Below are 137946 nucleotides of genomic sequence, written 5' to 3'. Positions count from 1 at the left end.
CCCTCTCTCTCTCTCTCTCTCTCTCTCTCTCTCTTTCCTACCTCCCCCTCTCTCTCTCTCTCTACCTTCTTGTTCTCTTCAATGTGTCTGGAGTCTTTTCCTGTTCCCATTCACTTAACCAAACTATTTATCTCTGTCCTACATCTCCTCACGTTTTTTTGTTTCTTTTGGTTTTATATTTCTTCCATTTTCAGCTTGGAAACTTCCTGATTGCTGGCAACACCACAAAACCAAGTTGTCCCCCAGAATCAGAAGCTCAAGCTCTCTTTATTTTGGAGATGCAAAGCAATACTGTGAGCGGAACTACCAGTGTAAAATGAGAACTTCATCACCAACACAACACTTAGTACTGATCTAATTTAATGAAACACACTACTTCATTAAATAGTTGAAGCTGTTTTGAGCGTCACACAAATCAAAGAATATGACAATGAGAGACTAGGATGTCGTCAGGAATTGGCTACTTTTGTTACTTTTTATCTATTCCACAGTAAAGTGTATAATGGATTAATGTAGATCATTGGGTTGTCGTCACGCTGCAAGCTTTAATTGATATGCAATATAGAAAATGGACTTCCCATTTCTTTATGAGTTATTCATTGATAAAGTCACAAACAGCTCTTAAATCTGAAAATTCAACCCAGCATTCACATCTTGTAACCTTGGTCATTGTTTTTTATTTCTATATCTGCAAGCCAAGCTTTTTCTTTGTTAAAAAAAAAGTATTAGTATATGATTAATTAAGTTTATAAGATGTTTGCTGGACTATATGGCTGCCACCACTGACCCTTTGGGCAATTGACCACTTACAAATATTTGAAGAACGAAATTCATATTAGTTTATTTGCAGGGGGTCATATTGACCATGGCTATATAAACATAATTTAAGGGTCATTTGTTTGAAATCCCCTCCATTTTCTTAAAAGTTTATGATATTTAGTTCTTTTATAGTCCTTCATGTGGCTAGTGTAATGGTTATGATCACAAAATGACCTCCCTTATTTCCCAATTAGGTCCAAGAGTTTGTTTACTTTTAATTTTACACCACCAATTTCAATCCTGAGAATTGAGACGAAACATCTAAAAACAGATTCGCAGAACCAGATTATTGTGATAAAGGAGAAATTGTGGACAATACAAAATAAGATTGTCAGGCTTTCAATTTTTTACTGGTAATTGTGCCCCCTCCCCCCCCCCCCCCTTTTCCCACTCCAGGCTGACACAAACAAAAACTCCCAGGCTTGTTCTCCTTCTCCCTCCCTGGTTGAAAGGGTGTGATCTACAAAATTAGAAAATATCAAATTAAACTAATACCTACATTTCATCATACAATTATCATTTCATTGAACGTTCCCTGGTCCAATGAAAGCCCTCGACACCGACTTGTTGCCACATCAAAGCCAATAGTTTCAAATATTCAGACTAAACTGGTAAAGTTTAGGAAGCTAATATTCATGTCCAATCGGAATAAACTTCCTCCCTGGTTCCTTGAGCACAACCTCCTCCTTGCATTTAAAGAGAAGGTTGAGTTCTGGGAAGAGGTGAAGAATAATTTGTGAGCGTTATCATTTTATTATGCAAGTGTGGAAGAACATCAGATAAGACATGTTCCCTGAAAAGCATGGCTCTTCAAATGCCTTCATATTCTCAATATGTCATGTAACATCGTAAAACTCCAGGGTAGGATTTTTACGTCACGTGTTTTGTAGTCCCATATACATCTTTCTGTGTACAGTGTTTGTAACTTTACCAAGACTTGGCCAAATTTCTTATCATTTTGATGATTCCAGAACCTTGCAATACACATAAATTCTTATATGCTAGATGATCAACCTTTTCTGGTCGATTCCACACCGTTTCTTTCACAATGCAATCGCATGACCAGAACTCAACTTCTTCTTTAACAAATAACGATGGACAGCATCAGTCCATTTATCCCCCATCATTACACATCAGTTATTTCCTCATGCCAAGATTGTTGACATTTTTCACACTGCTACCGGACAAGGGCGAAGCTGTTTACAACTTCCATCACCTAAATTCCTGTCATAAATGAAATATGCTCTGTCCCTAATCCTAACAATCAAGGCGTTTTGGATGGTGCATGATGGTGTGAAAGAAGAAGTGCGGTACATTATGTAAAAAGGGATATATATATTTTTGTTTAATATTTGAATTGAATGTTAGTGTTAATTGTAATACATACTATTTATCTCTGTCCTACATCTCCTCACATTTTTTTTTTTTTTTTTGGGGGGGGGGGGGGGCTTCTCTTTCTTGAAATGCAAGTAGAGAAGTATTTAAGATGTTTCTCATACAGCCTTTTCACACACAGCTAAAATTCTATAAACATGATTAGTTTAAAGGGCTTTAAACTAATCACCTGTACATACGACATCATTCACACACAGAAATTTCGGTGCGATCGTTAATCGTTTCGTGATTAACTACTGCTCGTAAAATGCGCAGTAGTGCCATTGCGCATTGAAGGTCATGTCATATCAATCAAAGCGCACGCTCCATCCAGTTTAAACACGTCTGAAACACGTTTAAACACGAATAACCGTTCACACACAAAATGTCAAGCTCTCTAGATACGAACTTCGTATCTGCAGCCTGCTTTTAGGGGCGTATGAATCGCGACTTCGTATCTATCCCAACATCGTATAAACGATGTTCACACATGTTTAAAACATGTTAGGAACATTTAAATCATTAAATGAGAAATGAAATGTAGGTTGGGAATCATAGATCCATACTTGAAAACAGCAAGAGGGGGTATCATCACATTATCTCATAAATTGCAAGACTAAACTTTTGCAACATGTATGATCATTCATGTAAAGAACCACAACAACAAATAAAGAGAGAAAAAAAATACTTTTTTTTGAAGGAAATGTTCTAGACATTGACATCCTGTCACGAAAATATTTTTATATGACTTCATTCCACCTGGGTAATGTTTGCCCATTATCCAAGATTATACATGGCCTAGTCTTCAATGCCTTGGCTAGCCGACAACATTTTCTCAATAAACTTCAAAAAGTGTTTTTGAGAAAAGGCGACTGAAATATTTGTAATGATAGATGATAACTGATTTTTGTTAAAGAGTTTATCATATGGCTCTTAATTATCCAGTATCTAGCACATATTGTATAGTGCAATTCAAATACTAACTATACCACAATTCCTTGATGATGAATATTCTGTGGACTCTTAATCATGTTAATGTTTTTTGGAATGGTGGCAGCAGTGCCATTATAAATATACCTATAGTCAAATATGCAAGCTCTGTCAAATAATATAAACACAATAAAACCCAGATCAAATATCATGGAAGCATTCAATTATAAAGTTAACAAGTAGACTAGTAGTAGACTTTACTGGAATGGGTAATCTGCCACAATGTGCCTTTGGATTTAGTTTACATGGTGGCTTAATGGTTTCAACACAACTGAAGTCGGATCAAATTTAAAGGAGTAGTAGTATATTATGAATAAAATGAAATCACAATCCCTTGACAACTAGCAGAGTAGCAGTAGACCTTACTGGAATAGGTTAATCTGCCACAATGTGCCTTTAGATTTATTGTACATGGTGGCAGTAGTAGGATACAAGAGATCTTCCAAGAGGCTATCTGATGTCAACAGAACTAAAGTCAGATACAATTTAGAGAAGTAGTATCCTATGAATACAATAAAAAGATGATCCCTTGATACAGGCCAGGAGAGTAGCGGTAGACTTTACCGAAATAGGTAATCTGCCAGCCACAATGTGCCTTTGGATTTATTTTAGCTTTTTTATTTTAGCGGTGGGATAGAAACGATATAAAAAGAGTTTTAACGATGTCAACAAAACTGAAGTCAGATAAAATTTAAGAGATAAGAAGTACCCTATGAATACAATACAATCACAATCCTTTGGTAACCAGCAGTTTTAAAAGAGGCTTAATGATGAAGTAGACACTATCAAAATTAGATATAACATACAGAAGCATTAAATTACCAATGAATGTTCATGTATCAATATAATCAAAGGGTCAATTGGCTGTTTCAGGCGGCCACTCAACTCTTTATTTATCCTTCTGAGAAGTGACTGCAATGCTAGATGTACAATTAAAGTTTGAGTGAAAACAGACCATTATTAATGAAAAGACGGGAAAAACTTGTCTGATCGATTCCTTCATTCTCCCAATTACAATTTAATTACATTTAAGGTGAATGTTAATCGTCACAAAGCAATGAATTAGCTCGATATACCATTCCAGACATTAAAGTGTTGACAGATTTTTAAAAGCCTGTCTTATCTTATTTTCATGAAAAAACGGTTAGGAAAATTCAAAATTGGTTGGGAGAATTTAGCTTTTAGAGGGTGTCGTACAGTGACGCCTTCAAATAAAACCATAAATATCTTTGTGGTTTGAGAATGTTTTCAGAAGTTTGCAGTAGAAGGAATATATTAAGTAACGTTTCATACAAAAATTAAGCATTTTTTTCAACAACCTTCAACAATGTTACCGAGTTATTACTTCACCCTGAATGACCGAGAAAAGACGGCAGGTTTGATCAATGGGTAATACGGCAGATAAACATGGAGGGGAAAGGGTTTGATGGATGTAACATTTCTGACATCGTTCAGTGAAAGCTGTTGGAAAACCGCTGTCATTATGTTATTATGTTCACTCAATGAAAACCTCAGATATACACTGTCGAGGTGGAGCTTGCGGTTCGGCAGAACGGGCGATCATAGCACCCATTTTTAACAAGGGGTAAAGTTAATCCCTAAAGTGGGAAGTGCTTTATTGGGGTCGTGAAAACACACCTGTATTGTTGTAATGAATTAAACACTAACGTTAAACCACTACCAGAAGGTATAGTAAAGCTACTAATGAAAGACGCCGGTGTTTATGGGCGGCCTTTTGTTTTGTGTCAAGAACGGGTTTACTACAGCTTGTCATGAATTTGCAAACGGAAGGGTACCTACCTGCCTTCCGACCCGAAACCAGAAAGAACATGCGACGAAATCACAGGTACGCGTCATTGGATAAGCCGGTGACTTGAGAAACCACGCCCACCCCAAATCTTTCCGCCAGTCACCGGCGCGAACACGCAAGCCGCACACGCGACCTCTTTCACGAAGCCCCGCCCACTAAATCCAAAACATCACCGCTCGAGCAAATACACGAAATACGCAGCAACTGCTGTGCGCTTGATCAATCGACCTCACTCTGCAGTGATGCACGGGCAGGGAAAGCTTTGGGATTCACTGCTGCAAAAAAAAATATATTGACTGAATTCTAAGCGACATCGAACGGATTTAAATGCCAATTAATTCACGATTTTCGTTACGAATAATGGATTTTTACGCTACTGGAATTACAGCCATGGCTAGCAGAATGTCTCACTTTGCATTTATTTTGATGGTTATCTCAGGACATGTTCTTGGATTTTTAGACAGTCGACAAATGGGCAATGGACTTAATCGACGTGATCGAGGTGAGGCTTCTTTTTTTTTAATTCTTTTATTACTACGAAAATAATTCTTTCTTTTTAAATTTCTGTCAGGAATAATAGATCTTTGAGTAAACTTAACATCATTCATTATTACGTTTTCCAAGTTTCAAAATGTAAATACAATTCCTGGATATTTGTTATCAATCATAGTACCACCTGTCCTTTCCCCCTCCCGATACTTACGCTATTGCCTCCTCCAAAAGGCCTACAAGAGGCGTCAATTAATTATGAAAACTTTATCATGTATTTGTACCATATTTGCATCCTTATTTTGATTCCCATTTGCCGCCAAAATGATTTTCGTTTTAGTTTCATCAATGATGGAACATGTCTCGTCTTTATGCTTGAGCTTGAAGCTTTATATTAACTTGTTTTATGTTGGCATCCCTTCGGTATATTCTTTAGTTGGAGGGGATTCACTTGTAAGACACTCTGAGCATGCATCGCGTTGGGGTATGGAGGGACACATGTCGTCTAATAGAATTGCGAAAAAGGGGGAAATGGGAAAGCAAGGAAAGGGAGAGGGGAAGGCAAGATGAAGAAAGATATGTATACGATCCCCTCCTAAAAAAACACCCCCCCCCCTCTCATACATACACACACTCGCTGAATTACTTTGTAATTCAGCATTTTATCCAACTAATAACACCAATACCTCTCCACTATGATATAAATGCCCCTTTTCACCCATGCTTTGAACCCATGCTACGGCATTGGCTTCTATCCCGGGGTGTGTGGGTAGCTAGGAGGGTGTGTGTGTCTGTGGGAATTGAGGTACGTTCTTTTCAAATATTTGCTTTTAAAATGGACCATAGTCGATCCCTTTCAAAGTTTCCTGTTATTTTAGGATAATGGGCCAGGCACAAGACATGGATTGTGAGATGACACAGAAAATATTCTCAGGGGTATGCAATTTTAACTGCTGAGCAATTATTTGCATCGTGTATTGTGTAAAGAAATATTTTCCAAGATAATGTTTGTCTAAAGTGTACACTAGTCGTGAGATAATTGCAAATGTCCCTTTTTTTTACTGTCGCTAAAAGTTCAATATTCTTTTCTCCACTACGTAACAAATAATACTATAAATAAGAGAATAAATGAATCCAAGATGAAAAGGAAAAAAATGAATTAGAAGCAAAATTGCAAAACGTTTAACATGTGAAGAAGAAACGTGCCATTTTCGATGTTTAGATGTTCTGCCGCATTCCTTCCTCTCCATCTATGTATAAACTCCCTTCCTCTCACTTTTTGTTCGAATCCTCTTTGAAATTCGCGTAATTCTCAAAGACCAGTAAAATGCAGCTACCTCACTTTAGTGTACCTCACTTGGAATTCTCTTGTTCGTTGCGACAATAATTTTCGAATAGTCACAAAGTCTATCTCGCAATTATTTACGTAACTTTTATGTCTACTCTACGAACCATTTCAATTCCACAAAACCCATAAACCTATATAAAACCGGCTTTTACGGAAACGATGCGAAGCGACTCTAATTTCAGCTCAAGTGAAGAACCTCCGATTCCTGTAGGCCAACTTGATTTTGATCTCGTCGTTGGGTCATAAAAGGGGTATAAAGATGCCGTGATTTACAATGCATTCGCCAACATGTCTCGTCGATGGAACGTCGATGTTCGGGATCACATCAGATCAAAGTGTTACCTGTAGAAAACTATTTATCACGAGTACGTTCACAGGGAACCTCCGGCTATCTATTGTTTCCGATGTATTGATTAATCATGTTAGCATTTTTTGTGGGTCGTGACTCATAGTTGGTCTGTCGTGTTCAACAGAGATGATTTCGCGTCTCTTAACTTGATGAAGGCGTAAATGCAAAGGCAGTATACGAGAGAAGTAACTTACACTGTGGTCCAAAAATCGATTTTTACTTACATCGCGACATTACGGTCGGAGTTTCTGAGCAAAAATTCCGTAAATGTTAATCAACTTCCATGCATGAGAGCGATTTTAGTAAAATTGCCGTTATTTTTAAAACCCTTGTATACGTTCTTCATTTTCTCCTTCCATTCTACTCCTTTTTTACGACAGTCATGCTCTTTTATTTTTGTTTAGTGACGATTCAATTGTTATTTATTTTTATTTTTCTCCGTCTATATAAGGGCTTTTAGTTTTACACGAATGCAACGTGAAATTTCGCAGTCCACACTGTTCCACGTTGTCAGGCATCTCTCTGCGACAAGAAACAAAAAGTGGTCAAATCATTCCCCAAAATGAGTGAGATACATGTACATTATAGATCAACTGTCTGTTAAACGGCCATTCTTGTAAGGGACCTCTTCTCTCAACATATGTCTTATGGTCCATCTCCACTGAATGATATTTCTTGTCCGACCAAGGAGATACTATGCGAGGTCCGACCGAGGACATACATGTTTACCAGTCTCAGGGAGTTTGCTTTGTACTTACTGCCATTAAAGCACTCGTTTAAAAAAGGGTAATTGTCGTGGAATCATTCGAGGATTATAGGGTATTATCACATGTTTTTATTGCCATCGGGAAGGTCTCTATCTTGAAAGTACCATGGGAGGAACATGTAAAATCCGTATCTATACATTATTCGAACTGTCACTTAGGAAGAAAACTAATTTAAATACTTTATAAGTCAACATACCTTAATAAAAATTATCGCATTAGCATTATCTGTTGGAATTATTTATCTTATAGGGTATCAAATCATTAGGCGGAAGTTGTGGATTGTTGCTTCTGTATGGAAAGAATAATTTGACTTTCATTTGGCGGGGTAACAATGTTTTTAAGACTTCGCATCAAATTGCCTCAATAATTTGCTGAGTTCGATAACCTACCCGTCTCCTATAAATGCGCCACGAAGTTAATATCGAGATTCATTTTTTTTTTAGGGTGCAAAAATTGGCTGATGTCGTCTGATCATAGACACCTTTATTACATAATATACGAACATACAATTAAAAAGAATGATAACTGCCTTGGGGGAAATAGTTGCAACGGAACATTTCATTCACCATATTTAATAGGAATTAAACAAAAATTACCTTATTTTGTAGAAAATTCTAGATTTTTCGATTGTTGCATCGAGACCCACCGAGACTGGTGCAATAGGAGAACCAAAGAAAACGAATAAAAATAGATTATTCTCCCTTCAAAGTTCAGTGATAGCTCTGGTCACCGCTATATTGAAAAATACACCAAAATAGCCACGCGGAAATCTCACTTTTATCAAGGCAGAGCCGAATATTATCCATACCTTACATTTGTGCCCTTATTAATCTGACCTAATCGCGAAAGGTAGAACGATTGTAATCTTCCAATTTTATCGTATTTAGTGATGTGAAGTAGGGCGGAAATAATCAATGAATGGTTGGGATAATGTATTATTCAGGAGCTACGAATCGGTTATGCTGTGCACATTCTAATCAGGATTATATTGCGGTTCAGCCTCATCGATTACAAATTATTCTTATAATTGCGGTGTGAAGAAACGTCAGTTCCAGTCCATCCCTGATCACGACACTCCCAAATGATGTGACAAGGGCCATTGTGACGTATATTATTGAGTATAATCAGATACATCTTTCTTTGTCATGTTACTTTGTGGGTAGCTTCAAAAAGGGTGGTCGGTTTTTTATATCTTTACTTACCAAAGAGATGTCTGGGATGCATCCTAACCAATTACTCAAATAACTGTTTAAAACAGACACTAATTGCGTCTCAGACATCCGTACCGGCAATGTCATTACTACCCAAACACGAACACATTTGGTCCACGCGTCAATACGAAGTAGCTGTCGTTTTATGCAAAAGTCTATTCGTATAAGCCAGGGAGGTGGGAGGGAAGGATAAGCTAATGCCTATTAGATCTAAATACCTAGGAAAACGAGAACTTGTACGGAGTTTTTCGGCATGTTGCCTGAAGGAAAACACGGGAGACATGGAAAAGTGGAATTATCGGATTTTCAATTCTAAAATGTTAATTTGATTTTTCTGGGGTACGCAGTTACTTAGCAACATAATATTTGCGAAGTCTAGACACGCAGCCACGCCCTCTTCTCGCATCAGTAAACGAGTGATATTTTAATCCATATTTACCGAGATTTACTGAGATTTGCCGATCGCGACGTGGTCGTTTCCTTAACTTGTGTATAGAAAAAAAATGAGAGAAGTCGTATCAAGCGTCTTAAAAGCGAAAACCAAAATACAAAACAATTCAATAATACAAGAAAATAAAAATTTCAAAAAACACACAAATGTTATAAAAAGACCTGGTAGCTAAATAAAGAAAACATCTTGTGCAACCCTGGTGAAACTTAATTAGACATTCATCGACACAGTTAATTTCCGATATCTCCTCATTCAGTTCGCCGTCAAATTGACGGGGTAGACATCTCTACTTTTAAAAGCCCCCTTTTCCATGTACAGTCTCTGGTGACGGGACCAACAAAAGGGCGCTTCGTTCCAAATTGACCAATTTGTGATTCTATTGTCAATGGACAATCGTCAATTGTCGATCAAATAATAGAGAGATCTTATTTTCCTGCGGCTATATTCCCACGATCAAAAGACAGGGAGCGGATCGACCAAAACATGCCGTTCAAAACATCCTGTATTTGTGTTCAAAGACTGCCCCATAGGACTGCTTTATTACATTTCAAACTTCTTCCTGAGTATATGCCTCAAAAGATATCCCACCAACTAAAAGCATGGTTGATCCTTCTTTTGACGTTTGATGCGAGGTGTTGGTGAACTTGGTGACGTTACAAAATGGAGAGAAAATTACTATCGCAAAATAACCGGAGATAATAAAACTGATCGAATAGGGCAATGCTTCATTAACTACGTTTCGTCATTGTGAAGAAGCCTGGAAATTGCCTCCATACGAAATGATGCCAATTTGTAGTAATGAAGTATTAAAAGGGGGAGTGTAACATCAAATCGGCATTCTTTACCGTGTATTAAAACCCCAAAGTGTGCCAACTAATGTCTCTCAGATTCCGCCTAACGTAAGTAAACCTCTTTGTGTGCTTCCAATAAAGGATACCTGAAATGGCAAATGCATTGCAAATTGATTACATAATGATATCACAGGTTTATGGTGCTATGGAAGAAATTAACTGGCGTTGAACTATAATCCAGGCTGTAAAAAAAGCTCGTTTGTATACGTTGTAGTCTATGGCTATACGCTTCTTGAAGGCCTTCTTCTTTCGTTTCAAACTCAACCCCAGCACGCCTAAATAACAAACAACAAAATCTCTTCCTTATATCTTCATCTCAATAGGTGGCAGGTTTAGATTTCCTCTGCAAATTTTCAAAAGGCGGAGAATTTTATAGAAAATCTTTTTCGGAGGTAGATTAAACTGTTTTCATTAATCCGGCATTGGGGAAGCGACCGACAAATGAACAGTGGGTCGTCATCATTATGGAGCTTAGGGATTCATCTCTTTTGAATGAAATGGAACAAAAAAGGACTTTGAAGGCGCCGAAAAGCTGTTGTTTTGTATCGTGCCTATTCGGGTTCGAACGTTTGCGATTTTAAGCTCATTCTCTCCAGGCGATTTGAGGGCAGTCTAGTTTAACGCTGAAGCCATATAAATTCCTATTTTGTCTCGTATCGGACTAGACCCTCCACATCCAGAATAACCCTACTTCCATAAAAATGTACTAACTACATAAACATTATATAATTCTTGTCCTATGACGAAACATTCGTGATAAGTTTAGAGATACCAAGTAGAAAAACAGAAAGTAACAAATACAGATAGACTTTGATAACTTTCCACCAAGTACCAAGACGAAACGCACTCAGAATCAAAGAAATAAACATAGGGAAAAATGGTATTTTATTAGCCACGGTTAGCTGATAAAGATACACGCAACTTGGACTAAATCTTTCCAATATGTTTTAGGCAGTTTTACGTCTAAAGACATACGGATAATTAAACCACTGCACTGTACAAACAAATTTTAATCCAGGTCTTATCGTTCATGAACTGTTTCTAAACGGGTGAGTGGGGTTAGGCCTTCATTTTTCTTCCCCCACCCCTCTCTCTCTCTCTCTCTTGGCATTTTAGGGCATTTTATTTTTGTTGAAATCTGAAACCATTGACATTCGACGATTCTGCATGCAATGTGATAATTCTATTTCCATTTTAAGCGAGCAATAATACAGAATTGAAATGGTTCAACTGAAATCGAGAAAGATGTACAGGGTTTGGTTAACATAGTTAATGTTATCTGATATGCTTTGCACTTTTTCTGTGGTTTGTGAATCTAATCGTTTTATGTTAAACTAAGATTGATTTTTGTTTTAGATATCCTCAGGCCCGACAATTTAAACGTTTAATCGTTACTTACTTCGTCAAGGTAGATCCTCATGAAGATTCTGTTCGCATTGGCTGGAAATGCCAGTTTACTAAAGGTTTCCTTTTATTGAAAGCGGCGTGATCAAGGTGCAAACAGGGGCACTCCCCCGGCAAAAACCCAATCTGACATACCTTATGTACATAAAAGATATAACAAAATAAAAATAAAATGCGCCCTTACTCGTGCCACGATCACTCCCGGGCAGTAATTTTAGACCCACCAAAAGAGCAACTGAAAAATATAACATTTTTTTTCTCCCAACGCCGGCCCAAAAATCCTGGATGCTCATCGATTTATTAGGCCTGAAAATGGTAATTCTCCGAAATGTAGTCTTCTCTAACGGAGAGGAATCTTTATATAATTATTTTCGACACTGTCGCAAAAAGTCTGTAGCCTGTAACTAATTCTTTTCAAGACAAAAAGTATCGTCACACCGGGCCATAAATCCGACATTTCGCATACCACAATATGTAGTGCGTAACTGATTCCGTTTCAAGACAAAAAAAAAAAGTAACGCAATTTTGGGTTTAAATCGTTTATTTCGCATCATTGATCTTTTATTAGGAATTCAACGTATTCTATAAATTATCCGACCGTCTCCATTAATTCCTGAGTGTTTCTTGAAATAATAGGATTTTAGAATGATGCTATTGCAAAGATCCGATAAAAAGCCATTTAATGGCTTCAATCACCGTGTTTTAAAGAAAAAGAAATCGTTGAGCGATGCAAATTCTTAGTTTGAGGCGGTGACAGATCGATGTCTCCAGACATTTCTTTTGTAAACACCGTGACGGATTAAGCAATCTTAAACCTGCTAAATCTGTTAAGAACATAAGGATAAAGCGCCGCCCCCATCGCACCCCACCCTCCCCCACCAGTGCAGGAAAATCAATAACACGTTAGTTCTATTTAAATCTAATGATCCCCTATTATTTTTTCAACAGATAGCCATAATCAGTCCAGGCTCAGATTATCTTTAAAGTACAGTCCTTTAAAAGGTTGGAACCTCAGATTTTCCAACTTGCCCTCTTGAAAATCGCCACTACTTTGCTTTCCATTTTCTCTTCACATAGTATAGGGGATCCGTGTAAACGCTCCAATCTAAGGTAATCATCATCACAGTGATGAACTGAAGAAGAGGCGATTAACAATGAAATGACAGAATAGTTGAAAATGTTTCCAAATATCAAGTCTCATTATTCATATAGCTGGAGCTCACAATAATGGTCACATCCAGCATTATCATGATTACAAGACTGATGAATCTACAGCACTTAAAAAGACTGTCATTCACCCGATATTCTATATAAACGTTGCTTCAGTTCATTTAGTATACTTTTGCAATTATCTAATGTCCTTTTATTGGATATTTTTGACCAATTTTTGATGCTCTTTAATCTTTAACATAGGTGTATTTATAACCGTAAGTACATGAACGATTATATAACGCCATTCATGACAGGTGACTATTATACCCGCCTTTTTTTATAACTTAACGGTTGTATTCATGAGAATGTTTAACATCCCAAATTCACAATGTTGCAAACTTGCAATGTCATATTGAAATATATCTTGATCAATGAGATCCTGTATTTGAAAACCCTCCTCAATATGCAGCTACGGTCGAACTGAAATTGAACTGCAGTCTATCCTGTATGACTGTATCTGAACTCTCCACCTTCCTGGCACAAAACTTGAAACATCCTCATGAGAGCAGAGTGAATAGGTCGGAACTAAAATAGTCGGCGATTGTGGAATTGACCCTTGATGTAAACTCGCGATACTCTCTCCCTCATGGAGAAAAAGGAGTCACTGATCTTGTCACTTGAATAGATGAGAGAAAGATGGTCTCAAGTCCATCACATCAGCTTCCGAGTTGTTAAGAAATAAAAAATGATTTTGGGCAAGTTTCAGAGACAGAATATTTTCATCTTCAACCAGATCGCAAAGACTATCCGAAAACCAACCGATTTTTCTTTTTAGAAACATTAATCTGAACATGATTTCTATGGGCAGTACAGTATGGTATTGAAATTGCCCTCAATTCATTTCTTGAAAGTCTGTGCAATCGTGTTTTTCGTTTGAAGAAAAAAGGGAAAGAACGATATACACGTATCTTCACACTACCAATGATTCCGTGAAGATGGAAACATTCTTCTTCCTTTTACAAGTTATCTAACAAACATTACGTTTTTGTTTCGATTGATTTAGGCCCTTCTTCCACTCAGGTATATCGACTTGATTCCAACCACTTCCATTCCACAATAAAAGTCCCGGCACTCGGGTTGTTAACTCCCGATGTTTGTAATCTTCCCTCACTCAGAGATTCACTTGAAGACGAAACGAAACGACCCTTTCAATCGACCCCCTTAAAACTATCGATCCACCAGGGTGATCAAAAATACGAACTGAGTTCGAGTCACGCGATTGCATTGTGAACAAAACTGTCTCGGAGTTTTTGGGAAAAGGTTGTATATTGTAGCACATAATAATTGATGTACATATTATACTGAAATGTTTTAGGATCGTCAAAACGACAAGAAAGTGACATGCAGTGTATTACTAAACCATGTGGCAAAGAACGTTTAGTTAACACAGTTGTACTGCTTTCAGTCATATTTCGGAATGCAAGATACAAACAATTCAATAATGCAATGATTTTTTCTTCTTCCAAAACACAAAAATCTCACGAGAAGACCTGATAGCTGAATAAAGAGAACATCTCGTGCAACCCTGGTGTCATTTAAATTGGATATTCATTCGAAGATGAGGGAAATTAAAGAGCCAACACTTCCAAGGAACTTATATTTCTATGATGATATTCCACACCAATTTACATAAAAAGTATGAACAATGCTTACATTATACTTTTTGTTCATCTTTCACATAACTCCATCTTCTCTTTAACCATGTGTCAATATTACTGAACTGTTGCCGTCGGTCTCTTCTATCGCTCATCCAATACTCATTCCTCTCTTGAGCGATGGAGTAGAGTCGTGTGAAATTACACAGTTAATTAAACACTTGTTCGCTTTTTGAATAACTGCTTGACTTATACAGATTGGTATAATCAATATATGTCGAAGAAATCATTAAGGAATGCATAAATTACTGTCAAACTATATCGAAAAAAGCAAGACCTATCTTCAATGATCTCCTTAATTCTACTGTAATAAACACGCGCATTCACACACACCCACCCCCACACATACACACACACACCCTACTAAGTTTTGCATTTCAGTATAGATAAAGTTACCTATTCCTTTTTTTCTTTCTTACAAATATTTTCAAAACTTCTTTTCATGCCGACGCTGACAGCAGTATATCATCCTCTTCGTGTCTCTGCGCATATAAACAGGATTAAGTCGGATACGGATATCATAACAAACATATAATTATGCTGGTGGGACTAATAATATGAAGTGTTTTATCAATATGAGGATTATTTGTGAAACGTATCGAAGACGATGTCAGATAAATATTGATCATATTTTCGATGACAAATGATTGCTGTCGAGTATGCCGATGTCTTTGTCATTTTCGCCGATAATTAGTTTACTTTTCGGACGCTGGATTTCACGGGTGAATTCAAATCCTGTTGTTATGAAACCTGTCAGTCAGGATTACTCGTATTTTCACAAGTTCTTATTGATACTCGCATTTCATTTTTTTTTTAAATAACTTTTACAACTTTATATCACGATCGCCCTGAAAAACTTCGCCTTTTCGCCTTTCAAGAGGAAATCTTTTAAGTTAGAGGAGGAAAAAATTGTTTTTCAAGATGAAGGGTGATGCACTTGACACGTTTATTAAAATGAACATACACATATATTTTACCTGCACTTTTTCCTCCCTTAGATTTCTCTCTTTACTGGTATCTATAATTATCAACGGGCGAAAATTCCTAGCATAAAAGTACCCGTTATTTTGAATTATTAGTAGATTTTTCCAAGATATTTCAACCCTATTATATTTTTGGGATTTATATCTTAATTACCTTGCTACAAATTCCCACACATAATATTCAAACCAATTTGACAGAGAACCAAGGCTGTCAGAGTGTGATACAATGACTGCTTTATAAATATTTCACATTAAAGCAAATTAACATGATATTCCAAAAATATCTCAAGATTTGTGACTGATAGACATGTATTGTAACTCTTCTATTGGTTGGTATGTTGATGAGTCAGAATATAAACTTGCACCTGTATCATGTCAAAATGAAGAGGAAAATTGGCTGATGCACGTTACTACAAACAGGCACCAAATCAATGTGCCAGCATGCAGACAAAATACATATCAGGTTCCACAATAGGCAAGTAATGTCTACTAAAAAAATGACACCATGACTTTTGTAATAAAACAAAAATTAGTCGAATGTATTGATGTTGAAGCTATTAAACATTTTCTTCTTCCTCTTTAACACACAATTCATTGTCTGGTAAACTCCAAGGAACTTGTAGGCAGTAGCATTAAAGAGGAGGGTGAGTTTTAGTAAAGGTTAAAAATAATTTGTGAGCTTTTCAATTCTTCATAAATCAGTTTGATAGAAAGTCATAATAGAAATCTCCCTGACACGGAAGCTCTTAAATTGCCCTCTTATTTAAAATATGTCAATGAATAGCTGAGGTGTTTGGACCAAATAGTCTTGAGACACATTTGTGTAGTCCCATATACCCATTTCTGTGTGCAAAGCATGCAATTTTCATAAAGACTGGATTTCTTATATTTGATAGTTCTGAAATATTACAGTATACATAGATTCTACATGTAAGTACTGGAAAAGCAATCTTTCCTGATTGCTTCGAGACAGTTTCTGTTACAATCTTATTGCATGACCAGAATTCAACTTATCTTAAATGGGCATACTACTTGGTTATAGTGTACTGTTAGAAGTGATGCTGATAAGGCCATTAATGACATGTCACCTCATTGTAGAATGTTAATGAAAGCACTTGACCTACTTCCAAATTTTTATTTTCAATTACTGTCATCTGCTATTATATGAAATACATTGAAAACATTCATTGTAAACTACGCCATTCATTCTGTTGTTTGTGTTTTTTATACTTAAATGTATCAGCTTAGTTCCAGCAAATGATTTTCACATGACATATTATGAATAACCTCACTGAGCTGTATTTCACAATCACCCATTGAGGCTTGTACTAATTTCTCATAGAATCTAACTTATATTATACAGGAAAAAAGGAGAATAACATGGAAACAATCTCAAATTTTGTTTTGCTCCTACACTGTTCTCAAGTTTTAGGGACAGTAACATGTCAAAATAATGTTATGGTTTTAATCACCAAAATCGAGGGCTGAAGTCTACCGGCATCACACAAACCATAGTACATAACCACAGGGGTACAAACTCCCAATATCTGATCAAATACTGTACACCGAAGCAATTCGTATACAAAAACCTACATCAAACAAAAATTTCACAAGAAATTGCAAGAAATTGTTATTTTACTGCCAGCAATCACAACCGTTTTCTTCCCCGACACAAAGGGAGAGGTGAGCCATGAAATGTGTTTCTTCACGCACGGAAGGTCATGGGTATGGTAGTATCAAGAAGTTGTCATTTGCAATATCATAATTACAGAGTGCTTTTGATATCATTTAATATTTCCGATTTGAAGGCACCGCTTCCCCTGGGGCAAGTGCAAAAAGGCAAAAAAGATTTGTGTGTTTTTTTTTTGTCATGAAGTTTGCACGTTTATACTTCAAAATGTTTGCAAAGTGAACAAATTTTCAAAAGCAGATGGAAGGGTGTTGTTTAGAAACCTAAAAAAATAAAAATCGAGCTCAGTATGAAATGTAATTCTGAACATGAGGAAAAACATGTGACATTTATTTTGTAATTCTTGTTCCAGAAGACCAAAGTAGTAAAATAAGTTATAAATTCCATGCACCACAAACAAACTTTACCTGTTACACCTTACTGAAGTTAATCTGAAAATATCCAGACACACACAAAATGTATGGTAATGTTTCAGTTTTTAGCATCTAGAAACAAAAATTCTAAATGGGCAGTTAGAAGAACATAATCACTCTTACTTGCACAACTGCTTCTTTGATGCAAAGGTCTATATCATGTACATTTCAAATGGAGTATTCATGTCTCTGAAATATCATTCATATCTTTGTTACGAATGCTTCATATTGTTTATCTTAAAACAACTTTAGTTTAACATGTTTAGGAAATGTATATGTATTTCACTATACTATTCTGCTTGAAGGGGTCCATTCAATACTTGCAATCTTTTGCTACAAAATATCCCCCTAAATAGCGAATTACAAAACTTCTCTCAAATACATATCATACATATTTGCTGTCTGAAAAAGACCAAACAAGGAATTTTAGCAAATAATATCCAGTAACTTGCTGACAAGGTAAAATCTCCATGACATGTCTTCATGGATGCCACAAACCACTTAATGCATACTCGTCCCTAATTGGCCCCCTGTAACCCCATGAAACTTCCTTCCACCAATGGCGCTGGGGTCGCCATGGAGACCCCACCTACCGGTGAGAAAGTTGTAATTCTCTCGGCTGGAAGTTTCCCAAAGATCACAGGGTTTATTAGGAGGAAAAAAAATTGGAAGCATTTACTACCACGATCTAGATTAAGAAGAAGAAAAAAAAGGAAAACCAGATATTTGAGCCAAGTTGAACTTTACAGGACACTCAGATTCCATTCATGAATGTATTTAGAATGTTTAGCAACATGATCACATACTTCTAGTATGCATCCCCTCCAGCACTTGGCAGTGTGTCAAAAGCTACATCACATAACTGACAGTACTCTGTGTGACTGGCAGACACACATTTTAGTCCTTTTTTTCTATAAAAAGCTCCAGCTTTGATTGCTAAAGTAATAACTAGTATATCACTTTGAACATGATTTCCTTCCTCAGATATGTTATGTAGATGAAGAAAAAGAAATGAGGAACAAGGTTTTCTTGAAAAAAATATATGTCTTGTTGCTGTCCACAGGTCCATTTACACCCTTCTGCCAGGTACACTGCAAAAGAGTATACTAATTTCAAATACAAATTCTATTCCCTGGAATAATTCATAAAGATTTTTGGATTCAATATTGATCACTCATTAGTAAAATATAGACTACTGTACATGCATAACAACAATAAGTAGCAAAATAATAAGAATCAGGGTATTAAGAGGAATCTATTTAGAGGCCTTGAAATCATGGTAGCCTTTCATGACTCGTAGTAGGTCCATGCTTTGACTGCATCTCTTTCACTAAAAAGGGTAGTAACAACTGAACAATATAGAGCATAACTGATATACAAACATAGAATATATTTAAAAATGTAAACATGTTTCCAGCACCAGGTCAGGGGCACAATTAAGAGAGTACCAACATGTCTTGGGTACACAAAGGGGAGATAGACCAGAAATTGATGGAGAATAATGTAAACACATAGCATATTTCATTACAATTGTGGTTTCTTTCACTGGAAACACGTCCCCATCGCAAACCCATTTCAACCAAGGACGATATGCACTTGGTACTCTCAGAGCATTCAAGTTAGTTGAATACTGTTAACAGGAGGCTACCTCAACAGACTTCAGCTCACATTTCACTTTGTAAGTAATTGGGTTAAAATGTATCACTGTCTCCCTTGAACTGATTGTGGTTTCTGCAACTAATCCACGCTGAATTACACAACAAAAAATTGATTAGCAGAGGATTTGTAGTTATGCTGGAGTATTAGATGGGAAGGGTTCAAAACAAAAGAAAATTTTGAGATTATTTCAAACAAGTTTTTGTATTCTTTAGTCTGTAAAAAAAATATATTAAAAATGGTCTGCAGGTATAGACGAAGAATCAAAAGACTTGATGGATGCAGCAACAATGAAAAGTAAAAACAAGCTTGATGGACCGTTGGAAAAGAATAAGTCTTGATACTACAGACGTCGCTGCTTGGTTGCTCAATGGTGAAGAAGACAATTGGGCCCTAAAACCAGTCAGGATTGTGTGGTGGAACTTGGTAATCCATCAAAAGAAAGGGGACAAAAGTGCTTTTTAAGGGGACTTAATGGCCCATAATATCGGCTAAGTCAGGAGTATCAAGCAGTTTAATTCAGATAGACTTGTTATAAAAGGCCATGTGATTGACAGGTCGGGACAATGAAAGCCTAATGATATGGAAGTCCGAGTAAGACGCCCCCTGAATTTTTTTTTCTTTTCTTTTTTTTGGAGGGGGGGGGTGCAATAGTCTTTTCAGCATAGTACCATTCCAATAAAAAAAAAATTCTATGCTGGGCCAAGTGTTAAAAAAATAAACTGATTAGATCACAACTACGTAGCTCAACATCTGCTTGATATTATAACTTGTGATATTAAAATTGTGATATTAAAAATGGGAAATGTGTATCTTTGCAAACGATAGGGCTTGAAACACTTTTGATCTACTTCATTAGACAGGGCCAAGAAATCTTTGAAAACCACTGACTCTGAAGTCATTCCAAGATAGCATAATGAACGTTTAGGATATGATTTGCAATGATTCAATATAGTATTTTACATTGTTGAGTATACAACAAGAATAAAATATTTATATTACTTTATTAATAGGGATGATGATTGTACAATTGGCATAATGCTCTTCTTTCTGTGCACTGTCTAAACTAACTTTTAGTTGACAGACAATTTAACAAACCCACCAAAAACATCTGGGGCCCGTTTCACAAAGCCTTTTTTCAATGGTAAATGACAAAAATCAGTGACAAATCAGAGACAAATCTGCTGATTAACCAATCAGAAGCAAGGATTTCAGTAGCTTAACACGAAAACTGTCATTCGTCACTGATGACAAGTTTTGTGAAACGCCCCCCTGGTTTAATCAATTAAGGGTGGTAAAAATCAGTCACCAGTCACCAGAAATGACAGAAATTAAAACATTCGGTTCCAAATTGTTGAGGAAATTATTTGTTGCCTAGACAGCTGTTGGAGTTGGAGCTCATATGAATATTTTTGAGATAGAAACTAGTCAAGTTTACTTGGTCATCGTACCTTTGGATAATGAGCGCTGCTTTAGAGTGTCAATTGTATCTTGGTAGTTTGTCTAATCTTGAGCAAAGTCCAGTGTTCTTACTCGCTCAATATCACTGAGGTCGCTTGGAATGAGAATTGTACAAACCCTGAAAAAAAAACATAAAATTAATAATATTTTTTTAGTTTGTTGAGAGAAATTAACAAACAAATTTCGGAAAGACGGGTAATAAGGACAGGAACGAAGGAATTTATGCATGGCTACTTTGAATATTGATTCCAATAATTGAAATGATCTGACAGTTATTTCAATACAATTTTAGATGGTATTAAGCAAAAGGGATGTCAAAAACTTATAAAATTATTCATAATGACATTTCTACCCAGAACTACTCATGGGTAAAGTTGCATTTACAAGCCAAATATTTTCATTCCCAGAAATTAGAGTACGGAACCTGAAAAATCGGTAGTGTATTCAATCAGTTGATGAATCATGCTGGGGAAAAAAGTAATATAAATGTCTGTATTATCTACATAAGCTCCTTTCTTTGATAAATTCCTGTCATGACATAACAGGACTATCAAATCCCACCGGGTTAAAATCCCTCCTATCCGATTTATTACAACAATCGCATTCAAAATAGAAATGAAAATCTGTGGGATATTCCTATAAGACATCCTTCGCTCAGACCATGAGCAGTGGAGATAAAGGAACATAATCTCCTACCTAATTCTAATAATCTCCCATAATCTCCTGTAAAAAAAAACTTGTACAAATTTCTATTTACTCGAGACAGATTATGAGATATATGGTATTTACTGTAAACGGATTGACCAAAGATAGAGTTGCGGGAGTCTTTAATGTTGATGGAAGCTGAATAAATGTGTAATCTTTCTTATCACGTCAATGGCACATACCTCCCATGAATCCTATTAACTAACCGATTTATCACTACTATATATCCACTTACAGGTGAGGCCCAATGAACTTTTTATTTACTCGATAATCAGATACTTACAACTCTAAGACTCTAAGCTGTTGTAATATTGGGTTCTTGCATAGCGCTCCTATCTGTCAGACTCGACACTAATTCTGGCGCTCCCGGTTATCAACCTGGGTTAGCATGGCTGCGATTACGGCGCTCTAGCATTTCAAGGAATTAATTCCTGCCAGGTACCCATTTACATCACCTGGGTGGAGAGTGGCAAATGTAGATCAATGTCATGCCAGAGGACATTAGTGACGGGCGGGACTCAAACCGTGGACCTTGTGATCCACAGTCCGGTGACGTATCCACTCGACCACAACACCTCTACTTAATTATTTTCTTCCTGAGTTTTTCTATCTTTGATTCAAGTTTTAAAATATTTGCGTATATCATAATGGTCATTCAGGTTGTATTTTTGCCATGAGATCTAATAAAAGTCTGTTACTTCTCTACAAAATAAAATGGGGAACTTCTATACCAAATCATGTACGATTCCTATCCATGCTATAACAGAAGCAAGGTGTAGATGTTCTAGCTAGAATACTACATTTTTACAAGTTTCAAACTGCTTGTCCTATATCATGTAAATGTGTCAATTTAAGAAAGTGTGTTTGATGTACCCCGATTATATGTGTTGTACAAACACTTCACTTACCGGTATGTGGACATGAACTCTGGATTCCCTATAAGAACAAGTTATCGTTTATTGTAAACTAGATAATAATCCATTAAACTACTTTTTTTTCCTGTGGTTATGCAGAGGATGTCCTACTTTTAATTCCTAGTTCCTAGAGTTGCCTGTAAATTTCTGACAAAGAACCTCTACATCTTAGCTTTTCTACAACCAGAAAACCTTGTAAGACTTGGTCCTTGGAAAGTAAGAACCTTAATCTTATGGACAAATTTGATTTTCCAAAATTGCACTCATAGAAACTCTGCAAGTTAAGTACACAAAAGTCTGCTTGTTCTGCTTTGTGAGCAACCAAGTCAGGTGCTAATAATGTTAACGTTGAACTTGAAAAAAGGTCTGGCACAAAGCCACTGCTGGAAACTTAACCTTGTCAAGACTCTTAGCCATTATTGCTCAAACAAGTTGCTAGGATTAGGAGTCGTATTTGAAGAGTGTCTTGTTTCACACCCACTGTATTATGTATTAGAGATGTGATCATAACACTAACCCTATATTAAATAGCTTTTTTATTCACATGGGAATACTTTACAGAGAGGATGATATTACAGGGTCAATGCAGAAGGGACTGATTGCTGGTCTTGAAAGACATCTTCTCTTTCCTCTTCTTCTCCTTTTTCTTCTCCTTTTTGTTTTCTTCTTCTTTTGCTTCTTCATTTTTTGTGTCTTCTTCTTTTCTCTTCCTCTCTCCTTCTTTTTCACCCCTCCTCCTTCCTCATCTTCTTCTTCCCTTCTTCTTTTCTCCAATTTTTCTTAATTTCTTTTTTCTCCTCCTACTTCCTCGTCATTCTTTTCTTTTCTTTTTCCCCTTCACCTCCTTCTCCTCCTCCTCCACATTTGTTTTTCTTCTTCATTGCAAAGACAATTTTTTAACATTAGCAGATTTTTCTGAAAAGTATGAAATGTTAAGAAAAATGGATAAGACATCTCTACGATTTGGACAGCTTCCTGAAGTTTAAAGTGCATTTTGGACAAGGAGGGAGCATGTTAAACAACTTTCAAACGGAGAACAAAACTCTAAGAAAGTAATTACAAGTGAACACACAATTCCATTCAGGTTCTACCTTAATAGATCACAAAGAAAATGTGCAGGGTACTCAATTATCAAATTCCAAAAGGTGTTTGGTTTGAAACCTGAAAGCCTGGCACCATTTAAAGATGTAAGCACAAACTTGTGAAAAGTTTGAAACATGGACCCTGTAAGCCAGAGTTTAAACATTGACAGAAAAGATTTCACCAATCACCAGTTTCCATCCTCTATTGAAGAGAGCTAGACCAAGAAAGCAAACAAGGCTACTAGTTTACCCTGGCTGTACCACAAAGAGGGTCATAAGTCCCTTGAGAAAGTGGTAGAACAAGGATTAACCAGTCTCATGAGGGACAAGCCTGATCAGATTGTTATAAAAACCCATTTGGAGATTTACAGGTATACAGGTAGTAGAAGGTTATACAGGTGTATTCATGAATCCCTACTAGGGTCTCTTTGAATTATCTATAATCTAGCAACAACTGTTCAATGGGCAATATTCTACAGCCAACAATTTTGTTCAACCCTTGATCAAACGCTTTACCTCATCCTATCTCTAAACCTATAACTTAACCTAAAACCGAAACTTCAACCTTAACCCTGACCCTACATCTTTGGTAAAATAAACCAGAAACAATTGTTGCACCTAATATGTATGTATGTAGGATCACCACCAAAAACAGTCTCTTGACAGTCATGTGTATGTAGTGATGACAGTTACTTCTATCAACACAAATCACACCCATAAATCAAATTGGTTTTATAAAAACCTTGGGGAGACATTTCGTTGCTGTTTTCACGAAGTGACGGTAGTGAAAACAAATTGCATTCACTTTGCGTTACGATTTTCCTCACTACGTCACTTCGTGAAAATAGGGACGATTTGTTTATTTAAGCATTTGATATTTATACTTCTATCCATATTCCAAAACAGGAAAAACACATCATTTTATTGTAACTACGGGAAAACAGGGGGAGCAAGGCCACTTTCTTCTTTCAATACCAGTCATGATTCATGAATTCACACAAAGATAATTAATGGAGTTCCCATTTGCATTAGTAGTAATCTCATTAGGAACTAATTGCATTTCACCCGGGGGGGGGGGGGATGAGTTTTACAGTGAGGAGATTGCATGCAAAGGACAAGAGAGATATGGGGCAGATACAACTGAGCCTCTGGGGTAGTAGGTGTACATTTTCCAAGAGCCTTCCATAAAGCAAAATATAATGAACATGGGGAGGGCTTTATTCGATGCCCCTGAAGCAATTTAGCAACCCAAAGTGCCCCTCCTTGTTACCTTGTGTTAAGATGTGAAGTAAATAAGATTTTGAGGGAGGATGTGCACTGGAGAAAATCCCTCACCTTCCAATCATGAATTTAAGAGGATTGAACATTCAGCCATGAACTTGCGTCATTTTGATAAAGACCCAAGATCCTTCCATTCTTGTTCCACAATGATGGATAGCTGTGTGTACAAAACAAGCAATTGGCATGCACTTGAAGAAGATAATTCCATAAAGCCAGTCGATACCAGTAGACTTCGTTCCACTTCACACCAACACTTGATATTTTCAAGAAAGCAGAGCTATTAATGGTGGTTTAATATTGCAAGCAAACTAAAAAAGAATTAAAAGACAATGGCTGTAATCCAATGGTAAGCCCTCCTCTATCTTTATTACTATGAGGTTTATAATATAAGGTAGTGGTGTTTGAGGTGGTAATGATGGTGAGGGGTACATGGGAGGGGTACATGGGAGGGGTGCAGGGGTGGGGTGAGTGGGGTGAGTGGGGTTAGGGAGTGGTTTAATAGGGCAGCTGGAGTTGAGAGGTAGGCATCAAGTTGAAGAAATGAGCTCATATCAGAGAGCAATATTTCTCATGCAGTCCATGCACCAACATTTTCAAATAACTCAATTGTCATGATCTAAATTGTGTAACTCTCCACAAGGCACAGTGAAATCTTAATTTCAAGGATGATGCACGTTATTAAAATAAGCATTTTCTATGCCTCCATCCATGCATCCCTAAATCTAACAAAATCTAAGGTTTAATGTGGTGTGCTACATTCAATCCCACATACTCAAGAATAAAAATCAGTCAGAACTGGTTTTATTCACATGTGCTGCTAAGATGTGTGATAGAGTAAATTCCTTTTCGATACAATAAAATGTATAACATCTCATACTAAACCGCATTAAAAAGAGGAAAACATGGATTGAGGTTCAGGCATTAGGTCAATCCCCCTGCTGACAATTAGACTGGAAAAGCCCTGACAAGCCAGATGGCAGGAAATAGGGAAACTATTTCATTCAATATTATAACATTGCCAGGAAAAACTAACATATTTATTCAATTTATTAGTTGAACATCTATGCCAGGGCCTTACTAAGCCCACGCTGTAATCATGTGATTATCATTACTTGTTGTCGTTGTTGCTATATTCTAATTTGATATGCAAAATCAAATCCTTGCTCAAACAATATTGACAAATATTGACAAATGTTCTTTGCTTTCATAATTCCAACAAAGGGAGTCAGTACCCTTTAATAAAGTGTAATCTTTGTCCTAAAAAAAGAATTTACAATCACCAGAGGAAAGTTTAATCGCTAGGATATCAAAAGACACCTGAACCATTTCATCTAATGGTAACTTTTATCAGTTTTGGTGCAGTGAACACATATAATCAACCCTTTTACACATCTATACACAATTTCATCACAAATCTCATAAGTAAATATGGCAGGTGATTGACTTCAAGGTGCTAAAAGTCACACCAAAGTGCTAACATTTTCATACACTTGTCCTTCCTTTAAACTTTAAAGACAGAGTTAATTGATTTGCGTCATGCAATTGAACTGTAAAAGAAACTTTCTGGAGATGATTGGAAAAGGTCAATATCGGTGCATATACTGTAAGTTTTTGGAAACTTCAAATTGATAAGATATTAACCCAGGCTTAGTGAAAGTCTCATGCACTGAACACAGAAATATGTATATGGGACCACACACACACACATTTGGCATGAAAGTTTGGTCCAAACATTTAAATTAAAGGGGGTGTTAACTGATGAATACAGGGGAACGCCATCTACGTCTCCTTTTGGACAACTTCACGTAAACTAATGGACTTGATTAACGGTAGTCAGCTACATGGTCAGCATTTGCGAAACAGAGCAAAGTTCTCCTCACAGAACTAAAATTATCCCTTTACTGTTTAAATCAAAAGTAACAAGGACCATAGGGCTATACCCTGGTTGTGAAAGCCTGCACATTGGATGCACACGGGAAGCACTGTGGATGCACCAAGAATGCACTGAAGCTCACCTTGCATTCAGCAGCTTCGTTGGTGGTTTCTAAAATCCACCAAGATCTGCTATTATTAATGTGACATTAAATGTAGTGTATGAATGCAGAGTTGATTACCCTTTCTTCTTTTAGACCAATCTTGTGACTTTATTTCTTATTAAAGAGTGGTCATTGTGATGTATTAAGAGAACACATTAAGTGGTTTCTTTGAAATGTCACCCGCTTTATCATAAAATGCATCTTTTGACATTTAATGTACACCACTTGTATTTTGTATGTAACATATTCAAATCTACCACAGATCCTATGCACTAAAATCAATATATTAGTTTTCGTTTATGATTTACCATCAGGTATCAAAAACCTAAATGTGTTAAACTTATAATACTACATTTGAACAACATATTATTATCATGTGTCAAATAGCAAACTTCATTCTTGAACGCAGGAAGCTGTATCCTCTAATTGTATAAAAAGCTTTCAGCACATGACACATACAGTATGTCTGCACCCAAGAAAACAAATATCTATTTTGAATGGTATTTCAGACTTGATACCAAAGAGGTTGAAAGTCAAAGTCATGAAGTCAACGGCTCTCTTCTTCAAATGACAAAGCACAAATGGTCTCTCGAGGACCAAAAGGACGTTAGCTCTGTTACTTTCATTCAGACTTTAATGCCCTTCTGGCTCTCAACGACAAACTTCTATCATTAGGGCACTTGGAGGGTAATAAATGATACTTTCAGCTTGGAAACTTACCAGTAATAAATAAACTAAACTACCCTCTGCATCTTTGAGAGCAATCTGCCTTGAAAGGAATTCCATTTAGAAGACGAGAACGCTGATTTAATGTGGGCAATATTCCATATTGCTGCATCAATTTGGGAAAAGGTCATCACTAAATTACCTCTATGCCAGCGACTATACCTTGCAAATGAAATGGCAATTAATTTTGCTTACATCGAAGAGACAAAAAAAATACCTTGAAATAGACTTGTTCTCCAGATTCGCTTGTGCTAGATGCGGCTAGATGCTCGCAATTAGGGTTATTCTGCAATTCTAGTAATGGCTGCTAGCCCTATTTCTATGGATGTGAAGATGTAAACAAAGGCTTTAACCTAACTTTATGAAATATTGGCAATTAAGTGATCATAATTACACTATAGTTGCAAGTTTACTTTCCCCATTGCAGCTTCTCTCTCTCTCTCTCTCATCCCTTTCTTTTGTTGTCTTTATTTGACTAAGCTATCTCATCAGCATCATTTATTAAAGTCAGCATTTTCCCTCTTACAAGACCTACCTTTATCTACCTTCTCTTTAAGTTAGGTCTAAATGAGGAGAATGCTCCAGACGAGAAGAAGTTCTATAAAATTCAGTTAATTTATGTGACACTGTTACCATGTCAGTGCATATTCTTTTTAATCATCTATAGATTTATGTATAGATCAGGCAGCGTCAATTTCAAACTCTCCTCGTGCAGCATTTGCCATGTTTTTTTTCCCCCAGCATTCAAAAGGCATCTATTTTAGGATTGGATAAACAAAGTAACAGCAATGAGGTTCTCTTTAGTTACAGTACCCTCCCCCCCCCCCCCCCCCCCCAGTTGATCTGCCTCTCTGTATTGGATTACTTACTTGGCTCTCAAGTCCCCACTGGCCACTTTGCCTACTAAATTCCAATTTCTCACTTCACCGGGAAGCGGCTGTCAAACCAATGTCAAGTCACCATAAGCATTCAGTGAAGTTAAGAATAACATGAAGGCTGCCCCCGACAGTACCTTCATGGGAATAACATTGGACTACCTCGTAAGATGCAGGTGTTTACGCTGGCTGGCGTAAGGGGAGGTGTCAAATTCAACACTGGAGCAATACTTTTCCCTCTTGTGAGATAAATTACTTAATATTGAGATGTCAAAGATTGCCCCCCCCCCCCCATCCCTCAAGCGGCATTTTTCTCTTCCTCTCTCTCTCTCTTTCTCTCCCTTTCTCTCCCCATCTCTCTCTCTCTCTCTTTCTCTCTCTTTCTCTGGCTCAGTGATAAGTAATTTATGGCGTACTCAAAATTGCAATTCATACAAAAGAAGGAAAATTCAAACAGGCATAAAAAAACAAGGAGTAATTATCAGGCAAGCTCCTTGAAGAAACTCCTCTTTGCCACCAGGGCTGCGTTTCACGAAACTCTCGAAAGTACCAGTTCGCAGACATCCCATTAAAAATGTGTATTCAAGTTAACACGCATTTCAATGGGATGTCGGCGAACTTGTTCTTATTACGGTTTTGTGAAACGACACCCTGATGTATATTTTGAATAGTTTAGTCATAGGTTGTCAATGAATAATGCAAGAAGTGTCTTTTTGACATGATCTCCTTCCCTTCTCTCTCTTTAACACGCTTGAAAGAAAACAGCCTCACAGGTGCCGCGAGTGTAATCTCATTTAATTCTCATTTGACAAGCGAAGCCTTTTTTAAAGGGATATCCAAAGTGTAATAAGAAACATACCATACGTAAGGGTCAACAATTACTGTAACGTAAAGCTGAGGGTCATTTTAAAGAAATTGTAAATTAAATAGTGATTTATATCTTCTAAGTTACACATAAATGATTTAAAAAAATTTAAAGGTAATACTAGTCTATGTAATACCCTGGCCAATGGATTCAATTACAATTCTGCACTTACAGCACTCACTCTCTGCCCAATTGAGAGTATTACCATAGTATAGTTGACATTGATAGGTGCAATAATTCTACTTCCATGACAATGACATTAGCATCCTATCTGGTAATGGGTGAACACCTACACTGTTCCGTGGGTGTTGAGATGCAATGTGTATAAAATACCTTGCTTAAATATGGACATCACCGGGTGTCGATCATGCCTGGGTTCAAAACCTCCGCCCTTTGCGTCCCTGGCCGAGTTATCAAACCATTAGACTACAAAACCAATAAAGTTTTAGAACAATTTTCTTTATTTCTTTAATTGGTTCAGTGGCCTTTGTAAACCTATACGTTTCAAGTGTGTGGAAGAGTAGTGGCATTAGTGCACCTACCATTCGCATTCAGCTTGTGGTTGAATACCGTACTATTTAAATGATACCCCTTTTATTTTCTACTGTTCGAGTAACATGAACCGTATCTCGATTGCTGTTTGTGATAAATAGGTGATGACCCTTTAACATCAGATGAAGATAGCACACTGAATTACCTTGAAACCTCCCGAATGTGTAATCTTCCATTCTCGTGAACTCTTTCATCAATCTCACCTACGCAAAATGGAGGTGACTTTTGCTTTAGAAGGAAAAAAGAAGAAAAAAACACTTCTTGATTGTTCAACCAAGTTCATGAGTTGACTTTCTGACTTTTGACATTTAGGTAACCGCCCTGATTTGGAAAGGAAAACAAGCATTGCAAAGTGAGAGCAAAGTTTCTGACCATCCTTCAAAAGTGACACAACACAACTCGAGTCACAAACGCAACTCGAGTCACAAATGAATGGGACCAATTTCATGGTTCTGCTGAAAAAGGGAAACAATGTGTGGCTACTGGTATTCAAATCAATCTTTAAAAGTCATCACACTGTTTAAGTCAATGAACTTGCATGATGGGCTCTAAAATGGTGGATACAGTGAGAAAAGTCAATTAAACCCTCACTTGCCTTCAGCTTTAAGGGGAATACCATGATATCAATGACCCCCTTACACTTTGTGCTAGCCTAGGTAACCATGTTGCTTGCAAATTGTGATCAAAACTCAAAGTTCCTTTTTACACATCACATGAAAATGGACACTGCACTGAACTACCTTGAAACTTCTCAATTGTTTAGCTGTGTATTCTACTTTTCAGTGCATATTTTCATATTTTCTTTTTAACCTCCATAAAATAGAGGTGACTTTTGCTTGCAAAAAAAAAAGTAGCTAACTGTCATACTGAGTATTCAACCAATTTCATTCACACACCTAGTGTGGTGACTTTCTGACGTTTGGCATTTGAATAGTGCCCTGGTTTGGAAAGGAAAACAAGTATTGCAAAGTGAGAGAGCAAAATTAGTGCTTAGTTTTTGACCATCCTTCAAAAGTGAGACAGTGCCGCCGCTTGAGTCACACATGAGTGTGATTGATGTCATGGTACTATTGCAAAAAGGGGAAATAATCATATTGGTGGTTATTCAAATAGCAAAAGTCAAAAAGTCATCACATTGGATGTGTGAATGAACTTGATTTTCAACAGTCTCTTTCTCTTTCTCTCTCCCTCTCTTCCTCTCTCTCTTCCTCTCTTCCTCTCTTTCTCTCTTTCTCTCTTCTCTCTTTCTCTCTCACTCTGAAGCAAAAGTCACCTCTGTGGTGCAGAGGTGTGGAAGGTTAATGCACCCACCGCTCGCCTCCAGGTTAAGTTACCCCTTTCCACTTTTTTAAGAGGGAAAGTTCACCTGAAAATTCATGAGTAATATCTCTTTTTAAAAGGGGGAGGGGTGTTAACCATGAAGGGGGGAAAATCATATCAGCATAGGGAAGAGTAGTACTACTGCAGTGCAGTACTTATTTGTAATAATCAGCAAGGTTTATAAGTTTTAATATGATTTAGGATTTTAGATGTTCTGAAGCCTCCTAATGCACAATTGCTACTTCTCCTACACAACTTTTTCTGGAGAGCTGATTTCAAAAGAAATTTGTAATTTTAGTTACCTTGAAAAACAGATAAAATGAGCTGCACAGCCTTGGCACAGTTGCATCCACTCCATCCACAATCCCACAGTGAAGGCCTATACACTCACTTCTGCCAATGCAGACCACACCCTTGTAACCATAGCAACTACACATCAATGTCAAGGTCTGCACAGGGGATCATTGCCCCTCCCAAACCAGGGGTTGTCACACGCCTGTCATCGACCCCAAGATCGGGTTTGAGCCCGACTGAGCCCCGCAGCTTACCTCGGCCCTCTACCCCTTTGTACTCTAAAGCTGCCGACTTTCCCCAAAAGGAAGAAGAAAAAAAACCTACCTGGACATTCACACAAGAGAAAACTCATACAAAATTTGTTTAGCTAAAGGGATGTTCACATGGGGTGAATGTTGCATAAAAGAACGTCATTCAAAGAAACTGTGCAAGCTTTAACCATACAAATGTCAGCTTTAATACCTCATGGGAACTGCTTGTAGGTAAATACTAACAGCAGACTATTAATGTCAACATGTGCTACAGCCACCCAGTCACATCAATTTGCACTCGTTGTAAGCGCTACCCATTTATACAGTTTTTGATCCAAAAAATGTTCATACAGATGATGAACCCTGATTCTCTTTTTATCATTTTTTTAATTTGAAACCATCAATGCTCGATTCTATGTTTTGTAACATGTATACAATGTCTTGAACTATGACATTCAGACAGCTTTCGTATCTTAGATACCGGTATACGCTAAATGGTGCTAGTCTGAAAGGGGGAACTTCAGCCTACTGGATGAAAAAAAGCTGCTACAGCTGAATTATGATCTTTTGATGGTAGCTACAATCAAATTATGGCAATAAAATAAGTATTCCATTACTTTCCATCGATTTGTCCAACTCGCTGAGAAAGCTGATGCCTTTCTATCATGTGTACTCCTTCTCCAAATGATGAAACTAATATGGATGAATGGAGATATCAGTTCGGCAGGCACAGAAAATTAGAGTGCATCGGTTTACCTACTTTCTCCTGTAAATAGTTTCAATGTCAATGCGTTTAATGGTTAAAATTGCAATGTTTTCTAAATAATTCTCCCATTGGTACATAACTGCTTAGAAATCTAGTACATTGTTATAAATATGAACAAATTGGCTATTTTGATTTCTATGATTTGCTTTGTCTTTGTGTAAAACAAGAACTGACTTTTGTTATTTCATAAGATTTCTTTAATATAAAATCCACTTATGCATGAAAGCCATAATACCCCCAAATAATCTTATTTTTAAAGAAGTATAATGCAAGTGAGTTCTGTCTTTTCTTGGTTAACTGAATGGCTGTTAACTCCTTGGTTAACATTCTGTATATAATAGTTTTTTTTAATCATGTTGTTTTTTTAGCCAATAATTTTTTTAAACTGTACCTTTAAACACATCAATTTTAGTGAGAACAGTGGAAAGCACTTTGATTCTGTTCTCAAGGGCATCAATCACATTTCCAAGTACAATTTGGTCATTTGCCTCTTTTTCTGGCCAACTGCAATAGCTCCACCCTTTAAAACAGCAAGTTCATCCTAAATCATAGCCACAAATAAATTCAATTCTGCATTACCCTTGAAAGTGAGTCTGCATTCCAAATGGTCAAACCATCTGTGAACATCATGCTCCCAAAGTACAATGAACCCTGTGAGGTTGTCATGGTAATATCAGCATGTAGTCTGCCTCAGCTCAAAGAGAGTGAAAAAAGAAAAGGTAAAATTTTTGTCGGAGATTAGAGGGGAACAGCAGACACCAGTGGGAATCCCTAATCCTTTAGTGGCTGGACTGAATAGCATTAAATTGATAGTGACCTTAACGTTATTGAATCTACCTGTGTAAAATAAGATTACCTCTGTTGCAGCGTCCCTTAAAAGAGCCATGTTATCCTGATATTTTAACAAATACATCACATGTTCTGAATCTAAACCTGGCTATGCAACCACATATGTGAATTTTGTTTAGAAGTTCTGCAGCCTCTGCTGCCCCAGTATGCTTGTATCAGCATAGAAAAGAAAAGTGCACATAATTTTTTTTGTCACTTTATAATAAATTGGCCTATGGCACATCATGCACATACATATACATATATATGTATCATTTTATTCACATATGAACAATTCTTTTGATCAATTCTTAAAATTCATTGCAAATATTGTCTGTTTGGAACTTTGGATACAAAAGAGCATTTGAACTCATAATGCAAGAGTTAACGACTTTCAACATGTTCTAGAAAAAATATATAAATATTCTATCAAATCCACAAGTTCTGATTTAACGCATTGAATCTAATTTCATGCATATAGATTAGGAAACAAGAAATTTTCAACAAATCTCTTCTAAAGCCCATTCTGAAAATATAGATCCACGTGTACTGTGTAGGTCTATACCCCGCGGTTTGTTCCGTACAAGTTTAATTTCAATACTCTTTTGTGTGATTCTGAAAGGATGCACGCGATGACATTCCACTAGGCATGGAAGCAAATTCATCATTAAATATTGACAAGCGACTCTCTCTCTCATCGACAGAAGTCTTGCGAGTCATTATATTACGTCTACCACTGTTAATGTCAAGACAAATAAGCAAACACAAAAGTCAGCAGTAATACAGTGAAATTTGTCATTTTTTTATGTCTACCTCTGTGAATATAAAGACAAACAAAGGAGACACAAAAGTCAGCAGTAATACAGTAAAATGAGTCATTTTTTGACGTCTACCTCTGTGAATATAGAGACAAACAACGCAGACACAAAAGTCAGCAGTAATACAGTAAAATGAGTCATTTTTTGACGTCTACCTCTGTGAATATAGAGACAAACAACGCAGAAACCAACTTGAACAGAAATAGGTGCAGCTAGTCCTGACAATTATTTGTTCAGTCTTGGTGATAATAATCATGATAATGAAATATCCACCTCATCTATTGCAGAAAGTACCTTGTTTTGTCTATTCTCTTATTTTTCATAAAAAGTTATTTGTATTTCATCAATTGGACTTTAAAGACAGACATCAATATTTGGGGTGAGTTTACTAGAAATCAATAGATCTGTCTGCACTTCAAAAACGTGTCTAAAGCTTTAGTTACACCTGCATAAATGTAGCTGCAAGTGAACATGTCAATTCTCTCTTTCGACTCTCTCTCTCTCTCTCTCCCTCTCTCCCTCTCTCTCTCTCTCTCTCTGTATTTATCTTGATTCGTTATATATGGAAAAATTTGTCTGTTCAGCAGAGAAATGCTGATAAACTTGCCAATTTCAAAGTTCCTAAACTAAGAGTATGCGAAGAAAACCTTTATATACCCGATTGAACTGTCCTTTTACCTTCCCAAACTAAAACTTCCCCTTGATATTCCTAAACTCACACTTTCCTTTAAAATGCTGATCAATTCAAACTATTCCCTTTAAGGTTGATTTTCCACTGAACTGTCTATTAGATTGGATCAAAAGAATGGCATCTCCTTGGCAACATACCCACATCAAGTATTTACTTAAAGGTTACAGTTACCATCAACAAAATGCCACAAAAGCACATTTCAAGGGGTAAATCCTTTATTTTTCCAAATCAAAATTTAACGAAATGAAATAATTCCCTGTATTGCTTTAATATACACACAGTGACATTGATGGCAATTCATACCAAAATTAACAATTTGAATCCCTCGGTACAAGAAAAAAAATTATTTATTCCAATTTGAGATCAACAGATATTGTGGAGTGTCAAATCTGACAGACACGAAGGCTATACAAGATTCCGCTATTAATATTTTCGTTAAAGAAATGTTCTGTATCATCATGTCCAATCATTCACATTTGATGTAGTTTTGAGTTTAAAAGAATTTTTCATGTCCATGATTAAGTGCCGATATGATATATCTTTTATGATTTTTGTTTACTGAACTTCTGGTACAATGTCCGTTTATGTAGCTGTTGTATGTAGATACAGTTGTTTCTGAATAGATCATCCTAAAGAATACATCACATTTTCAAGCTTTTCTCTGTCTCTTGTGGGGGAAAAACAAGATAAAGTCCAATGTACATCATTTATAAATAAATGTCATCATGTTTGATGTTAGATTGATCACAATATATGTTTACCTCTATTTGAACACAAAGCCGAAGAATAGGAGATATTATTTGCCGAGTCTCTTTTATCCCTCGGATCAAGCTCGTCTTTTCATGTGCAGCCCAGGATGAATGTGAATGGCAAAGAACAAAATGCTAATTGGAGATTTCGGAAAGCATGAGTGCAACAGTGAACTTTGCTGACTAGTTATGCATGTAATCTCCACGCAGGATAGTATAAAGCTAGGAATTGAAATTACCGGTAACTGCACTTGTTGCGGTCTTCCTTCTTTTTGCCCCTGAATAATATTCCTGATGGTCTAAAAGGTTGCAAAGGTCATATACAAGCTGACAGTAGGAGGATAGTGGTGAGGTGCTGCTTTTTACATAACATTTAACCTTTAAAAAGCTTGTTTTAACCATAAATCTTGATGTATACAATAACATGGAAAATGGACATTTATGGATATATTTTGGTTTGGGGAGGCCTAATTTACTGCTTTTTCTGCATGTATGAGTAAAAAGGATTTAAATAGCTGCTTTTATAAATCCAGATGTTTTGAGACCTGTATAGATATAGACCACTCGAGCAAGGGTGACCAGAAATGCAGTCATTCTATACTACTGTAGGTAGGTGGCTTTCATACTGGTTTAAATAGGAAATAATTGTTAAGGGAAATGTGGTTTTTGTAGACAGCGGTTCTTTCTATGCAAGTTTGTCGCCAAAGCAGGACTTGGGGTAATTGTATGCATGATCTGCATTTCATGCTCCGCAAATGCTCCTGTTACATTCAGAATTCAAAGTCATTCAACTTGGTTTTAAGCCTTCACATCCTTGTCACAAACCCTCCTCTAGACAATGTTGACAGTGCGGGATTATGTTAGAGCTCTTTCCTCCCTAAAGTGATTTGTAATAGAGAACCACCACCTCCGTAATTCCAACCCACTTCGCCCAGTCATACAGCCATATTAGGAAAGTATTAATCATGTTCTCAACTTAAAGAGTAATTTTGCATTCATGTATTTTACATACTAAAGGGTAAGAGGATTCCACCGGGGAATCGAGTGTACCAGTATCCCCATGTGGGATCGTGACGCACAAATCATCTGTCTGGAGCCAAAAGGGCGTTAATTCCTATAATCTATCACACAGATAATACCCTTCTGGCTCTGAACATACCAAATATTCACATATTTTAAATACTTTCTCTTGGGATCATAAAAAAGCTGTTATTTTCATGATATTTTTGTGAATTGTTGTAGAGTTGCAATTTTAAAACAAGCAAAAATGAGCGTGCAATGCAGCTTTGAACATGTATTACAATTAGCTTGTGTCAATTATATTATTGTCAAAATGTCTTTGTCCTTGTAAGCCATGAAAACGTATACTTAAAATTATTGGCATATCTAGTATTCTTTTTTTGTTTACACATATCTTGTGACTTATATTGTTCATGTCATTATGATCTATGCCATTTCCAGCGTTTCTTTTGAAAAGTGGCATTCTTATTTCCAGGCAAACAAAGTAAGTAATGTCATTTTATGAGACTAATAACGACTATTCTCTCCATTAGATCTTTGTTTCCCTCTTCTTTGCCTCAGTGGCCAGCCTTAAGTCAATCAAATCTGAACTTTGTAAGAGATCTCATTTCAACCTAATCACTATTCATATCTTTTCCCTTATTTGCATATTTCCAATTATCCCGGCATAAAATAAGGATGTCAAGTAAAGGGTTGCTTTTAGAAATAATGACATTTATAATTTTCATCTCTCTCTCTAGCTCTCCCTCCTTTTCTCTTTCTTTTCTTTTTTTTCTTCCTCCTCGTCGTTCCATTTTCTTTCTTGCTTTCTTTTGAAATATCTCTCTCTCATATTATTTTCAAAGCTAAGACGCAATCTAAATGTTTCAATTTTTATGTAAATTGTTGGTTCCATATTAATTATATTCTCCTCCCTCCTCCCTTTTTCCCCCTGATTATTCCTTCTTCTACAAAAGCAAAGTTAATTATCAGGTAATGGTGGGAATTACAATTTGAATAATCCTATAAATACTAATATTCTCCCGATGCTCTTACTCTACCCGACATTGGACATGATAATTGGATCCTACATAGTATAACATCATTGCATATATGCCTTGCTAATATTTCCTTTATTGACCAGGGGGTGTTTCACAAAGATCCTAAGTCAAACTTAACTCGAAGTTGGACTTAAACATTATGGAGAGCCATTTGTAGCTTTAGAATAGAATATATTAAAAAGCAAATATTAAAGTATTTTACACTTTTCATAAATTCCACATCAAGAACATGAAATCTCCTTGATAATAGAAAATATGAATGATTTGAATCAACATTTGATGCCTTTTAAAACAACTTTTACAAGATATTTTCAAACGTGCTAACTGCTTTCTATAACTGTCCAACTTAGAGATAAGTTCAAATTAGGACCTTTGTGAAACACTCCCCTGGACACATACCTATGGTTTCGTGTATAAAGCAAACCAAGATTCAAATATAATCTCTGCAAATTTCTGCACCACATTGCAGGGTCTCTAGACCCTTATTAAAATTGAGTCGGCGATATACAGGAAATAGGAAGGGTAAACAGCTCCCCCGCTTCTCAAAACACACCATCAGGAGGTGTTCGCAGAATAATATTTTGACTATCGATGGGGACCTCAAACTTTACTCTGACTGTAGGGGGCTTGTTATTCTTGCCAGATTTTAGTCTGGAGACTCTTAAAACATACACAAGGGTAGCTTTGAGCATTGATCTTTAAGAATGTCTTCATCAGCTTGAGATTGTCAAACATCCAGCTACTTGAACTATACCGATCGCAAATTATCCAGTTAATTTGCGTCTTCACCAGCCCAAAGACTTGAACTATGCGCTAAATATCTCCAGCTCGAGTTTAAAGTTTTGAGGTCAAGTCTCGAGCTGATGAAGATGCGATTTGTAACTTCGGGATCATTTCCAAAATCAGAAATACCTGTAGCAGGCTATTTGGCAATCTCGAGCTGATGAAGACAGGCCTAGACTGTCTGCTTCCTACGGATTATCAACACGTTATCCGACTTTCTAAGAGCAATTACCATACAGATAGGATAGCGCTTCAGAGGACCCATCTTGCATTTCACGAGAAATAAACATTACCACAGGAATAATAACAGAAAGAGATATCAAGAAAATGCTTCTAAGGTGGCCAATGATGAATAATTCCATTAGATTCTTTTCTCTTCTTTGAGGTACCATTTTCCTTTCCTTTCCGGGGTGGATTGGCTTTGATAATCAAAATACATTCTAGAGTGTATATACAAGGAAGACATGGCACCCTGAGAAATACAAACATGCAGATCTAGTAACCTTTCCTCACAAAATAAAATATATTTCACCCTCTCCTGGATCTAAAGAACTCATATTGTACGTTGTAAGTTTAGACTTGGTATATAATTTTTGGACACTGTTATAATAAATACTTTTAAAAGGTTCAATAAGAGAATGCAGCAATCACTTCCGGCCAACCCCATTTTTCAGTGTTTAATTTAAGGACAATGAACCCTTTCTTGGTTCCTAGGGACAAGAATCAGAGAAAGAAAAAAAATACTTAATTTTTGGGGGCTACTTTTCAACCTTGCCTGCATGAAAATAACATTCTAACATTTGTTATGCATTGAACTCTGTGCAAATTTAAGGGGGCTCTATTCTGATTTTCAGGGGCTCTTTTGGGCATTTCGGGGGCTATTTCGCCCTGAGCCCCAGTGTATTTTTTTTCACTGACAAGAATGGGAGGAGCCAGGCAGCCCCTGAAATCCCTGGGTTTTGTTTTCCTTTTGGTTGTCAAACATGTGACAGGATTTGGGAATGAGTACAGTAAGCATCGATGCATAAAACAAGAAGCGTGTGGTTTGGGCCAAGAGTTACGGGGAGGAAGGCTTGAGCAGAAGGCCACGCGTAATCGCATTAGGATGGAAGACGGCCAAACTTACAAGTTCTATTAGTGATGGGATTGATTTATTCATGCTTGTTCTACGTAGGGTGCGTTTATCTCTTGTTCTGGATAAATTACAGCGATTTCTATAAATGAGAAGGACCCACTATTTCAAACCGAAACAGGTTTTTAGTCAAAAACAGCACAGTATAAATTAAGTAACCCAAAGCTATATATATGCTTGAAATACATTGTACAGGTAGCATACCGGTACATAAATGTCATGAAGCATAATTAGCATGTATATGTCCATAAATTCTAGCAGATAATAAGCTGTAGTCAGTGTTAAAGATCAGCTGAATGATCTAAAGAATGAAAAAATCAGAATATCTTGAACAATGTATGCATCCCCTGCTTAGAACCAGAAAGGTGTTAACTCTATGCAAAGGAAACAACAAAGACAGTGCCGTCCTTGTCCTTCTCAGCGAGCACTTTTACAACAAATAACATTTACATGGAGGATATATTAATGCATCGTATCAAACAGGAAAGAGCGCAATATGGCAGGAGGCTCACTGCTACACAACAACACTACAAATCAGCAAATTCAATCCCAATATCCAGAAATGGCCCCTGATTGGAAAAAATTGTCAGCAACATTCAATCAAGATCGGATGACACTTCCCCACTGCCTTTCATTAAACCGGAGATGCGCTCCTGTCAACATCCTCTTCCCAAATCTGATTTAATGCAAGTAATTCCATCTCGACATCGATGCACGACAAATCTGTGTCACTGACTGTCAGGCATTGTGTTTCCATCGTGTTTCCCTTTCATCTTGGCAGTTTGCTTCGCCGTACATGACATTTAGTTTTTAGTTGCCTGATTAAATATTTGTCTGAAGACGTATGTATCCCTCTATGGTTTGGCACATGAGGATGATGAAGATTATTCCTCCCCTTTCGTGCATTATTATTTTTAAGCCCAAAGAGAGAGAGAGTTGTTAAATGACCATGAATCAGTCTTGAAATGATTGAGGAAATGTATTTGAATGTAGAATATTGCTCTTTTTTTTTCTTTCTCTTTCGACTGCCACCTTTGTATTTATGATGCCCATGCAGCAAAATGCACACTGACCTATCTGATTGGTACAATTTTTTTTCAAATAAATTTTTCCCTTTGTGCTTGACTATCTTGTAATTTATTTTTTCATTAACACCCTAACTTGATAAATAAAACAGGATGTTTCATTAAAGGTATGAAAGGAGATAGAAGACATTCCTATTAAAGATCATGATCAAAAAGTTGAAAGTGGCATTCAGGAGTGACCTCCATCCCGGCTCAAAACATGATGATGATGATGATCATAATGAGAATATAATATCTTTCTTCTTTATTGAATATTCAAATAGAGAGGTTTTGTCTGCGCTGTGCACATACTTGTCTTTATGCACATTCACTGAACAAGAAGCATGATCAGTGTAGCAATGGGAATGATCCCATTTTCCAACTAGCCGACAAACTCCTCACCCGAGAACAAAAATTTGCGAAATTGTACTTTGATAGGTAGCAATTTATTTAGAAGAAAATGGGGATGGACTTGAAAGTACAAGAGAAGTGCAACATCTTGCCTATGCTGTGCAGACATTGAACCTCTTTTCTGGTTCTAAAAAACCCTGCACATTCAGACCTCAGTCATATCAGTCAGGAGTGTTGTGGTCGAGTGGTTTAAGGCGCTTAACCGGAAATGCGAAGGTCCAGGGTTCGAATCCCGACACGGCACTAATATCCTTTGGCAAGATATTAACCTGCACTTGCTACTCTCCACCCAGGTGTGAAATGGGTACCCGGTAGGATGCGACCGTCATTGTTGGTCAAACAGTTTTTGAGCGTCAAGTAATGCCTGGCTGGAATGCTCCCCAGGGAGTGGAGATTGTGCACACAGTGTGTGTGGGCAAGCACTGAATCCAATGACCGGGGTAATAATATATTTGTGAAGGGCTTAGAGACATTTGTATTAAGCACTATATAAAAGCTAAATATTATTATTATTATTATATCAATACGCTGGTTTTCATATTTTGGCAAAATGTCTCATCAACAGAGCATTCCCTTAGATGACTTGCAGTCAATATCACATCAAATTTTGACTCATTTTATTGAAAGTATTTAAACACTGATAAACATTTGAAATGAAAATATGGAAATAGCTGTTACTGTTTATGAACAAGCTTCTAGAAGAAGAGAAGAAAAAAACATCCAAGAAAATTTGCATAAAAGAAAAAAAAGAGAACTTATTATTCATCTGTATTGAGAATTAGAAATCTTCTTTTTCTCATTGAAAAAATATAACTTGAAAATCACTGATATCCTCAAAACTAGAGGATAAATCCTATAGGAAGTTCAAACTATTGTCACTAGCTATATTATCTTGTTTCCGAACACTTTTTCAACTAGTTTTTTGTTCTTGATTTACATATACAGTATTTACCTTTAAGCGAAGTAACTGTACAGGAATGCCTCGTAGGTTTCTAATCGACGTCAACACGTAAATAAGAAAATTGTTCCTTGTATTCCGTGTCCTAGAAACGTGTCTATTACTTCCAGTCTAGTGCTTCATAGATACCGTGATTTCATGACTTAATGGTTTGGAGTTAGTGGAGCACGATGAATTAAAAAGAATCAATAGAAGATGGCTATTCCAAGGGGGAATCAAAATCGATGACAACAAAATTTCTCCATTGTTGGCGCAAAATTTGATTTCGTGCAGGCGTTGGGATGAGGAAATATTGATTGAAGCTTATAGAAACAGACTTGGAAAGGATGGGGTAGAAAAATTGGCAAGGTCAATAAATTTTTCATGAAGAGTCTTATTGAACTTCATACATATATTTGTGGTTATGCTATGGGCCACAATGCCAAGTGATATAGCTTGGTCCATTCTTTGAAGGGACATGGACATCATGGGAGAGGGCACCATTTATAGTTGATGAATGAAATGCAAATTACCAATGCCGTCGATAAAGGGAAGTTAGAGGAGGAGTCCATATCATCTTTCTTTTTCCACCCTCCACCTCCCCTCTCTATACTTTTCTCCTTTTCTTCCACCATTTTATTAGGGGAGAATATGCCATACCCCTCCAGTATATCCAAAATCCAAAGCTGAGATAGATTTAGGGTGCGTTTATGCTTGATTTTGAAGGTAGATTGAGCGATCTGAAACGCTCATCATAAACGCTCATCGTAATCGCAGTTCCACGGTGTACTGTTTATGCTCACTTCTCTGGCTCGATCCTCCAGGCAAATATGGCTGGGTGGCCTTGCAGCTGGATTCGCAAACCTGCACTGCGCATGCTAGGTAGACCCACTAGAGGTCAGTGCGTTGACCCCATTTAAACGTGTTTACAAATGATTGTGCGTTTATGCTTCCCAGAATTGTTGATTTTGCAGCAACGCCGATCATAAACGCACCTTTTTGTGAGTTTTTCGGTGATTCTACAAAAATGAGAAAGGACGCAACCATGTTTTGAACAAAACGCGTAACAGATGCCTGATTCTAGCCAGAAAAAGTTGAGCATAAACATACCCCAAGTAGGAAACAAAGTTTATGAGGAGTCTGACATCGCACCCTGGTTCTCAGGTGGTGATATGGCAGTGAATTTATAGGTGATCAGTGATCACACTTTTAGAAGTCTGTAGCAGTTCCCTTCCTGTCTCTAATACCAGACATCAGGCAATCTTTCCTGTACAGTGCGTCCCAGAAAAAACGAAACCGAGAATTATCGATGTTTTGTCATAAATTAGTCACATTTATAATTGTTAAAGGTAAAGACCAGTAATGGTCATGCGATTGCATTGTGAAAGAAACGTTGTGGAATCGATCAGAAAAGGTCGATCATCTAGCATCTAGCATCTGCAAGGTTCTGGAATCATCAAAATGATAAGAAATTTGGCTCATTCTTCGTAAAGTTACAAGCACTATACACAGAAAGATGTATATGGGACTACCCTATCTCTCTCACCAGACCATGAGAGAAATAAATTTACCAAATATATGAATTAGTAGGCGGTTTCCCGGCAAATTTTTTATCATCATGTATTAGTCAAAACATATTCTTTCACATGATTGGTAATGAGAGCTTCCATTTCATTTTTTGAAATTGGGGCGTTGCCAATACTGGTCTTTACCTTTAAATGACACATATTTGGAAAGCTTAGATCCTCCTCTTTTATTTGATGCAACTCAAATGATCCAGATTTCATGCATGGGTGATTAAAATGAATTTGAAGAGAGGAAACCAAAAAGTAATTTGGCAGACGGTATCTGAATTTCAAAGAGAAAATCACATTTCTAGAAAGCTGAGTATCTGCCCTTTCATATGACACCTCGGTCAGGAAAAATAAGCTAGGAATAACAAAGTTCTGTTTGTTTAAATGAAAGAGGAGGATCTAAGCTTTCCAAATATGTGTCATTTATTGATTATAAATGTGACTAAGTTATGATAAAACATTGACAATTCTCGGTTTCATTTTTTCTGGGACGCACTGTATAGTTTACATTCTTGCAGCAAGAGGAAGGAAGTGAATCTGCCCAAGCGGAAGGAAATCATCACATTCATTTTTTTCTTTAATAACATTCAGTAGAGGAGAAAAATTCATAAATATACTTAACAATGTAAACATAGGCCTATGCATTTAGAGAGAGAGAGCAATGTAATTATGCAACATGTTAGCACCTTTTGATACTTGAATTCTACTACTGTTACTAAAGAGTTGGCATGGAATTAGTGCTGTAATACTTCTTTTAGGGTAATAGAGTGGCAGAGAGCATTAAATCATTTTAAAGAACAGAAGAAAAAAAGGAATCTTCGACTTTGTGCAATGTTTTGAATGTTAATATTCTGTTAGTCATATAACTTCCTTCAAAGATGAATCAACCATTTAAATAGCTGAATAAAGTCATAAAAATGGATTTGCAATGTCTTCATCTATAAACAGCTTTTAAGACTGACAAGTAAAAACCTTCACCTCAAGTGCATAAGTCACTGACACTGAAATAGCACTGGCAGTGAACCCAAGCCAGAGTGTCTTCCAAAAGGGAACATTTTTATCACCGAGGAATCTGTGTCCTTACAAGACAAAATGCAGGAAATTGGTGTTGGCATATCACCAAGTGCATCCAATTTGAATGTCGACAAGCCTGAGACACATCTTACAAAAACGTTTTCCTCCACGGGTGATGACAAATCGCAAATCCCTGCTTCCTAGGGCGAAAGTGATCAATGAACACCCTCATGCGAAAAAACATAAAGCACAGGATTCTACATCTTGACATTCCAACTTGTGATTCATGAATTTAAGGCCTTGAATATTTTATGATTCATTGCTATTCCTTGATATACAAAAGCAATATATACCGGATGCCTTATATCTAGCCTGCACAGTTGTTTGAACTACAATTTTCCAGTATACACAAGTGCTTTCAACAAATAAATATTTAAGCACCCGATCAATACATCAGCATGTGTCCAATGTCAAGATTCCTAAGGCAGTGCATTAAAATTTCAAAATAGCTATGAATAGATAATGTTAAGGGGAAAGGGAACGGGGGTCAACACATGTGAAACTCTACAATCACAAGGGGTATATACTCAAGTCAAGAGCAAGAGAGATAACAAAACAATAACAATAATATTCTTGATTTATTTAATGTCTAATATACAGTCAAACCTGCTTTAGTGACCATCTGTCTACAAAGACCACATTTTGTGTTTCCCTTGAAATGGTTTCTCATTGAAACATGTACGAAACGAACTTATACATAAAGACCACCTGCCTATAAAGACCACTTTTCTTACATCTCCCTCGGATGGTCTTTATAGACAGGTTACACTGTATCTACGATTGAGAGAAATGTTTGTAGCTAGCGGGAGGTCAGTTCTAATTCCTACCCCTGGATCCCCACAGCCGATGCCCCATCCTGTCTCTTGTACATAAAGACCACCTGCCTATAAAGACCACTGTTGTCTCCCTTGGGTGGTCTTTATAGACAGGTTACACTGTATCTACGATTGAGAGAAATGCTTGTTGCGGGAGGTCAGTTCAAGTTCCTACCCCTGGAACCCCACAGCCGATGTCCCATCCTGTCCTACCCTGTACATAAAGACCACCTGCCTATAAAGACCACTTTTCTTACATCTCCATTGGGTGGTCTTTATAGACAGGTTTCACTGCATCTACGATTGAGAGAAATGCTTGAAAATAGTTTCTCATTGAAACATGTACTAAAGGAACCTGTACATAAAGACCACCTGCCTATAACTGCATCTACGATTGAGAGAAATGTTTGAAGTGGGAGGTCAGTTCAAGTTCCTACCCCTGGATCCCCCACAGCCGATGCCCCATCCTGTCCTACCCTGTCCCGATACTGTCCATACCAATCACTCCTTCAAATACAACGTTTCCTCTGGCTTGATCGATAGTCAGGAAACGTGAACGGACAAACAGTGGAGGAGAGAAGAGCCTGCAGGGGCTGAGTAAAGGGTAGAAACTTAAAAGGTCATTGCCAACTGCATGGTAGATGTTATTCCTCACAAAAATTACAATATTATAAGAGTGTTTGGAGTTTGCATTCAAAGGTGATTCAACAGACTTGGCATATGGTACAAGTACTTTTTCCCTGGTACATATATGAAATTTATTATGACCGTAATAATAATAATATACCATACTATTTTGCTTTGTATTGTGCTTCATATGAAATGGTCAGGTTCAATGATATTAAGTATTTGTCTACTTTTTATATCTTTCAGGTTATGCAGCAATACAGAGCACGGGTTATATAGATGACTATATGGAAGACTACCTCGATAAGAATCACTACACCGGTGCAGCTCTGGGAGTGGCCAGGGGCAACATGTTGGTGTATTCCAAAGGCTACGGGACTAGCGTTAAAGGCACAACCATGGAGCCATCGACGTTGCTTCCGGTGTCCAGTATCTCAAAGACCATCACTGCAGTAGCCATCCTGAGGCTGGTGCAGGATGGTAAACTGAGCCTTGCAGATAGGGTCTTCGGAGGTGGAGGTCTTCTGCAGTCCTTGAAGCCATGGAAAGGAGCGTCGGATCACAGGTTGCAAAAGATCACCGTGGAGCATCTCCTGCACCACACAGCAGGATGGAGTCAGCAGAAGCCCCCTCTGTATGACCCCTTGATGAACGAGGTCTATCTGGCGAGGGGGCACAACGTCCTCAACATCAGTAAAGAGATGGATCTCATTGGAGAGCTGAAGCAGAAGGATGTTATTCAGTTCATGATGGGTCGGAAGCTGGATCATGCGCCTGGTACAACCTACGAATATTCTAACCTTGGTTACTCTATCCTGGGCCAGGTTATCGAAGAGGTCTCATGGATGAGCTATGAGGATTATGTCAGGGAATATGTCTTTGAACCTTTGGGGATGTGGCAGACAAGATTGAAACCTCCTGGAGAATCCGATCCTACAGAAAATATCTACAGTATTGCATTTCAAGACGGGGAAGTGCCTTTCATGGGATACCCAAATGCTAAAAGTCCATCAATTTCACTTATTGATTCATCCTTAGGATGGTATTCCACTGTCTATGACATCATGAGATTTGTGACAGGTTTAGCGGACGGGACGTTGCTGACCAGAGACTCGTACCAATATCTACTGACACCTCCGTCATCTCCAATGTTCGAGCACCAGGAAACATGGCCAGGTATGGGTGTGAGAGTCTCTAATACAGGAGCTTGGTGGCAGGTGGCAGATCCTCACGACAATGAAATCATCATCTTTCACCAGGCAACATCAATGGCTTTCACCAAGCCGAAAGACGCGGATGTGGACTCCATGAGCTGGGTGCTCATCATGTCCTCAAACAACAGGAAAAACCTGAGGCTGTTTGATGAAATCTTCTCTTCCATCAACTGGCCTTTCAGGAATCTGTTCTTAGAGGACTGCGGTCTATCCACTCAGGACACGGCAAATGATCCACAAGCAGTCTTGTTGCAGTCTAAAATATCAGAGCATCGGTTTCCTACATATCTCAATGCTTTATCAAGGAGCAGCTTCTATCCGACATGGATCAATACATACAACTTTAATGGTGAAACATTTATGAGTGTGGTATCCACCCATCAACCAAACAATGCTAAACCCGCAGCCGTATCGGGTCTTTTAATATCTGAATTGAAATCGAAAGCTGATGAATTTTCTTCTCAGGGATTGCAGTTGTCATTCATCAACAGTTACGGCAGTAGTGATCATCAAGGGCACATCATGCAGGCAGCCATTTTCACATCCTCAACAGAAAGGACATTACTATCAGGTTTTCATAAATCCTATGAGCATTACTTGCACAGTTTAGACAGGCACAGAGAACAGGGATACCTCCCGGTGGTGCAGAGTATTTCTTCGAGACACGGGACACCGACTGTGAGTTTTATTTTTGAGAAACGGGGGAGTGCCAACTGGAACTCATATACCAACCTCACCCTCGAACAACTAGATGGTGTGGTCAGGTCCAATGCTCTTCTCGATAGAACTTTACATTACTTAGACTCTTATAATCATCAAGGGACACTCTTCTTTTCAGCCATATTTCTGGATGAAGGACTCCACACGTGGCACTTCCAGGCCACTGTGAGCGAGTTTGAATTTCAAGATGCTGCAAAAACTTACACACGTTTAGGTTATCATTCTTCGGTAATCACAGGATATGAACATAATAATGAATTGAATTTTGCTGTACTTTGGGTAAAGAAATAATTTATTGCCATCCAGTATTCTCCTTCTTTTTCTAGGACTCTAGTTGTGAATAAAGTTATTTTGTGCTTTTGAAAATAAGTTGAAGAAGGTTTTATACTATTTCAAGGAGTACAAGTAAGAATAAAGGCAGTGGAAGCCGGAGTTGTTAAATGTGTATTGAATCTTCCTTACTAACACAATGAATGTAACAAACTGTGTTGACTGGATGTAACATACTGAACCGCCCAAAAACTTATCACGATAAAAGGGGTCCTGGTGCCCCCTCACCCCCCCCCCCCCCCCTCCTCCATATCCTCCCAGTATATGCCTCGCTGAGCCTTGACAACCTAGATGATGTTAAGTTTTAAACTTTTTTAAACCAAATCGGCCATTTTGAAAATGTAACCAAATTTATATTCAAGTGCCTACAATAAAAATTATTACATTCACCTGTCACCTACAAACATGTATCTCAATAGTCAAAATTCAAATTGCAACACTACTTACTGTAGGTAGCACAATTTGCATTCTGACTATTGCAATACAGTTCTTTGTAACAGGTGAATAAAATAATTTGTTTTGAGGAATTAAATTAAATTTGGTTACATTACGAAAATGGCCTATTTCAAACGCTGTGTTTTATTTATTTAGATTACTCAGTTTGTAAAGATCTGCCTACAACAACTCTGAATCTGATCATCTGAACATTAATGAATTATCAAATAAATGCTGCTTCTTCGACTCATGATTTTCATTCAAGAGCAGGTCGAATGAACATGAAAAAAAAAAATGTCTCTGTAAATAATCTTAAGTTATTTCACAACTGCATATTTATTTCCATTGTATTGCTTCTACTTTGCTGGGTAGCAAATCTATATACTTTGTACATATCTATAGAGTAATTTATCAGAACTGAGGAAAATGACACTGAATATTGTTGCTAACAACTGAAAAAATATTGATTACAATGGTTGTATACAAATAATCTGTGACCAAAATGAGGTCTATATGTGACTGACTTGGCTGCTTCGACAGTGACAGTGATTTGTATTTCACAATTTGAAACGGCATTTTATTTTAAGCCTTACAATGTGACCAAGTTTACAAATTGAATAAAATATAAATATGACATTTTTCCAATCATGGTTTAACTTGTTTAAATGTATATATATGAATATTCAAAGTATCAAACTTCAATAAGCAAATTAAAAAAATAACAATAAGTTTAAACAAGATAAAGAAGTTTTTAGCCAAAAGATATTGGTTATCATTATAATTTACAGAACTCAAAGGGTTAAAAAGAAATCTTTGGAGGCTTTCTGATCCAGTGAGCATTATAAGTAATTTGGGTCCTTTTTCTAAATTTTCATATGATTAAATGGGTTCATAGTTCAACTGTGCTAAATTATTGACATTGAGCTTTTATCTTTAAAAAGAGAGAGAGAGAGAGATGATTAAATGAGATACAGGTACAAGTTATTCCTACGAGTCTCACTTTATTTCTAAACCCCTCAAAAAAAATTGTAAACTCAAATTTGGTTGAGTGTACATTGTTTTTCTCTTGTTATGGCATGATTGTCACTATGTTTAGTATCATCAGAATTTAGAAAGGTGTTTATTCCTCTTTAAAAATAACAACTTTTCTGTCATGGAATGTGCATTACAACATCATAAGGGGCAAGGTCAAACGTGAAAAATTGCAAAATGCACTGCACTTGTTCGGCTGTGCATTCTTCTTCCTTAGAACAGTGTAGGGCTGCTGTGTAGTGCACCGCATTACAATACCAGTGCTTACCAGTTGCATTTTGCAACTCTTCGCTTTTGACACCACCCCTTATTCTTATGTAGTGCTCATTCCATGGCTGCAATATCATAACAAATAGGGTATCATTTGAAAGAGGAATAAACATACTTTCTAATGATACAAACGAAAGTGATAGTTATCCCGTGAGAAGAGAGATATAACAGATCAAACTTGAGTTTCCAATCTTATTTGAGGGGGGTTTATAATCAAATTGAAGTTGAACAATAGGTAGCATAAAAATGCTAGGTCTCACAATATACCACATCTAATGTGCTTGTCTAAGAGTTGCAGGTGTCACGAGTGTGGTAATATGAGTGCCAAAAAACAAAAAACTAAAGTGATTGACTTGCAAATTTGTACATGTAACTAAGGCACTTATTAACTCCATGTGAAAATTCTTCTTTTAGTTGGTTTGTCACATAGGTTTGTCATGTTAAGAAGGGCATTAATAATTCATGTTTTTTAGTAGCAACCATAATCCATACATTCAACTTTGTGAAGTACTTATAAAAATGTATGTCATTTGAAAATAAACTTTTTTCTGAAATATTGTGACTTGCATTAAAGATGTTGTCTTTTTCAAGTTTGAGCATTAATGTAAAAGATCAATATCAATAATCAATATCCCATGAGAAAAATTTAGAGAGAAGGGAAAATGGGAAATACGTAAGTATAAGGGAGAGACTGATAATCAAATAAAAAACAGTCACTGTTTCCTAGATCTATATTAGATACTCCCTTCCTCTGTCTTCTCTTTCTCCTCTCTCTCTCTCTCTCCCTCATTACCTCTTCTTCTGTAAGAGTTGGTAAATATATGTGTACCTGCCTCTCTTTCTCTCTCTCTCTTTCTTGCTCTCTCTCTATCTATCTCTCTCCTCTGCCCATTGTCTCTTTCTCTGTATGAGTTGGTACATAGTGTGTATATGTGCCTGCCTCTCATTCTTTCTCTACCCCTACCCCCCCCCCCCCCCCCTCTTCCCTCCCTCCCTCACACATTCACACACTCATATATACCTAATTGTGCCCATCTTATTGGCAAGTCTGATAATACACTGGAATGAACAAAACATGTTCACCATTAAACAAATTAGAAATCTCCAGCATATATCAATTAATCAATTTGTACTTAGTGTCTTAATGGCCATTATTTCTTAATTGTCAGCATCCTGTATGTTTGGCATCGCTTAAAATAATTTGCACATCGAAGTAAATCAATACGAAGTGTAGGATCATAGCAAACATAAAATTTGCAAATACCTACTTCATAATAAAGCTTTTCTCAGGCACATTCTTCCTGGATATAGAACACTAGGCCTGTCTTCATCAGCTTGAGATTGCCAAATAGCCTGCTATATGGCAAACTACGGTAGCCAAAGATATCTTGGATGATTATCTCGACCAAATATCCTGCTAATTGCAACTGCGGGCTGATGAAGATGCAAATTAGCTGGATAACTTGATAGTTGAAATAGCGGGTTATTTGGCAATCTCAAGCTGATGAAGATGCATATTAGCTGGATAACTCGATATTTAAAATAACGGGTTATTTGGCAATCTCGAGCTGATGAAGACAGGCCTACTGTCATCAAGTTAATTTACCTCTCATGTATTTTTCTTTGTATAATCATGATTTGCAAGAAGGGTGTAATCATACTTCCTTTTCTGTAAGGCTGTTTTTCAAATTTTCAGTAAAGAAGTTTGTCCTTTAAAAGGAAAAGACACGCTCTAAAAGAACAGAATTAGACCACAACCAAAGATTCTGAACACTATTGAGATATGAATTGTACATTTAGTGCATGAATCTGAAGTTTCCCTATTATTTCTAAATTTGAGCGTCTGAACGTTAATAGTTCAAAGATTTGTTCAATGTGCCAGTTCATCAGGAACCTACCGATAAAAAGTTTAAGTATAATGAGATGTTTCTATTGTCAAATAAAAGTACTCTACCCAAAAGAATATTTTCAGACAGTCGTGTAGTTCAATACAGCACATAACTTTCTTTGTATAATACAAACACCTGTCATAATAACAAGTTCCAACCAGGTATTTGAAGGTGCCATAAATCTACTCTTGAAAACCGATGTAAACCAAAAATGTACTAAAGGGGACATTGCAAGTACAACAATTTGATCTTTATATGATAAATCATGATTGATAAACGCATGTTATGATAAGAAAGAATGTAATGGAAAGGACTTTGAGCATGGACCTCATACAAATACCCTGTTATGACAGTGGGTATATAGCAGTATTACCCCCCCCCCCCCCCCCTTTAATTTCACTTTCAACACATCACAATCACTTACTTGTATGTATTTCTTTCCTTTTCCCTCTCTCTCTCTCTCTGTTTGTCTCTCGAACTCGTTCTCTCTCTCTCTCTCTCTAACCGTTCATGCTCTAACACACACACACACATCCCCACACCCACACACACGTTAGAGACACCAACACACAAAGATACATATATTGTTGATCTTACACTGCTCTGATACATAATTAAATCAGCAAATGAATTTTCGATACATCTACAAATCTCGCTATATTTGATCATGAAAATGATGGGATGAGGGATATAGTAGTGATGATCATACTGATGATGATGATGATGATGATGATGATGATGATGGTGGTGGTGTTGATGGTTATGTTGATGATGGTGTTGATGGTGATGTTGAAGATGATGAGGAAGGTAATGATGATGATGATGATGATAATGATGATTAAGTTTATAATAATGATGGTGATGATAATGATGATTAAGTTTATAAAAATGATGGTGATGATAATGATGATTAAGTGTATAATAATGATGGTGATGATGTTGTTGTTCTTGTTGTTGTTGGATAAGTAGTAAAGAAAGACTTGATATTCTGATATTTCCAATAAAAATGCAGGTGTTCAAACAAATCTAAAAGGAGAGAGAAGAGGAGATGATACTAAAAGGATAGGAAATGCACTGGTTGTACAATTCAATTTAGTAATTCTTCTCATCTTTTTCCTATTATCTTCTCCTCCTTTCCTACATCTGTCCATTTTCCCCTGGGGCAATCGCCATTGGACAAGAACTGACCATGAGGACATTGGGATTATATCCTGATCTCTAGGATTATCCTCAAATACGATACTGTCCTTCAAACAAATCTCCTGACTTTATTCAAAGGAAGATATGGAATCATATTAAAAATGACGAAGTCTTTGGGGGTATAGAAAAATGCTGGTCTGCCATATTTGGAGTAAGAATATACATGTATATAACTGGAAGACAGGCCTATTTTAAGTTTTGTTTTTAACCCCTTCTCTGCTGTGGGTGGCAAATCCAATCTAATTTTAGAGATGCACAATATGTTTTGTTTTGACTAAGAATGTCTAAAAAAAAATTCCCTGAAAGAGAAACTTGCATCTTCACTCTGTATTTTATGTACATGTAAATATTAGATTGTATGCAAAACCTATCCATTAACAAAGCATTACTCTTGAAAATTCATTCCAAAATGCAGCTTAATTCCCTTCATTATCTCTCATAGTTTCCTCCAGTATACTTCCACAATGCAAATTCTATGTAACTGAAAACACACCCCCACAAAAAAAAAATTGTACAAAATAAAAACTAAAAAGCCAAATAACTCCTAGCATCAAATTCACCTAGTGTTGAATTCACATCAGGGAGTAACTTTCAATAGAAGACAGGGTAATTCATAATCACGCTCTGTGCGCATGCTCGCAGTAAAGAAACACCTCAAAACAATGAAAGTTTGTTGGCGAGGTTAGAGATGAAGAAATTGTTCATCTCACTGTCAAGGTTGCTATGAATGCATGCCTTGATAAAGATAGATTTAACCTTGCACAATATGACCTTGAGACCTTCCCCTGTCACTTTGGGTGTCATCGTCATGCTGGGTTCGCACATTTCAAATAAAAGTCAAAAGTCAAAAATTTGATTCGCTAATGCCGCCATCAAATACCATTTATGAAGTATGCATGAAAATCTAGGTCATTTAATTTAAAGGGCAAGTAATTTAAAGGGCAAAATAGAAGTAGAAAAATCAGACAAACCAATCAAAAAAGTTTGAGTAAAACCGGATACCGGTAACTAATAAGAAAGGTTAGGAATTTTTAATGACATGAAAACCTTTGAAAATCTAGAGACAAATTGGCAACTCAGTCATGAGTCTGTGATGTCATTTCCTCACTATCCACTAAACAGATATTTACCCTTGCACAATATATCCTTGAGACCTTCTCCTGTCACTTTGGGTGTCATCATCATGCTGGGTTCACACATTTCAAATAAATACAAAAGTCAAAAATTTGATTCGCTAATGCCGCCATCAAATACCATTTATGAAGTATGCATGGAAATCTAGGTCATTTACTTTAAAGAGAAGGTTGAGTTCTGGAAAGAGGTGAGCAATAATTAGTGAGCGTTAACATTGTTAATATGCAAGTGAGGAAGAACATCAGATAAAAAATGTTCCCTGAAAAGCATAGCTCTTCAAATGCTTCCATATTTTAAATATGGCATGTAACAACATAAAAAAATCAGGACGGATTTTTATTCAGATTATTTTATTTGTGTAGCCCCATATACATGTTTCTGTGTACAGTGCTCGTAACTTTACCAAGACTGGGCCAAATTTCTTATCATTTTGATGATTCCAGAACCTTGCAGTACACACCAATACTTTTATGCTAGATGATCAACCTTTTCTGATCGCTTGCAATAGCATGATCAGAACTCAACTTTATCTTTAAGTATTGCGCCAAAATGGTCCAATAAGCAATACAAGTAAATGTGAATGCTTTTTATCACCACTGCTTTCTCACACAATGACACATAAAGTAATTCATAATGTATGATCAGAGGAAAGAATGATATCAACAGGACCCTTTTTTATCGGAATGCAGAGGTGGTAATGGTCTCTCCGTGAACCGGATTATGACTCCAGCAGCACAGATAATTTCTCAAGCTCTTTCTGAAGCTGGTTTTCTTTGCTAACACCTAAAAATAAAGGTTGGATCACCTTCACCAGCTTTTCGAACGTTAACGAAGTTTTTAAGAGCATTTTTTGTTGAAAAAATATATAACTGATAAATTTAAGTAGACACCATCAAACATATTAAGTTAGTCGTCATCAAACTAGCATAACTATAGAAGCAAAAAAATGAAAGTACAATGTTTCAAAATTTGATGATGATTACAATTTTATCATCACACTCTTGTCCTTAACATATTGGCAAATGTTCAGAAAGTCGTAAATATACTTTGGTATTAATCCTTCTCTCCTTTTCTATCCCATTCCACTCTCCCTTTTTTTCCACCCCTCACTCACTCTCACTCTCTCTTTCTCTCTCTCTCTCTCTCCCTCTCTTTTTCCCTCTGTGTCTCTCTCTCTCTCCCCATCTCTGTTTATCTCTCTATCTTTCTCTCTCTCTCTCTCTCTCTCTCTCACCTCTCCTCCTCTCTTTTTATTTTTCTCTATCTTTGTCCCTCCCCCTCTCCTCTCTATTCATCTCTCTCCCTCTATCTCCCTCCCCCTTTCTCTCTCTCTCTCTCTCTCTCTCTCTATCTGTAAATTTAGACTGTACATATGTACATAAACAGAGATCCGACTAATTCCCATTTAACTCATAATGCAGTGGAGAAGCATACGCTACAATAGTTCAATCATCTATAGCTGGCGCTATTCCACTTTACCACCTATTCATTATCCAATGCTAACAGATTTTGTTTAACCACTTGAAAGTAACAAAAAAATTGAAAATGCAGAGCTGTGCATAACTGCTAAACCACCTACATATAGCTGCATCAAAGCCAAAGGCGTCCATCTTAACCCTTCCCGACTCAAGATTATTTTGTACTTCAGTGAAATATAGCATTTGTAAAGCATATTATTGAAATCAAATGAATATGGAATGTGCGATTTACAAATCAAATGCTGTACACATGTCACTCTTACCTTGATTCGGACCCCTTAGAGGTAGTATTGAACTGTAGAAAATACTTGAATTAAATTATTGAGATGTTGTCCCCTCACTTAACTTTGATAATATTTGTGTCTTCTGTGACTGTGAATGCATTTTTTTACATTTTTTTTTTTTGGAAGATGTTTCTCAGCTTTGAAGTTTGAGTTTGAGTTTGAACCCCAAAATTTGCAACAAATTATTTGTATCATTTACTCTTACATAGTTAGAGACAAATAAACAAATACATAAAATGAAACAATAAGAATGACAATTATGAAATTCAACAAAAAAGCCCATAAGTTACAATTAGCAGTCGATCTGTAGAGGTCTAGCTAGATCTATGTGATTTTCCTAGATTCAAAACACGGCACAATTAGCAATAAATGGGACTGTGTACTTTCCTTTTCGGCTTATAAATTCAACATGATATTCTGAAAAGTATGTCAAGACTACAGAAAATGAATCAGTTTTTCATTCCAACGCAATCCAGACTTTCAGCACGTTACATGTAATCACTTACTTGGCAAACAGGTCGATGTGTCAGAATATAAACAAGTCACACGATCACGACAGTCTCTTTCTTTCCACACGTGAATATCCATCAAAGAACTCAAGATGGCGTTCACTACGTCGTCTGCTTGTGCGAGTGTTATGGCAAGCCTGAATGTAGACTATGGTATGCCAATGGCTATATGAGATTGAGTAAGATCAAAGAGATATATATTAGTAGTATATAGCTCTATGGATAAGATGTATGGGTAAGATACAGCGTAGATAGTATTTTTATGGATACAGGCATAATGATCCAGAAAGGAATGTATTTTTTTTTTTTTTTTTTTATGAAAAAATTGCACTCAATTGTTGGACCTATTTTAAGAAAGATTCTGTTATGTTTTGGGGTAGAGATTTGTTTGCCTCTAGATAGTGAAAATAGGAGGGGTATACATTACACTAGTACCCCCGAAAACTAATTAAGAGGAGAAAAATATATATGAAACCTCACTACACAGCGGTATCGACATTGAGGGGGGAATGTCAGCAACTGTCGATCTCATTTAAAAGAATTCTTTCCTTTTTTTCTTTCAATGAAATTATGACTATTTATATCGTCCACTCCATCAATAAGATTCAAGGACATTTCAACTTTTGCAATGGGTTAATTGGGAATGAAAGCAGACAAATGAGAGAAATTGAACGGCGAAATATGAGACTTATGAACGTTTGAAATATGAGATCACTATAGTTGGCAATTTAGTCAGTGGATTATAACGTAGTCATGAACAACTCTAAGGTGTAGTGTAAAAAATCATTAATTTCTATTTTCTCCTAAGCAGTCTCTCTTGAGACCCCGGCCCCCCCCCCCCCCCCCCCCCCCACTCAGAGGTCGGAATGACCGCATGCGTGTTGCCAAAATGTCCGGTAAAGGGGTACTTTTCGTGCGACAAAGTCCGGCCCGAGAATTGTAAAAAAAGGGGTGTATTTGACTTTTCACTCGGAGATTTCTTTAAAAATGGGGTGTTTTTCTTTTTTTCTCTCATCTCTTTGGACTCCTGAGAAATTATTCCGAATTTAGGGGGGTACATTGAGCATTTTTCCTGATTTAGGGGGGTCTCCAAGGCAGGAAAAGGCCCGCGAAAAGCCCGCGAAAAGCCCGCGAAAGGGGGGTTCGGAAATGTTGGCAGTCCTCAGATAGGGGGTGCTTTCAAAAAGAGGGTACGAGCATATGCGTACCCTAAATAACACTGAGTGGGGGGGCCGGGCTTGAGACACTTTTCCTAATACATTGTTTATAATTTAATGAAACGCCCAAACTTCCGCGCGTCTCGGTGGGGAAATGAATTCAGACAAGGATTAACAGTCGAGAACGGTACAGCAAATCGTCTTCTTTTTATAATAATTTAATGAAACGCCAAAGCTTTCGCGCTTCGCGCGGGAGGGGGGGAAATTCATTTAGACAAGGGTTAACAGTTGAGAACGGTACAATGAATCGTCTTCATTTCCTAATAATTTAAGGAAACGTCTAAGCTACCGCGCTTCGCGCGGTAGGCCTATCACCCACACCCCCTAATGAGCGCGCTTCGCGCGCTCTTTGAGTGATTCGTCTGCTCACAACCTCCCCCCTCCCTAAAATGAGATCCCAGCTCCGCGCCTGCATTAAAATATATAGCTATGATGCTGACTAAGTTGACGAAATAATTTTATGTCGTCGAGGAAAATGATCATTTGCTCATACGCAAGTACTATAGATAGTCCGTAGGAAAAACAATTAAGCCTTCGGCCCCGGGTATTTATAGGGTTAAATTTGTAAATATTGAGACATTTAATTTTGTCGGTAATTGGGGTTAGTTTTGTCGGTAATCGTTGGCCTCTATACCCCCCCCCCCCCCCAAACTGTCAGGATTTTGTCGGTAAAATTAGGCTGCCGTCGGGAAAAAAGAGAAAAGGGGGAGTGAAAAAAGAAGAGGGAAAGGGAAAGAAAAGAAAAAAGAAAATGAAAAGAAAAGAAAGAAAGGAAAAGAAAGGAAAGAAAGGAGAAAAAAAGGAAAGAAAAGAGAAGAAAGAGAGAGAGAAAAGAAAAAGAGGGAGGAGAGGAAAGAAAGGAAAAGAAAGAAAAGAAAGAAAAGGAAAAAAAGAAGAAGAAAGAGTAAAAGGGAAACAAAAGAAGCGGGGGATGAAAGAGAGGAGAGAGAGGGGAGGTAAGAGCCTGAGAGAAGAGGAGTGGGAGTAAAAGAGAGAAAGGGTTGTTGGGTGGAGTCGTCTCGTAAAGGGAGCAAAAAAGACACGGTCAAATATGTTGCTGTGTCGGGTCAGCTGTGTCGGTATTCTTGCTCGATCCTCGTGTACTAATATCAATGCAGAAGTTTGAAGTCGGAGAGATGTATATTGTCGGTCGGCCGACAATTTTTTTCCCTACGAACTGTGACTTTTTATCGGTTCCATGACACATGCTCCGCCGACGATTGCTCCGCCGACATTTACTCCGCAAAACGCGACAATTGCTCCGCGACATTTGCTCCGCGACATTTGCTCCGACGTCAAATGCTCCGCCGACAGGTGCTCCGCCGACAGTTGCTCCGCCGACAGTTGCTCCGCCGACAATTGCTCCGCCGACAGATGCTCCGCCGACAATTGCTCCTCCGACAATTGCTCCGCCGACAATTGCTCCGCCGTCAATTGCTCCGCAAAACGCGACAATTGCTCCGCCGACATTTGCTCCGCCGACATTTGCTCCGCCTGAAGCGACACTTGCTCCGCCGACATTTGCTCCGCCGACATTTGCTCCGCCGACATTTGCTCCGCCGACATTTGCTCCGCCGTCAATTGCTTCGCCGACAATTGCTCCGCCTGAAGCGACAATTGCTCCGGTGACATATGCTCCGCCGACAATTGCTCCGACGACATTTGCTCCGCCGACAATTGCTCCGCCGACAATTGCTCCATCGACAATTGCTCCGCCGACAATTGCTCCGCCTGAAGCGACAATTGCTCCGGTGACATTTGCTCCGCCGACAATTGCTCCGACGACATTTGCTCCGCATGAAGCGACACTTGCTCCGGTGACATTTGCTCCGACGACTTTTGCTCCGCCCAAAAAGTGTCCCATTAAATACAAATGCTACTAGTACTACGACAAATGCTTCGCCGACAATATTTTTTTTCACGGGTTGTTTTTGTTTCTTTCTTTTTTTCTTCATTTTTTTAATGCATTTCACGACATTATGTAAATGAAATGAAATGAATGAATGTTGATAATGTGGGAGGAAAAAGCAGTTGCCTAAAAGTCATTTCGAATATACTGAAATAACTTTCCATCTATCACTGTACGTCCCACATAATGTACACTAAACACTCATTACATGTCATGGGAAGTTTTTTTTTTTAAAGTAGAGCAGCAAGCCACATTCCCCAATACGCGCATACCTCCTAGTTAATTTCAAACAGCTCATCAATATGTAAGACCTGAAATTACCTCAATGAAAGAAGACTAATAACATGAGAGAAAAAAGAAAAGAGCAAAAAAGACAACCGTTTTTTGCTATTCCCCATAATGTTTGATTTAAAAAAATAAAAAATAAAATTATAGCTCCTTACGCAAGTTCTCCGGCGAAAGATAATTACTCCGCTCAAAATCTGTTTCATGTATTACTCATTAGCTGATCCAAAGCTCAAGGCTATCTCTCTCTCTCTCTCTCTCTCTCTTTCTCTCTCTCCCATGCTCCTCCTTTTCCTGTTTACACCGTTTTCTTGTCTTCTTTGCTCTTTTCTTTCCTCTCATGCTATTAGTCTTCTTTCATTTCCATCACTTCTTCTCTGCTCCCCCTCTCGAGTTCTATTTCTCTCGTGAAATTGAAACGTAAAGTAATACAATCATGTAGTACATTCTTGTTTAGAATAATATTTTCAATAATATCCAGTCCATTTTCTAAAGGTTTCTTTCCTTTAGTTAAGTGTATGTAGCTTTAATATATATATGTTAGTGTGCAAAACACTCTGTTTCATTCGAGTACTTTGTTTTCACTAAATAATTTAAGGGACTCACGAAGCCACCGGAAGAAGAGCAATTGGCTTATCATGAAGAACTAACATCAAACTGCAACAAAATGATTTGTATAAATGTGAATAAGCAGAAAGGCTGCCATCTCATTTTCCCGTCTTAATGGGTTCTCTTCCTTACGTATATGAGTGCCCTTATTTTCTAAACTTTTTTTTAATATTTGTGTGTTTATTAAATTTTCAATCATATAAAAATTACATATTTACAAGTCATTGGTAATAATTAGACAAACAAAAAAACCAATATGTATAAGAACAACTAACAATAATGAAAGGACAAGAAAGTTATAAAAAAAAACATTATAGTAAAAAAAAATACACTGTACACATATAAATCATAGTTTGAACTCCAGTGCATAAAAGGGAGTGAGGGGGCACAGGAATAAAAGTTAAATCAACATGAGTATCATAAGTCAAATCGCCATTTCTTAAAATGCGAAACAAGCTTGTTCCTTTTTTTCGCTGAGAAATATTCAATATCTTTTTGTTTCTTTATAAAACTCTTAAAAAGATCAACACTTGGTAAATCCCCCTTACTTATTTTCTAAACTTCCATGATGACCTATTACATTTTATAATGCTTTACCTAGTAAGATGCATTGATCGAGGTAATTTCAGGTATTACATATTGATGAGCTACTTGAAATTAACTAGGAGGTATGCGCGTATTGGGGAATGTGGCTTGCTGCTCTACTTTTTTTTAAAAACTTCCCACGACATGTAATGAGTGTTTAGTATACATTATATGGGACGTACAGTGATAGATGGAAAGTTATTTCAGTTTATTCGAAATGACTTTTAGGTAACTCCTTTTTCCTCCCACTTCATCAACATTCATTCATTTCATTTCATCTACATTATTTCAAGAAATGCATTCAGAAAATGAAGAAGAAAAAAAGAAACGAAAAAAATAGGTGTACAGAAAATATTGTCGGCGAAGCATTTGTCGTAGTACTAGTAGCATTTGTAGTTTATGGGACACTTTTTGGGCGGAGCAAATGTCGTCGGAGCAAATGTCGGCGGAGCAATTGTCGCTTCAGGCGGAGCAATTGTCGGCGGAGCAATTGTCGGCGGAGCAAATGTCGGTGGAGCAAATGTCGGCGGAGCAAATGTCGGCGGAGCAATTGTCGCTTCAGGAGGAGCAATTGTCGGCGGAGCAATTGTGGGCGAAGCAAATGTCGGCGGAGCAATTGTCGCTTCAGGCGGAGCAATTGTCGGCGGAGCAATTGTCGGCGGAGCAAATGTCGGCGGAGCAATTGTCGGCGGAGCAAATGTCGGCGGAGCAAGTGTCGCTTCAGGCGGAGCAAATGTCGGCGGAGCAAATGTCGGCGGAGCAATTGTCGCGTTTTGCGGAGCAATTGACGGCGGAGCAATTGTCGGCGGAGCAATTGTCGGCGGAGCAATTGTCGGCGGAGCATCTGTCGGCGGAGCAATTGTCGGCGGAGCAACTGTCGGCGGAGCAACTGTCGGCGGAGCAACTGTCGGCGGAGCATTTGACGTCGGAGCAAATGTCGCGGAGCAAATGTCGCGGAGCAATTGTCGCGTTTTGCGGAGTAAATGTCGGCGGAGCAATCGTCGGCGGAGCATGTGTCGGGTTACCTTTTTATCCGCTGTGACGACTTCGAGAGTGACTACACCTACAATACTTGTATTTTCTCGAAGTTTCACTTTCCTAAAATATTAGCTAAAGAAATCAGAGGTTTAAAATTTTCGGGGAAACTAAATTCAAACAAGGTTTAAGAGTCAACAACGGTATACGACAAATCGTTTTCCTTTCTCTATAAAAAAATGTGATGAAACGCCAAAGATTCCGAGCTTTGCGCGGAAGGGGAAAACGAAAACGAGTCGAGAACGGTACAACGAATCGACTTCTTTCTCTAATAATAATATTTAAGGAAACGTCAACGCTTCCGGGCTTCGCGCGAGAGGGGGTGAACTAAATTCAGACAAATAGGGCTTATTAAGAGTCGAAAACGGTACGACAAATCGTCTTCCTTTCTCTATATAGTGATGAAACACCAAGAATTCCGCGCTTCGCGCGGGAGGGGGTGAACTGAATTCAGTAGGGATTCAGAGTCGAGAACAGTACACCGAATCGTCTGCTTTTTTCTCATAATTTAATGAAACGACAAAGCTTCCGCGCTTCGCGTGGGAGGGGAGAAACTGAATTGAGATAAGGATTAAGAGTCGAGAACAGTACACCGAATCGTCTACTTTTTTCTCGTAATTAATGAAACGTCAAAGCTTCCGCGCTTCGCGCGGGAGGGGGAAAAACTGAATTCAGACTGGGATTAAGAGTCGACCACAGTTCAACGAATCGTCTACTTTCTCTAATAATTTAATGAAACGCCAGAACTTCCGCGCTTCGCGCGGTAGGGGGAGAACTGAATTCAGATAAGGATTAAGAGGATGACAAGGTAGATTAGATCAACAGAAGAAAAAAAATCTGGATCACGTCGGGGTCACCAGTTTAGGGAATTTAATCACCTAAATAAAAGAAATAGAAATAGATTTCTTTCCTACCTTGTCTCGTAGAAACACCTGTTGAGTACAGATACTTGGAACATATATTATATCACAAGTAGTAGTTCAAATATTGCACAGCACCCGTAGAAAGAATATGTAAGACCATGTACAAAGTAATGACGCTTCTTCGCGAATTAAGTAAAGAAGAAGAAACTTATAATCTCTATAAAGTAATAAGGCCTCAGAACCGAGTAGAGAAACAAGCGAAGAAATAGGACAAGAATTAAGATGAAGCTGAATTAGCTTTGCTGTTGATCGATTGACTCTCTAGAATAGGTGTGCTCTATATGAACAGCTCAGGAGAAGTGATGAAAATAGGTGTGGCAAATAAAGCAAGCAAGTGTAATGTCCCTGTACAGTATAAGCTATACCAGTACATTAGGTGGTTGCACATCCCAACCCATAGGGTATGGAATGTACTTGCCAGAGTAAGTATTTGTGGCACTCTAGTAATGCAACAGGTGTCACTAAAGAAATCAGTAACAATGGAATAAAAGGCTAGACTTCAAGCCACACAATAAAGACAAGACAATAATATTTACAAATGCAAAGTTCTCCAAAGGTCAAGTCACTACAGTAGCTCCCCTCTAGATTTGTTGTCGAATGAAAAGTAGCAACAAATCGATGAGGAAATATAGACCTACATGCATGTTGACTTGAAAATACGAAAATATGGTAATACTGTTGAAACACAGTAAGTTTATTATGCTTCACCCGACTTCGAAAAAATCCACGAACCTCACTGGCCATCTAACTTGACGACCAGACCTGGTCTTTCGAATCTCAGGAGTGTTCTGCTTCAGTGCAGGATCCAATGCTAACGGAGCAGGATCCAGTGCTAACGGAGCAGGATCCAGTGCTAACGGAGCAGGATCCAGTGCTAACGGAGCAGGATCTAGTGCTAAGTCTGCGGAGTTGGATTGCCGAGGGACTTGGATAGGTGGATCGATCTTGACCCTTCCTAGATTGAGCAGGGAGATCTTGCTCCATGAAAGCTGGTTTAAGTCTCCCAACACTGACAGTTTCACGTTTACCATTGTAATCAATAGTAAAAAACTTGTCAGAGCGTTGAAGGACTCGAAAAGGCCCCCTGTAAGGAGGTTGAAGGGGCCCCTTGACTGCATCAACCCTCAAAAAGACGTGGGATGAGGAATGCAACTCTGGGTGTACCTGTGTAGGGGTAGCTCGTTGTTTGCGAGTAGGGGTGGGATGTAATTCACGCATCAGTCTCTTCAGTCTGTGGGCGTAATAAGCTGGATCGCCAGCAGAGTCAGTCTGTGAAGGAGACACAAATTGGGCCGGTAGCATGACCGTAGTACCAAAAACGAGTTCTGCTGCGGAACATCCCAGATCAGACTTGATAGCTGTACGTATACCCAGCAATACTAAGGGAAGGACCTCAGTCCAACGGACTGTGTTATGCGCCTTGAGAGAGGCTTTGAGTTGCCTGTGAAAACGCTCAACAAGCCCATTGGCTGCTGGATGGTATGCTGTTGTGCGAATGCGTTTAGTGCCAAGAAGATTAGTGAGAGCAAGGAAGAGTGCTGACTCAAATTGTCTACCCCTGTCTGTAGTAAGAGTAGTTGGAGCACCAAACACCGCTACCCATCTGGCCACAAAAGTACGTGCTACAGTATCCGCAGTGATATCCGGGATAGGTATAGCTTCTGGCCATCTGGTGTAACGATCCACACAAGTAAGAAGGTACGTGTTACCCTCTGAAGTAGGAAGTGGGCCTACAAGATCGATGTGCACATGAGAGAAACGCGCATCAGGTGAGGTAAAAGTGCCAAGTGGAACTTTTGTGTGTTTATGCACCTTGCATCTCTGGCATTCAAGACATGTTCTGGCCCATTTCCTGATATCATGATTAATACCAGGCCAAACGAAACGTTCCGTGATGAGCTTTTGAGTGGCCCTGATCCCAGGATGGGATAGTCCGTGGAGGGCGTCAAAAATAGCTCGTCTGTGTTTGACTGGAACAAGGGGTCTAGCAACACCTGTCGAAACATCACATAGCATGGTAGTAAGAGAACCAGGAAGCGATATAGACTTGAGCTGAAGCGAGGAGTCCTGTACCTCACTATCATCCCCTTGATCTTTCGCAATGGCTGCAAAATCTATGACCGAGGATGAATCAACTCTGTCGATACACAGACGGGAGAGAGCGTCTGCTGCTGTGTTCTCCCTTCCTGCTATGTGGTGTATCTCAGATGTGTATTGGGATATGAAATCAAGCTGGCGGATTTCACGAGGTGAGTGTCGGTCAGGCTTTGAATTCAAAGCATGGGTGAGAGGTTTGTGATCCGTGTAGATGGTAAATGTGCGACCTTCAAGTAGATGTCGAAAGTGCTTTACACCGAGGTAGGCTGCTAACAGTTCCCGACCGAAAGTGCTGTACTTAGTCTCGGCAGGCTGTAGTCTCTTAGAAAAGAAAGCCAACGGTTGCCAAATACCATCTACCAGCTGTTGGATAGTTCCCCCAACTCCCACATCAGATGCATCAACCAACAGGCATAGAGGAACATCAATTCTAGGATGAACTAAAACTGCAGCGTTAGCTAACTGATCTTTAGCCTGATTGAAAGCAGAAAGTTCTTGTTCACCTAGGGTGATTGGTTGGTTCTTCTTCAATCTATTTTTCAACAAATCCGTGAGAGGCTGGAGTACTTCTGCACACCGCGGAATGAACCGTCTGTAGAAATTGATCAGCCCGAGGAACTCTCGTAGTTTGGTAAGTGATGTAGGTATCGGAAAATCACGGATGATCTTCACCTTGTCACTAAGTGGCTGTATTCCTTCCGAGTCAACTTTATGCCCTAGAAAGGACAGTAAAGGTACTCCGAACTGACACTTAGCGGGGTTGAGAATGATTCCATACTCTTGCAGGCGGTCAAAGAGTAAACGGAGATGTGTCTCGTGTTCGTCTTTGGTAGTACTAGCTACAAGAATATCGTCTAGATAAACATAGACGAAAGGAAGACCGCGAGTGACATCATCCATCAATCTTTGGAATGTCTGAGCTGCATTGCGAAGGCCAAACGGCATCCTAACAAACTCGAATAATCCAAAAGGGATGGTTATAGCTGTCTTGTGGATATCGCTAGGCTCGACTGGGATCTGATGATATGCCCTGATGAGATCAATCTTGGAAAAGATTGTCTTGCCACTAAGTGACGCAGAGAAATCTTGCAAATGAGGAATAGGGTATCTATCAGGAATAGTACGAGCATTAAGCATGCGATAATCTCCACAAGGTCGCCAGTCTCCTGGTGTCTTCTTCGGAACCATGTGCAAGGGACTTGACCAGTTGCTATCAGATTGTCTGATAATGCCGAGTTCAAGCATGTGTTCAAACTCTGCCTTGGCAATCTGCTGCCGATCTGGAGCAAGCCGACGAGGGCGAGCTGAAGCAGGTGGGCCTCGAGTTTGGATATGGTGGGTGGTTGTATGCTTGACTTCTGAGTGCTTGTACACTGGCCGGGTGATGTCAGGATACTCACGAAGAAGGGAGTGGAAACGCTCCGAAGTATCTTGCTTGACATACACCGGGCTAATGATGCCTGTGTATGTACCGACTCCCTGTACTGTAAGAGTGGTGGTGGTGTCTATCAGCCGTCGATGTTTGATGTCGACTAATAGTCCATAGTTATCAAGGAAATCGGCTCCCAAGATAGGTGTAGGTATGTCTGTGACAACAAAAATCCAACGAAAAACTCGCCGCAACCCAAGATCAAGAGTGAAAGATCTCTGGCCAAAAGTCTTAATGGGTGACTTGTTAACAGCTTGAAGTTGGATATTTGTTGCACTTACCATTGCCGATTTTCCTAACATGGAATGAGGGAAAATACTAACTTCGGCCCCAGTATCAACAAGAAAACGCGTGCCTGATTGTTTATCATGAACAAAGAAAAGGCGACTGGGTTGAATGGTGCCAAGTGAATTAGTCGCCGCTATTCCTTGGCGGGCCCGTTTCCCTGGACATATCCAGGGCGGCTTTGTCCTGCTGAGTATGAACAAGGACTTATGCACTTCTGGGCTCGTTTGCCATGCTTCCAGTGGTACCAACATTCAGCCCCAGCATGTTGTTGATGCCGACTCGGGCTACGGGAAGCTGATTGGCGAGGGCCGGAATTCTTCGGGCCTCGCTGTAGACTGCGACTTCTGCGGTTCTCCTGTATAGAACAAGTCAAGGCTTGCACCTGAGCAGCCAGTTGAGCAACCTGGGTAGAAAGTCGATGTACTTCACCAGAGTCATTGGGAGTAGCGCAAGCGTAAGTCTGCGCTGGCACTTCTTTAGGTAAGACATGAGAAATAGTAGGCGGACCAGCAACTTCAACAATTTTGTCGGCTAATGCCGCTAGCGCAACCAAGCTGACATCATCGCTTGTGGAAGCGAGAATCAACTGTACATTGGTTGGCAGGCGTTGCAAAAATAATTGCTTAAGTATACTAGTTTCCAAAGTATTAGAGCCTAATAATTGTTGCATTCTCCTAAGGAGTTGGGAGGGCGACCTATCGCCTAACTCTTCACTCGTCAGCAATTTGTTCAGACGCTTTCGCTCAGAGACAGAAGTTCGCTTAACCAGTGCTGCTTTTAGTATCTTGTACGGCTCTGTTTGGGGAGGGGCAATTAAAATATCGCGCACCTCTAGAGCTACCTCTGGTTGTAATGAGGCGACAACATAAGCAAACTTTGTAGACTCAACTGAGACACCTCTAGTTTGAAACTGAGCCTCAACCTGAGCAAACCAAATATCAGGATCATGTGCCCAAAATGGTGGAAGCTTTAAACTAACATATGAGACTTGAGGGGATGGCTCAGAAGCCTCACTAGGTAATACATTGCTATCAGTATCAGGCATGATAATGACGATGACAAGGTAGATTAGATCAACAGAAGAAAAAAAATCTGGATCACGTCGGGGTCACCAGTTTAGGGAATTTAATCACCTAAATAAAAGAAATAGAAATAGATTTCTTTCCTACCTTGTCTCGTAGAAACACCTGTTGAGTACAGATACTTGGAACATATATTATATCACAAGTAGTAGTTCAAATATTGCACAGCACCCGTAGAAAGAATATGTAAGACCATGTACAAAGTAATGACGCTTCTTCGCGAATTAAGTAAAGAAGAAGAAACTTATAATCTCTATAAAGTAATAAGGCCTCAGAACCGAGTAGAGAAACAAGCGAAGAAATAGGACAAGAATTAAGATGAAGCTGAATTAGCTTTGCTGTTGATCGATTGACTCTCTAGAATAGGTGTGCTCTATACAGCTCAGGAGAAGTGATGAAAATAGGTGTGGCAAATAAAGCAAGCAAGTGTAATGTCCCTGTACAGTATAAGCTATACCAGTACATTAGGTGGTTGCACATCCCAACCCATAGGGTATGGAATGTACTTGCCAGAGTAAGTATTTGTGGCACTCTAGTAATGCAACAGGTGTCACTAAAGAAATCAGTAACAATGGAATAAAAGGCTAGACTTCAAGCCACACAATAAAGACAAGACAATAATATTTACAAATGCAAAGTTCTCCAAAGGTCAAGTCACTACAAATTTAATGAAACGCCAAAACTTCCGCGATTCGCGCGGTAGGGGGAGAACTGAATTCAGATAAGGATTAAGAGTCGAGAACAGTACACCGAATTGTCTGCTTTTCTCATAATTTAATGAAACGTCAAAGCTTCCGCGCTGTGCGGGAGGGGGAGAAACTGAATTCAGACTAGGATTAACAGTTGAGAACGGTACAGCAAATCGTCTTCTTTTTATAGTAATTTAATGAAACGTCAAAGCTTTCGCGCTTCGCGCGGAAGGGGGGGGGTGGAACTTCATTCAGACAAGGATTAACAGTCGAGAACGGTACAATAAATCGTCTTCTTTTCCTAATAATTTAAGTAACGTTTAAGCTTCCGCGCTTATATTTAAACGTCTTTGCCTATCACCCACCCCCCCCCCCTAATGAGCGCCTTTAAGTGATTTGCTTGCTCTCTACCACCACTCCCTAAAATAAGATCCTAGCTTCGCGCCTGCATTAAAATATAGCTATGATGCTGACTAAGTTGACGAAATAATTCATATATTTATGTCGTCGAGAAAAATGACCATTTGCGCATACTCAAGTACTATAGATAGTCCATAGGAAAAATAATTTAGCCTTCGGGCCCGGGTTTACATTGTTAAATTTGTAGATATTGGACATTTAATTTTGTCGGTAATTGGTGACTAGTTTTGTCGGTAATCGTTGGCCTCTACACCCGCCCCCCCCCCTCCCCCCCCCCCCCCCCCTGCCACTGAAAAAGGTCTAGCGACGCCCCTGGACACACATATATTTGTACTCACACAATAACATTGAAATACGAATGAATACCTTAAATTTGGAGTTACCAAAAGTTAGTGTCCACATGGTTTATGCAATAGGCTACGTTATCTCATTTTATCACAACCACCCCAATGCACACCGAGCTGAAGGCATTTTTTTTTATATAGCAGATGTTTCTACATTTATTGATGAAACAAATACAAAATATTCAAATAACAATGATAATAATAATAATAATAATAATGTAACTTATACCGCGCCAAATCCACTCTGTGGAGTGCTCAAGGCGCGTGTAAACAGGAAAAACGATCAAGACTTGAAAAGGAAAGTTTTGAGATGAGTTTTGAAAGAATCAGAAGAAAAACATTTTTTGATGTCTTCAGGAAGGCCATTCCATAATTTAGGACTAGAGTATGCAAATGATCTTTCCCCCAAAGTTTTGGTAATTTTGGGGGTCACAAGAAAATTGGAAGTGGATGAGCGTAGAGGTCCTGCAGGATATAGCATGTTATACACTTACTGTTTACATAAAATGTGACAATTGAAAATAGTAAGCACCATTTATTCTTTCGTGACCTCCCTGGGTGGTGTAAGCTAGGGACAGAAAAGACGTGCTCAACTCAGAATGTTAAAGGGCAGGTACAAGCCGATTTGCTTTGTGACGTACGGGACATTCAGAGACTTAAAACAAGAAATAACAATGGATGACATTATTATGGCTTTTTTTTGGTATGAGTCTGTGGCTATTATGGGCTAGTTCATTTGTGGAAAGTTTTAGTTCTGACCAATTCATAAATTAATTTTTAATTTAATTAATGTGCTGTGTGACGTACGGGACCAGAGAATTTCTGACTTTTTCAAAAATAAGTTCATCATAAAAGTTCTCTGAATTTATTAAGTTGAATTTATTAAGTTATGAGATTTATAGTAATGATATCTTAATTCATTAAGCATTATTCAATTATTCAAGCATTAATCACAACTATTACCATATTTTTCTAACCTTTTGTTGTTATGTCATATACCAAAACATAAATGTGTGTATGTGACGTACGGGACATGTGACGTACGGGACAACTTTTCCCTATGGGAAATTGCATTGAAATGAAGAATTTTCGTCAAAATTTGTTAAATATGAACAATTTTAACTTAAATCAGTGACAATTAGAGTGTTTTAGAACCCAATTAGACCCTCTGACCATCCTCTGTGTTAATTTACTGGGTAAATCAATACAAATATTACTTTAACAAAGAAAACAAATTGAACTTCTCTTATCTGACTGTCAACTATTAGGTATTCCTTTAATTTCCCCTTAAAATGAGCATAGTTTTCTATTTCCTTTACACCATTGGGAAGGGAATTCCAATGTTTTATGGCATATAGTTTCAAATTTACATTGTATGAAAAGACAATGAGCCAACCGGCATCGTGGCAAAGCAAAAACAAAAAAGCAACCAAAAAAAGTCATTCAATACTACAGCAACCTTCGCGTTGCATTGACCACACCTGAATGCGAGTAGGGCGTGGTCGTGGGCGTGGCAGGGGTACTGACCTGTGCCTTTTAGTATTCACCGTCAATCGTCAATCGGAAGAATGGCAGGTTAAATGTCTACCCGATGTCAACAAACATTCATTCAGAGGTAGGGTCTACGAAACAGACTACGAATACCAGCAGGGCGTGGTCGTGGGCGCGGCAGGGTTACCTGTACATTTCATAGTATTTACCGTCGGGTGAATGACGAGTCAATGTCAACAAACATTCTCTTGGAGTCGGGCTAACTCGTACCAGGGGACAACTCGGCCCAGGTACAAAAACGGTCAGTTTTTGCATGTTTAGGTTTGGGGTTAGGTTTAGGGTTAGGGTTAGGGTTAGGGTTAGAGTTAGGGTTAGAGTTAGGGTTAGAGTTAGGGTAAAATGACAAAAAATGACCGTTTTTGCAGCTGGGCCGAGTTGTCCCCTGGTCCGAGTCCCCGAGTTAGCCCGGATCCGTTCAGAGGTAGGGTCTACGAAGGCAGACTACGAACAGTACTACGCTCTACGCTTATGTTATTGTAAATACAAGCTACCACGTGGCAAGAGAATGTACGTACGGGCGTGTGTATGCGGTGCGAGAGATCGAGAGTGGACTGCACGGTCTATCTGATCTGCATGCACTGCGAGCGCGCATATGAATACTGGTGGTATGGTATTCATGGTTGCATCAGATTCAAATTGTGTACGATCCCTCCAGATGCCGGTCACTTCTTACAAAATCGTGACACTTTCTCTCGTTTTCTTCATTGAATTTCCATCTCTGTTGAGGCCTGAATGAAGCTGAAGGCATTCTAGTTTATTTCTCATCATCACTGCTACATCGAGGCACTTTGATTTCCCGATTCATCTCCTGTATCGTCTTTTCCGATCAGACAGGCCAGGCACAAACGTGAACGGACTCGGGTGTTCTCTGCAGGTTTGATGAGCCTAAAGTTTGCCTTATTTCTCATCTGCAAAGCACAAAGTAGTGTGGTCCCAAAATTAGAATTGGCTATCTCACTCTCATCTTATTTGCTGTTGGCTTTGAAAAGGTGAGTTTCGAACATCAGAATTAAGCGTTTAACGATTTCTGCTATCTGTTTTCTGTCTGATATTGATATATGTCGTTGTCAATCGACTCTCGATTCGATTGGTCCAAAATCATTTAAAGAAATTAAGAATAAGATAAACAATAAGACTAGAGTCTAGACTAATAAGGTAAGGCTAATGAATCTGAATGTCGATTTGCTAATATCTTTGAATACAATACTTGAATAGTGAATAGTTTTATATTTATTATGAAGAGTATAATTTCTTATTTGGAGTGCCACTCTATTTAAATGTCAGAATGGGGACAACCATATTCTTAATAGTCTACATAGAGTCTAGATCTAGACTAGACTTGTTTTGTACTCAAAATATTCATAAATTTCTATTTCTTCTGTCTCAGTGTCTTTGTGTAGACCTACATGTATGTGTATTGGGTTTTTATAGACGTGTACGTGTATTAATCAAATATGTCTGGGGACCAACCTTTAAACGTCACCATCCGAAAGACGTGACTTAGTTTCGAACCTGCATCCTCGGCTGAATCAGTTTGTAAATTCCATTGTTAGCTGGATTACAGGCGCACACCACAACGCCCAGTCCTTAAAGTTTAAGATGGAATTAATTATACTGCCCAATGAATATGATACCTGTAGTACTGTAGGCTGATGCATTTGCTAGAAATTACATATGGCCCATGGGGTATAGACTAGTATGAGTATTTTTCATAAACAATCGAGGCAAAATGAAGGCATAGATCTAGACATCGATTGAAATTTTGTGTATGGCTCAAATTTTCCCCATCCCAGTATAGCTTGGAAAAGCTGCTTCAGGTTTATATCATCGAGAATGAGCAAAATGAAATTTCAAAATTTGAACATTTCACCATCTTTCATCTAGATCTACACTGTAAAATAAAGTTAAACAACTTTACTTATCCTTTTTCAGGTGAATTTTTTTATTAATTTAAATTTTTGGAGGATTTAATTCAAAACATCGTTATGTCAGCCTCGACTTCTTTTCCAGTCAGATCATAAAATTAGAGTCTATGCTTTCAATCTAAGTAGTGTGTGCATCTCTTAGTTATGTAACAATTATTGATGTTTAGGCTAAAGATGCATTGACTTGATGGTAGAACCACATGCACCTTCACTTGATGTGTATACCATCCCACTCACTCACTGTTTGTGTTTTTATACTGTTTTCACACTGGCAATATTTTGCTTAACCCCATACTATAGGTGGGGTTAAGGGGGGGTCTTAGCCCCACCTATAGTACGGGGTTAAGCCTATTCCACTTTCTGTTCAGACTGGTTTTTACCAAAGTGGGCTAAAGTTGGCTAACCCCACCTATAGTACGGGGTTAACTAACCCTGCAAAATAGCAGGGCTAACTCCGCAATTGTGGTGCTAAGCAAATGAATGAGAACAGAAACGAAAAATAGTCCGGTACTACGCAATGGAGCGTATCACAGCTGGCCAGATGCGAAGTATGTCCAATCATAACATTCACGATATCCGGGGTTAACTAAATGCAGTGAGAACAGCGGAATTTTCTTATTCCGGAATAGGCACTAGTACGGGACTAAAAACAGCGTGTGTGAAAAGCCAAAAAAAATAGTCCGGGGTTAAGGATAGTACGGGGCTAAGCAAAGTACGGGGTTAAGCAAAACCAGTGTGAAAAGAGTATTAGTGTGCCTACAGTGTTAGCACCTCCAAAACTAGACAGAAATAACCATACACAAATGTATGGTGGCCCTGAAGGGACATCGCGAATAGACTAAATCGTGAAAAATATGCGATAAAATTCACGATATCGTCAATTTTATCGCATATTGTTCACGAAGAAATTCACGAAATTGACGATATCGTGAACTTTATCGTGAACTTTTCACGATGAAATTGACGATATCGTGAATTTTATCGTGAAAAGTTCACGATATAAAGTTCACGATATCGTCAATTTTATCGTGTACTCTATCGTGTACTCTCCTGACGGGCGCTTCGTAAACAAAACCAGCCCCAGCTGGGGGAGACAGAGAGAAGGAAAAAAGGGAAAGGGAAAGAGAAGATAAAAGGAAAGAAAGAATAATAAGAAGAAAAGAGGGAAACGGGGGGGGGGGGGGGGGGGGGGGGGGGCGAAGGGCTCTTGCCTCCTCCTCACTCCCCCCCCCCCCCCCCCCCGCCAAAAAATAAATAAGGAGAGAGAGAAGGGAAAGGGAAAGGGAAAGAAAATATAAAAGGAAAGAAAGAAGAGGAAGAAGGAAAGAGGGAAACGGGGGAAGGGCGAAAGGCTCTTACCTCCCCCCCCCCCCCCCCCCCGCCAAAAAAATAAATAAGAGAGAGAGAGAGAGAGAGAAGGGAAAGGGAAAGAAAGAAGAGGAATAAGAGGGAAACAGGGGAAGGGCGAAGGGCTCTTGCCTCCTCCCCCCCCCCCCCGCCAAAAATAAATAAGAGAGAGAAGGGAAAGGGAAAGAAAATATAAAAGGAAAGAAAGAAGAGGAATAAGAAGGAAAGAGGGAAACGGGGGAAGGGCGAAGGGCTTTTGCCTCCTCCCTCCCCACCCCCGCCAAAAAAATAAATAAGAGATAGAGAGAGAAGGGAAAGGGAAAGGGAAAGAGAAGATAAAAGGAAAGAAAGAAGAGGAAGAAGAAGAAGAAAAGAGGGAAACGGGGGCGAAGGGCTCTTGCATCCCCCCGCCCAAAAAATAAATAAGAGAGAGAGAGAGAGAGAGAGAAGGGAAAGGGAAAGAGAATAAAAAAGGAAAGGAAGAAGAATAAGAAGAAAAGAGGGGCTCTTGCCTCCTCCCCCCCTCCCGCGCCGACAAATAAATAGGAGAGAGAGAGATAGATAGAGAGAAGGGAAAGGGAAAGGGAAAGAAAATATAAAAGGAAAGAAAGAAGAAGAAGACTCTCTCTCTCTCTGATTTATTTTTTGGCGGGGGCGGGGGGGGGGGAGGGGGGGGGCAAGAGTCCTTCGTCCTTCCCCCGTTTTCCTCTTTTCTTCTTCTTCCTCTTCTTTCTTTCCTTTTATCTTCTCTTTCCCTTTCCCTTTCCTTTCTCTCTCTCTCTCTGATTTATTTTTTGGCGGGGAGGGGGGGGGGGGGAGTGAGGAGGAGGCAAGAGCCCTTCGCCCCCCCCCCCCCCCCCCCGTTTCCCTCTTTTCTTCTTATTATTCTTTCTTTCCTTTTATCTTCTCTTTCCCTTTCCCTTTTTTCCTTCTCTCTGTCTCCCCCAGCTAGGGCTGGTTTTGTTTACGAAGCGCCCGTCAGGAGAGTACACGATAGAGTACACGATAAAATTGACGATATCGTGAACTTTACAATACCGCCCAGAAGTTATTGGGCATGCGGGATCGTGTTTCACGATAGGAGGTTAGCGTGATTGTAGACGGGTTTTATCGTGTTTTTATCGTTAGAAACATCGTGATTTGTATTCATCTCTATCATGATTTTTTTTTCCTCAACTTGATCAACTCGCTAAATCCCCGATGCATCACGATAGAACTGCGCACAGCATGCTCTATTTATACGCTTGCTGAGCCTGCGCATCCTCAAACATACCGATGCGCGCTTGCCACTGACGTCACAATCACTTGATTATTACATCACAAAAGCGTGAATGAATGCTCTTTTCATTCCATGCATAAATACACGAGACAATGTGCTACGGGGAATGTTTGGGATTGCGCATGCGGAGAGAAAAGTTATCCGATGAGAGAAGTGCAGAAACCAAGAACCAGGTGTCTAATTGGCCTTTCCCACGATACGACATCTTTTTTTTATTTGAGGGGGGAGGAATGTTTGGGATAGCTCATATCATGGCAGAGGAGATCCGAGAGTATATCAAGAGTTAGACCGAAAGCTTCAGTCTCTAATATCGACGGCTATTCCGCTTATGTTTAATCCGATAAAGACTTGTCGTTAACATTATTTGTTGTGCAGCCATCTTGATTTGAGTTAATGAATGCTCTTTTTTTTTTCCGGACGTCCGATACCTACATGTGCGTACAAGTCAGCACGGCTTGACCCGGTGATATTTTGATATTCATAAACGCGTGATCTAATTCGCCTAAATTTCGCCATTGCAATTACTTGATTAAAATTGTAAGAATTTTAAGAAATATACATACTTTCTTATGTCCGATTTATTGATCGGAAAATTAGATCTAAATAAGGAAAAACGGGAAGAAAAGAAAGGCTCACCCCCCCCCCCCCCCCCCCCCCCGTCGTGCGAGCCGTAAGGGTCACCGTCTGTGTATGAGGAATGTTGACAAATGTAAGATTTATCAAAGAGTAATGACCCATATCAGACGGTTATTTCTGTCTAATCGAGAGTATTCATCATTACATGTACATATCAGATCTAATATGTGGGTAGAATCTTAGAATTTATGGATAAATGCAGCTGTTATTTCTAGAAGAATTATGTGTATGTTGTGAGATTTTCAGGAAGGCGTGAATAATTAAGGGAAGAGGAGAGAAGAGGCGGAGGGGTACCGTTACCGTTAGCGTGACAGGGACAGAAAAGAAAGAGGGAAGGGAGTGAAGAGTGAAATATATCAGACAAAGATAATTAAGAGAGATAGAGAATTGAAAATTAACAGAATAAATAAAGGATCCGTAACTCCAAATAATAAAAAAAATATTATTATTTTATTCATTCATAATACCAATCGGTTGACCCTGTCCCTACACATTACAAATTTTGCCACAGACCGCAAACGGCATTTTCATAAACCAGTATTATCAAAAACAAAAGCAACGCGATCTCGATCAGCCAATGTACCTCGTGGTCCACAAAGTAGTTGAAATTTGATATGTAGTGCGCGCGCTCAGGGATTCCCGGAATTGGAAAACCCCTCGATCTCGATCTCCATTTTATGACATTCAGTTTGCATGCAAGCTAGATACATGTACACATACCTGGGTTGGCAAGCTCCCGTAATCAAAATTGGAGTAATACATAAGGAAATAACAAAGAAATACACGAGGATTGAGGACAAAATATAAAATGATAGAAAGAAATCTAAGAAAAACATAAAGTATTAAAACACATTAACGAAGGAATAAACCAGAAGAATGATTAATAATGATAATAATAATAATAAATAATAACGGCTTAACAAAGATCTCCATATGGTAAGAAATAAGGATAAACAACAAAAAAATGATTGATCGAATTGATAGCAAGAAAAACAAGGAATTAAACAAAGGGGGGTGATTGTGCAAGGGGGTAATTCTCCTTGAACCGTAAGGAACAAGCGAAGGGAATACATACACATATTTATATTTTGAGAAAAGGTAAAACAAAGAAATAAAAAAACAGAAAAGATGATGAGGTAAAGATTTAAAAAAATGCACGCGCTTATAGTTTTCTCTCGAAGGTTCAATCATCACTACTATGATCACGTGATCTTACGGCGCGAACATGATCTGTTTATACTAACTTCTGAGATAACCACATGCTGCCAGACACCTTGACTCCAAACCCATTGTTTAGAAACACTTGAAACACAATATGAAATGTACGCAAGCTCTCTTGTCATTTAAACATTCAATTCATTGGCGAAAAAATTAGAATTTCCGATTGATGAAGTTCTCTGCTTGTTTCGTCTGTCTATTTGATTTGATTTTTAGATTTACTCTTCTTCCTTTTCCCCTCCTTCCTTTTCTTTTCTTCTCCCCTCCATCCCCCCCCCCCCCCCCCCCCTGCGTCGCCAATGATACGAGTTTGCTTTTAAAATTATCATTTATTTTATATCCGATTGCGAAGCAGCAAACCATAAATGAATTGAATGCAACATCAGGCAAATTAATTATAAATATTATTAGCGCGAATAAACGTTAGAGGGACTAGAACAGGAGCTATTATTGTAAAAATGTCCACAAAAATAAAACACAACTTCGCGAATGATAGTGATACGGGTCTGCTTTTAAAAATAAAATCTATATCATATTCTAATGCGAAGCAGCAAACCATGAATGAATCTAAAAGGTTGAAAGGTTTGTTTTAATTCTTAATCTTAAATTGACTAACTATCTCTTAACAAATAATTGCGAATGTTAATCAAAGCCAAAGGCTGGACATACGAGAACATAATGAAATGCATCATCTTGTACTTTGAGATCACATATGGAACACAATTCTACAATTTCTAGAGGCTGACTTTAGTGACGGTCAGGTGCAGACGGCAGGGCAGCTTACTATTACCACATCGATATTTATAAAGAGATGTTCTATCACTGAAATCCAACTTTAACATATATTCTTCCAAACCGATTACCTGTTTAAAAATTCTGTATTTGAAACATGAACTTCATGACCTTCATCGTTCCAGTTTTGCAAATCAATGTCATTTAATCTACGATCCAACTTTTTTTCTTCCTTTCCAACATCCTATTTTTTAACATCGCCATCGTACAAAGTAATTATAAATGATAAAAAGAAAAAGAGGTGTGAATGACCTAGTTTTCAATCTTCGGTTAAAAATGTCATTGAATGTTATCTTTGTTATTTACGATGTGTCAGCCGAGGGGAGCCAGATCTCAACGCATGTGGCAGACATAATCCTACTGTTTATTTCTCAAAAGTAAATGTACGTAAATGTCTCCCTTAGTATGATTTCGCTAGCCTGCGCTCCCATCAAACATTTTTCTTTCTCTCTCTCTCTCTCTCTCTCTCTATTACGTGTAGTCCCCCCCCCCCCCCTCGTGAAGATACTAGTGGGATTTCCTCTCGTCTCTCTTGCTCTCCAAATACGTAGGTCCATGCTCTCACCCTCTTCTTTGTCACATTTCTCCACCCATGAACGTTTTCGTCGAGTGTCGATGAATAAGGAGTGGAAGTAGAAAGGTGTACGGAAAATAGACTAACGTATTGGTGTCTTGCCTACTTATATTTAGTCAACCCTGTTAAGTAGATGATCCATTTTATTTGTTTTTTTTTCCCATCCTGACCTCGATCATAACTCCTTTCCTTCTCGAATAATATCTTCATCTATCTCCAGCTCAACACTACCTCCCTCTCAATTATCTCTCTCTCTCTCCTACATGTTTTCCTGTTAATTCAACTCTGGTCTAATCCACACTCCGAAGACAGTTACAAGTAATTGATCCATGCCATTTTTACAGATTTTATTATTTATCAATCATCCAATGCCGTCGACTAAAAATGTTTATTTACGCGTGTTTTGGTAACCTTGGTTACTAGTCCACCTGGCAACTTTTACGCGTGACCAGTAGGCAAGAATGTCCATGATTGGACGTTTTCTTTTTTAGGGGTGGAGACCCTTCTTACGGCAGTCTTGTCAGTGATACTGATAGGGCAAATGAAAGAATCTGATCGCGTGCGTGTATTCTGAAGCGACGATCTTGGGAATATTTTTATTTCATTTGGTGGAGGTTGAATTGAATTTATTCACCACTTTCATGGTTGTGGAATGAGATACGCATATCTGGAGTAGGCGAACAGAAAATATGGCAGTGAAAATGAAAGGTATTGTGCTCACAATTATAATTTCAATGAATGCAAATCATGCAAGTTTTTGCAACTTGAATATAGTTAGATCTACTCGTTGCTTCACCGCACCAGTACCCGATGCTTATCCGCGCCCAGTGTCAGTGATTTAGCGACGGCTTTTACTAGTAGTATTTAACTGTGTGTAATGTTTACTCGTGAATACTTTCTATTGTGACGTAAACAAAGACACATACGGAACTGCGCGTACAAATCATACATATCAATCAAGACTTAGCGCGCGCGATGAGCAAGACATGCGCTTGCAGAGGACATGACTTGACTAGTTGCAAATACGCGCACCATGAAACACGATAGACTATCGGGGGATTAGGCGGGTTACACGCATCCCCCGATAGAGGAAATCATTCACTAGTGTGCAAATTATCGTGATTTTTATCGTGATTCTATCAGTATTTCATCGATATTTTATCGTGATTTTATTGTGAAATACCCATCGGGGAAAACCCGCCCCGCAAAAACATGCCCAATAACTTCTGGGCGGTATTGTATATCGTGAACTTTTCACGATAAAATTCACGATATCGTCAATTTCATCGTGAAAAGTTCACGATAAAGTTCACGATATTGTCAATTTCGTGAATTTCTTCGTGAAAAATATGCGATAAAATTGACGATATCGTGAATTTTATCGCATATTTTTCACGATTTAGTCTATTCGCGATGTCCCTTCAGGGCCACCATACAAATGATAACCCTTGCTGCTCGTAGAAGGATGGAGGAGGAGGGGGGGGGGGGGGGGAATTAACAGATTTTTGCCGGAATCAGAATTTATTTTTCTTTATACTAGAGTTAGGCCTAACAGTTTCATTTATGTAAAAATGATGATTGGAAAAAAATGGATCTAATATGTACATAGTCTATACTAAAAAAATATATCCAAAAAAAATAATTGTAAAACATAAAAATATAAAGTCTTACTTTCAGCTAATCTATCAGTTTTCTTGAAGCTTCTGTGCGCCATGAGATCAGCAATCACACACAAACTGAATTGCGTAACTAATCCGTACGATGTATCGGTTCATGTACTTTAATCTTTGTAAATGTATAGAGGAACAAAAATTGATATCAGAAACTGAAGCTTTTGGTCTAGTACTCCAATACCATAAATCTCCGTGTATAAGGCGCACCTGTGTATAAGGTGCACCCCTATTTTGGGGAAGGACCTTCATTTTACATCGAGGTGCAGTTGAAGTTGTGAACTTGTCACAATAGATAGTAACAATGTAAATTAAAAACAGGTCCAGACTCTAAGGCTTCATGATACGAAGTGTCCCACACCAGCCTCATCACATCACCTAGCAGAAGCACTGTGTTCTATGCCAAACATCAATAGTCATGCATGATATGAATAGAAAAAAAAATTGAGGAATTATTATTATAAACTACATATTGAGATCTATTAGAAAGATTACTTTCAAACCAAGATGACAGACATATTTGAGTGTTGCTGTAGTTTCCGAATGGTGAGTCAACACACTGATTACTGAGCTGGGAGACATTGCCAGGCATTTTTTCGGCGGCAAAAAAGTGCGCCTTATACACAGAGATCTACGGTACACAAAACATTTCTTTTTCCTCATGAATGAACTTTGAACTTACATACATTGTATTTTGCACATTGTAAGGAATGTACATGTAAAGTATGTTGCAGTCTATGCATGATTGGAATCGAAATGTTGAAGAATTTGATATTCGGTTCACGCTTCACAAGGAAGCTTAGAAAAATGTAGTGGCCAGATCACAAAGCTTCCGGAATGCAAACTGTATGATTGTTATTTGTTGAAAATCATAATTTTTTCCCACAGAGGTAGATTCACATTGTTACATTTAGCATATCGAGCTGGTAAATGCATATTTATCAATAAGGCTTATAATGTTCGTTAAACTTTCAGTCAGATATGTTTTTTTTAAAGGGAGGCGTTACTACTTCAGCTAGAAGGGATTAGACCACCCAGTGAGCCATCGAGGTCACTGTGACAGGTGGCTATCTCATTAACTCAGCTCTCATTTAACATAAGAAAAAGAGGATCATGGGGGACCAACAGGCACCGATTTGGGAAGTTTTCTATATAGAGGGAGCAAGTAGCTACAAGTAGGACAGTGTGCCTTTAAGGGTTTCGCTACATGTTGTACCTGAGGAGGAAATCAAATTGCTATCAGACAAAGTATATAACTTTTTAGATCAAGCTCAGTGAAAAAAGAAAGAAAATAATCAGAAACAGAAAGTGTATTAGCTTCGGTCCCTCTGGGCTCTGGACAGCTCCAGAAGAGCTTTGGTGAATACAAAAAAAGGGGAAAATACCCACCCCCCCCCCCCCCCTACAAAATAAATAATGTAAGAGCTAATTATATCATGATCTGAAACACTCATTTCCATGTATCGAATTTCACAAAGTCCTGTTTCAACGGTAGCAATGCCTAAGTGGTCACATACATGAGTGATGAAGGAGATATGACATTAAATGTAGGTCAGAAAACGATATTCTAATACTCTTTAGAGGATCACCATCATTTCAAAATGCACTAGAAACATAGTTTCCATACATCAAATTTCACAGTCCTTAAACCTTGTTTGGGGTATCCCCCCCCCCCCTCCTCCAGTAAAAAGAAATAAAAAAATCATCAACAACAAGTTAATGCCCATATTCCCTTTGATAAGCCATATACTAGGCTAGGGATTAAGTTAAAAATAGAAGAGGATCATCATTGTCTTCTCATCAAGAATCAAACCAATCATCAATTATATGTATGGAAAATTGGAAATATTGCAAGTATTTACCTCCCACCAATCCTCATAATTCCATCTCAATCATTTTCAGGTGTTCCTTTGCTATACCAGTAATCCCAATCATTCAAGAGTACTAATTCCATAACAGTGTTAATTCAGTTGCTAGTTGCTATAATAAACTGTGACAGTTAGCCCCACCCCATCCACTCATCAGTGCTTGTGAATAAAGAGGCGATAAGCTGTCAAATATGGAAGAGGCATTATACTTCTAGTAGGATTAACTTACGGTAAAGAGTATGAATTGTAGCCATAAATGTTATTGTCTTTTCATTGTAAGGGGTACATTATAACACCCCCCTCCCCCCACCAAAAAAAAAAAAATACCAGCAACAAAATCAAAGATAAGATGTTAAGGAGATGCAGGTATAGGGATTAAGTTAGAGAGCGGAAGAAGAAGATCATCATCGTCATCGATTACCCTCTCATCAACTTAAGAATCCCATCAAGACAATGGTGAGGATGAAAATATTTCCAGTTTTCATCTCTCTCAAATACCCATAATTCCATTGCAAACAACCTGTAAGGATCCTCAAAACATAATCTGATTAGTACAGAGGTATTCTCTCTTTGTATGGTGTGTGACAGGTTGTCAGCGCTAAGCGCTCTCTCTTTTAAAGCAAACATGGCGGCACCTGCATTTTCTGATGAGAAGTCAAAACATTCATATTTGGGTTTTATTTATCCAGGGTAGCTGCTACATCAGTCTTGATACTATTCTTCCTGCTGGCCCTGCAATTATAGCCCAGAAAATTGCCAGGTATCCATTTACACCTGGGTGGAGAGAGACTGGAAAATGTGGATTGATGTCTTGCAAAAGGATGTTAGTGCTGGGCTGGGATTCAAACTCCCAACCCTAGGAACAAGAGTCAAGTATATGAACCACTATACGACAACACCTCCATTTCGTTAGACCATTACTGTACAATGTACTTTGTCTAGTGAGATCCGTTGTAAACTCATAAAAAATGTTCATAAATGTCCTGGCTCCAAGTAGACATTCATAATGAAGCAATAAACCAGAGTCTAGTTTAATTTAGGCCTTTATTTCATGTTTGCTATGAAGGAGTTAACTTGTCATTTTTATAACAGGCTGAGAATTTTGTTCAGATAATGTCATCGCAGGTGTCATAAAGATATTTTTATTTTATTTGGTTAGTTATCAAATTGGTAGTCCATGTACATGTACATGTATGCAGACGTTCAATTTAACAGGTTTGAAAATCCCTATTTGATAGAGGTTATCAACTCTTTAAATCTGAGGTAAAATGTCAGAACCAACAGAAGAAGTGGGTCATTCATTTTGTAGTTCACTTTTTGGTTTATTCTTGGTTTGAACGATGAAGCAAGAACCACTTCTGTACCTTTTGTCTGAATGTGAATTATTTTCATATTTGACAATGAATCTGGGTTGCAAATTCTACCTACATTGTAAATATGATTGTTTGTTTTTTAATTCAAAATAAGTATGGTATGCTATTTCATCAGTCACAACCTTTAACATGGTTTAGAAGTCCAGTAGAAAAGGTATGTTTGAGTGGTTAGTGATTGAACATAAAGAAACAATGACCCCTCCCCCCTCGAATTTTTTAAAATTTTAATTTCGTTAAAAAAGGATGTAAAAACTGCTTTGAGAAGTTCTCCTGTACAATAAATCCAAAAAAAAGCTGCAATATTTCTCTTTGGAAGAAAGAAATTCCCTATGTGGTTTGTTATGATTCGTTTCACATGTGCATCATCTGAAAATTCAATCTGCCACACCCTTTTCATTAATCATGGCACTGTGGGTTTCTATTCACTTCGAATCTAGTATGTGCTTTGTTAGTAAATTCTGCAGGTTCTTTGTATCTTACCCTTTGCTTGGGGAATTTTTGGGTTGAAAGCGGGTTTGTGAACCTGTACAGCAGAGTGTTTATGTTATAGATGAATGAACTTGTACAATAGTCTTCTAATTTAGACTTACATGTACATGTATACACCTATACTTATCAATCCCATGCCTGGTGGTTTCATGGTCAACCGTAGTTCCTGGTAGTCTCCAGGCATATAACACTGATATTAAGTTGGGTTTTAATAAAAGCAGAAAAATGAGAGAAACGTGTCAGTGAAAGTTTCAACGAAATTCGATGAAGTAAATGAACTACTTATTAGTTATTGATTAGGGAATAGACTTGTTTCATACAGGGGTTGTATAAAAACATATCTATCTGCAATAATATGTTTAGGGTGATGCATCATTGAAAAAATTTACAAATTTAGTCCTTTTTTGTAGGGCAAATGTAAGGGCAGCTCGCAAGAAAGGTCACAGAGTTGCCAATTCATGTTTGATTGATCGTACCTTCCTAAACTTTCCTTCATAATTTTCTTACTTTTAATGGTTTTCGCTCAACTTTTCACGGACCTGTTTCTCTCATGTGTGTGATTCTATTAAAACCAACTTGATATCAGGATGGACTTCTCCTTTAAGATGGGGGCAGGGGAGGGGTGGCGGGGAGGGGGGCTGTATATGCTGTCCCCACTTGACATTTTGTAAGTGCCATGGCACTAGAGGGCTACAGGCAAAATGCCTACATGTACATGCAGGCCTTCATACGTGTAATATAACTCATCAAGTTGAGAATGTATTGCAGCTTAGAGACATCAATAACTGGTTCGATCCATACAAGTACATGCTATTTGGGTGTTGATTAATGATTATTTAAACAGTCGTAGCTTCATTTTCTGAGCTTCAATGTACTAGTATATGAAGCCCATTAGCCTAGCCATTGGTATAACAGGCATTGGTAGTCTTACATTAGGCCTGTCATCATCAGCTCGAGTTTGCTAAATAACCTGCTATTTTAGCTATCCCTATCGCAAATTAAAATTAACCTGTTAAATTGCGTCCTCATCAGCCCGCAGTTGCAATTAGCGGGATATTTGGTCGAGAAAATATCCCAAGAAATCTTGGTCTTGTTTCCAAAATATCCTGCGATTTGAGAGATAGCAAGCTAATTTGTGCCCGTCTAAGCTACAACTGTAGTTAGTGATGAGGATATCAGTCTGGTGAAGACGCAATATTGAGCTTCGGGATAATATCCCGTTACTGAAAAAAGCAGGTTATTTGGCAAGCTCGAGCTGATGAAGACAGGCCTATTGAAGCAATTTGATGTAAACAAACGGAGAGAAAATCCTGTATTATCCAGTCACTTCTTTCTGTTCATCTTTGCTGACCTCATAAAGTCAAAAACAAGGCAAGGGAGTGTGTCTGGACTGAATACCAATCGAGTTCACCGTGAGGTCAGCAAATGGGCTTTCAGCCAATCAAAACTTGTCTTGACCAAAACATTGCACACTCTACTACACTGTCTGCTTTCATAATGATGCAATGGGAAACGGACTAGTCTGAGTTTGCAGACCCAGTTAGACTGATAATATCTATGCTAAGTGAGGCTGTGCCATCTCACATGCATAAGGAGCAAAATTTGTTTATATCGAATACCGGTTTCTTAACTTTTGAAAACTCAGAGGTTACAAAACCCAAATGCAAGAAAGAATACATATGATGATAAAGTATCAAAGAAATTCACAGAAGACTTTAATTTTAAAAAGATAACATCCAAATAAGCTTTATCCATTTTGTATCACTCAATGAGAAGGGTTACCTCAAACAAGGGATGCAAAGGAAGTCAAGATTGTAATCATCATAACGAAGAGAAAATCATAAATGTTGCTTGTAATATTAAAGCACTTCCTTGTGTTTGAGCTGATATCAACACCATTGCTTTTCAACTGCCTTAAATAGTCAACGTAAATAAGTGAGCAATTGTGTCTGTGTCTGGAATGAGATGACACAATGGCTTTTGATCCACATTCATTGCTTCAGCCCAAACTTGGTACAAGAGGATTTTGACAATAATTTTTGAAAAGCCTGCTGCTCAGTCATCCTTGACAGCATAATTATGAATATGGTATGATTAGACAGGGTATAAGTTATACATTAGCATGATATATGATTCAAGGTTACATAGGTTATAACTTTATAATTATAAGTTACCAAAATTGGGTACATTTTTTAAATTTTATACTCACTGTACATGTATAGGAGAGAGATAGAGAGAGGGGAAGTTGATGCAATGGGGGGGGGGGGGGAGGAGGAGGAGGAGGGGATAGGGAGAGAGCAAGAAAGGGAGAGGAACAGAGAAAAAGAGAGTGAAAGAGTTGGAGAAAAGAGAGACAGAGAGACAGAGAGAAAGAGAGAAAGAAACAAATTCAGAGAGAAAGAAGCACATGCATGTACAATGTAGTAAGAGAGGGGCGCAAGGAGGGGAGAGAGAAAGCAGGAGATAGAGAAAGAGAGAGAGAGAGTGTGTGTGAGAGATAGAGAGAGTGATCGAGAGAAGGAGCGGAAGAAGAGAAGCACACAGTAGAACATTCATCTTCATCTGTCTGGTATGTGCTATCAGGTCATTAGGTCTCTATTACCAAGTGAATGCATGCAGACATGAACTTCTATTTAACCTCTGATGGTCTTATCTCTGTTTTTCTACTTTGTCTACATAGTGCTACAGCACAGCACATTGGGGGCTCCTTTGTCTGAAATGTTCAGAATAGAAGATACATTTGATTTTTTTTTGTGCAACTCTTCAAAAGTGTTCATGTTGATGCATGTAGGCCCGAGTTATTAGCAAACGTGGGCAAGACTTAGTATTTTTCCTCATTTTATTCTGATAGTTTTCCTAAATGACATATGTAGGGCAGTAGGGCTACAACTAGAGATTAGACTTGTGGTATTTATGCATGACGTAGCATTTTTGTTCATTTACGTGCAAACCATACATCTTTTGTTTGATTGTTTGTTGAACTCCTCAGATCTACGTTCAAATGTTGTGTCTGCTTGTATTGTCCCAGAGAAAACATACACTTGTACGTTATGGTAGGGTATGTGACTGTGACGGCAGCAGTTATAAAGAGAGAAATCATTGCATTATAGCATGTAATATCTGTTTTACTCTTTAGTTCTGGAACATTATCTCAAAGATCCATGTAGAGATCATTACAGGTATGTTGTGTGTTGGCTGAAATTATTACAGATTTTCTAACATCATCGTCATGACTTGCATTTCTGGTGGGTTTTAACTGGAAGCTTCCCTGGCTTTGCTCAACAGCAGGTTGATGTCTCTCAAAATAGAAATAAGGATATAAAAGTTGGCATTATCCCATTTCTAATTAATTATCAGTTTGCTTCGGGCATGATAAAAGATGTCATATTAGAGCAAGATCATGATCAGTTTTGGAAGTAAAATATTTTTAAAATATGTAACAACCTCTTCCACATGTTTTTTTTCTTCAACTTCACGTAGAGTGTATTTGATCTGACAGCCCAGAGCAGGGAATATCCCAGATTATCATTCAATCGACGTTCTACATCTAGTCGCCATGGAGATGAAAGAGAAGAAAGAAATGAACGGAGATGCGGAGAAAGCTGCAGACGATACCGTCAGCCATGAGAAAGTAGGACTCAAACAAGAGGTAAATGCTTCTGTAGAAGAGTTCTTTAAAAAAATCCCCTTCTTTGTATTATGTAGGCCATTTTCGTAATGTAACCATATTTGTAAAGTAAAAAAATTTAATGCATATCTTTGTGAAGTGCCTCGATACAAATTATTTCTTTCACCTGTGAAGAATATTGGGAATTATATTTTAATTGTCAAAAGGTAAATCGTACCTACATGTAGCAACAAATGCTGTATGCCATTCGCATTTTGACTACAGGTTAATGAAATAATTTGGGTGAGGCACTTCACAAAGAAGATTGCATTAAATTGTGTTACTTTACAAATATGGCCTATTTGATTCGCTTGAAGACTAGAAAAATACAGGAAATAAATGTTATCAAAATTGTCTAATTTTGTTCTTTTTAGAATGACATTAATTGATTTTGAAATAATAATTATAATGATAATCTTTATAGATTGCAAAATTTTCCATACACATTTTCAAAGGTGCTCTACAATGATGTTTGTAACAGAATTAAGATGTGAATTTTGATATTTTTTTGAAATATCAACTGACTTCTACATTGTATTTATCTGATAAATTCTATTTATATCACAGGTTGGCTTATTGAGTTGGTTAGTACTGATTATGGATTCAATAATGGATTTGTTCCCCCTTTCGTTAAGCGTTCCAAACTAAAACCCTGACTGATCGTCTACACTTCCATCACTGATATGAGCGGTTCATGAATTCTTGAAATGATTTCTTTCCATCACGACAGGTTGGCTTATTGAGCGGCGTAGCCCTGATCGTCGGTTCGATGATCGGATCTGGAATCTTTGTATCGCCGAAAGGCATCCTGAGAGAAACACAGAGCGTTGGTATGAGTATGATCATATGGCTCCTCTGTGCTATACTGGCCATGACCGGTGAGTTCCACACCTGTTTAGTAGAGTGTAAAAAGTATATCAAAATGCCAATTTTCATTCCCTTTTTTTTTAACGTTTAGGTGGTGTCAAGGACAAAGTATTTGAACCCACCCCCAAAAAAATGACCTTAAATTTCAACTATAATTGATTGTTGATCTGTGGTGTGCCTTGGCCAGTGGCTTTAGACTGGTCTTTTTGTTTACATGTATGTTGTTGTTGTTTGTTTTTTTCTTCAAAAGTTCTGCTGATTGTTGTTGGAAAGTGTGGCGACTTGATTGATCCCTAGCACTGAATCAAGGTCTTTATCTCAGTTTTTATCTATAAGACTTTCATTTAAGTTTTAAAAAAACAATGCTCAAATGTCTAGTAAACCAGGATCAAGTCTAGAGTTATAAGGTGCATGTTGTCTTCATTTTCATCAAGTGTATAAATCTCCAACGTCTTTTCTCATAATATGTACCAGCCTACCAGGTGTCCTATTGTACACTGAATAAAAATCCAAAAATCTGGTGTCAAGAACAAGAATCTGGTCATCTCTCTTGTTTTGAGCTACACATATGTTTTATTAAAGCTACCTGCATGTATATACCGTACATTGAAACCTGTTTATAAAGACCACCCAAGGGAGACAATAAAAGTGGTCTTTATAGGCAGGTGGTCTTTATGTACAGGTGCCTATAGTACATGTTTCAATGAGAAACCATTTTCAAGGGAAACAAAAAATGTGGTCTTTGTAGACAGGTGGTCACTAAAGCAGGTTTGACTGTATTTATGTTCCATTCAAATTTGTATCCCCTATGTCTGTTATCCTACCAGGCGCCCTCTCGTATGCCGAGCTAGGCACCCTCATCCACAAGTCCGGTGCCGAGCACGCCTACCTCAACGACATCTGGGGTCCCATGCCGGCGTTCATCTTCTCCTGGACGTACACCCTGGTCATCAAGCCCTCCATCATCTCCATCGTGTCCCTCATCACGGGCACGTACGTCGTCGAGTCCTGCATGTCGACCTGCGACGGCAACGAACAGGTCATGCTGATGAAGATATTTGCCGCGCTGTCAATCGGTAAGACTCGCTAATAAATCATGTCAGATATTACTATCTTTTGATGATTGTTTGTTTGTATTTTTGTTTTTTGAGAGCTGGAAGGGCATTGACTTGGTTTTAAAGCCCCTCTGCACTAGTTTGGCCATGGAGGGATAAAACCTTCCTGCAAGGTCACTGGCAGGTGGTTTTCTCATCAAATCAGCTCTCAATTAACATAAGAAAAGGAGGACCATGGGGGACCAACGGTCACCACTTAGGCATTGTTGGCTGTATAGAGGGTGCAAGTAGCTATGAATAGTGCAGTGGGGCTTTAAACTATACTGCCCTTTTTACTCTAAGCAGACAAAAATGCACTCATTAAAATGTTTTTTTGATTTTATTGACTTTAAATCATGATATTTTACTACATTTTACTCTCTTATGATCACCTGATAGGGGGAAGAAAAAACGCCAACTAGGCCAAAAGCTCTTTCTATTACCTTCCCAATGCCCAGCTATGAACAGATTTTAGATCAAAGTGCAGAGACTTGATTGTAATGTTTTCCTATGTTTAAAACTGACCATTCTATTGGTACTGTGATCAGGATACTTTCCCTTTGTATCTTGATGTAGTAATTCATCAGGATTACATCTTTTGTTCAGCTAAAAATGTCACACATTGTTTTTTATGACAGTTAATGCCAGGGAGATCACCTATAAGTAAGGATATACTGCACATGATGATTGAATTTCACTATGTCCAAAACTCTGGAATAACTTAACTTACCATTTGAAGTCAGGAGATCAACATCTGTGAATATCTTTAAATCAAAACTGAAAGCACATCTTTTCAATGAACTGTAAATCTAAGTATATCAGGAGCTCTTGTAGCGCAGTAGAATCAATGTCGGATAGTTTCTGCGCTCTATAAATGTATTATTATTATTATTATTTTTTTGTTACTCTTTTTGTCCCTCTTCCAGGTCTTATATGCTTCATCAACTGCTACAGCGTTAAGTGGGCCAATGCCGTCCAAGTTATATTCACTGCGGCAAAGTTACTAGCATTGGTCATCATTGTCGTTATTGGTTTTATCAGACTTTTCCAAGGTAAGCTAAGATATATATATATATAAGAAAAACCCTGTAACTACAATTTGAGCATTTTGTATTTTGTCTCATTACACAAATATAGAAACGTTTCTTTCATTTCAAACTTTTATTTTTAAGTTTAATATTTTGTAACTATGATTTGAACATTTTGTATCATTTTTTTTGCAACAAAGACAGAAATTTTCTTTCATTTTGAACTTGTCCAGCAGAAAGTTTGCATGAGATTTCTGTACTTGACAAAATAGTCATCCGTTGAATATCAGGTTTGTGTGTGTATTATGATTGAAATTGCACACATTTTTGCATTGAGACTAGTAAAGATATGTTGTATTGTATGTTTGTTTTTTGTTTGTTTTTTACCTCTTGTGTTTTTGTTGCATTCATAGGGGTTTAATTTTTAATGTAAATATGTAATGTCTTGCAAATTGTCTTCAGTGCACGACATTGTGTCGACTGTGTATTAAAATCTGTGTAAAGGGCACTTGGTAGATCCGCGGTAGACCATGAAGCAGTGTTACAGGCAGATGTTATATATGGGCTACGTCATAATGAACAGGTGCCAAATGAGACATGTAATGAACCTTGGATCGGTGAAATACAATACTTCACACTGTCCACACATACATGTATATATATAGAAAATGAATGGATATTGCTTTAACCGCGATAGCTAAGTTGGTAGAGCAGTGGTCTTGTAATCTGGTGACCCGGGTTCAAAACCAAGGCGATGCGCTAGTGTCCTTTGGTAATGCATTACTCCTCATTACCAGATCCCTTGGAGAGGACCTAAAGCCGTCAGCCGTCTGGTTGCTTACTAACAAGCATTTATGCTTTAGCAGTCAGGTAAAATAACCACCACCACCACCACCACCACCTGTCGTGAGAAGCCCTATAAATTTGCTGTTATTTACATTTCAGTTATAGTGGGACGTAATTGTTGTGATCTAGTTTTCAGCTTTCATTTGGTTTGTGTAAATAACTTTCAGTCAAGGAATTGTGGAGATTTTTATTTGATGATGGTTGTGTTTAATTTTCTGCAACCTCCAATAGTAATAAATTGCAAACATTGCATTGTTCTAGATTCAATGAAAGACCCTCCCCCCCCCCCAAAAAAAAAGGACAGAGAAGCATAAAATCATTTATTTAAATATAATGTGCACAATTTTGTATGTCATTAGACTTCCAAATTATGCCCTTACTGTATGTACCTCTATTACTCTTAAGAGCCACTATGAAATCCATCTTTAGAGGGAGGACCAGTTTGAATCAATGTCTTATTCTGTTCCCAGCCAGGAATTTTGACATTTTGTAAGTTTGTTCAATCTTAAGTACTACAATTATTATTGAGGGAGGACTAAGGAGGTCACCCTTGTGAATTGACTTTTGTCCCATGGAAGATAAAGCATTTCTGTATGGATGCCGACAAAAGTAAACGGAAGTATATATCACAATATTTTAATCTCAATGTAAACAGTGCATCAAATATAGAGTTTAGTCTTATCAATTGATAGATACTCAATTATTTAAATGTGCATTAATGCAATTACGTGGCATCTGTCTTGTTGATACTAGATCTTATCGGGTGTAGATGTAAATATCTGCATCTGTGTCGTTCGTCGGGGTCGGGTTGGAATCTAATTAGAACGCTCGGAGACCCGGTTAGGCTCTGTGCCTCGATCCCCTTCCCAGCCTTGCTCTAGCTGGCTTTGTTTACTTTACAATCGAGCTGTTGACAGAGGGTGTCCAAACACTATTGTGACGTAGGTGATCAATATGTTGCATCCATGAAAATATGGATGCAACCGTTGTACTGTAGGTCAATAAGATATATGACAGCAGAGAGCAATGGATTTAAGGGCTAAGGTGAAGGCTAGCTGAGTGGTCATATGGGTGATAGTGAGACAGTGGACAGTGACCGTCTTTGAGAAGAATAAGTCCGGAAGTAGAAGGGGGTTAAAGATAAAGACCAGTTATGGTCATGCGATTGCATTGTGAAAGAAACGTTGTGGAATCGATTAGAAAAGGTTGATCATCTATATAGCATATAAGTATTGGTGTGTACTGCAAGGTTCTGGAATCATCAAAATTATAAGAAATTTGGCCCAGTCTTGGTAAAGTGACAAACACTGTACACAGAAAGATGTATAGGACTGCGTGACACGTGTGCTATAACTATCAGGTCCAAATAAATATGATATTTTACCAAATATATCAATTAGTAGACGGTTTCTCTGCAAAATTTGAATCATTACGTATTAGTCAAAACATATTCTTTCACATGATTGGTAATAAAAGCTTCCATTTCATTTTTTGAGAGGGGGGGCGTTTCCAAAACTGGTCTTTACCTTTAAGAATGGGGTTTCGGGAATCTTGGTTTGGATGTTCCCATCAGAAGGATACAGATGGATGTTTGGACAATATATATTAATTTCAGAATTTATTAAAAAAGTGCATACCGGTACTAAAATTTGTACTATCCTTGGAGTTTGGACTATACAATATTATACATGTATCAGTGCACAACATTTAGACTCTTTACGTACATTGTTAGAATTGTTGACAGTGAATCAGTAATCAAAACTAAATAGTCAATAGATTTTGACTAAACATGTGTTTGTGTCTGCACTCTTTATGCTAGGCACATGTGTTATATTATACAAATAATACACAGATGTGAGTGCGTTATGGTCGATGCAGCGCACGAGGGTATTCACTGTGGTGCGATAAAGCAGAGTCCATATACATCAGGCCTTCTCAACTAGTTTATTAGAAGTGCCAAAACGAAAATAATTTGTAGTTGAAGTGCCACCCTTGTATGGTTGACTGTGCTGCGAGGGAGCGTAGCGACCGAGCCGAAAATCGTTGGGGTCCAGGGGCGAAGCCCCCTGAAGCTGGTGGATTTAGGGCTTTCTAAAAGCCCAAATGGGGCATTTTTAGCACCATTTCATTCCACAATATAATCAATCATAATTTCATTTTGATGTGATAAAATTAGTACAATTCCTGGGTACCATTACACTGGAGGTATATTTTGACTCTATATGTAGTTTTTGGTGTCCAATAAACACGAGAAATGTCAAAATAAAGTGAAAATCAAACAAACAAAAACAAGATGTTTCCAGAGATACGTAATTTTAAAATTGGTATCCCATCGAATTGATCGTAAGCTAATTGTTGTTCAGACCTTAGGTTTACATTCGTATAAAATGGTAGAAAACGATAAATTCCCCTTTCTTCCTGTTTGTTAAGCAGGCACTTTGGGCTCAAATTCGACTGCAACTTCTTGATTTCGCTGAGTATTGGTCTATTTGCTTTCTTTCTGTTTTTTGTTTTGTTGTTGCAACAGTCGCGCGCCACTCCGACTGACCACAAGCGCCACAAGTGGCGCGCGCGCCGCCAGTTGAGAAGGCCTGATATACATGTAGGCCAGAATAGCGCTGCATCGCCATAACGTCACGAATGAATACCTGTGTTTTATTTGTTTCATAAAATGGGTCGACAATCTTACTTAGCAAGGCCGTAAGATGTCTCCCTGCAACCATCATCCATGGTTGTAAACACCATAATGCACCCCATGCAGATGGTACCGTGCAGATAGTAAAAAAAATGTGCACGGTCACATGATCCATTTTGACGTTTTTTCTTGAAACCAGTTTATAACATTGATTAGTGTACGGCCGAATTAGTGTAATGAGGTTATGTGATTGATATGTTTTGTAGTTATAGATAGATATGAATTATGAGGATCGGAAACCTTGCTCATGAGCACATTGTTGCGAGTAGTACCGGTAAAAGTAATAAAATAAAAGTCCTCCAGACAGTACAGTGGAGAGGGGATCATTTACACAGTGGGATGTCTTTAATAAAAGAAGGTGACAGGAAATCCTGAATAAATGGAAATGCTGAGCATCAAGCATCTTCCTGTTATGTCCAAAAAATGTAGCAGGCAAACGAGAAGGTTTTTCTTTCTTCCATGTAGTGAAATTTTCTTGGTTAGGGATTTAATAGTAGACAAACAAATTAAAGGAGGTAAAATCAATTTTTAGAAATCTCAGCAATAAATAGAACAGTGGATGGATGAAAGCAATGCATATCCTTGAATTTGAGAATTGGTTCAGTTCACCATTTGTTATGCCTCCGCCCACATAAGTGGTGCCAGAGGCATTATTCGTCTATCAATTGATGAACGAAAATGTCAAATCTTTGTTTTGTACATGTATCTGCATAATCCAGTTTTAGCAAATTATGTTTACCCTCCAAGCAGTCTTGACTCTCTGTTGAGCTCAAGTATTGACTCTCAACAACTTGTAATGGTACTTGGGTGTAGCCAAACGTATCTCGAGGAAGCCCTGAGTGCACCATGCCATAGGAACTCAGTCCATGGTCAAACAGTTGGTAACAGCAGGACTGTCTGTCTCTCCCAGCCATCTTATACCTCCCCCCTCCCCTATCTCTCTCTCTCTTTCTCTCTCTTTCTCTCTCTCCCTCTCTCTCTCTCTCTCTCTCTCTCATACTCTGATTGTTGACAATCTATATTTTCAGTCTGATTTTCACCTTTACTTAAATTACTCTCACTCACTGTTTCTATATCTCTCTGTCTTATTGATAAACAACAATATTCTCCTTTTCTCTCGCTTTTTCTCCTTCCTCTCTACAGTTGTGTATATCATGACTCCATGTTGCCATGGAAACATACTGATGCATGCTCTCTCACTCTCTCTATGTCATTGTCTGTCTCTCTGTATCTCTGTCTCTCTCTGTCTCTCTCTCTGTGAGCATGACTGTGTATCTCCCTCTTTCCTCTGTCTTCCCCTGTCATGAGACTCTCCTTCTCTACTCTATTGTCTCTCTTCGTGTCCTCTGATCCCCCCCCCCCCCCCCCCCCCCCCCGCCTCTATCCTGCCTCGTTCATGTCTCTGTTTTTTCCTCCTCTTCCCCTCTCTCTAACGGTCACTTTCTCACTGTAATATTCTTCCTCGTCTCTCTTCTACTTATTTCCTTTTACCTTCTACCTGTCCAACATGCCCCTAAATTGCTCTGTCTGTCCCTACCCCCCCCCCCCTCATTCCCTTTAAGCCCAGTAGGAAATAGGAAACCCATGAGATATGATTACTTCCTTTAGGTAGGCAAAATGCTAATAACCCTCTCGTAGACGCCACTACAACATGATGTCCCTTAAATCATGACTCTCAACGAAATAGACAAGTGTGCTTGAGCCTACGCGCTCCCCTAAGGTTTTCTATAAAAGGATGTAACTGGAACTTGTACATGCTGGTAGGGTGTACAGATAAGTATGAAGATGAAGAGAATGAAAATAGGGATCAGGCTTATACTGTTTTCACACTGGCAATATTTTGCTTAACCCCGTACTATAGGTGGGGTTAAGGGGGGTCTTAGCCCCACCTATAGTACGGGGTTAAGCCTATTCCACTTTCTGTTCAGACTGGTTTTTACCAAAGTGGGCTAAAGTTGGGTAACCCCACCTATAGTACGGGGTTAACTAACCCTGCAAAATAGCAGGGCTAACTCCGCAATTGTGGTGCTAACTCCTGCTAACCCCGCAATTGCGGTGCTAAGCAAATGAATGAGAACAGAAACGAAAAATAGTCCGGTACTACGCAATGGAGCGTATCGCAGCTGGCCAGATGCGAAGTATGTCCAATCATAACATACACGATATCCGGGGTTAACGAAATGCAGTGAGAACAGCAGGAATTTTCTTATTCCGGAATAGGCGCTAATACGGGACTAAAAACAGCGAGTGTGAAAAGCCAAAAAAATAGTCCGGGGTTAAGGATAGTACGGGGCTAAGCAAAGTACGGGGTTAAGCAAAACCAGTGTGAAAAGAGTATTACAGTACTTTACAGAAGTCATTTCTACGACTATATGTGTTTACAATACATGCACTGCACTGAAACCCTGTATTTGTGTAATATTCATCACGTTAACCAATGTACAGTAATTCAATAAATGGTAAAATGGATTGATTTGAAATTACAATCCTTTAATGTTTAGTTGAATGGCACTTTCGCATGTTCAACACAACTTCATAAGTTGAGGTTGGTCCATACTCCATTCATTGCTCAATGTATGATGTATTCAGCCATGATCGTAAGGTGCATTGTATCATGGACATAACACAAAGCCCCCCACTGCTGGTGCCTCAACAATGTCATTCCAACATGTGCATGTATGCTGCATATTTGCCATTGTTTTGTATGTAGTACTGTTCATACTACATGAGGATTTGTTTGTAATAAGACACTAAAAAGATGACAATTTAGACTGTTCCTCAACTTCCTCATTGTCAACTGGCCTTCATAAGTTTATCAACATAATTGATCCTTTTATAAACAAATGATTACAAATTTTCCTTGTACAATTGTCACCTAATGGAATTTTTAACAGAATTGATCCATTTTAATAAACAAATGATTACAAAATTTACAGTACTAATTTGTCGCATATTGAAAGGTTTGGAACAAGTGTGGAGACACTCATCATATACCGGTACAAAAAAGGAATTAATTTAACATTCCTCGCTATATATGCATTTCTACATTTTTTTAAGAAGCATATTAAAATCCACAGCTTTGAATTCAGATATCTCAAATCTTTTTTTTATTCATCCTTTTTAAGAAATCAATACAGACCTACAATGTATACAAGTCATATGTAAATTACAACATTTTTGTAGCATTCATTTAAATTTTTAACATTACCAAAACTTCCCATATGGGTCACCATAATATACAAACCACCTTTGCAAAAAAATTGATTCAAGCATTAGTAAACACGGGAATCTATTAATAAAGGCCTGTGACCTTTTACATACTTGTACATCTGCCCGTAAACCATGTCCCTTGACTCTCTTGACTGTGCCTGCACTGCCTGGCTGCCAGCCAGCAAGCCAGACAGTGGCTGATGCAAGCACATGCGTCTTTGTATCGTGTGGAGATATGGATGGCTGGTTGGCTGTGTATTGCCAAGTTTGGAAGATGATGAAATCATTAAGAAGTCTGGTCCGCATTGGTTGACTTCCTAGTCTCTGTCGTGAAACCTTTTTAGGATTGTGTATTGGTAGCTAGTGCCAGGAAGTATGCTGTGTGTATAGGGAGAGTGATCTTACTTTATCCTGTTTATCTTTTGTATGCTCCAAGAGACACAATGTTTGCAAATATACTGTACAAGAGACATTGTCTTAAAGCTAATTATTTTGTCCTTTATAGTGATAATATAATGATCTTTGTTCACCCAGGACAACAAATTTGTTTGATATTAAAACGGTCATTTTGCAGAGTTTACTATATTTGGGAAGAAATTGGTCAATTCTACAAAAGGGCTAGGATCATGTACAGTGTAGAGAGACAAGCCACGCAGACTAATTAACTCACTTGTCATTAAAATGATAATGAAATACAGCATTTGGCAGCTCTTAGCAACACTGATCTCATGCAATCAATTTTTTCGAATAATTTATTCAATTCAAAGAGTAACACTCACTGCACGCTTAAACTAGCCAGTAACCCTTCTAAAACTACCAACAATATTGTGATTTTCATCAAAAGAGGTTCCCATGATTTGCCCATACGTCATGAAAGAATACACATGAGATAGCAAACATGTTCAGAATATGATGCAATGTTTAAATTGTAGTCCTACTGTGTGGCTACCTAACAGTAGTTTACAACCATACACATGGATCATACTAGACATGAAGGTAAACAGTACAGGATAGAAAAAATTTGTTTATCAAAAGTTTCATCAACCATTTGGCATTTATGTACCTGTGCGAAAATTTAAAAAAATGCATATTTGTGGAGTAGAATTTTTTTTCTTCCGGTAATAGAAAAGTATGAAACATCAGTGAATATTCAGGTGTTGCTTGTTTACATTTCTCATTCATCAAATGGAAAGGTGATTGATTCAAACCTGTTTCTTAACAAAAAAAAGAGTAAAGGATTGTTTACATGACTTGCCATTTGCATGATGAGATAAATGTCAACTAAGTAAGGGAGGAGTGGTTGGATTTACACACATTCATACATGTGTACATACATGTGTAATAAATCAAATGATTCAAAGGACGCAATCATTATTGAAAATACATGTGAAAGGTCAAGAGTCTGCAACCAGCTGTCTCAAGTCTGTAGCAAAAACAGTGTAGTTTTTCAGGTTTCATTAGAACTTCATTGTAATTTTTCTTGTTCTTTTTCATGAGAGATTTTCATGTTGTGGTTTTTTAAGATAAAGTAGGATATAATGCATTTGGAAGCCATTCCTACACTGTATAGTTCTTTTTTTTTCCCCAGAAATATCCACATTATAAGTTTGTCATCATTTCAGTTGTATTGTTCCTTTTTTCATCAGAAATATTACCATTTTATTCTGACTACTAGCACTGGCATTTTACAAGTAGAATGATCATAATAAGAACAGCACTCATGCATTCTTGTTTTGATTTAAATGTGTAATATTAGTTAAAGTTATATTTCATTTCACATAAGTCAAGATTCAGTCAAGGTTGATTATAATTCATATTTCATTTTTTCTCTCCAGAGATTTTAAGAGTTTAAGTTTATCATTGTTTCAGTTTCTGTTTTGTTTTTGTTTTTTATCAGAAATATTTTATTTACCATTTTATTGGCATATTACACATAGCATGATCATAATCAGAACAGCACTCATGCATTCATTTGTTTAATTTGAATGTGTAATATTAGTTTGAAGTTATTCCATTTCACATAAGTCAAGATTCAGTCAAGCTTGATTATAATTCATATTTCATTTTTTTCTCCTGAGAATTCAAGAGTTTAAGTTTATCATAATTTCAGTTTCAGTTTCTTTCTTTTTTTTATCAGAAATATTTTATTTACTATTTTATTGGCATATTGCATTACACAGCATGATTATAATCAGAACAGCACTCATGCATTCTTGTTTTAATTTAAATGTATAATATAAGTTGAATTAATACTGTTTTACATAATTTAAGATTCAGTCAAGGTTTTATTATAATTCATATTTCATTCATGATTTCACACATTAGAACTGTATCGCACTGGTAAGTTCGAGTTTTAAGTTTGGAAGGTTTTTTTTTCTTCTTTTGGTATAAGGGATCCTTCCTACATTTTTCTATCCTTTTCTTGATACTGGTGCCTTTTGTTTCCTTAGCAGAAATTTGGATTATATCACTCTACTAGTCTAGGGATAGTATTGGCATGTACATGTATTGCAAGTTTATTCACTGTCTGGTTTTTACCACTATTTTATGATTCCTGGTATTATTGTTATACAAAATCAGATTGATTTAGTATTATGATTAGTATTGTAATACAAATCATATTTATTTAGTATATACATGTATGCACACCTAATTTACTATATTCATGTGTGATATGTTAGATATGTTTCATATAGTATGCATTAGCTACATGTAATGTTATCTGCTGCTTTTTTCGTAATATTGCACGTGCACATATATCTTTAGAGCTATGATGGTAAAGGAGGTTGCTAAGTCATTGGTTGCTTTTTTCCCTGTAGTACTAGATAGTTTACTTCACTTTATATATCACTCATCAGATTCCATTCATTCAAGGCCCTATATTGTAGTAGAATTGCTGATCTCTCTGTCATGAAATGTAACTTCTCTTCCCCATCTCCCCCCCCCCCCCCCCCCACCTCCAGAGAGCATGTTAAGCTGTTCCTTATTCTGTAGAATTTCAAAAGGGAACCATGGTTTCCCCATCCTCGTTTTTTCTTCCCACAAAATTTAGTTTTGTTAGAAATGAAGACCACTGAAAGGATTTGCTAATTCATCACAAATTTTGTTTAAATGACTGCACCTGTGCAAATGCACTACTTTGAAATTGATTTTCATGTTTGAAAGTGATATTGGGATTTCACTGCTACCTCTATTTCATGGTGATGATACACATGACCCAAGCAGGGTGTGTACTATTACATTTAATGGAGACATCCTAATAGAATTTAAAGACAATTATCACCCATTCATCATACACTGTACATACATGTACCATGTCCCCCAAACAACAGTAGAGAGAGAAGGAAAGAAGTGTGACTACTCGTATTTGTAATTACAGAATGATTTGATTACAAACAAAAATTTAAAAAGTTGTATAGTTATTTCCTGTCTGAGAGCAATTGCTAGGATTTTTTGTTCTTCTTTACTCCTGACTGTTTGTCTGTCTGTCTCTCTTTTTCAAAGTATTATAATGTACGATTGTTACTTTTGATGTTCCTTTCTTAATTATAGATTGAACAATTAACAAGAATTTTCTCTTTCTCTCTCTCTCTCTCTCTCTCTCTTTCTCTTTCTCTTTCTCTCTCTCTCTCTTTCTCTTTCTCTTTCTCTCTCTCTTATTTTGTCACTAACAGGAGAAACAGGGTATTTAGCAGCAAACACAGCATTCATAGGATCGTCACCCAAAGCCTTCTCATATGGCATAGCCTTCTACCAGGGCCTATGGGCCTACGAAAGCTGGTAAGAACATAAGCAGTAGCAACAAAAACAAATCCGAAAGTAAAACAAGAGAAAAAAAGACACCCCTGAGGGACACCCCTGAGGGCCAGAAGTGCATTGTGTCTGTATATAAGATAAGAAAATTGTTTAATCTGTCCTGCAATACATGTAGATGCATACAAAAAATAACAGTTGTGATATTGAGGAGATAATTCAGTGCTAGAGTTGCAACAATATTTTTGTTTCTCAAACATTTTGTTTTAAAAGAAAGAGACAATGTAAGTATAAACAAAGGAGAGGACACGATGTAGAAGAGACTCTTAAATCACCATTAGCCTGATTTTATTTTGAATAATTGAGGTTGCTCATTAGGTTAGCAATAGTATACTGTTAAACTGATCACTTATAACAACTAGCATTGGAACAAGAACTGATTTCTTACAGTACAATTTTCTCATCTCATCTCATCTCTTTACAGGAATCATCTCAACTTTGTATCGGAGGAGCTAGTCAACCCAACGAGGTGTGTACTTTCTCTACTTGTCCTTACATCATGAAGCCTTTTCCTCAAACTTCATATTATATTATATTATATTATATAACTGTCAATCACAAGGTTTGCGGTTCGAGACCCGCCATGGCACTAATGTCCTTTGGCAAGACATTGATCTACATTTGCCACACTCAACCGAGGTAATGTGAATGGGTACCTGGCAGAAATTAATTCTTTTAAATGCTAGAGCGCCGTAATGGAAGCACAGCTAAAGCCGGGGTAATAATCTCCAAGTTTGGAAGCGCTTAGTAATTATAATAAGCGCTATATAAAAACTGAGTATTATAAGATATCAGTAGAGTCTTATAAGGTAGAAAAGAATGATTAGATAAATCTGTCTGTCTGTGCACAACAAGTTCCTAATAGAAATATGTGTGTCTCATTTAATCAATTTTTCTAGAAACCTGCCCCTCGCTATTGGCATCGGTATACCGCTCGTAGCCCTCTTCTACCTCCTCGTCAACGTTTCTTACTTCACCGTGATGTCGCCTCAAGAGCTACTCAGCTCCAATGCAGTAGCAGTGGTGAGTCTCCGGCTATGTTCAGTCGATGTTGTTTGATGATACCTCCCTCACACTGCCAAACCAAATTCAGTCCAGGGCAGCCTTTCACAAACTGTCAGAAGTACAAGTTCGCCGACAACCCATCGAAATGCGTGCATTAAATTTAACATGTATTTCAATGGGATGTCGGTGAACTTGTACTTAGGATGGTTTGGTGAAACAATGCCCAGCTGCTTATCAACATATGTTACTTGGTATTAGTTAGTATTATGGTATTATAAACATATATTTGATATTTGGTGAATTAATACAACTATCAAACATGCTTCAAGGCTCATTCAGATATGAAGTGGCAAAACTGTAGCGTTTTTTTGTTGTTTTTTTACTTAAATTTCAATACGCTTCAACTTTCTGTATCTTATGACACAGAGCTCAACAAAAATGCACAAGTCCTTTGTTGCGCATAGTTGCCTTTCATTTACATGTTTAAAAAATATGTCAGCTTTTTTGCGGCAGTTTATTGTGCCATATCTGAATAAGCCTTTGGTCTTTGATGTGGTCAGTAATTCAAGGAACAAAATAGATTGGATCTGCTCATTTATGAAAAAGACACCTGAATGGGAAAAAAATATTCATTTCATTTTTTATAATTTCAAGAATTCTTCACTTTAACAGGCTGAAATGACATAGATGTTTATATTTGAAAGGGATATTAACCTACAGGACTTTGAAAATGACCCTCGCATGTTCAGCTGTAGTTACATACCTTTTTGTCTATTCTGTATTGTTTATCTACGCCTTTGTTGTATATTGTTTATGTGTACTTTTTTCTGTTTTTTAAATTATATACAATTGGATTGAATTCTTGTATTGTTGCAGACCTTCGCTGAGCGTACGCTTGGACCCATGGCCTTCATCATCCCCATCTTTGTGTGCTTCTCTACGTTCGGCTCTGCCAACGGCAATCTATTTGCATCAGGAAGGTACGCTTGTCAAATTGGCACAAATGTTTTATGTTAAATGTATTTAAAGGCCCACTATACTACTTGTAGCTACTTGCTCCCTCTATATAGAAAACAATGCCTAATCGGTGACCATTGGTCCCCCATGATCCTCTTTCTCTTATGTTAATTGAGAGCTGAGTTGATGAGATAGCCACCTGTCAGTGACCTTCCTTGGTGGTCTAATCCCTCCTAGCCAAACTAGTACTGACGGCCTTTGAGAATGTATGTTTAAAGTGCTGTAAAAATGTGCCTAACATGTCAACTTTTAAAAAAAATTGTTTTTCAATTACAGATCAATCAATCAATCTTATTTACTGGGTGTAAGCCACAACTATGTTTAAATAATGTTAAAATTAGCGATACAAATTTTTTCCCCTCAATGCTAAGTATTGTCTACAGTCTGCTATGGTCTTAAAAGAGATAGGAATCAAATTTGTTCAAAAGTCTGACTGCAGTTGTGTCTATTGGTTGCTGCTGTGTTGGGCAAGCTTAATGAAAGCTTTCAATCATGAAAACCATACAGAGACTTTTGAATAACTTTTCATTTCCATTTGACATGCCATTCTAAACGGTTTCATTCAAAGTCTGCACATCTTTACTACACCTTTTTTTGTAAACCAAACCATAAATGAATCACCAGATTGGGCGATAAAAGATTTATATCTCTATGGGTTTTCTGTAGCTTTAGTAATATAGATATTGTTTGCAGAATATAAAATTTCATGTACTTGACAGATGTTTGAACCTGGTTTTATTAGTTGGACGTTGACATAAAAGTCAAGACATTGGCAACTATTTTATGATACTAATAAAAGCTGATAGTGGCGCATTATATAGCACACATGTCTGTTGTGTGTTGAGGCTTGTGATGCTCCAACATAAAAAATAAAATAAAAAGTAATATACCTTTTATGCCTTCCCTTAATGTGCTATAAAAATTAATCTGTATGTAATCATGGAGAGGCATTAACAGGATGTGATTTTTATTGAGCGAGTTGTATGTGACTGGCAGCCAGCAAGGTTGCAGCATACAGTCAATTGGAAAGGATGTCAAGGCGATGAACCTTAACGAATATATTTTACAGATTTATATAGGGCTCCATGCTAACTTTTTGCCTGATTGAACCTGATTGAATCTGTATGCTTGAGCACGGGCTCTATGTAAACATTTCATTTTTTTCCATTTTTTTTAGGGGGTGAAGGTCTAGACTTATGCCTTGAATTATACCTTGGCCTTTTTGTCTGATTCAGTTTTCATATAATGCAGACATAGATGGCAAATACATTGTTTCAGATATTAGTAAATTATTGTCTGGAAGATGAATACCTTGGCCCTGTAACCCATGAGACCATTCATGATGTTCAGTCATAATTGGCAAGCACTTTGTCTCCCAGTTGATTCTTAACATTCGATAGCAGCCAAACAGCTTAAGTAATTGATTCAATAATCTTGTACCAGCATAACCACCAAACCTCCAGCTGTGTGGGGAAAACATTATCCACTGTTTTGCGGAGAGGATTATGGGAATTACATGAGAGATGAAATTTTCCATGAAAGCTTGAAATTGAATTCACATTTATCTGTTAGTGCTATCTCTCATGCTTCCATTGTTATGGAGCTGTCTCCAGCTATGTTACAACCAAAATAAACAATCAAATTGATTAATGATTATCTATCAAGTTCTGACTGAAGACGGTGTACTAAAGTCAACATGTAATTGCTTCAAAACCAAAGGATTTCACCTTTTTCATTCTCTTGTGCACTTTATTGACTCACTGCACTCTTGAATGAGGTTTGTTTTACATGGAGTTCATTAAATGTGTTCCTGAGAAACATTTTTTTTTTTAAAGTAACATCTGTATGCCCCTACACAGCTGTAGAATTATTAAAGGGAAAGTCCATCCTTATATTAAATTGGTTTCAATAAAAGCAGGTAAAAATTTGTGAAAGTTTGAGCAAATTCTAATTAAAAATAGGAAAGTTATGAATTTTAAGTTTTCATCATTGGAAAGCAAATTGGCAACCCTGTGAAGTATCATGCATGGTCCTCTCCAATTTGCTCTATACAGAAACTTTCATAAACTTTCATTTTTCTTAGTTATTGGTGACTGAATAGATATGTTTCATACGGGGTCTGTATAAAAACACATTTGCAATAATTATATTTCGAGTGAATGTATGATGAAACATTTTCTAAAGGGACAATATAGATTTTTGAAGTTTTAGTACAGGGCAAATGGGAGGGCAAGCTAGCAAGATAATTCACAGAATTGCCAATATGTTTGATTGCAACTCCAAAAATTCATAATTTTTTTTTATTTTCAATCAGTTTTTGCTTAAATTTTCACTGACCTTTTCTCCCATTTTCCTGCTTCTATTAAAACAAACTTGATATCAGGGTGGACTTCCCCTTTAAATGTCTACCAGTAACAGACTTAAAGGGATTGATTAACTTTGTCTCAGATTCTGAAACAAAATCTTGGATTTAGCTCACGTTGCAATGATAATTATAAACCTTAAGGTCAGTTAGGAACACCATGATTTTTACAAGCCGATCGATCGCCTGTCTGATTATCAAGATATTTATGATTGGAAATCGAAATCAAATTGTGCATTTTACTAACGGTATTTATAACACTTCCTCTCTCTTGTGTCTGTATCAGGTTACCGTATGCAGCTGGTAAAGAGGGCCATCTTCCTCAAGTGATGTCCTTCATTCACATGAACAAGTACACACCATGCATCTCACTCATCACCACCGTAAGTAGAATCAAATAATCCGCAATTGACCCTACTGCAAATACACAGAGAAAAAATACATTGGGGCTCGGGGCAACTTAGCCCCCGAAATGCCAAGAAGAGCCACCGAAAGTCATAAAAAAGCCCCCCCAATACAAAAAAATTAAAGAGTGTTATTTTCATGCAATCAAGCCTGAAAAGTAGCCCCCGAAATTGTTTAAATAATTTCTTCCCTTCGCAAATACGATATTCGACAGTAGACATGGCGACCTATTTCCCACCCTGCGAAGATCAGCACATGCGCAGACGATTTGACGAGGTTTCTTCCGGCTTCCATAGAGAATGTACAGCAGTATTGTCAACTAATCCCTTACTTTACTAAACTAAATTGTTCAGGTTTCCTTATGGTTTATGGGTTCAAAAACTATAATTTCTATCGGACCTTCCAGTTTTCGACCCATTGTCCTTGTATGGAAACCAAATGTGCCAAATATATACCACCGGCTGGTGCTGCCCTCTACGGCCAATCACCGTGGTTGCAGTAGCGAGAATTCATTTCTAATTCTAAATTATTTTTTTTTGATAATACATTAAGTAGGCATGCCATCAGACAACCAAATAGGTTTACAAAAAAATGAAACTTAGCAATCTATTCCACAATAGCATAATTTTTTGTTTACTCATTTATTATTATTATTATTTATATACTCCGCATTTCCCAGAGCGGCCCAAAGCGCTTACAACAAGAAGAATCCTACAAAAAATGAAAATGAAAACTTACAGGATCCTAAAAATCTGGATTACCGTACAAAAAAAAAAGGTTTAAGTCACTTTTAGAATGAAGAGACAGACGGTGATTGTCTGAGTATTAAAGGTAGCCTATTCCAATATTTAGATGCAGTTATGGTTACAGAATTTGTGCTGGATTAAAAGGACAACACCTGGCACTCGATAAATCAGCCTGTCGTGACATTTTCTCTTTCCACTGGCAGTATAACTTCCAGTTTGCACTATCAAACCATTTGTTGCAAGGTCACATGTCTGGCCCAAATTTAATGTAAATTAACATATCGCACATGTTTTAAAATACAGGGAAAATAATAGATTTTATACACTGTTTTAAACCAGTGCCAATTGGTCTTACGAAATTGAGCTCTCCCCCTCTGAAACTTTCTCTTAAAAGGCAAAGTCAGAATAGAATGTAGACTGTTCTCAATTCAGTTTAGGATAACACGTTTCAGTATAAAACTATATTAAAATCAATTGTAAAATATTGTTGTTCCTTATTTTGTAGAGTACCATTGCAGTCACACATAAAACAATTTCTCAAACAATTTTTAACTCTTTTTTTCAGAGCACCATTGCAGTATTCATTATAATAATAATTTGGTTTACAAAAGGAAGCATAATCAGCATCAATGCTACTCTTTTTGACCCTCCTGCCATTATTATTACCCAAGCAATTGCGAAGCACCCATGAACACCTGGGTAGAGAGTGGCAAATGTGGATTAATGTCTTGCCAAAGGACAGTAATACCGGGCTGGGATTTGAACCCTCAGCCCTAGCATTGAGAGTCAAGTGAACGAACCACCATACCATGACTATTGACCATGAACATAACAGTTTTGTTAACTTTTCTTCCTTTTTTTCTTTCTTTTTCGCAGAGCACCATTGCAGTTTTAATGTTGATCCCCGGTGACTTTGATACGCTGATCAACTACTTCAGTTTTGCTACGTGGTTCTTCTACTGCGCTACAGTCACAGGCTTACTCTACTGGAGATATAAATACCCCGATTTAAAGAGACCCTTTAAGGTAAGATTCAGGACTTTAGTGGTATCCGGTCCAAGCATTAACTAAACTTTATTTGACACACAAAGCCTTAAAGGCCGGCTGTACTAGTTCAGCCAGAAGGGATTAGACCACACAGTGAGGTCACTGACAGGTGGCTATCTCATTAACTCAGCTCTCAGTTAACATAAGAAAAAGAGGATTATGGGGGACCAACAGGCACCGATTGGAGAAGTTTTCTATATAGAGGGAGCAAGTAGCTACAAGTAGGACAGTGTGGCTTTAAAAGTTTTATTTTTAGAAATGGACAGTTACGTGCAAATGAACAAAATGAAATGTTCCTCGACTATGCTATGGTATCTGCCTTGTGCAATTGGAGGTAAAAAAAATCTCCTTTATGGAAAGATTCAGGATTTTCTCTTTCTCATTTGGAATTAGAGGATGAATGAGGGTGTAATTGACATTGTGAAACAAACAAAATAACTTTCCCTTAGTTGAAGTCACTTGCTTGATTTACTGGCGGTATTAAAACCCAGATATAAAGAAACATGGTAAAGTTCCATTTGCTGACTATCACATTGTTGTGAACATGAAAACAGGAAGTGCTTATAATCTAAAACGTTAAACAACTTCTTTCACTGAGCACTTTGGTGTCCATCAACTATCTAGCCGAATTGATTGTTTTTCTGTGGACAGACTGAAGATTTAACAATTTTTACATTGCTTACATATTTTGTGATGGAGAATTGGAATATATGAGTGATTAGGACAGAGCAAACTGTTTTCAAATACATGATTAAAATCCTTCAATGTGAAGCTCCGAGTTGTGGACAAAAACTACACTCACATTCACCAACAGAGGGCATTGAACTCTATTTTCTACACAACTTTCTTATTACTTAGAACTATTTTCCTTACGTGGTAGCACTTGGGTTTTAGTTGGTTCAATGCTGTACTGTTCCTTGCCACAGAGGGAGCTCTTTGTGCATGGTCCATTGTCTTCTTATCCTGAATACATCTAGATTCTACAGTGCAGTTTGTTTATGAGAAGATATACAGTATAACCATGGCTTAAATAATTCTAGGCAAATTTATACACAAGTTCAAGTGTGACAGAATAATCAAGATAATGATTACATATCCCCCACCAAAAAGAATAGATACACAATAAAATAAAATAAATAGATAGATACCGGCAAATAAATAAATTAACAAATTAATAAAAAATTAAAAAATAACTAGAAAGGAAGAGGTATATACTTTTTATTCCTTACTCTTTCTTGCACCTTTTGAATTCTGTATATTTCATCATTGCCAAATTTCTCAATATTTAATTTGAAAGATTTAAATAGATATAAACTGATTGTGCTTTGATTTCTTCCTTTGTTCCAGGTACCCATTATATGCCCTATCATCTTCGTCGTAGCCTCTGTTTACCTTGTAGTTGCACCAATCATCAATGAGCCTTTGATAGAGTTCCTCTACGCCTTCCTCTTTATTGTGGCCGGGTTGATTTTCTACTTTCCTTTCATCAAGTACAAATACTCGCCTAAGTTTATGGGTAAGTTGATAATGAAGTCTTCTATTTTTATCTTGGTTGGTCGGATTATTCTTTTACTTCCTTGTTCAGAACTGAGTCTTGGCAAAGAGGAGTCATCCCTTACATACTTACAGGGATGATGTCATCTTTTAATATAGCATTGAACCAAACCTCGCTCAAAAAAAAAATTAAGATGATGAGTTGTGTACTTTACTTTTACCAACTCCAATTGCTCAACAGAGTTTAGTGGTCAAGTATGAGCCTTCCATCGAATGGTTTTAAAGCATGGATATCACTGAATGTGACAACTTCAAAGATAAAGTGGGGTTTCGGTTATGCAGTCACTCTGCAAAAGAAACTGTCTATACATAAAAGTAATTGGGAAAGGTTGGTTATGTAAGTGTTCATATTATTTTTATGTAGTACCGGTACATAAGAACAATCATATATTGACTGTTTTGGGATCATTAGAATGCCAAGCAGTCGACTCAAACTTGCTGAAAATCATGTAAGAATTAAAACCACTGCGTAAAGAAGTTGGTAGTTGGGCCCACGCAGACACCTGACATGAACATTTGGTCCAAAGTTTTAAGCTTTTTCATGTCCTATTTCGAATATGAGGGCATTACAAGAGCAATGTCATTCATGTGACATTGCTACTATGGTATTTTTTTTCTCATAGTTATAAAACAAGAATTAAAGTCTCAATAATTATTTTTCACCTTCACTAGAACTCAACCTTCTCTTTAAAGGAGCTACACAAAGAAAATTCACTAACAACTCATAATTAGAACAAATTACATATTGATGGAAAGATTTTCTCTTGAAAAACACAAACAATTTGCTGAGAAATCATATAGATATCATGGAAAGGCGTAAAATGCAATTTTTCAAGACCCTCCTTAGACCCCCGAACGCCCCTGAATGTAAGTGAAACACACAAGCGTAGCGAGCTCTGAATTGTGACGTCACACACTGGACGAACAGCTCAGTGCCGTGTAGCAGTATGCAGCTAGCCAGCCATGTCCCGTGTGTGACGTCACAAATATTGACGCTCTACAAAGGACCGCTGAAGGGAGAAAATCTGGATCTCAAAACTAACATTTTTGAGAGTTGATTACTGTGGGCCCCAAACATATTTTGAAGAGGGAAGTTGTTGTTTTTGATCAGTAAGGCTTCCCCTTCACAATGATATGAATTTTGCATCAATTCAAAACACTTTTGCTTCTTAGTGTGATTCCTTTAAAGCCCCACTGCACTAGTTTGGTCAGGAGGGATTAGACCTCCCTGCATGGTCACTGACAGGCGGTTATCTCATCAAATTGGCTCTCAATTAACATAAGAAAAAGAGGATCATGGGGGATCAATGATCACCACTTAGGCATTGTTTGCTATATAGAGGGCGCAAGTAGCTATAAGTAGTGCAGTGGGGCTTTAAAGCTAAAGACCAGTTATGGTCATGCGATTGCATTGTGAAAGAAACGTTGTGAAATCGATCAGAAAAGGTTGATCATCTAGCATAGATGTACTGCAAGGTTCTGGAATCATCAAAATGATAAGAAATTTGGCTAAGTCTTCATAAAGTTAGAAGCACTTTACACAGAAAGATGTATATGGGACTACACACACGTGCGCGACACATGCATTTCATATCTCTCAACAGGCGAGAGATACACTAATTTACCAAATATATCAATTAGTAGGCGGTTTCCCGTCAAAATTTGTATCATGTAATATTATAAACATATTCTTCACATGATTGGAAATAAGAGCTTCCATTTCATTTTTTGAAATTGGGGCGTTTCCAATACTGGTCTTTACCTTTAAAAGAGAGACCCCTCTGCCAATGGGTTTCTGGACAAGGAAGCTTTCATTTTTTGTTCTCCCTCTTAGGAGGGATTTCCCTTTTTTGTCCATTTCAGAATAATCATTGTAAGCATACAGTTAAAACAGAACTAGTAAAGATATAAATGACCAGAATATTTGACATTTCAAGGAAACAATCACGGAAGGATGGAGGTATTGATGACCACTTGTTATCCAACATTTATAATATACAAATGACTGTTGTGTAAAACATTCATGGAAAAGTGTATGGCTAGGAGCCAATACAGAACTTGTGTGACCACATTCATTGTCACATTTTTTTTCCAAGAATTATTTGTTTATTTAAACTCTTATATATTAGACAGGTGTAGAAAGCATTTCATGCCAGACCATAAAATCATTAATAGATATACTTTGATGGACTTTTTTTAAAAGCTGAGATTGTAATTACATAGCAGTACTGAAAGGGATTGATTTGATAACATTGTAAAGAGAGAAAATGGTGCTAAGGTAGTGACTTCAATGCTAGATGTAAAATTACAGATAATCTGAGAGTTTGAGAGTGAAAACAGACCATTATTAACGATAAAAATTGGGAAAAACTGATCTGATTGATTCCTTAATTCTCCCAACTATGTTATAACGATTTAAATACATTTTGGGTGAATGTAAATCGTCACAAAGCAATGAATTGGCTCTTTATACCATTCCAGACATATAAGTGTTGATGTATTTTTAAAAGCCTGTCTTTTATCTTATATTCATGGAAAAACGGTAGGGAAAATTCAAAATTGGTTGGGAGAATTTACTGTTAATTACTGTTAGAGGGTGTGACAGTGACACCTTCATAGAAAACCATTAGTATCTTTGTGGTTTGAGAATAATTTAAGGATTTTTTGCATGTTAGAGGGTTAGTACAGTAGAAGGAATAAAATTTCATACAAAAATTATGCAATTTTTAAATCAACAATGTTACAGAGTCACTTAAATGCTCATGTGGCATTCATACAGAACTGGATAGCAGCATCTTTCAAAAGATTGTTTAAAATCAAATCCACATTTGGATTCTATGAAACAATATCCTTTGGCTTTTTGTTGTTCACCCCTTCCTCATTGTGGTGATGAGGAGAAGAAACGAAGAAGGAAATAAAAGAATGTTTAGAAATTCTAGACAAAATACCTTGTAGTCGTAGCAGGGGGATTCCCTAGGCAGTGCGTGGTTTCGTTCAGGTTTCGCATTTGCAGCAAGTTTTCGGTTGCGATAAGATATCAGTTAAGGATCGATGGCATTCAGGATGCTGTTTTGTATTAGTTGACATTTATTATTGGCTGTGTGTTTATGAATATATTACTGATACTGTCTCATACTCTCATATCTATATTTATATTACAAGGAAGAACATAATGATGTTTTCTTGTTTACATTTAAACACAGGACATGTATTTGCGAGAGTACATAGTAAATAGAAACAAGGAACTGAAAAAGTGTTGATTTTACAGCCCTATTGGGCTTTTGATATAAATGTATTTATATGACACATTAAAGGTATAGACCAGTTTTGGAAATGCCCCCCTCATGTGAAAGAATATATTTTGACTAATACGTGATGATTCAAATTATGCCGGGAAACTGTCTACTTATTGATATATTTGGTAAATTATTACATCTATCCAGCCTGGATAGATATCGCGTAGTCCCATATACATCTTTCTGTGTGCAGTGCTTGTAACTTTACCAAGACTGGGCCAAATTTCTTATCATTTTGATGATTCCAGAACCTTGCAGTACACACCAATACTTACATGTATACGCTAGATGATCAACCTTTTCTGATCGATTCCACACCGTTTCTTTCACAATGCAATCGCATGACCAGAACTCAACTTTATCTTAAAATTTGAAACATGAATAAATTTGAAAGTCTTTAAATGCAGCAATAACAAATAATTTTGTCTTGGCTTGTATGTCCAATAGACCGGTTTAATAACATATTCAAATTCATGGATGTTTCTTTCCTGGGGACCTAGAAACGAGGTATTCCATTAACCGGTTATCAATGAACGAACAACAAAACTCCAGTCTGCATACATTATTTGTTATGATACAACACCTACGTGGATCCTTGTCATTTGATTGGAGGATTGTTGGTCACATGATATTCAATAGATGTTATATTGCACGGGCATGCATTTTTGGTTATATGCAGACTGCGTACCTCTCTGCAGTGCGCTTATCCCTGTGTGTATCTGACGCGAAGGCAATCTGAATGTATGTAATCGAGAAGGCTTGACTCCAATTTTAATAAATATAAGGAGTAAAGCATAATTTGTTGATTAACCTTCTATTAGATCTTCTTTGATGTTGTATAAAACAAATAATTAATGTTTTTCATTCGTTCAATAGTGCAAATATTTTCATTCGTCGAAAGATTAACGTTAATTCTATTCAACTCGGCTGACACCTCGTTGAATAGAATGTTAATCTTTCAACTCATGAAAATATTCGCACTTTTGAACTCATAACCATTCATTATTTGTATACTATGTTAGACAATCCTCAGGCAATTTTTGAGGTTGTCACAAACATCCTTTGTTTAAAAAGTATGCATGAAATTTGAATATGTTTGTAAACGGGTCTATTGAGTGCCCTTTTGGTTATTAAGATTTAAGAGACGCTGTCAGAAAAACTATTTAATTTCCAATTTTGTTTATATCCTACGTTGATCATTATTTTCAAAACGGTACAGTTCACGAATGCCTTCAATGAATGAGCTGTTTGTACTTTATTATTTTCTTTGATTATGACCATGTTTTCTTTACCTTTTTACAATTTTATTTGAACCATCACAGATTCCTTTACGCTTAGGGTGCAGAAGCTTTTCAAAGTCGTGCCGACCGCCAAGCGATCATCGTCATTGGCTAAATGAATACAGGGTGAGGTCATCGTCATGAATACCACATATTTTTATTTGATATATTTAAATATAAACTTATATTCAAGATGACAGTCAGAGATAACTGTCTATAAAGACACCAACCATATTAGATCTCATCAGAAAATCATGCTTGTAGGAAGAAAAGCTTGGAGCAGCTTAAGTATTAAATAATGTCATGAAGTACGGTATACTCAATCCTACTGCATACAGCTGCTTTTTTTTAAACTTCAAGTTGGAGATTTTATTTATTTTTGCCAAATAAAGGAGGCGAGTACAAGAGGATGATAATATAAGAATATTTAATCAGTTGGAAAGCAAGCCTGAGAGTTAGTTGTCAAGTTCAACTCTATTGGTAATGCATGTTATAGAAGACTGGAGAGGTCTTCAATGAACTAATCATGTGATCGTTGCCACAGCGACCCATATGGACAGGGGACGTCATTGACTGTTTCTAGAGGATCATTAATTGTTACCTCAAGGACATCTTGATGATTTATCTCAAATGTAAGCAGCAACAAAAAGTATTTAAACGGCTTGGGAGTTTGCCCAACAATTGAACAGAGTTAAAGAGAGGAAACATCAGTGTCTTGTTTACAATGGAGTTTCTAGAGGATCATTCATTTCTGCTCTTCAAGAACATCTTGATGATTTATCTCAGATGTATTAAAGCAGCAACAAAAAGTATTTAAACGTCTTGGAGTTGGCCCAACAATTGAACAGAGTTAAGGAGAGTGAACATTGGTCTCTTGTTCATGATGGAGTATGAATATTACAGGGTTCTCATCTGTACATGGCTGCCATGTCATTCTTGGTGATTTATATCAAACATGGGGTACTTCAGAGAAAGAGAACTCCAAGGGAGCTATACAAAAGAAAAGGATAAAGCATAACTTTTTCAAATCTTCTTCCAATCTTCAAATATGCTCCAGTCATCCTATCCACCACCTCCCCCGCCCCCCTCCTCCCTTTCCAAGATGTTGCAGGGGAGTTTTCCTGTGGTGTTTACCAAGCACTAACAACAAAAATTGCTGAGAAGCCAGGACTTTTCTCAAGAGACTAAGATCGACTTTAAGTTGGACTTAACTATGGCAGGCCGTTCATGCCACTATTTTCTCTCATCATTTCCTGCATTGGTTTCTCAAGGGACGTCCCAATCGTGGTCACAAATCTACAGAATTTACCTCTTTTGATAGTCATTATTGAAGGAACACTATTATCTAAAGTTCACAATAGAGAGACCAATAGTGAGAGCAACCAGTGGCATGAACAGCCTGTCATAGTTAAGTTCAACTTAAAGTCGATCTTAGTCTTTGCGAAACACTCCCAATGGATATGAATGTCACAAGATGCAATCTCCAAGAAACACCGCCCTTCCTCCCTTTCCTCTCTCTGCATCGGGATAGAGTCAAGCCGCTTTCCTTATCGTCAAGAGAGATAGAACGAGGAAGTACTAGAGCAAATATTTGCGATGAACATATGCTTCAATTGCTCTCCTACGTCACATGCTAGATCAAAGTCTACACTTCTCCTTGTTGGAGTATGTGATCTCTCATGTGATTTACCTTTCAAGGAGATTGTTTGTGTCACAAGTTTTTATTGGGTCATTTATTATTACAGTTGTTACGTCATGATTTATTTTGCTTTATTTTTTCCTTTGCAGTGAATTGAAATTCACTTGTAACTATTTTTTGTGTGTGTGTGATATCCAAAGACATTTTTTTCCTGAATTTCTATCCCCTAACTTCTGATAATCCATCAAAAATATATATTTATTCAACAAACCTATCATTGAAAGATATGTCATGAGGAGAAATTCATATTCTATAAAATATTTTATGTTTGTAATTTCCTTCACCCTTTTTTCCTCTAACACATAAGAAATGTATTCTATAATTCCTATGGAATATTTGGAAATTAAAAAGGTGACAAAACTATATTGATAGACTATGGGTGAGGTAGATAATCATCTAGCACTAAGAGACTTTGGTGGAAAGCGCCGTTTTATTATTATTATCTTCTGAAATGCTACTAGTACTGTTGTGTTTAATATTTTCTTTGTATATGTATTTGCTTTTCTTTCAGAAAAAGATTTCTGAGTATATTGTGTCTTAAAGTATTTAAAATATCTAAGGCAAGAGGTGACTTTTTTTCTCAAGTCTGTCATCATTTTTTTGCCCTGTACAGAACTCATCATTCATAAAGATCATTTCAAAGAGTCGAATAAACCTTGAGATGAATTTGAAATAATGTATTTTTTTGCAAACTTATTTATCATTCAGTCTAAATCTGTTAATGTAGGTTCATCTTGATAATGACATTGACTAATTGTTCATAGTGTATTCTCGTGCTGTAATCAATATTCTTTGGAATAAATTCTTTTAAGGCAGTTCCTGTTTGAAATATTATAGTTTTTTTCTAATGTGGTATTAAAAGACATTACACAATTTGTCTTGTTTTCTGTTGTCTTGTATTAAATTGAATCACGTTATGTAGTTACTGTTGTATAGATTTTGGGTATAAATGCCATGTTGAGTTTTGGTTTCATACATGTATAGTACTTTACATGGAGATAAAGTTTTGAAGAATTAATGGAATGTTTCAGTCTATCTGAAGCACTATATTGTAAATTATCTTTTGTTATGTTTTGGTTTCATACACTGTGCCTCACCAATTTATTTTACCTTATTTTGAGACATAAAGCCTCATAATCCCTCCCGCGAAAAAAGGAAAAGATGACTAGGATTTTATAGGATCTTCAAAAGCAACTGAAAAACAGAGAATCCAAAAGATAAGAATAATGATTATCATATCTCATTTAAGTTTGCATGTATGTGCAGCTAAATCTAGAATTGTCTAATGTTTGTTGACGTTTTTCTTGCACTTTTTATTTTCCTTGATAAAAAGATGAAATATTTATATGCTGATCAGTATAAGTAGTGATGTCAAATTATGTCATATCAATTTGGAACAATGTACATTGAATGATAGGGGTGAATACACAGGGCTTGTATTATACTCAAAGGTTATTAAAACAATTTTTTACTACATTTCTTTTTTTTTTCATGAGGATTTTACTCAGTATTTTGTCACTTTGCCACAAAGTAGCATGAAACTTAGTTTAGCAATGTGAGAGGTGAGTCTTTGAAGTAATGCTCATTGATGTTACCTTACAAAGCAATTTTAAGTTTGTCAGTAAATAGATATTTTATTTTTAAAGTATTGTCTCTATTTATTGGTTTATACTCTTATTCATTTCATTATAAAAATGTGTGGATTACTCATTTGTGCATGTTTCCAGTGACTAAATTTAGTGACTACCGGTATTCAGGAGACTCTTGACTGTTTTTGTGCGCTTCATGACTTCATCTTTATTATTTGTATTATTACATTTATAAGGGAATGTTTCAACTTTGGCAGTCTTCTAAAAATGCTAGCTGAACCTTTTTTTTTTTTAAATGTCAACTCAAGGATTTCATTTCATTCATTCCAAGATGGCTGCTGATTGCTATTTGAAAGGAGGGAGGAAGATTCTTGATTAATCAAGCGCTGATAGAATCACAGAGCGAGCTAGAGGCTTTGATATTGGAAGGTCATGTGCAATAAGTTCCCACCATTGAAATCTCATGCCTTTATTACATCTCAAGGTGAAATTTGAAAGGGGTATACCCGCAGCAAAGAGATTCTTTTATTTTGTTCAAAGTTTTTGTTGTAAGATATTACACTTCTCTCAATATTCTCTAATATTTTTTCTTTCTTTCATGATATAAGAATAAGAAGAGACTAAGCCAAGAAGAGTTAATGATCATTGAAAATGTGCTTGATATAAGGTTGGTTTTAAGCAAGAAAGGTCTAGTTTCTTGGCCTTCGTGTTGCCCTTTTTTCACACTCAAGGCAAACGGTAGAAGTAGAAGTATTGTAAATGTCTTCTATGGTTTCTAAGGAATTTAAAGAAAATCATCATTATGGGTTTAGTTTTATTTTATTTTATTTACTTCCCTGTTAGTCTTTACTATAAGATTTCATTACTCAAAATATTTCTTCTGTGATGTATGAACTGTTAGTCATAGAATCCTAAAGAATAATAAATAAACGATTCACACTTTGTTTCCTAGAAATAAAATAGGAAAATAGGATATGAGGGTACTTTGGAGTAATAGGAGGATAGTTCCCTAGCTCTCAATAATCTTGTTTTCACCCTTAAGGCGATACAATGTGTTGTTAATGTCTAAAATGTCTAAAAGGGGAAATGGACAGTTTTTTGTTTGGTTGTAGTTTTATTTCATTTTCCTTCTACGTTTTCTCTTCCGATCTGTCAATCTGTACTGTTGACATTACCTTTAGCAACATTTGTGAACTCTGACGTTAGTTACTATAAATATACGTCCACACAAGTAAGTTGTGCATTCTTGTACGACTGGCTATGTCTTCCTTTCGCGTTTTAAGACTGCTACCAAAGGCAAAGCCTTGATTTTGTACATACTGTAATTACTTCGACGCTTAAGACTGGAATGGTGGAAAATGACAATGATATTTGCATGTGTGTGCAGAGTTTGCTTCGTGTACATATATGTGCGTGAACATTTATGGATTCCTCCTTTATTAACACAATGCTTACTTGAACCAGGTGTATATAAGCCTAGGTTGGGAGAATTCAGTATAGTCAAAGGGCTAGATGCATTGTTAGATGAATTACAAGCAGATGGTTAGCCTCGTAGTAGATTTCCCTGAACAAAACGGGGGAAATCCCTGATTGAACCAAACCCATCAAAAGATCCTTGTAACATCATATTCCGTGCCGTTGGACGATTGATACAAAATATCATCGTTTAAGTCTGCCAATAGGGCACTCCATCACAGAAACACAAACTAGGCTAGTTATTGTGACTTTGGAAGTCGCCAGACAAACTAGTTCACTATTAAAGACTTTCCCCTGCTATTCCTTGCTGCCCCCTTATGAATCGATCCTTCCCAATGAGACCTAGGGGTGGACATGTACCGGTGGATTTTTCTTAATCTCTTCATCATCCCACCCATATTGGGGGGGGGGGGACTTATATGACTCATTCACATTTGGCATGTTAATCAAACTAAACTGCTGCGATTTTACCGCAGGGCTTTGTAAATGTACTAAAGCAAACTGCACTTTACATTTTGTATCACATACTGAAAATAGAATTTGAAGAGGAGAAAAAGGTTTATATGATTCAGCCTTAGTCAGGAGTCATGATCATCTTTCTGTAGGGTGTACATATTATCTTCTGAGAGCATTAAAGGTACTATGTCCCATTTGCAGGTCAAAAAATGAAAAGTTTTGGCCATTACAAGTAGTGGGTCATTGATGTAGACAAATGCTCATATACCTGTTGTAACTCATTTTATGTTTATTATTACCAAAGAAAAAAATATCAGTCAGTCACTCAATAGTGTCTGACAGGGAAGTCTAGAAAGTTAACAGGTTTCCTTGAATAATTTGAATGCCAGGACACTGATAACGTTTAAATTTCACAGATAGGAAATGACATGTTCATAATTCCTAGAATGTTCTACAGAATTTGATGTTGGCTGCAAAAGGGACATAGTATCTTTAAAGGCAGTAACTCGTATAATTCTCATACACAACACCCTCCTGGCTCTTAACAGAACAAAATAGTTTAGGTCTATTCATAAAGCATTGGGGGAATCTGACTTATTGGGTGTATCTCAAAATGTGCAATGGCCCTTTTCCCCCCGTTTTTTAATTTATTTTGCCTTGTTTTTGTTTTATTGTGTCCTGTTTTTTGTTTTATTGTGTCTGTAGATGTTTACAGGTATGTGTATTACAAATACAACTTGTGATATTACAACTCTCTTTTGTGGATGATACAATTTTCTTGTGGTCATAATTTATTTCGTTCACAACTCAGACATTCTTTCGGTTTTTTTTGGAAAGATTTTTGTTGGTTTGTTTGAGATTCTTACTCCTTCATTTTAATGCACATAGAGCACCTTATTCATACGCAATATCATATGGAATATATCATTATGCTAGTATCAGAAATGTCATGACGCCTTTTTTCTCCCAACTTTTGTAAGATTAGTCGTCTTGCAGTCGTCCAAGAATTCTGTTCATTGTCGTGTACGTACTAGGAACTAGGTAGTGAGCCAAATTAAGAAGCTGTTTAAGAAAAGAATATAATAGAGCTAGAAAAAGGGCTTTAACATAGAATTAACCTTCTTCTGTCTGTCTGTCTGTCTGTCAGTAGACAAACTGTATTTGTAAATTGTTGTTTGTACATTGTATTTTGGCAGTAGATTTCTCTTCATTGCCTGTGGAAATTATTTACATTTTTAATGGTATTTTGTGATGCACACAATTCAAGTTATTTCTGTTTCTAGCTTTGTAGTAGACTGGTGAACTAACATATTCAAATTTATGGATGTTTCTTTCCTGGGGACCTTGTGACGAGCTATTCAATACATTTTTTTTCGTCGCTTTGTTATTACTCCCTTCCACGAGATGCTTCAAATTTTCCCGTAGGAAAAACGTTAGAGATTGAAGTAAAATCTTATGTCATTGTAAAATGTAAATTTATTGTTATAACTTCGCTTGAAATGATCTATAGATGTGCTTCTGCTCAAGAATTGTAGCACGATGAAGCAAAGAATGCAGGCAGTATTGTCTGTGGTTATATCTCGTATTCTATCTTTATTTTTGTCTTGAAATGAAAATGAAATTTCTAGCATGAGGCTGTTTGTGCGCTCTCTTCCACTTGCCTTGCAAGCTGTATGTAGCATTACGAATAAAGATATTACACAGGGTTTCTCTCCTGTTACGCCACATTAATTTTGTAGTAGATCACGTAATTCTTTTGTGTTGTGTCTTTTAAAAAAGAAGTTCCTCTTTCATGTTTGTACGAAAAAGGAAAGAAAGAAAGAGAGACATTGAGAGTGAGAGGAGTAAGAAGGGAGAATGAAGCATGGGAATGAAAAGGGGAAGGTGGGAATTGAAATGAGATGGACAGAAAGAAAGAATGAAAGAGGGAGAATGAAATATGGGGAGAAATAAAGAAAGAGGAGAAAGATGGGGGAGAAATGGAGAATGAATGTAATGTGGGGAGAAGGAGCGATAAGGACAGATGAGAATGGAGAGAAAAAGAGAGAATATGAAAGATTGGGAGAACAAGAAAAAAAGGTAAAAAGAAAGAAAGAATGAGGGAGAAAAGGGAGAGGATGACAGATGAGATGGAGAGAAATAAAGAGAGAGAAGAGGCAGGCAGGAATAAACCAAGAAAGAGCAGGTGAAAGTAAAAGAACACATCCCAGACGGACGTTTGAATATTTGACCTACAAAATGAGGAAAGTAAAGAAGCAATCCGAACTGAAAAACATTGCATCCAAATCTCGGACAAAAGTGATCAATCTTCATCGGGAATCGAGACTCCAAATTTAAGATTAGAAAACGAAAAAACTTTGACAGAAAAAATTAACATGTTTAAGAACGATGATGGGAGTGGGAAATAAAACAAAAAGTGACGTGGCCTGTAGACGAGAAACAAGGCATATTTATATGAATATATTGTGTAGGTCTGACATCTTACAAAAATGTTGCACGTACAGCATGCCAATACATGAATACCGCACCCACCCCGAAATGAATGGTGGTGGTGGTGGTTATTTACCTGACTGCTAAGAAAGCATAAATGCTTGTAAGTAAGCAACCAGACGGCCGATGGCTTCAGATCCTCTCCGAGGGACCTGCGTATAGGCCGCCCATCCAACAATCATTACCCTTTCGAATACATGTACTCTATTTCTTCTAAATGATTCATATTTTTTCCGTAACTCTAGCTTTCGCGTCTTCATACTCTTCAAACCCCGAATAATTATTATATGGAGACTTCCCCATTCCCCTTCTATAACCCTCTGTAATTCCTTTCCCTCCCCCCTTCTCTCTCTCTCTCTCTCTCTCTCTCTCTTTATCTCTCTCTCTCTTTATCTCACTCGTTTCATCTATTTCTCTCTCTCTCTCTCTCTCTCTCTCTCTCTTTATCTCTCTCTCTCTTTATCTCACTCGTTTCATCTATTTCTCTCTCTCTCTCTCTCTCTCTCTCTCTCTCTCTCTCTCTCTCTCTCTCTCTCTTTATCTCTCTCTTTATCTCACTCGTTTCATCTATTTCTCTCTCTCTCTCTCTCTCTCTCTCTCTCTCTCTCTCTCTCTCTTTTCCTCTTTTAACCCCTATTTCTGTTTTGCTCTTTCTCCCACTTTCTCCCCACGCAACCAATTCTCTGGACTTTGCTCCTTTATTCAATAACCTATTTCCTACCTATCATCTCCAAATGGCATATTTCATTTTCGTTTTGTTTTTTCTTTTTCACCGTCTTTCTACATTTTTCATTAAATTGTTGTATTCTTTGATATTGTTATACTCCGTTGTGTTCCTGGAAATGAAATATAGAAAAAATGTATACGGCCTTGCCTATTCGGCGTCTGCTGTCTCCCTGTGCAACCAATACCCGCGAGTCCTCTCTTCTTCTCAAATTATTCATAAAACTACGCAAAGGGTGAATAATTTAGTTGTTAATTGTATAATAATAATAAAAGACATCTGTATATACCTGCCTATAAAGGCCATGTTTTGTGTCTCCCTTGTCTGGTCTTTATATTAAGGTTCGACTGAAGCTGCTTCATCGCAAATAAAGTGGATGTTCTTAACCTTTGGCAATTCGGGTACTCTTAGTGCCTGTAAATCATTAACACTGTTTGACATTTTAGCTTGAAAAACGACCCTCCATGATGATACAGTTAAGTAGAGCCTTCTGTTCAAAATGAGAAGCAATATTTTTACCTAATCCTTAATTCGAGGAAACTAGAGTAGGTTAATTGTGATTAATATTGCGTGACATTTGATTTGAAGATCAACCTACATAATATCCTGATACCGGCTTAAATATGAAATGTTGAGATTAGATTTACCTCGAAGCAATCGTCCCAAAGGTTTGGAAGTGTCCTCCCCCTCCCTTGTCATTTCCTAGGACAGTATTCTTGACATTTTGATCCATGCATGGGGTTTTTTGTAGACAAGTGATCGAAAACAGGGTTTGTATCGAACACATCTCAATATAATATATTACGCAGAACCTGATAAACAGGGGATTTCCCGCTTTTTTTGGTAAAATTGTAGATAACAGAAAAACACAAACTTCCAGCGGTTCGCTTTGTGTACATACTCGCGTTTGTTTTTTAACTGCAGTGTTTGCACCCCCAAATGCGACGGTTTCACTCAAATTAGTCAACCAGCGCCAGAACGAATCGGACAGGCTCCGCAAGGACAAGGTTGAACCATTACTGACGGTTGAAGTGTTTGTTAGGAGAGCATTCTCTTGAGACTTCGAGGGAAAATCCCTTCGGATGAAGACGGAAAAGGATAACATATTCTCTAGTTACTTGACAAAAAAAAGAGGATAAGAAATATATATTGGTTGTTCCATCCATGTCTTAAAGTGACTCGGTAAAACTTCCTCAGATTCTGAAACAAAATCCTGGATTTAGCTCAAGCTGCAATCAGAAGTATAAACCTTTAGGTCAGTCAGTAATCCCATAACCTTTACAAGCCGATCGCCTATTTATGATTGGAAATCAAAATTTCATTTTTTGTTTTTCTATCGGTTTTTAATTTTTATAACGCTACGGTTTATTGGGGAAATGAGTATGGTAAAACCGGTCGCTCAAAGATATTTACTTTTTTTGAGGCACTTCATGATTATTTTGAAGCGCAATTTTTTTAGGGCTTCAATATTACACCATTTCACAGACACTGATAACACGTGTAGGGCCATGCATTTCAGATCTAACATTGTTAAACAATAACTGTCGTTATATGACTTTAATCATTAACTTGTGACATTTTGAAATTCAATTCCTCTGCAATCTTGAGTTCTTTCATGTAGCCTCTGATTCTTAGTGGGACATCGATAATTAAAAAAGGTATCAACTTTTATTTTTAATATGTCATCGATGATGTCATCTTGTTTGTTCGATCTTATGTTTGTTCCTATGTTTGGCCTTATGTATGTTTGATCTCATTCTTAATTTTTATAATTATAATAACTGCATGATTTATTGAATAAAGAACAGATTTATAATTTGTGTGTTTATTATAAGTTTTGGTAAATAATTTTTCAATTAGACAATGACGCGCTTAGAGACACCTGTATTAAGCGCCTAATAAATGTTGTGTATTATTATTATCATGAAAAAGTGCTAATGTATATTTGCTTACTCGTATTGTTCCAAACCACACAAGAATTTCTACTCAAACTTGAAGGTATTCGTAGTACAATAATGAGGCAATAAACACATTATTGATATTCATTTTTTCCCTTTATTTGACCGATTCTCACTCAATTATTACATAACTCTTTGAAGTAGCAGTTTATCCCTACCCGTGAAAATGTTTGTAAATTGCCTGTGGATTGTCACCAAACACATACGTTAAGTGCTCCGCTTGCATTCCCTTTTAAATATTTATACAAAAAGGAGAATTTACAATGAATATTACGCAATAAATTGCACATTATAAAAGGATTGTGGCAATCGGTCACAAATCCAAGAAGACATGGGCGTATACATGATAGCTAAATAAAGAGGGGGCGGACCGGACCCCCACTCAAAGCCCCCAATACGGGGATCAGGGTGTACGCCTTTGGGCAGCCCCGCGAGCTGTAAACCGAAACATCGCATGTCTAAATTGTATTTATCCATGGCCTTTAAGACGCTGAGGGGCGTACCCCTGGATGCCTCTGGATACGCCAGTGCGAAAATAATTATTAAAACTATAACAAACGCCATTTAAGATAAGAGATCAAACTAGGTACAAAAACAAACCAATATCCTAAGTCATAAATATATCAACCATAATAAGCCTTCTATCTAATTTATGCTGTTATTTCATTCTATTTTATTTCATGTTTACTATGTTCTTAATTGTAAACATTTTGTATGGATTTATGAGGTTTTTATGCTTTTTAACGCAATATATTCCTGGTATGTATTAAATGCTGGTGATACACAAATTGCTTCGAATGATATAGCTACAGAACGAAGTATGAAGAATAATCCTATGTTAATGTTCCTGACATAGCATCAACGTATAACAGAATTACAAAAAAAACTGCATGACAATGTTTGCATCCGTGTGAATATAGGTCGATAGAGTTATATCATATACTATATCAGATTATTCAAGTACTTACATAATTTGCGTTATTCTGCATGTTGTGCATATAGAGTATAGATACTTTGTCGATTAATATTTTCAAATAGCTCGTATTAAAATACAACATCTAAGAATAAAAAACATAATACCTTGGTTTATAAATCATGTAAAAACGCTTCTGTTTATTCTTAATTATTTCTACGTGCGCCTTGTGCACTTAACAGAGTGTATTTGGCGCTATAAAACTTACATTTATTGTTATTATAAGTTGGGATTTAAAAAAAACAATAACCACAATGTATTCACATTGCTACATTATTACCTCTTGTCGGCAAACGAATTAAATAGGACTTTTAAATTTGCGTGGACTGATACGTGTGACGTCCATTCAAGGCAGTGCATTAAAAGGACGTCGATCGTAGCAATCCACGTTGTCTTTGTGCAAATCTAAAAGTCCCTAATGACAGCTTTGTTATCAAAGACAAAGGCGTTTTGCCTCTAGAGATTTACGAGGAGAAAACAACATCAAATATTAATGAATTCATCACAATCCCTGATTACGTATATTTCAACCACATTATCACATTGAGTTGCCAAGGAGACCGTTCGACGACAATCGTATTCCAAATCAATGTAAGTATACATTATTTATTTATCCTATAGATCGCATGATGCTTTGTGATTACAAGTAATGTTCTTCTCGAAAGAAAAAAAGGGCTGTTGTTTTATTTTAGAGAGAAGTCATGACAAAATGTTGGATTTGTCACCATATTCAGCGGTTAAAGATAAAGGTGAGTACTGGTAATGCCAATACATTGTGAAAGAAACGGTGTGGAATGGATCAGAAACAGTTGATCATGTAGCATGTAAGTATTGGTGTGCACTGCAAGGTTCTGGAGTCATCAAAATCATAATAAATTTGGCCGAGTCTTGGTAAAGTTCGTTCGTTCGTGTCTCCTTAGATCAAGATTACTGTAATCTTGATCTTCGGAGTAGTTGCTACAACCGGCCGTGTCAGACACGTTGCCCCGGGGTGCGAGATAGGACTCTTGTAGCGTGCCCCCATTTAAAACAATTATACAGTTACAGTTAACAATACATTTAATTAATAGTATGAAACTATTAAAATTACTCTCATGTTACGGGAAAAAATATTGCATATACATATATTATGAATCAATTGATTTGGTCGATCCAGTTAGATGGCACAAACACGGCACTACTGGACAGAGATCCTAATAATTACAGAGCTTGGTCTTGTTGCTCTGTTCGCCAGCAGTTTAAGGATATGGTAAAGTAACAAGCACTGTACACAGAAAGCTATATATGGGACAACACACATGGTGTCGGTGCTAGTACTACCTTGATTTCCTTGTCTTTCTATGCTCATTACTCAGCCAGCATACATTTTCTTCCAAAATTGTTTGGAACATGTCATTTATTTGTAATCTTGAACATTCAGTGTAAGTTTTGTTTGATTCTGTGAGAATTAATTTTCATTTTTTACCAGAACTGGGAGTTTATCTTTAAGTCACCACGGTTGGTGACGTATGCGGCTAAGTCTGGGATATTTGTCCCATATGCTACGGTTTACGTCAAAGATAATAGTCTGATGATTGATGGCGCCATTAGAGCTCGGGTCAGACGAAAGAGTGAGGGGAACACTACTTTCGATTTTAACTAGGCGCCAAAATATTTGTAAACGTATGGGACAGGAAAATAAATGTATACAAATACAATGGACTAGATAATATTAGACAAACAATGCACTGCATGCAGTGAGGGCATTAGTAAGAATTACCCATACAAGGTACCGAGTGTTGGTAATTTTACTAATGCTCGAACAAAATGCTATGTATTATTTGTTTTATAAAATTATTACTTGGATCCTTGTTATATGATAAATCGCCGTCATCTCAGTCAAAGTCCGTACATGACTAATTCTAGGTCCACATCTATGACTGATCTAGGCCTAGATCTAACTTAGATATTATTCATTTTAAATTCCGCGGCAGCCATTTTCGTGAGTAAAAGTAATACGATAAATCTCAATGATTGCGATCGCAAAACATGATCGCTAATGACCGGTCATTACCCAAATTACGTGTTAGGCAAAATAAATGCCTGGTCACGTGTACGCTTTCAACCAATCATTTTATTAGGATCTACGTCATCATCTTATAAACATTACTAATGCGCGATGGTCATAGAGCGTCATTTTGATTTGCGTTATTATATCCTAAACTAATGACGCATGTGGAAAGAAATAGCGCATGCGCCATTAAGTCGACGCAGTTTTGGGACCGTTCATTTTTTCAATCACGTATTGTACCATATTACTCGTACCTTGCGCGTCAAAGGTTGCGCTAGTCATTGACGCAATTCTACGTCAGGAAAGTGACGCCTATTGTGCGACGAGCATACTTGATGTCTGTCTTGCACAGTGTTGAGGAAACAAGTTCCATGTAATTCCTCAATCGATTAACAAAATATGATAACAATGCAAGGTAATATGTTGGAGAACCCAATACAAAATGAAGGAAAGAAAAAACGCTTTCAATTGACGCAGACTAACACCAGTATTAATTGGCATACAGGAATGGGCAAGAAGTAATAAATATTTATATAAATACGTCTTATTATTTAAACGTCACAGTTTCATCATCATTAAATATAGCTGTGGATGTCAACCATTTCCAGTGTTATGTCCTGATAATACAGTATTTGGTCCGTTTAGATTGTTCATCGTGTTCAGAATTTGTGATCTACTCGACGGCGTAGAGTTCCGCCGATCTTGCACTTCATCGTTGACGCTCTCGAGGTTCGGTCTCGATGACAACCGCGAACTCGAGAGTGCAACGGTCGTTTGGTTATCCAAACTCATGTTTGCCTGTGTAGGACGATGCGCATGCATTCGCCGAGTGGATGAAGACGACTGCGTAATTGGTGTCCTTTCCTTCCGATTCAGTTCCGTACTTGTACTTAAAGTTAACATTGGACTTGGTATTGGATCACCAAGGGACAGTTGTGATGGAGTTGATGTTGGTGCTGGAAGCGGCCTCGTGTTAGTTGATGTAACAATCGTTGCCGGTGAAACTGTCGCGGGGGTGGTGGGCGTCGGATCCGCGTCTGTCATAGAGGATGACGCACGAGTTCTTCCACTAAGTGTTTGGTCCATTCGCCGAGCTACGGGTTGCGGTGATCCCCCATTGTTTGGAGAAGCGGTGGTAGCGCTAGTAAGTGATGTAACCGAGTCTCGACTTGATGTTGACCTTGGCACAATGAACCGAACAGCTCTTTGCCGATCCACAGCACCCTCAACAACCATCAGCTCCCCCGAGTTTCGGTTGCTACCGGATTGACTCGACTCCTCTGAAGACCTACCCCTTTGGTATCTGAAACTGTCCCTGAAAGGTAGGACCAGGGCCTCATTCACAGGCACCTTGACATAGTTATTGGGCAGCGAATGGTTATTTGACATTTTCGTTAGGGTTTGAATGGAAGGGGTAAGGTTCACATTGGCACAAGGAGTCGTAAGCCTCGATTTGATGGGGTTCTGTTTGGCAAGAATTGTGGCTTGTTGCGCATGCGTGGTCGGGAATGTCTTTCTGCTTTGGCCATCCAACGCGCTCACGTAGACATCCTTCATGTATCGTCTCTTGCGCCTGTGGATGGCTAGGATGGCCATGCCACATAGCCAGAGGTTGATTGAACCGAAGAACATCAAGGACGTGAAAAAGAAAGCAACAACCGGTATGGACATTGTCAACGGTGAAGTCGTGACAATGGCGAAAGTACCTAATATCAAGGGAATCACGAGCCGAACAACGAATGTAATCGCGGCTCCGATGAGCAGGTTCCATCGGTAGGAACCCATCAGTGTGGTGGGTTTCCCGCTTGCCTCAGACACCACCTTCAACAGCCTCGTCATCTCCACGCTGGGCACACTTCCGGTGCATATCAGACCAATCGCTCCGAAGAGGGCGTTCTCGCGGTACGTCAGGAACACTCCATAAACTGCGATGGTGACGAGATGGTGCACCAAATCGACCTTGAAATGCTTGACCTTGGTGTGGAGAATAGAGTCCTGGAAGGTGCGGTAGATGTAGCAGCCGATGGCGATGGCGAAACCTATCTTGGTGATGTTACTGAAGGTACCCCTGAAGGGATGATGAATGACGTCATCGACGCACAGGATGGTGAATCCAGCAATCGTCATTGCGGCGCTTTGAACTACGTCAATGCAACTGCAAATAGAAAGAAGAAGAAATACAACATCATTTAGTGCGATGAAACATATCGCTCATAGATCACGAATGAACGTCATGCGAACATTATAATGACGTCATACGTAATGTGAATATTATAATGACGTCATACGTAATGCAGATATGATAAATTATCCTCGAGTAGAAATGTCGAAAGTAATGAGATGCCTACTTTCTTTCCTTCAAAACATTGCTTCTACAAATCTTCATTTTCTCAATCAAATTTGCATGTTAACTATAAGAGCGCATAGTCAGGCGCCAATATATATATAATTTCCTCTTCTTTTAACAGCTTATTCTCTCCATTATGCTTTAATATCCCCCGTATGTACTAAAAATGGGGTTTGATTTATTGCTTTTCGTTTAAAAATACTACTCTAATACTTAAATAGGTAGCACGAGGAATAGAGTTTTTATTTAAGGTTGAACAAAATTAATGTGCCACATCCGTAAATGATTAGGTGTGGTTGCATATAGAAAGTGGTGTGACTCGTTGCAGGGTATAGATATAAAAAAGAAAGGGAAAAAAGATTGTCTCCTTTCGAAATCTTTGACTAAATTCATATCCTCATTCGGGTGTAATGTTATCCCAAGACGGTTAAACTATTCATACGTGTATGCAGGTACGATTTCGTCGGGGGGCCGGGGGGGGGGGGGGTCAGACATCTCAACCCCAAATATTATTAATCTTAATAATAATAATGATGTTTTAAAAACGGTGCTTATAAAGCGCTTTCCCCTGAAGTATCTTAGCGCTTTCTTATTTTCTACAATTTAGACAGCTATAGTGAATATATCAATACAAATATGACACTTTATTTTAGTGAAAACATAATTTCGCTTTAAAAATATACTAGATAAGATGCAAAAAATATATTTTTATAAAAGACACTATCTCACTGCTACACAGCCACTACCCTACCCCCCTACCCCCCCCCCCCTGTCGTCTCATGTGCTGCTACTACTACCATACAACATAAACACTGCATTAAGTCAATCCAACTATTTCCTCAAACTTTCCACGACTTTTGCCTTCACCTGCGGTTCACCTGTGTTAGTATCCTTAAACAAAACCATATCCCTCTGAGCTTCCCTTTCTTCCGTTGGCCTCTACCAAAAATACAATTTCCAACTATATGTTCATTGTACTAAAAAGAAAAAAAAATCCCCTACTCTGATGTTTTCCATCCATTTTCTTAATATTCCCCTTTTTGCCTTTTTTTCACTTTTTTTTCGTTAAACAGGGCATGCCTCCCCGAAATAGTACGGTATTGATGAAATATTGAAGATTCCAATGCAATCTTATTTCGTAAATGTGTTTGGTTCAGACAGAGTTCTCTACTTCAGAGAGAGTAAAAGAGTAAATTCTCAATTTATAGTTTCCCTCTTTGTTTCTCTTTCCGGCTTTGCTTAACATTTCATCGATCTCTGTGATCGTGACAAGTGTGTTCCATGCCACAATTCGAAGACAAAGGAATTTGAAGAAAAAAATACAAAACTCACAAAACATAACGCGAAATTTCACTGTCAAGGATGTTACATTCCATTTCCGGTAACATTCTTGGCAAGCCACAAACATATTTCTAAAGAATTAAAAGGATAGTTCAGGGAATTCCTGTTTCATAAAAAAAAATAGCTTTTCTTTATTTGCTTAACATTTCATCGATCCCTGTGAAATGCAGCATAAGTTGAAGATAAATGAATTTGAAGGAAAAAATACGATCCATACAAATATAACTCTCATTTCATTCTACAGGAAGTTGCACTCCATTACCGGTCACATTTTTGTCAAGCTACAGACATATTTCTACAGATTAAAGCGGGTAGTTCAGTAATTCCACTTTACAAAAAAAAACTTCTGCTTGACATTTCATCGATTCCTGTGAAAAGCAGCATTTGCTAACAAGGTTATGCCATTCCACCCTGAGTGAATGATAAATGAATATGAAGGAAAAAATATGATCCTCACAAATATAACGCAAAATTTCATTTTAAAGGATGTTGCATTCCATTGCAGGTGATATTATTGTCAAGCCACAAACATATTTCTACAGAATTAAACGGGTAGTTCACGAAATAAGCAGGCAATAATATCTGAAAAAAAACCTTTTAAGATGACGGAAATAACCCTTTTAAAGTTGAACCTGGAATCTCGATACGATCTGCCTGCCCTATTGAAATTGCCCATAGCTATGTAAATATATGTGTACTCAGTCATATACACTCAAGGGAATATCCACCGTTATACCATGTAGCTATTAAATGCTTCACGGTTATACCGTTATCTACTCAAAAGGGCATAGCATTCCATCTTCCTCCGCTCTCTTCCCCCACTCCAAAAATTTAGTACAGTCCCCCCCCCCCCCCCCGTACGCCGGTTGAGAACCATATCCCTTTAACCCACCCCCCCCCCCCCCGATCAACACTATGATCCTATACAATACAACATGATAAATAAATAAACTTGCGATATTTGAAACGAAATTCCCTGTTATCATTATTTCAAAGTGTGACCCCTTGCTTTTCAGACACAAATGAAGACGACTATTGAAGACATAGCGTATACTGGAGCGTTTTGTCTTGCTTGCAATATTGAAGAACGAACCGATATCGGGAAAAAATCAATTGAAACTACAAGGAACAAAGCGCGCAGAAAATTGAATCATACCCGATTTAAATCATCGTGCCGTTATCTCAGACAAACATGCCCACAAATGAAGGCTACCCTTTTGACGATATGATTTCCTAATTGTGTACATAGAACATTTAGTCCCTCTTGTATACGTCAAAGCAAACGTAATTAAGTTTCCTTATCAAAGTAGCATGACTTCCCATTAAATATGCATTATCTTCAGTTTTTCTTTAGGGTAAAATTACATTATTTGTATACATGACGGTAATTTCTATTTAAAAACACATTTAAAATATAACCAAGAAAAATTCACATGATTCTCAATTCTAATCAAATAATAAAGATAAAAAGGAGACTTTGAGACAGATTAAATCAATACAGGGTGTGGAGACAAACAGGTAACAACAATGTACCCGTGTATGCATACAAAGTAAACATCTTTATCTTGTGTTAATATAAGAATAGTCAGATTTCTTTTCTTTTCTTCTCCTGAATGCATTTTACTCGAACGCTCCGACAGGATTTTCCCCATAATTTAATTGGACAGTATACCGGAAAGGAGACGGGGGTTTCCCCTATTCACTTGTTGATCCGCAGCCTGTGACTCCCAAGGCTCGACATATTGATTTCCTTTCAACGAACTCCTTTCAAGACTCCAAGAAGGGTGACGTTTAAATGGATTTTCTTTTTTCCTCATACGGTGCATTGTTTTGTTGCATGGATGAATTAGGCCTAGAAGTCTTTTTCTCAATATGAAGGATTTTCTCTGCATGGGTAAAGGGTTTCCTCAATGGAACTATATGTTTATTTGTCAGTAACCATAGCTTCGCAATCCAATTAAATTTAACATTCTTATCATGGGTTTGTTTAGAGAAATATATAAAAAGTATTCCTTGAATATGAATATGAAACTTGATTAATTTGCTATATTATGTTATATAGTTTATTTCACTTCACTATAACGCAACATTAATTTGGTATTTTTAAAATCAATTTTTGGTACGTTGCCTGGAGGGGTGTCATTTACAATGACGATGTTATAACCAGTGTAAAATGTTCAATCCAATTCAATTAAAAATTGTATTTACTCTATTTTAAAAACGTTAATGCGTTGTATCGTAATGTTGAGTTGTGCACTATACACTATCAAAATAATAAAGATAACAATAAATATACTTAATACGTTCAAAATGATAATTTGCATGTCTGATGGTTGAAAATGAAATTACAAATATCATATTTTTAGAAACGTTAAAAAAATACATTACGACGAAAAGTATACGTACACAAAATTGTGAAATACCCCGATGTAATGTTTACTGAGGTATTTGTATACCGAATGTGTACACATATGTGATTAAAGAGAATGAAAACTACAAAAACAGTTTGCTAAAAAAAAACTTGTAAAGCGTAGTTCCAGAAATATCTGTCGGCTACTCTAAAAAAAAAAACATGTCGAAAAATTAGAATGCTAATACATAAGTAAGTAAGGACCTTTCTTTCGCCTTAAGCAAACTTGGTCGGACGCCCCCTTCCTCAATAATTATGACCTACGACCTATGACGTCCATGGTGAGTTTATGACTTTACTTTTCACATTAGCCAGAAATTGAGGCTAAGAATTCGCCTAAGGAGGTTTCTCTCACAACATGCATGTTGTTTTGTCATTTACAATGCATCTTACATAGGTTTTTTTCACGAAAACAATGCGAAAGAGTCCAAACCTGAAAAAATATGACATCATAAAATCGCAATATGACGGGAAACTTTAGTCCTTTCCCGTAAATATTTGGAATGTGCTTTGTATTACAACCACAGGCAACCACACTTGTATAGAACCGTCGGGGAATACCCGTCGAAACCAAGGCTCATAATTCAGAAATGTATCGTCTTCGGAATGTTTCGTTTTCGGAATTACAAATCTCTGAAATAAATGAACAGTATTTCCCTTTTGGAATACGTGCACTATATCCCCACACCTGAGATTAGGGAACCATATGTCATTTTCGAAATTACAATCTTTATTTCATTTTCGGAATAATGAACCCCTTTATTTCTCGGAATAATGAATTTCGTTACTATTTTTTTTCTCATTTAAATGCGTCATATATCTTTCGGAATTATGCACCCCTTAGGTACGAGAAACTTGCGTGTAGGAAATTTATGAACCTTCGGAAAAACAAGTAACCTCGAAATCCGTGGGGATATCCCCATTTATGGAATTACCCACTCAAATTCAATATAGCCTATCAATTGTGCTCTAAAAATAGAGGCTCTGTGCTTGTGTTGACATTCAGGAAAAGAAAAAAAATGAATGGAAGAGAATCGCAAATATTGCACTAAGCTACGTCCTGGTTTATGAATTGAAATGAAGAAGAAGAACAAAGTCAATGGAATTTGCAATGGATGTTATGTTACGTTTTTTGATAGCGAAAGGAAATATATTCGATAATATACGGTTGGGGCAAGAGTAAAGCAGTGGCAAAATGCAAATATACATGTAGTTTGCTCCACATTAATACAAAAATGAATGTTAGCATAGTGTTACAAATAGAACTTGTAAGCGAACCTGTTGATTTGTTTTATTATTATTCATAATAATGTTATTATCATTATATCATCATCATCATAATTATTATTACTATTATTATTAGTATTATCATTGTCATTACTACTTTGCTGTTATCATCATTTTAACTATTTCTATCATTATTGTCCTTATCATTATTATTTGTATTTTTTTTATTATCATTATCATTATTACTTTTATTATCATCATTGTTGGTAGTAGTAGTAGAAGTGGTAGTAGTAGTAGTAGTAGTAGTAGTAGTAGTAGTAGTAGTAGTATTGATAATATTATAACTAGTATTGGTATTAAAATGGTGAAATCGATAATTGTACTTGTTTTTCTCTCATAATTATACTTGTTATCAGTATTATTATTTTCATTATCAGCCAATGTCATCCGGCCGAAAGCCAAGAAGAGCTATATTAATACATGTATATAGTTACACAGGCTCTCATTGTTAGAACAAGTAAAGCCTTCGATTGTAGCCTATTTCTGATTTATATACCGTAAAGAATGAAACTATATACTATTGCGAAATAAATGAAGTAATCTCGAAAGAAGGAAGTGTTGAAATAACGAATTACCGCCAAGTCCAAAGATAGTCCTCGGTTCTATATTGCAATATTCTAAAAGGAAAAGGTATATTATATCCGTCCGTATGAATCATTCTCTTGGTCTTGAGTTCGTTAAAACAGGATTTTCCCGAACCACGACTATATCACTTTACAATAAGGGAAAGATCAAATTCCTCGGTTCAGTGATGAGACTTAATAAGCTAGTATGATAACCAGGATACACTTGAATTAAATGAGATAATAAACGAAATAAAGTTTGAAGAAAAAAAAGAAGCAAAATAATGAAGTAAAAATAAGGAATCAGAACACACAAAACATGTGCGAAACTGTGAATAGTCTATTGTGTAAGGTTTGTAGGAAGAAAACGGGTATTTTCTTAAGTATATACAAACATATTTCCCCAACGCCCTGCATGAGTGCCAGCCCGTACCGATAAACTTTGTTTTTGTCAACATAACAGTTTATCATCCTCAAAGATTGGATTACTTATTATCAAAGATTAATACAGAAAACATGCGCGTAGACTTTTGGCTCAGTGTCAAAAACAAAACGTGCAGATAAATATAAGTGGCACATTTTGATCGTCGAAGTAAATGTTATGATACAAAAAATTATCGCGCAGGTCTAATAATAAGAACAAAAATACGGAGGAAGAAATAGGAAGGGATATTCCTCCTCCCCCCCCCCCCCCAAAAAAAAAGGGTGGGCTAGGAACCTCAACAAAGTAGATTCATTTCCACTGGTTTCTAAACACTAGTTATTCGATCTCATATACTATTGTAGTTGTAAAACTTGTAATAGGGCCTCTGAAGATAAGAGGATGAATGTCTTGTATATCCTTATTTAGCATATTTTTATAACGAAAATAATGATAATATCTCTTTTATGATTTTTTTACTTTGATAACGATAAGAGAATGGAGAGAGAAAAAATAAACAGAAACAATGATATAAATTAGAATTACTTTAGGATCAGGAAGCCATAATTATATGCACCCAACAAAATTAATAATTCTCATTTGAAAATTCGGTCTTGAAAATTAGATAAAATTAATAAATTTGTTTGATTTTAGTTCAATTAAATCAAAGTGTTTGTTATTTCAGCTCGATAGCAGGACAACATTACAAGAAATTACAAGAACATTACAAGTGCTTACAATCTGGGAAACCTCCAAGGTTCGTCCTCGTGCTTATCCACTACGGAGCGCCAGACGGATTTGTCCTCGATCGCATCCCGCCATCTGGCCGCCAAGCGCCCGATGAGTGCCCGGGAGAGGAAGAAAAGAGCCGCGGAGACGTTTACCGTGACCGAGATCCATAGCAAATCCGTGGCGTCCATAGCACAGAAAAAACAGGCACCCAGGTAGAAGTTCTCGAAGATAAGCATTTGGGTAAAACATTCAGTTGCTCCGATTCCTCCTGGATAATTAGGTCTACAACTTAACCAAGACGGAGCGATGTCGGCTTCAAGCGCGAGTGGTGGAAAGATCGATGTTTGAATTTTTCGCGATTCGGAAGTAATGGAGAGGATTTATTTTCACGAAAAGTAATTTTTCTTTGTCTTTGAGTGGATGTCGTCGTCCTTTCTGAGATGTCTTGAAATTAATCCCAACTGGCAGCTGTTACTCAACTGCGTGAAGGCACATGAGCACCGCGTTAATCAAAAACTTAATCAGGGACAAAATGCAAAATGACATCAAAGCTTTGTCGTCACGAAACACGGCGCTGGTCCCACGAGAGCCAATTAGAAAATCTGTGCGCTGATTGGTGCAGCGCGAACGAATGGAAACTTGGGCAATTATTTCCCGGCTTCAAGTAATAAACGAGACCGTCTGATAATTCACAGGCTCTTTTATTTTATATCGCACTGGTGATTACACCCGTTGAGTTCTCTTATTCTCCAGGGATAGCTTAAAAAAGTAAAGTATTGACAGAAATCGTCACACTTTTTTTTTCTTTTAAGAGAGCGAGGGAGAAGAGAGAGAGAGGTTGATGGAATTCTTTCTGACGAAGAAAACACTTTGACAAGCCGTTGTATCACGTGCGCTCTGTCAAAAACAATATGCGTTCGGTCGAATTCTAAGTACACACTCAAGCTTCACTCACACCATACACACACATCCAGCCAGCGTGCGAAAGAGGGGAAAATCGGGGATTTCCCCGTTGTGCCGACTATTCTTTATTCAAGACACAATAGACTTGTTGATGTAGCGTGTCGGATTTGCAGCTCTAGTTTTATGTTTTTGTTATGACTACGCATTTGTTTTGCTTGGCTTTTCGTGAAAGGAAGTAGCAACCCCTTCTGGGATTTCCCTTGAATTAATATTTCCTTCACACATCAATGGGAATAATGAATA

At 37.5% G+C, this 137946-nt stretch overlaps 3 protein-coding genes across 4 annotated transcripts; 2 read left to right on the top strand and 1 right to left on the bottom strand.

The window, feature by feature from the left end:
* Nucleotides 1-46382: 46382 nt before the first annotated feature.
* LOC100891431 lies at nucleotides 46383-50503 on the top strand. The gene has a single exon (XM_030975400.1). The coding sequence runs from the start codon at nucleotides 46451-46453 to the stop codon at nucleotides 48386-48388; it is 1938 nt and encodes a 645-aa protein (XP_030831260.1). The 5' UTR covers nucleotides 46383-46450; the 3' UTR covers nucleotides 48389-50503.
* Nucleotides 50504-71712: 21209 nt separating this feature from the next.
* LOC753230 (b(0,+)-type amino acid transporter 1) lies at nucleotides 71713-118737 on the top strand. Of its 2 annotated transcripts, XM_030975063.1 has the most exons (14): nucleotides 71713-72110; nucleotides 87769-87941; nucleotides 88690-88837; nucleotides 89654-89902; nucleotides 90847-90972; nucleotides 100025-100039; nucleotides 101374-101479; nucleotides 101937-101981; nucleotides 102412-102535; nucleotides 103394-103497; nucleotides 106183-106279; nucleotides 107924-108073; nucleotides 109442-109610; nucleotides 114267-118737. In XM_030975063.1, exons 2-14 carry the CDS (start codon nucleotides 87849-87851, stop codon nucleotides 114341-114343), a joined length of 1503 nt encoding a protein of 500 aa, XP_030830923.1. In that variant the 5' UTR covers nucleotides 71713-72110; nucleotides 87769-87848; the 3' UTR covers nucleotides 114344-118737. The 2 variants fall into 2 exon arrangements, with proteins under 2 accessions (XP_030830923.1, XP_030830924.1); XM_030975064.1 differs by lacking the exon at nucleotides 100025-100039.
* An 8302-nt stretch (nucleotides 118738-127039) lies between these two features.
* On the bottom strand, nucleotides 127040-137629 carry LOC100891224. Its single transcript, XM_003729325.3, has 2 exons — nucleotides 136747-137629; nucleotides 127040-129794 (listed from the first exon to the last, which is right to left on the bottom strand). Exons 1-2 carry the CDS (start codon nucleotides 136974-136976, stop codon nucleotides 128234-128236), a joined length of 1791 nt encoding a protein of 596 aa, XP_003729373.2. The 5' UTR covers nucleotides 136977-137629; the 3' UTR covers nucleotides 127040-128233.
* Nucleotides 137630-137946: the final 317 nt, after the last annotated feature.

Source organism: Strongylocentrotus purpuratus, unplaced genomic scaffold (assembly GCF_000002235.5).
Source record: "Strongylocentrotus purpuratus isolate Spur 01 unplaced genomic scaffold, Spur_5.0 spur5_scaffold_8, whole genome shotgun sequence".
In the NCBI taxonomy this organism is placed as follows: Eukaryota; Metazoa; Echinodermata; class Echinoidea; order Camarodonta; family Strongylocentrotidae; genus Strongylocentrotus; species Strongylocentrotus purpuratus.
The sequence above is the reverse complement of the archived record's forward strand: the minus strand, read 5'-3'. Positions and strand labels throughout refer to the sequence as shown.

Excerpts from the sequence above, each read along its gene's own strand:
- LOC100891431 (XM_030975400.1), top strand. The coding sequence starts at position 46,451 with ATGGAAGACTACCTCGATAAGAATCACTACACCGGTGCAGCTCTGGGA.
- LOC753230 (XM_030975063.1), top strand. The coding sequence starts at position 87,849 with ATGGAGATGAAAGAGAAGAAAGAAATGAACGGAGATGCGGAGAAAGCT. Across the intron at positions 89,903-90,846 it reads ATTTGCCGCGCTGTCAATCG|GTCTTATATGCTTCATCAAC; the intron begins GTAAGACTCGCT and ends TCCCTCTTCCAG. Across the intron at positions 101,480-101,936 it reads CTATGGGCCTACGAAAGCTG|GAATCATCTCAACTTTGTAT; the intron begins GTAAGAACATAA and ends ATCTCTTTACAG.
- LOC100891224 (XM_003729325.3), bottom strand. The coding sequence starts at position 136,976 with ATGCTTATCTTCGAGAACTTCTACCTGGGTGCCTGTTTTTTCTGTGCT. Across the intron at positions 129,795-136,746 it reads CCTTGGAGGTTTCCCAGATT|TTGCATTGACGTAGTTCAAA; the intron begins GTAAGCACTTGT and ends TTCTATTTGCAG.